Raw genomic sequence first — 144,179 nt, 5'->3', positions numbered from 1 at the left:
GAATACTGTCATCTGCTTTCCCTTCTTATTCTATCCCCAGCAACACAGACTTGTACATAGTATTCACATATGATTTTCTTATGTTTTTCCTGAATCTGTGGTTATGTCCTTTTTCTCATAACTAATTTTGTGTTGGGGTGTTTATTTTGCTATGTTGGGCTACCTAGAAATTTCTATTTTATTCTCTTGTGTGTGAAGAATAGCAGAAGGCATTTTTAATCATTTCCATTCAACTGCTGGGATGTTTCATAATATATTAATTACTGTTTTAGTTTTTATTAATGTATTAATTTTTTTATTATTTCCTAATGTTGAAAGTTACGATTAGTCCATTTATTTGCCTGCTGCCTTTTTTAGTAATGAATGCATTTGTTGCTAACATCTACCTCTGATCATGTCCCCCTCTTACTCTGTAATCACTGCTGAACACATCCTTATTATTATAAAGTCAAAGAAAACATGTTTCACCATCAATTTATTTTCAATCACATCAGAAATATAGTCCCAATGTCTATCGTATTACATTAATGTTTGAAAAATTATCTCATTTGGCATGACTAAATATTTAGACACAGTATTGTAATCAGTCCATTCTATTTCTTAGCATTAGGAATACAGATACAATGGACAGTCACAAATAAATTGTCTTATAAGCTCCAAATATTTCCAAAACTGTCATTTATGCTATGGCATCACTTTGGTATTTTAATATTTAATGTTTGGCTCTGTGTAACTAATTTTCAGAACGCTACAAAATCCATTGTACAAAACAAAGGTATATACTTTATGTGAGATCCAGATCACAAATACAATTTTTTATTTAATATACATTATTCAAAAATAAATAAAATCTCGGGGCACCTGGGGGGCTCAGTCGTTAAGTGTCTGCCTTCGGCTCAGGTCATGATCCCAGCGTCCTGGGATCAAGCCGCACATCGGGCTCCCTACTCTGCAGGAGGCCTGCTTCTCCCTCTCCCATTCCCCATGCTTGTACTCTCTCTCTAGCTATGTCTCTGTCGAATAAATAAATAAATAAATTTTTAAAAATAAAATAAAATTTAAAAATAAATAAAATCTCTAATCGGAGTAATAAAAAAAGAATAGCATACTAAATCCATTAGAAACATGGGAGTCACAATGACCTAGGTATATTTTGGAGTCTTTCTCACTAATCCTTAATTCACTACTATCAAATCCAACCGTAGTTCTATTGTGTACCCCTGGTGTTTTCTACATGCCTGACAGGCCAAGGATTCTCAACTCTGGCTGCACCTTAGAATCTTTTAAATTTTTTTAACAAGGAACTTTTAAATGTAAATTCCAGGCCCAAGCTTGGACCAACTGAATGAGCATTAATATTTAATTCTTTAGATGATTCTAATGTACCACCAGGGTTAAGTATCATTGTCACACCTTTTACGGTAGTAGGCTTTGAGCTGTTAACTATAATCTCTAATGCAAAATATATTAACCAGTATTCAAACAGAGAACTTCACATATACATACAGATGTATATGTCTATCTGTGTGCATGATGTGATATTATATGGTAATAGGAGAAGTTGAAAAGAGTATTATGTTCCCAATATTAAAGTAATGAAATGAAGTAATATTGGTGAAGTAAGAAGCCCTTAGTAGAGCAGAAAATCTCAATGAAGCTAGAATATTTCACTTAGAATATGTGATATTATGAAGTACATGGAAGTAGTACATGATAAAGTCATGTCCTCAAGAAGCTTATAACTTAGATTAAGATATAAACATAATATGGAGAAAATCATCACAAAGTCAAATTTTAAATGAAAGACACTGTATAAGGCTAAAAAATAATTCCAGATAAGTAGAAATTCAGAGTTAACTTTAGATATTGCTGAGGGACTTATGGAAGAAGCAGCAGCATTAATGAGCTTGAAGGATCACCAGGTTTTAAATACATACAGAGCAGGAGGAAGCACATTCAAAATAAGGGGAACAGTAAGATTTCTGTGTATACCAAGGAACTGGAGTCATCCCTGCTGTTATAGATTGTGTACGTTAGGGAGTCCTGAGACAAACAGGGAACTGTGATATAAACATAGAGGCAAAATGAAACTGAAAATCTAATTATGTCTAATATTTGTCATACTGATTTTTTTTTACCAGTTTATTCAACCATTCTGAGCCCCGAGTTACTCAAAAGATTTTACATAGGGGCAATAATACATATTGTATGAGACTGCGATCCATTTAATATACATAAAGTGAAGCAGTGTTTAATAATAATTATGTATTTAGTAGTTTTATATATAATATTTCACCTAAATATTATAAATATAATGCTTAATATGGTATCAAAATAATTGGGAAAATTATAACAAAACAGTGAAAGGTGGTTAGAATGAGGGATACTGTGAAGTTAATTATGGCTGATAAGAAATGTCTTGGAGAGGGGAACTATACTCCATTATTTCATAGGGATTAAGGTGTATGTTCAAGTTACAGGACAACGATAGCGGGCTTTTGGAAAAGCAATAGAGCGGCATCATAAAGAATAAATAGAAGAAAAGAATGCAGAGAGTCAGGAAGCTATTAAAAACTCTGGTGGGAAAGGATGAGAGTTTAGATTAGGACTTTGATGAGGTCTGGATATGAAACTCCATATCACTTATAAGGATTCCTGGACTTTCCCTTCAAGCAATTTAAAAAAGAACAAAATTGAAGGACTAATACTATCTGATATTAAGGCTTAGAATAAAATCTCAATAGTCAAGACAGCATGGTATTGGTGAATGGATGTACATGTAGATCAATGGAACAGAGAGGCCAGAAATAGACTTTCATATATATAATCAGTCATTTTTTTTGTCAAAAGTATAAAGACAATTCCATGGACTAATGATAATCTTTTCAAGAAAATATGCTACAACATTTGGATATCTATATGCAAAAAAATAGATCATAGATCTAAATATAAAACCTAAAAGTACAAAACTTCTACAAGAAAAATTAGAAGAGAAAAATGTTCGATCTTAGGTTGAGCAAAGAGTTCTTGTGTATAACACTGGAGACAAAATCCATAAAAGCAAAGAAATGCAAAATTAGAATTCATCAAAGAAACCTTATGCTATATATATAACATTGTTAATAAAATGAAAGAAGAGCCATAGACTGGGAGAAAATACTTGCTAATCACATACCGGAAAATATATAAAGAACTCTTCATTTCAGTAAGAAAACAACCACCTAATTTAAAAAAATGGGCAATATTTGGCCATTTAACCAAAGAAGATATATAGATGGCACAAAAGAACATGAAAAGATTCTCAATATCAGTGGCCATTAACTAAATGCAAATTAAAAGTACAAGAGATACCACTTCACACTTACTAGAATGCCTAAACAAACAAACAAAACACCTGATGATACCAAGGACTGCGGAGGACATGGAGAAGCTGGAACTGTCCTTCATTGCTGGTGGGAAGGCAAAATGCTAGAGCCACTTCGGCGGTTCCTAGGAGAATTAAATATACACTCACCATATGATCCATCAATCCCACTCCTTGGTATTACCCAAGAGAAATGAAAACTTATGTTTACAGTAGCTTCATTCATAATCACCAAATGTGACTCTCTAATATATCCAAACAATGAAACTCTAGTCGGCAAGAAACAGGAACTATTGATTAATGCAATAACATGTATGAATCAAAATCATAAAGCTATTGAATGAGTCCATTTATATGACAATTCAGAAAAAGGCACAATGCTAAGACAAAAAAAAATATCAGCCGCTGCCAGGGTTTGGTGGTATGAAAGTGGCAGCATGAGGAAAGTTTTTGGGTGATAGTACTATTTTGTATTTTGATTGTCATAGTATTTATACAACTTATTCATTCCTCTGATCTCACGGAACTATATATGAAAAGGAGTATATTTTACTAAATGAAAATAAAAATGTAGGGACAGCTGGGTGGCTCAGTTGGTTAAGCGTCTGCCTTCAGCTCAGGTCATGATCCCAGGGTCCTGGGATCGAGTCCTGCATTGGGCTCCTTGCTCAGCAGGGAGCCTGCTTCTCCCTCTGCCTGCTGCTCCCCCTGCTTGTGCTTTCTCTCTCTCTCTCTCGCTCTCTCTGACAAATAAATAAATAAAATCTAAAAAAAAATAAAAATGTGACCAAATTTCATAAAAGTTCCACTGAGTAAAATGCAAAAGGAGAGGGAAATGTCTTGTTTTTCTAAACTAGATCGTGTCTCAACATGGTATCAAGATAAGGAAAACAGAAAATTAAGTTCCCTAGCATTCATCTGGCTGGTAATACTTCACTGGCCTATCACTGAGATAAAATTGTACTAATGATAATCAAGTAAACATTGTCTTTCTTCCTGACAGGCTTGCAAGAAACAGTCAAACTTTCTGAAGATACATCTTAAGAATTTCAATCCTGCTATAGAAATAATTCTCAAATACCAGAGTACCTTCAAACAAACAAGTGATTGTATCTTTCTCATCTAAACAAATAGCACCATTAATGCCCCCCCTCCCCAGCCTGTTGTTCATGCCAAAGAGAGGAAATCACACGATTCTTTCCTTTTCACTTATCTCCCCCAATAAATGTATCAGTTGCTCAGGTAGGTTTTATCTCCAAAATATACATTGAATTTTTACCCTTTTTCCATCTTCACTAGTGTCTGGGCCAAGATACTATTATCAGTCTCCTGAAAAATTGCAAGCAGCTCTTTAGCTGGTCTTCTTGAATCCACTGCCATCTCCCCACAATCTAGGGACCAAAAAACATGAATCAAATCACATCACTTCTCTGGTCCAAACACTTCACTGGCTTCCCACTACATCTATACTAAAACTAAAAAATTCTTGACCTATAATGTCCCTCATGAGGTTGCCTTGTCTTCTCTCCAACTTCACAGCACAATATACCCTGATCCTGCTCTAATTAGACTGCCATCAAATTGCCTTCCTTTCTGTAACTCTGCAACTTAAACATTTCTTATTCCTAGAGCTTTCTCTTTTGCTGTTCCTGTTCTTTTTCTCCCCCTTACTACTTTTCCCCCTGTTAGCATCATGGCTAAATCCTTCTCAAAGAGGCCTCCACTGATCTCAATAGCAGCAAATGTATCACAACCAAAAGTCACTACCTCAAGTCCCTACTGGTTTCTTTACAGTGATCAGAAGGATGGGTGTGTATTTGTTTCCACTACTGTGTTTGTCCATTCTCTAAACTGGAATGTAAATACCAGGAATACAGGAACCAAGTCTGCCTTGTACAGCACTGAGTGCTCTGAGCCCAGCACAAATCTTAGCTTAAAGAGATAACCTATAAAACTTAGTTAAGTAGATAAATAAAATCCGCAATCACTTACCCATCTTGACTTTTCAGAGTGTACCAATACCATTTTATTTCAAGACCCCCATTTTTTGCCCTGAATTAATGATTTAAGAATCTATATCAGACATGATCCAAGTAAATTATCCACATTCCACATTATTCCATGACAGTAAAGGAATATGCAATCTTCTTCTCATGGCCTACTCCCCTGTTAAGCTGTTTCCCTACGTGTATGTGAAGCTTTGGAGAGTCCGAAGGACAGACTGTCAGGATAACTCCTGAGTGAAGCCTCTTTCAACATGCAACAAAGCTCTCAGATCAATGCTCTTGTGAAGACCTAATTTAAAGTTGAATATTATTGAATTAAAACCTTTAAACTATAATTGAAATGTAAAATCACAATTACTATTTTAACTGTGAATTCCCTCTGATTTCAATAAAAATATCCCCATTTGAGATAAAAGAGGGATGATGGTGGCAAAGGAGGGTGACACATACAAATGTCTACATATACAGGAATAGAGATTTTTAACGTGATTTCCTGCTTTACAACAATGTGGTTTTATTGCTTTAGATTTTATTTTAAATGATCCTTGAAGTCTGTAAGTGCCACATTAAGAACTTTATGCCTTCGATGATTGTTACAGCAGAAGTAGAAATAAATTTCTTAAGATATTCCAGAACCCCCTCCAGCTTTTACTCTATTATTGTTACTAATATACTACTTAGAATAGTTTTACCACTCAGCTGGGAGTATAAGGAAATTGAAAACAATATGCATGCCTTATTTGTTAAGTGAACTGCAATAAACCATGCTACAAATCCTGACCACCCTAGTAAATCAGATGTTAATGGGTTTTCCTATTTATTAACGTTATAAAATTGCTTTAAACGATCCTCTCAATTTGAGGAATTGAAGGTAACTTTTGCTCCCTTTTATGATCTCAGAAAAATGTAATTGAAAAAATATAATGTAATTGAAAATTTTTTTCAAATACAAAAATTGAACATTTCCAGAACAAGTAAATGGGCTTTTTAAAGATCATATTGCCCCAAACCCTTCATCAAATGTAGTTATATTAACTATTTTGAAATTACATATGTACACCTCAGAGGTAGTTTGTAAGGATGTATTATAGGACAGTTGTTCACACTGACAATGAAGTTCAAGACATTTGTTTGTTTAGTTCTGTTTTTTGCTAGTTGTTGCTGCTTTTCATGAAGGCCTATATAGGCTCATGCAGAAAGAAGCAGGGATCAATAGCATATATTTTATCCATTGCTCCAGCCAGCTATCTAATAGAATAATTCTGCTGATTAGAAGGGAATATACCGAAAAAAGATTTTTCAAATAATCATTTATGAAAGAATAACTCAAAACCAATATTCCTACCTAGTGGCCCACAACTACAATAGAGATGGCTCTAATTAGAATGTCTAATTATTGGCATTTTAAAATCTATAAACGTTTGAGGTGCCTGGGTGGCTCAGTTGGTTAAGCGGCTGCCTTTGGCTCAGGTCATGATTCCAGGGTCCTGGGATCAAGCCCCGCATCGGGCTCCCTGCTCAATGGGGAGCCAGCTTCTCCCTCTGCCTCTGCTGCTCCCCCTGCTTGTTCTCTCTGTCAAATAAAATCTTTAAAAAAATAAAATCTAAACGTTTAAGTTGTGAAATGTCTACGACTGTATATGCATATGCATGTTTTCATTAAATTGAGAAAATATTATTTTAAAAAATATAGCTATTATTGTGCTCCTAAGAAGATACAGTTTAAAAAAAATAAAACTTTGGACCATGTGGGTGGCTCAGTCGATTAAGCATCTGACTTAATTTCCAGTCAGGTCACAATCTCAGGGGCCTGGGATCAAGCCCCATGTCAGACTCCACCCTCAGCAGGTAGTCTGCTTCTCTCCTTCTCCCTCTCCCTTTGCCCCTCCCCCTGCACGCCTCTGTGCACACTCTAATAAACAAATGATTAAATAAAACTTTACTGATGTTAATGCTAGTAGAAAATTCTAAGGAAACATTTTTATGAGTTTTAGACATTATTTTTACACCTTACCTCCTTTGCATAATCATAGTTAATAATCTACAAAAATCTAAAATTCTAAATTCCACAAAAGGACTACAACTTCCCATCATTTCAATTCTTTACATCCCTTACTCTACTCCAATTGTTTCTTGCATCCTTCAATTCTTCCCATGCCTTGGTCTCTGACTTTTCCCTCCCAAGCCTTATTTGTCCCCTAACACTCTCTATACCAACACTACTCTCTTCCTTCTATCTCAACTGTTCTTTTCCCTCTATTTAAGGTTCTCCAATTCTCTTCCTTTCTGGCTACTCAGATCCTGACTCACTCCCACAATCATCTTTCCTCTTGGTGACAGAGCCCTGTTGGAGAAAAGGACATGACCCCCAGAATTAGTGAAACTAAAGATGCACAGTCTCAAAAATCAGCTGGACAGTCAAAATTGCAACCAAAGCTATGTTCATTCATTCACTTATTCATTAAACTCATCATTAACTTACCATCACTCTTTGGCCAATAAATCATTATTTAGCCATAACCACTGACTAGGCACTGGTGACCCTATGGTGAACAAATTCAAGTCCTTACTAATAGATAGCCAGATGGAGATAGAGATACCAGACAAATATATAATAATTACAGGAATTGGCAAGTTCCAAGAAGAAAAATTAAGTGGTGCAAGGAGACATTTGGGTTGAATATTAGGAAAAGGATCTCTGATAAGGTGACACTGTACCGAGAGATCTTAAGTGTGAGAGAGAGGCATATTTAGATATTGGGGAAGAGTTTCCTAGCAGAGAGAACAGTAAATTCCTCTGTAATTGCTTCCAAAAAAGTCACCAATAATCGTAATTATTAGGAGCATAGGCTCTTGAGTCCTACTTCCTGAGTCTGAACCCAACTGCATCATTTACAAGCTGTATGGCCTTAAAGAAGTTAATTAACTTCTACCTTTATTTGTGAAATTTCAGTAGTATTTGTCTTTATCTCTGGGGGAGGAAAGTAATTGTGAGGATTAAATAAGTTAATATATGTAAAGCACTTTGACAGGTCCCTGAAACATAGTAGGTACTCAATTTATTTTAGTTCTTAATCCCACTGGAGATCATTCATCCTTACCAAACTGGACTTTTCTGTAGGATTTATCCCCTTTGTTTACTTCCATAGAAACACTGTTTCTTGGATTTCTACTTATTTCTTTATATAACTACAACGATTTTTTTCCCTTCAATTTCCCAACAAATAATCCCTAGGACAAATACTCTTTTAGAGGGTATTACTTTGGTTAACATGTATATCCAAGAAATTTCCTGTCCTCAGCACTTTTCTCTATTTGCCCTCACAGGATAGGTAATTTCTTTCATTCTTGATCCCACAGTTATATGCATACTTTTCATATGCCCATGACCCTCAAATTTGCATCTGCATCTTAGACTATTTACCCTGAACCACAGACTCCCAAATCCAACTGCTAACTTGACATCACCATTTGGACCTATGTCTAAAAGACATTACAACATTAAGATGGCTAAAACTAGTACTGATTCCCCACACCTTCTTAAATCTGTTCTAGACTTGAAGTCTTCCTTATGCCAGTAGAGAACTACCACCACTTATTTTAGAACTAAATTCTTGGAATCACCCGTGATTCTTCTCTTTCTTCCCACCTCACAACCAAAACATCAACAGAGTTTTGTAGCTTTACCTCCAAAAATAGGCAAAATTTAACTCAAATCTCTATGCTGTAATCATAGACTGAGACTACTGCAATAGCCTTATATTGGCTACTCCGCCTCCGTTGTCAACTCCCTAACATAACACAACGTCTTCATAAAACAGAAAAATAATTTCTTAACCAAAAATGAGATCATTATACTTCTCTGCTTAAGAGAGCCTTCAAATTGCTCTCTATTGCCACTAAAATAAAATCCAAACTTCTTACTATGGCCTACAGTGCCTATAAGATTTAACCCTTACCTAAATGTCTAAGCTTATTGTACCCCCCCCCATTCACTATATCCAGCCACACTGGTTTTTATTGTGTCCCTTAGACACATCAAACCTCTTTTGGTCTCAAGGTCTTTTGACTTATTGTTTCATCTACTTGGAATGTTCCTTCCCTGGAGCTTATATGGCTGCATCCTTCTCATGATATAAGTATCAAAGCAAGTGAAGACAGTCATCTCCAAGCCAAGCATACACTTAGCAGAATTTTATATAGAGAGATATTTAAGGGCTTGGGCTTTGCCAACATTTCCTGGACTCAAATCTTAATTCTATTATTTACTTATGTAAAGGCACATAGAAATTAAAAATAAGAAGCTTAACTCTTCCTGTTGAATAAAAGGGGAAGCAACCTTTCCCTTTTCTTAGCGCATTTACTTTAGAAAATTTAAACTTGTAAGTTCTTTCTCTGTTTCTTAAAACCTATGTACATTTTTTTAAAAAAAGCTAAATAAGCCTTTGCCAGTTTTACAACCTAGGTATGTCTTTCTCAAGAATCTGGGGACCATCTTGTTGATAGGCAATCATTAAGGAAGACAGTGCTCTTATCTTCCAGTTTCTTTGGAAAGTTAGGAGCCTAATTTTGACAGGTGCCACACTCCAAGACGTAAAACTAACTCCTGTCATAAAGATATATTTATTTTTCCTTTGGATAAAGCTAATAAGCTAAAACAGATGGTCACCTCAATTACCAGGTGAATCTATAGTGAAGTATGCATGACAAATGGTGCCATCAAGTCTCTCACTCAAGGACTATTGTTTGTCTTGAAAACATGTCATGTAATGGGTCGTATTCTGCTTAGCTATATACAAGGTGAGATTTCTTTTTGTCTTTGCAATCTCTTAACAGATTGCCTGTGATGCATTTTGGTTTAAAACTTATTTAATAACAAAACTGTTTTCTTTCTCTTCTACTTTTGTGGAGAGGTTATCTGGGTTAGGAGATTTTGTTTTAAATTATTTTCTCAACACTTGCTAGCTATGAACTAGCAAGTTACCTAACATTTCTGCCCCACTATCCTCATATGAAATATAAGGAAAGGAGGAGCAATAAGGAGTAATAACACCCTCCTAAGTTCCTTTAGGAAGACAAATTAATTAAATCATGTAAAGAAGAGTATCTGGTACAATGAAAGTGTGGTTGATAATTATTAAGTATTGTTAATATTCTAACAGCATAATACAATCCTGAGCAATACGAGAAGTCTTATTTATTCCTTTTTAATGTTCACCAGTTTATTATACGTCTCCTTCCTCAACAAAGCTTTGACTATTTCTCCTTCTGTTTCCAGTGCCTTCTCATAAACACCAATTAATATTTATTTACTGATTGACTAAGTAAATTTTAAGAAACAAACTACAGGATGACAAACATTATTAAAAGGGAGCTGTTTCCTCTGCTTCCTTTTTCGCAGCCTGTTAGTAAGAGGCCATAAAGATGTTTTTTAATATTTTATAAATATTTATAAAAATATTTTATATTATATATAAATATACAAAAATATATATGAAACTTGAAAAGCATGCCTTTGTAGCCATTTATTTTTAGGGAAAAAACCTTCAAGTTTTAATAGCTTATGAAATTTATGTCTTTGGATCATCAATAATAGAATAACATTCAGTATACTTGGCTTTAAAAGAAGTTGTAACATACTTCAAGCAACAGTAATATTTTTAAAGTTTCAGTGCTAAAGAGAATGTCTCATTTATTTGGAAGATTCACTTCAATGGGAAAATATCTTATTTCAAATAAAAAAAATTAATTGGGTATTAGATGTTTTATTTGCATGTTTTTTCCCTTAATTACAGATATGCACATGTCTGTATGTATACATGTATAGATGTCTATTAGTAAATGCATTGAGTTTTAACACAAGAAATTTGGGTTTGTTATGTACAAAACAGAATCAAATTAAAATTCTGCTCACATTGCAGTGATATAGTCTTTACAGTTTAATGAAAATGCAAATGAGTTAACAGCTTAGATGAATAATACATGTTCCTGTATGCTGTATGTACTAAAAAAAAAAAAATGCCTCAGATAAATGAGTTATAAATTTCAGCTCATTTTCAGCATTTGGTGGCACAGTATACCCTTTATGGGATATAAAAATTGGTTATTGTCTCGTACCAGTTAAAAGGCCCCATTTATAAACAAAATATTAACATAAAATAATTATTGTTAGTAGCTGTTTCAGAATGCCTCACATATTCATTGTATTATTCACATAAGAGAATTTTGAAATAGTCATCACTTCTAGAGTATAAACCCAAGTACAACAAATTCCTATTTCTCTTCTAATAAGTCTTTTTTCCTCTGTCAAATGCATAGATCATTTTCAATTTTTGAACTTCTACTTTTACTAAGAAAGTAAATAAGGAAAGGAGGTAGTTAAGTGGACAAATAATTTTTTAAAAATGTAACACTGAAAAAAATCTTGACTTAAGTAAAACAGTTAGCCTTTGCTTTCACATGAGCTTTTGAGGTTTTATGCTGCTACAGTCAGCAGAGAGATACAGGAATTTTCATTTCTTATTTCGATTTCCTTTATAGTAGCTGCTTTAATTAAGAAAAGTCAATGTCCACCTTCTTTTGGAGATACACATTAAATCTCCTCAAACATTCCTTACTCAAAATGACTTTTCATGTCCCCTGCAAGCAGGTATGTACCTGCTTCAGACAGGAGTACTTAGGTATGCAGCAGCTGCGGCTGCTCATGATCTTACGCCCAGTCCATCGTGTGAATTAACATGTGTCTTGTTACTTGTATGGCCACACCTGATTCAAGGCAAAGCATGAAACCCGCATACCTTACTGAAGGTCGTATTTTTTATTACATAGACCTAAGTGCAATCCCTACCACAGCTAATTGGGCCAAAGTTTTATCCCTTCCAAAAAGCTTGGTTTGAAAAAATAAACTACACTTATGAGATTCTCTCTCACTAATTTGAACAGAAAACAAATTAGCAGATTAGCAATGGGTGTTGGAGATGAAAGACTGACTTGAAGGTAGATTAAGGGTTAGGGTAAATCAAAGTCAAGTATACAGAGAAGGCATGAGAAGACAGAAACTATAAGTAAACACAGGAAGAAAATAAATTAGGAAAAAAGCTCATGTGCCATATTAGTCATGTCCTGGTTCATGTCCATGGTAGGGGACCCAAGTTGAGACTGCTATGGCTGGGTCCTTAGCATAGCTCAAAGTTCAGCATTAACATCCAGGCTAAGCTTCATGAGAGTTGGCTTCATAAAGTCTCTTCTTTGTGGATTTCTATTATATTCTACTTATATCTTCATGATAAATAACACTTAGCTAAACCTAGCTTCTCTGGTCCTTTCTTCCCGGAAACAAAAATATCTAGAGAAGACACATGGTCAATGTGGCATTTCAGCTCAAAGTAAAATGCATCTTTTCAAGCAATTGTGGGACTTTCAAAAAGTCTTCATTTGAAACTTATCACTGTCCACGGTATATAACCTCAGGTAGTATTTCATTACGTCTTTGAAGCACAGAATTTTAGGTCTACAAGTGATGCTAGATATCATCTATTTTTATGTTATCATTTTAAAGGACAGAAACTTAGAATCCCAAGTACCTTTTGTCATTTGCCCAAAGTTATAATGCTCTAAATCAATTTAGCAGAGACTAGAATTCAAGTATTCTAACATCTACCAGAGAGGCAAGAGAGGTGGAAGGAAAGAAGGGAAAAAAGAGAGGAGAGACAGAAACAGAAAGAGAGAGAGAGAGTGAGAGATTGAGACCATAAATATGTGATATTAAAAAAAAAAAAACAATCACTTGGAAAATTTATCTTAGTGTCTACCTATTTAATTTGGGTATTTCTTTGTTACCAATAGTACCTATTTAAAGATAATACCCTTTTATTCTGATAGATGAAACAAGTAGGACTTTGACATAGGGTGTCAATATTATCATGGCAGAAGAAACAGCAGTCTTGTCAAAAAAATAGAATACAATAAAAAGAATATAGATTGTCTTGGATAATGCTGGAAGAGAGTGATTGCTAAAAACTAAACATTAGCAAGACTATAAAAGTCTTTGTGGACCTTATAAGAAGCACATGTGCATATCAAATATTTTTACACTGAATCATTCACATTATTGTGTATATATAATTAAAGTAGATGCCTGTGAAGATCAAATCAATTTAAAGCACTTAGCATTGTCCCTACCTCAGAGTAAGAGCTCAATACTCGTCAAGTGATTTTTTTTAAAGAATATATATATATAAAGAGAGAGACAGAGAAAGGGAGAGAGGGAGAGAATGTGATTATATCTTCACTCTTTATTGTGGTACAATGTTACAATGGGTCCCATTTCTCTAACTATGTACTTTGTTTTTTCTTTATAATTTGTCTATTCACCTTCCAAATTGAATAATTTTTTTCACTAAAGAGCTTGAGTTTTAAACAAATGGATATATTTCATTCCTGATCATACTGGTCTATTGTTTCACATAAATTGATTGTCAGTTTATAAGTTTACTCAAGGCAGTTTAAGGAAAAAAGCTAAATTTCTGGTGATGATAAAGAGGTATCACACAGAATCAAAGACAGCAAGTACAGCTGGATACTATCAAAACTAATCAAAATTCAGTATCAGAAACCCAGATTATTAATGATAATATTAATATGTACAATAATTATTCTGTGATTTTTGCTAGATATGAACAATTATTAACTCTCAGAGGAGCCAATATAGATATACAATTGGAAATTTTCATTTAAAAAGTTACTCTTAACATTATATATCTATTAAATATCATTTCCCATTCGCCACGTCCATTTCAGAAATGCAGTGTCAAAAATCTTATCAGCATGTATATGAAACTAAATACATAGTTCTTTATTTTTTCTCATTAGCGCTAAGGAGGGTTTTCCTAGAATATACTGTAAGGAGGGGAGATGCGGAATACACACCAGAGAAGATTTTTAGCAGAAGAAATTTAATAAATGGTGCCTTTCTATATATCACATTATTGTCAGAGAAGGATTTATATTTCAGGGGAAAGCCAAGGTACTTTAATGTAGAAGACTGGGGAACAATAGGAAAGGATGGGAAAGTTCAAACTGAAGATAGCATTTATAAATTAATGGTTGGGTTTTGATGATCCAATCCGTAAAGTTTTGATGATCCAACATGTAAATCTAGTTGTGAAGTCAATTTATTTAGCTTCGTGGTCCATTCCTATTTGTTATTTATGCTTTTAATTTTGGCTTAGACAGCAGCCATAAGTTTACCAAAAGAAATAAATATAAGAGACTCTCTGGGTTTGCCTTAGGGAATCAAACTGATTTCATACATCTTTTCCTTGAACTGGATTAGACCTTTTGAAGATAAATATAACTGTGGAATAGAAAAGAAACTGTTGAAGGCCTAATGTGATTAGTCTTATCTTCAAAACAGTTATCTTTCTTTCTGAGGTAAAAATGATTTACTTTTGAAGTTCACTGGAAAAAAGAAAATATCTTCTGTAAGTGGTACTCAAAGTTTAGTTGTAACAGTTTTTAGGGATTATATGGAAATCCTGGGGAAGAATAATCAGAAGAGAGTAAGCAGAACAATAGCTCCTTGAGTTTGGGCTTTAAAAATAAACTGTAGAGTTTATTTTCTCCGTTCTTGAAGATATACACATTTCCTAAGACCACCATCAGGAAAGTTTACTGATCAATCAGACTACAAAACCAAGTTTTGTTATTTTCAGGATCTAACTAGATTTCCAGTTAGAAATAATGAAATAATGGAAAATGGAAAAGTGATGTAAAAAGAGTATCAAGAGAAAAATGAAGTGAAACACAGGTAGAAAGAAATGTTTCATGAACTGTGTTAACTGCTACTGAGTCAGATAAATTATAATTTCATAGCACAAAGTTAGCCTTACTATTATATAAGACTTAAGATTCAAAAGTGACTTAATCTCAGGAAACAAACTGAGGGTTGCTGGAGTGGTGGGGGGTGGGAGGGATGGGGTGGCTGGGTGATAGACATTGGGGAGGGTATGTGCTATGGTGAGTGCTGTGAATTGTGTAAGGCTGATAAATCATAGACCTGTACCTCTGAAACAAATAATACATTATATGTTAAAAAAGTAAAAAAAAGAAGAAGATAGCAGGAAGGGAAGAATGAAGGGGGGGAAATCAGAGGGGGAGACGAACCATGAGAGACTATGGACTCTGAGAAACAAACTGAGGGTTCTAGAGGGGAGGGGGGTAGGGGGATGGGTTAGCCTGGTGATGGGTATTGAGGAGGGCACGTTCTGCATGGAGCACTGGGTGTTACACGCAAACAATGAATCATGGAACACTACATCAAAAGCTAATGATGTAATGTATGGTGATTCACATTAACATAATTTAAAAAAAAAACTAATGATGTAATGTATGGTGACTAACATAACATAATAAAATAAAATCTAAAAAAAAAAAAGTGACTTCAAAGACTACATATCCAGTTTTTAAATACTCTGTATGACTCATTTGCGAAGTAACAAAATTAATGTATTCAAATAGGGGGTTTCAACCCTAGATACACATTACAATGACTGGGATCTTTTTTTAAACAAAACAAAAGTAACAAACTACTAGCTCTCAGCCACAGAAGTTCTGATTTAATTTTCCTGGAATGAGACTGAGATTTGCTTTAACATAGAAAAGACGGACCAGTGCCTGGAGTCGGGCCACTGCCACAGGTAGTCTAAGGTCCCCTGGTGAATACACAGACCTACGAAGGCAATCTGTTTACTTGCTTGCTTTTTGTGTTTAACTATGGAGATTACAACATACTGGTGATATTTTTAACCTACTACCAACTATAACCTCTAGACATTTTTCACACCTTATAAAGCCATCTCCTCTGTTTTGCTCCTTTCTGTCTGGTTTTTGGTTCCAGTTATAGAACTTTCTACTGGATGGACCTCCCCTAAATTTCACCTTGTTGAAATTAAATCATCATCAAATGGAAATGAATATAATTGCATTCCTTGACTTGTAAGTAGCTTAATATACATCGCCTCATTTGAACTTCATGACAACATGACTCCCAAGTTAATTCCTTTTTTGCTATATATTTCATTTTTCCTCATTACTGTTTGATTTATCATTTTCCCTATTGCAGATTTAAATATTCTTTAATAATTCAGCAAATATGCATGATAGTCACTATATCTGATATTGTCAATGAAAAGATCAGCATCAAGAACAGGGCTCACTGTATGATCGCACGTAATACCGTGTGTGCATGTGTATGCATATAGGCCAATATAAGAAGAGCAAAACATAACCTGTAAGTACATGCATCACTCTGTCAACCACAGTCATCTGTAGAAATGAGAGATTTTTACTTCCTATTTTCATACCTCTATAATGTTTTTAAGTTTGTTTTTTAAATCAAACAAAAGTATAAAAGGTGTTTTTTAAAACTAGGAAAAAGGAAGAGTATGGTAGGACCAACTTCTTCATTGTGTACAGCAGGCTCAGTGCCTACAGCCTGTAATACTTCTTTTTTTTTTTTTAAGATTTTATTTATTTATTTGAGAGAGAGAGAGAATGAGAGACAGAGAGCATGAGAGGGAGGAGGGTCAGAGGGAGAAGCAGACCCCCCGCTGAGCAGGGAGCCCGATGCGGGACTCGATCCCGGGACTCCAGGATCATGACCTGAGCCGAAGGCAGTCGCTTAACCAACTGAGCCACCCAGGCGCCCAGCCTGTAATACTTCCAAAATCCATGAAAACATCTTCATTCATTTGTAAATCAGAAGAAAAAACAAAATTTTAGTTTAAAAAAAAAAAGGTTAGTATATAATATTAATATATTCATCTTTATACCACTACAGTCATAAAATATGAATTTTAATATATTTATGGAACAAAGGGCCCATAAAAATCATAATTCAGCCCTGGGTATGGGCTACTCTTAGAGTAGGAAAATGCTGTGATGTTGTTACCTGTCATGTATACTATCACGCATTCCATCCTAGAAGTCACAGTATAGAAAGACTCCAGATAAGCTAAGATGCTCTATCACATAGTTTATTGAATGAATTTCAAATATACAGGAAGCAATGTAGGTTAACACACTTATGGCAGTGTACCAGTGGGATAGATCATACTACTCAATCCCTTCCTCTGTCCCTCCTTCCTTTTCTACCATTTGCTCTCCTACGTCAGCTTTCCCCGCTATAATATGGCTATAAGGACCAGAGTTGAATGTAGTCAAAGTGGCTTAGCAGAAGGAAGATGTCTGGAAATAACACACAGACTTATTTTACGGAAAGGATGCAAGGGCCAGACTCCTGGCCAGGAGTTGTAGCTCATTTAACTTGCTATGCAGCTATGACTTGTTTCTACATGTCTCTGATAGAGGCTACATAGAGCCACATGGGTGACACAAATGGGTACTTGATTTAAAGGTGATATAACTGTCATAAAATTTGGTGCTTCTTGAATATGTAATACTTGTTCATTCTATCTCCTCCTCTCTGTGTCAGCACACAAATGATTTACTTTTTCTGTATCTAACATGTTTCGGAAGCTTCTTGCTTACCACCTATATTTTATTTTACTATCTTCTATTGTTCATTTCTCTTGTTCTCCTCATACAATAGACTATTCTTAAATAAAATCACAAACATACAATAACGTCACCTGATCTGATCACAATAAAATGAAACAAGAACTCTGCAATAAAAATTTAACTGAAATAAAAATAAATGGAACCTTTTTAACAAATCAAAAATATTTAAACCTTCAAGTTTTTAATAATAAAAACAACCATAACAAAAATCCTGTCACCTCTGAAGGGTGTAAGTGAACCAACGAGTATTTTGAAAAATGGTAAATAAAAGTAATTAATCTAGTACCTTTTCTCTTTTATATAAAAACTGTTCACCATGATAACTCAATTGTTCATGAGGAAGGTTCCTCTTTGCAGAAGTGTCACAGCTAAAAAGGATTATTAGACTATCATCTCTTTGTAACCCCTAGTGAAGTGAAAGATATTGGCAATACTCATCAATTGCTCTAACATCACAGAGATAGATTATTTACTTCTAGATATAAGTATGAAACACTATCTATGAAGTGGTTTTGCTGAAACTTTATACCTGATTTTGATCAAACGTCTAAGTCTACCTCCCAATTCATAAGGGAAAGAGTAGATAAAAGAAACATGTTAATAGACATATGGGAATGTAATCAGCAAAATTCAGATTAAAGCTTTCTAAGGATATGCCACCTGGTTTCTTCAACAAAAAATAAATGCAGGGGTGCCTGGGTGGCTCAGTCGTTAAGCATCTGCCTTCGGCTCAGGTCATGACCCCAGGGTCCTGGGATCGAGCCCCGCATCGGGCTCCCTGCTCGGCGGGAAGCCTGCTTCTCCCTCTCCCCTCCCCCTGCTTGTGTTCCCTCTCTCGCTGTGTCTCTCTCTGTCAAATAAATAAATAAAATCTTTAAAAAAAATAAATAAGTAAATGCAAAAGAAAAACAGGGACAGTGGAAGAACACCTTTTAAAGAAACTTAAGAAACGTATCAACCACTTTCAATTTATGAAGGAAATTGTATAGTTTCCAAAATTTGCCTCAAAGTAATTTTGGGGAAGTAGGAGCTGAGAGTATCAATAAAATAAGATTTACTGACCACAAGTGCGTAATATCTGAAGCTGAGGACATGAAGATATTACATTATTTTCTCTACTTATGTGTATCATAGGCCTTTTCCATAATAGTAAAGAAAAAAAAAAAAGGTTAAAACCATATTGCATTTTTCCTCTGTCCTGAGCAACCTTCAATTAGGAAAGAAACAAAATAGACACTTTGACTATTTAGAAAAATAATTTACAAATAATAGGACTTAAGTCAGGGTGAAGTCATAAATTTATACCCTAGTATGGTTTTCTTATATAACAGAGAGAAAAGACATGACTTATTTATTCATTTTCAGAAGTAAAAAGAGAAAAAAAAAGTATACAAACAGAAAAAAATAGTATTCAAAGGAGAACAGAAAAAAATTACCTAGTAAAGGTAAGAGCAAAAACACCTGAATTAGGTTACAAAAAGATAAAGTAATCAATACCAACATTCAAGGAAAAAAAACAAATAATTAGGTCCTTGAGAGAAGTCTACTAAAAATGAAAAAAATAGAAATAATGATAATTAGAATGAGAAGAAAATGTAGTGAAAAGACATACAGCAAGTAAAAGTTATAAGAAAAACATTTTTTAAAATTGCATACTAATACATTTGAAACTAAGAAGGGAATCTTATTAATATTTCTGAAACAAATGATCTATAATCACATCTAATGTATACCAAGAATGAAAGTCTACATCAATTTTAAGTAGTTTATTAATATTTTACATTTTACATTAACATATCAATAAAAACCATAAAGGAATGAGGGACTTCTTGTAAGACACTCTTTTAAAAAGTAGGAAAAGAGTAGAGGGCACCTGGATGGCTCAGTCGTTAAGTGTCTGCCTTCGGCTCAGGTCATGATCCCAGGGTCCTGGGATCGAGCCCCGCATCGGGCTCCCTGCTCAGCGGGAAGCCTGCTTCTCCCTCTCCCACGCCCCCTGCTTGTGTTCCTTCTCTCACTGTGTCTCTCTCTGTCAAATAAATAAATAAAATCTTTATAAAAAAAAAAAAGTAGGAAAAGAGAACTATTCCCTGAAGGTAATTCTGACCTTCTATTTCAAATTAACAACTAGATTCTGTCTCCTTTACATTGTTGGTTTTCTATTTTATTCTTTGTCTCCATTGTTATAGTGCTACTTATATTTATTTCTTCCCTGAAAAAATTTTTATATTAATAATTATTACTTTTCAGTTTCAGTCTCTCTGTATTTATTACTGAAATTATTCAACAAAGATACTGAAGTTTCTTTCAATTTCCTTCTAAATAAAATCTACAGCTTTTTGAATAACTAAATTCACTCTAAATTTATGTATCAAATATTTGAGTATCTATTATGTGTTTAGCCCTTCATTTATCTTTCTGGTTCTATTTCTCAATTCTGTATTTATAACAGCAAAAACAAAGCAAAGCAAAAGAAAAAAAAAAATAGAAACCCCAAGAACATAAATAGGTGGATTGTGTTCTCACCCCCTCCAACACTTATCCTATTTTTATTGTTTTCTTTATACCCCTTATAATCACTTGATGTATACTGCATCATTATTAGTTCATTGGCTATCTCGCTTTATAGATAATAAGCTCTACAAAGTGAGGGCCTACAAAGTTTATGGCCTTTACTGATGAATTCCTGGGACCCCAAAAATACCTGGCACATATAGGTGCTGAGTTAATACTTGAAGAATTTCAATAGATACGTAAGAAGTAAACCATGATATATCAAAAAATCGACGGGATATTATCATGATAATAAAAATGATAATTACAGAATATACAGAAATAGTTTTAATTATTCTTTCAGAAAATTTTTATGAAATATGAAATATTTAAGTATTACTATATAAAAAATTTACAATAGCAACACGAAAAATTGAATAGATACAACAGCTGAAAGGAAAAATGTCACAACATTCTTATACCAATATTAACACGTTAATAATATTCTTATATCAGTGATGAAACAATGTGACATTCCACCTGCTTTCTATTTTTTAAATTTCCTGTGAGATTTAGGAACTGTTTGTAATACGAAAAATCAGAGGATATATGATATATTTGAAATTATTATACTTCAGCTTTTGTTTTCAATTAATACACTGATTTTCTTTAGGTGGAATACTTTCTGGTTCTTTGTTGTCATGTAAGGTCTATAGATAAGGCAAGTTTTATAGAACATGTGCACAATAAAAGAAACCAAAGAACATGAATGTAGTAAATATTTACAATGAAGCCTAAACAACTCCATGTCTCAGGGTAAATAAACATTAAATAGTATCCAAAACTAGAGTTACTGTTTTAATCTCTTGTGCCATCCAGAAGTTTGCTCTATTAAGGATGATTAACAGCACTGCTTTAATTTCAATTTAAATCATAGATTTTATGATCCTCTTACAGGAAAAAATAATTCTCTAAAGAGAAGAATGCTTTAATATCAAGTTACAGTGATAGCACATCTATGTAAAAATACATCGTGCTGATGTTCATATAAATCCTAAATTTAAGATTGCTCAATATCCGAGTTAGCTGAAAATTATCCACATTTGGTCTATTGTATAGAATTTCAGAGAAAACATTATTGAACATAAACTCCTAGCCATTCTAAATATAGTCCTTTTAAAAGAAATCAAGAAGTTACAATTGTGACAAAAATATATGTAACTATATATATTCCTCACAACAGGTTATTTGGTTCTTTTTGTACTAACTTGTTATACTTTTATTGGCACACAAATATAAAATTATATTAGTGACTTTTTCACTTTTTCATGCATTCCTTTCTCAAACGTTTATTTAAACACTATCTCTTGCCTGGCCTGTGGCCATTTTAGGAAAGGTGGTCTCTCTGAGAGGGTTTCATTTGAACAGAGACCTGAATGAGATCCTAATAATGTGCTGTTATTTTTAAGTGAATTATTTAATTTGCTTTCAATTCATAATAATCATAAATTTTAGAACTGTAATTGACTATAAATATCTAGTACTATTCCTTCATCTGATACACTGAAATGAAACCCAAGATTTTATACAAGTAAGCAAGAAGGCCAAATGGTAATTAAGAAAATTGACAATTTTAAAAACGTTAAAAATTTTTAGAAATTTTTTCCAATAATTAAATTAACTATACGGAATGTTTCTTGAAAGGATACAGCAATTGTTATATTTCTTTGTATCTTACAACATGGCACTGGCCCATGGCACTATTATAATTAAAGTCAGATTTTAAAGTCAAAGAAGTGGGTTTAAATTCAACTTTTGCCCCTTATTAGACATATAGCATATAATAAATAAATTAGTTATTTAACTAATTCCAAAATTCAGTTTCTTTATCTGAAAGATAGGGATTAAAACTCATAGTAGTTTGTTTGTTGTGAGGTTTAATTGTAATAATGTTCCTATAAGTATTTACTACTGTTTAGTAAATAACTTCTTTATTAATTTAGTAAATATTCAATAAAAACTTAGTAAGAGGGGTGCCTGGGTGGCTCAGTCGTTAAGCGTCTGCCTTCGGCTCAGGTCATGGTCCCAGGGTCCTGGGATTGAGCCTCACATCGGGCTCCCTGCTCAGCGGGAAGCCTGCTTCTCCCTCTCCCACTCCCCCTGCTTGTGTTCCCCCTCTCTCTCTGTGTCTCTCTCTATCAAATAAATAAAAAATCTTTAAAAAAAAGAAAACTAACAAGAGATTATCACTAGAAGATCTAAATTATATAGCTTATGTAAATCATTTTAAAATAATATCTTATTTATATTTTATATTTATAATCTTACTTACAAAATTATTTATGTTATATATAATATTAATTATAAATATTATTCCAATAATATACTAGGTTTTGCATTATGAGAATGGCATTAACATTTATTAACGTTTATTAAATGTTAATAGAATTAACATTTATTTTAAAATAAGATCAGGATATAAATACATGGTATATATTTAAGATTTTGTTACAAGATTTCAACTTGAAATACAATACCTATGAATGTATTAGAGTTATAATCCATGGATTAAAAACAAGAATAAGGCAATTTTTGATGTGATATATAGACAATAAAGGACATAAAACAAGACACAAATCTTTAATGTGATTTTTCTACAAAATAGCCCCAGGGCACTTCTTACTACAGCCATCATCTACGCTGTTACTTCTTATCTTGGCATCTGAAAATCCTTCCACAGTGAAATTCAAAGATGAGCCTTAACTGCATAGATCCCAAATGGCAGGAGCTATTTATTCTTAGGAACAGCTCAGAATTATTATGATAAATTATATTTCGATCACATGGCATTTGAGGCCTAACTCTCTCTTTGGTAAAATGGGAAATCTTAAATATTTCTTTTCTTAATAAATACAGCAGGCATATGAATTAAAATTGAGAAAAAATATATAAATTTCTCTAACAGGAAATCGTAACAGGCCAAAAATATTCGTATGTTTTATAAATGACTAAGACACTGGAATTTAAAGATGGAGCAATAGCAGTTCCTTTGGTCAAAGACTAGTGCTTACTGAAGGGAATTTTCTTTCAGTGTGAGATGTTTCTCACTAAGTATCACATTCTGTGCTGCCCCCCCTTGAAATATTTTTCTCATCTTTTTTTTTCCTCTTAATTTATTTTATTTTACTTTTTTTATTATTATGTTATGTTAATCACCATACATTACATCATTCGCTTTTGATGTAGTGTTCCATGATTCACTGTTTGCGTATAACACCCAGTGCTCCATGCAGAACGTGCCCTCTTTAATACCCATCACCAGGCTAACCCATCCCCCCACCCCCTTCCCCTCTAGAACCCTCAGTTTGTTTTTCAGAGTCCATAGTCTCTCATGGTTCGTCTCCCCCTCTGATTTTCCCCCTTCATTTTTCCCTTCCTGCTATCTTCTTCTTCTTTTTTTTTTAAACATATTAATGTATTATTTGTTTCAGAGGTACAGGTCTGTGATTCAACAGTCTTACACAATTCACAGCGCTCACCATAGCACATACCCTCCCCAATGACTATCACCCAGCCACCCCATCCCTCCCACCCCCCATCACTCTTTTTTACCAGAAAGAAAACCTTATTTAAGAAAAGGACTACAGCAATTGCACTACTAGGTATTTACCCCAAAGATACAAATGTAGTGATCCAAAGGGGCACCTGCACCCCAATGTTTATAGCAGCAGTGTCCACAATAGCCAAACTGTGGAAAGAGCCGAGATGTCCATCGACAGATGAATGGATAAAGAAGATGTGTATGTAGATACAATGGAATATTACTCAGCCTTCAGAAAGGATGAATATTTACCATTTACATCAACGTGGATGGAACTGGAGGGTATTATGCTGAGCGAAATATGTCAATGAGAGAAAGATAATTATCATATAGTTTCACTCATATGTGGAATATAAGAAACAGAGCAGAAGATCATAGGGAAAAGGAGGGAAAACTGAATGGGAAGTCATCAGAGAGGGAGACAAACCATGAGAGACTTAACTATAGGAAACAAACTGAGGGTTGCTGGAGGGGAGGGGAGTAGGGGGATGTCACTGGGTGATGGGCATTAAGGAGGGCATGTGATGTGATGAGCACTGGGTGTTATACGCAACTGATAAATTATTGAATACTACATGTACTACAGTACTATGTACTATACGTTGGCTAACTGAATTTAAATTAAAAGAAAAAAAGGAAAGGACTACAGAAAAGCCTTGATATTGAAGTAGAAATAGAAAGCTCTAGAGGCATTTTTACTTTAAAAAATATATTTCCTTTTTTGAGTTATGGATACCTAACTAATCGTCAATTTCATAAGCAAATTCAGCATGCTTTTTTTATACTAACCATTTAACTTAAGATATTTGAAACTAACCTGGCTCATCTGAGCAACACCCTTCTCTTCCACTCATTATTACTGTAACATTTGTCTTCAGGATAACTGACACATTTAGCTACAGAATAAATATTGCAACTACATAAGATAGATAGATAGATAGATAGATAGATAGATAGATAGATAGATACTTAGAAAATAACCTCTACAAAACCTAAATATTTAAGTTAAATTATAAAAGCTTCAATGACTCTTTTGATGCTAAATATACTCTTAACTATGCTGTTTAAGCTAATTATTATCATTTCCAATTTCAACAACTTCTCTGCTTTGGAAGCTGTTTATTTTTACCATAGAATAAATACATTACCACTTCTTTCCTTTTTTGACTTAAAGCAAAAGCCGCCCTCCCATGACAAAAAATGAAACAAAACAAAAACAAAAAACCTTTAAATTTAAAAGAAATGCCCTAAATATAAACTGTTAAACAAGCTCCAGCCCCTATGCAAATGCAACCAAGTTAAGTATTCACATATTCTCAAAGTCAGCTCATTCTGCTCTGTTTTATACCTTATACCATTTTTCTGAGAATGCATTCTACCTATTTTATACGAATAGTTTTGTGATGGCCTTTGGCCAAAATTGTAACCTAACACATCTGACCTAAATTACTTAACTCTATTACTTATTGCTTTAAATTGAATATAGATCTGATAGTAAGATTTTTTAAAAGAAACAGCATTTTACACAACCATTTTAAAATATTTTATCCAAACAATTATTAAGTACTTTCTAGGCAAAAAAAAAAAAACACCCTTTTTCTCTTGAAGCCAACTTCAACAGGGAAAGTGATTAGAGATCTTTTTCACTACTGGAGGCTTCATGATGCCAATCACCTACTGATGAAGGTAAACTAATTTCTTGGAGACTACAGCAAAAGCCTTTCCCTCTATTTTCTATTTTAGTGATGCTACAGTCCGTATCTGCCAACAATGCCCCTCACAGATAGGTTCATGTGACTCATAAGGGTCATGCAGAACTTCTAATAAATTTTTGGAGAAAAAAATGAAAGTCACTCAAAGCCAGTTGTAGTCCCATCTGTCCTTGAAAGTGAGTTAAGTTTATATAGATGGCAAGTTCATGTTCAACTGAAATTATAAATCAAACCATAAGAAAACATTTGTGTGATATTATGGCCCTGTTTTGAATGAGATGATTTGTTCATTCTTTTTTGCCAAGGTCAAAACTGAAAATCAGTAATTTTGAAAGCATGTATCTTCTAACTTGGAATAGGATTTAAAGACATGCTTATAGCTGACAGTAATCATACGGATGCCTGACCAAAGTCAGCACTCAATTAAACATTTCTTTCTTTATAAATGTATTATAAAAATGCAAAAACTGAAAGACCAAAAAAAAAAAAGCATACAGTAGTCGAAATATGTAAGGAAATTAATATTTTATACATAATTTTAAAAATTCAAATATTACAGAATTTCTAAACTTCTCCAGCTATGGAGTCCCTTATTTCAATAGCCCATGAGTCAAGTAATCTCAAAATTTTAAAAACTTTCTAGTTAAAATTCACTTTTGATGTTTCAACATACACTTTTCCAATAATGGGAGTAAAACTATATCCACAGTAAGCTAAAGAAGGAAAATCTGGTTAAATATGAGACTATTTTGCCTTTCAAATCACCTCTTCTCACATCCCTACTCTGTCACACATGAATTCTAATTGTCTCTGCCATTCTCCTGTTTTCAGAGGTTCAAGGAATAGTGGTAAGAATATAACTGATTCTTTCCCGGATTTATTTGGAAACCAAGAAGTAGTTATATATAAAGAAGATACATATCTACATATACCCATATCTATATCTAGATCTACATTCTTCATTAACATTCCTAATTATGACAACTCCTTCAGGATAGATCTTTTCAAGACAGATCTTTTCCTCTCTTGTGTCCATCTAAGATTTAAATTCTGGTTTCCAAAATAATCTCTATCTTCAAGCAAAATCTCGCCTTCTCATGGAATGAGGCCACAGGACACTCACATTCGAATGCATCATAGAAAACTTTTTAAAGATACACACATATTGAAGATAAAAAGAAATGTTTTCTAATTGGCTTCTTTCACTGCCCCTGTGGAATGAAGTTATTTACAGTCCATTTTATAGAGGATGTATATGTGGTGGATACGTAAGAATGAATTCTAGGACTGCTAATTACTCAAATGTCCTTTCCTCTGTGGCTTCTTCACATCATGTGAAAACTGCCAACCTGTAGTTAAGGAAATCTAGAAACTGACATATTCCAGAGCTTGCTAGGCTCTCTACTCACTTATTTGTTTAGTGCTTCTCAACTCTGACTTCATATTAGAATCACTTTGGAGAATTTTTAAAATACTGATGCCTGGGCCCTACACTTAAGGGATTCAGCTCAATATTCTTGCACAAGGCCAAACTTTGGTGTTTTGAAAAACGTCTTAAATTACTCTAATGTATAGCCAGAGTTGACTGGTTTAAGTAATATAGTTAGAAGAAATCAATACAATATTAGAAATAATACAAATAACTTATATATGCATACACATTGATTATCTTATATTATATTATACTACACTACACTATACTATAAAATACATATGTTCATTCAACATATGGTCCACTGAGGGTATTCTTCAGTAACCTGAGACTAATGCTACAATACAGAATTTACTAGAGATAGATTCCTTTAGTCTATGATTCAATCTCAAAATAAAATATAGCTTCTTGTTATTTTTTGTGGTAGTAACCCAGATTTAGCATTGATTAAAACTGTACATACTGGACAGAAAATAAACTGAAATGTCTCATTTGTTCAAAGGATATTTCAAATTGTTTTATTATATATATATCTATTGTGTTTTTTTCCAAATCCTCAATCAGCTGCTCACCTCCACAAGTAACACTGTTTTGATAGTAAAGAGTGAATGAACAGCAGAACATCTGCATTGAAACAAACTCATTGTAGAATCATCAATATGAAACAATGGTATGTTTCCAATTCCATGAATTTGGGATAGTAAAACAATAAGTGCTTTCATCTTTTAAGTGAAATTCAGACAGGAAGACTATCATTATTCACTTTATTTCTAAAGTAGGTATTTATATACCATCACAACTGAAGCGTGTATTTTTATTTTGTAGTGTTTTTAAAATAAGGAGAGCTATACCTACACTTATGTCCTCTAAATAGGCAATATTGAAAGCTTAACACTAAAAGACGTAGTCAGTCATCTGGATACTCTTTTCAAATAAAGAACCTTTCAGAGCTGTATCTTTTCCAGTGACTTTCTCAGCCTGGGTGGTTGATAAATAATGGGAGCAGAGTGGAAGATGTCTCCGGATGACAAGAGTGTCAAAGGTGGAAACTATCACACAAATAGTTGTCAGAATCTGAAAAGGTCACGGTTGTGGCAAATACAAGAGGGAATACAATAGAACAAGAACCCGAAGCCAGTAAGTTAATAGCTAGGAAGAGAAAGAGGTCACAGTCACCTAGATGTCAACTTAAAGCAGAAGCAAGTTAAAATTTTTACGAAGCACATAAATGAGTTTAATTTACCTTTCTCTTTTTGATAGCAGAGTGTTACCAACTGTTAGAAACTTAAAGCATCTTTTTTTTTTTAAGATTTTATTTATTTGACAGAAGAAACTTAGAGCATCTTAATTTGAGGAAGAGATGGATTTAAATAGGAAAAGTTAGAATACTAGTCATTTTTAATTTTCAATCGGCAGTTTTGTCTAAAGGTTTCCAATTTTCTAAGCAGTATTTCACCCCATCTCCCTCCATAGGCTTTAAAGATTCTTCCTAAAAGAACACAATAAAATTAGTATTTTTGCAATACGATCATTGAGAGTCAAAGGCCGTGGGGAAGAAATTTATGGAGTGGCAGTGGTGCTACAATGACTCTCTCTTCAGGCAAAAATAAAACAAAAGCATAGAGGTAGAGAGGAAGTGGACAAGACATGTAGGTAAGAGCCAATAAGATATTTCTCACACACACACACACACACACACACGGAATGTCAGCTGTCTGCCATCATGAGAAGTCACAATGTGAGTAGCAAATGACAGTAAATGACAATGTAGCTCAGGGAGCCAAGGGATGCCCATACATGCACTGGTTCTGCTCTCTAGCTATGAAGACCACCCACATAGCCGAGACCCTAGTAACACAAATACTCATATATTCATCAGGAATTTGCTGAATTATTACTAAGAACAGAAATCTGGTGGGCACTGGTGATACAGCAGTTAAGGAAAAAAAATGGTATGATTCCTACCCTAATGAAGTTTAAAGACGCTCAAGGACCTTAAAAAACATTCCATCATTAAAAAAACAATGAAAACAAACAAACAAACCCCTTCCATCATAAGTGTAGGAGAACATCCATGTATTACAATTTTGGTGGCATAGGGAGTAGTTGCATAGAGTGATATTGGAGAGTGCCTGAGGTTTCAGAATAGATAAGCATGTAGAGACGAGGCATACTGAGATTTTAAATAATACTATAAATTTGACCTCTTCTTATCACAACAGGTAAAGCTTAGATTATACTGGTTATGTATAACAGTGGTATTAGGGAGAAAACAAAGGAATGTATGGCATCGATGAGGATCATAAAAGACACTTATGGGAAGAGGGTGGTAAACCTTTATGAAATCTACAAACATTCTGGTTGGTTCTTGGAAAGGACAAAAGGCAGGGGTTTTAAATGGATCAGTCAAAAATTTTTTTTTTAAAAATTAGAAAGGCAAGGGAGAAAATAGAGCAATAGAGGCAGAAAAAGATAAAGTCTTCGAGACAGAAGACTAAAGAACTCATTTGTGAGAAGTGCATGCCTGGAGTGCAGCCAAGTCAATCCAAGATGTCACAGATCAACTCAGAATTTGAGTTCTAAATCTAAGGGAAAAACAATGCAGGAAGTTTTGTAGGTACAATCCATACTTGCCAGCAATGCCCATAGTCACTGACTGCCTTATCCTACTAAAAGACTATTCTGGTTCAGTAAAAGCCAACAGAACCAAGTTTTTGTCCTGAAGCCAAGGAGGACTGGTTTAGAGAGATAAGGATTTACTTCCCCTATGGAACGATGAAAAAATAATTTATCATGTTTATGGGTGGAATCAGGAAAAAATTAATATATGTAAAAGTGTGCACTACTTAGAATTTGTGACATGCTAAAAATAGAGCCTAATAAGGAAATTAAATCTCAAAATTATTTAAAAATAAATCTGTGTCTATTTTATACTATATATTTTTCCTACTTTAAGAAAAACAGTTGTGGGGATGACTAAGTGGCTCAGTCAGTTAAGCATCTACCTTCCGCTCAGGTCATGATCCCAGGGTCCTGGGATTGAGTCCGCATCAGGCTCCTTGCTCAGCGGGGAGCCTGCTTCTCCCTCTGCCTGCACGTTCTCTCTCTCCCCCCCCCCAACTCTGGCAAAATGAATAAATAAAATCTTTTAAAAAATAAAAAATTTTAAAAATTTTAAAAAAAGAAAAACAATTGTGTACAGAAGCAGAGTCATGATGAAGACATTGGAAGTTCATTGTATAGGAGTGATTCACCTATATGTTCCTCATTCCTTTTATAGTCATTAAAATATTTTCAAAAATTATTTAACAAATGTGGATACTCATTTTCACATGTATGAATACTTATAGGTGTATAGTGAATGTAAAAACAAAAGAGAGGAACCAAGTATTTAAAATGATTTAGTCCATGACTGATCTGTATGTATGTATGTATGTATGTATATATACACAAACTAAATTTGTCTCAAAGTTCCTCATTCATTAATGTGTCCTTTTTCTGTAAGGAAAAGGCCCCTTTGAGGTAGGATGGTTTCAAACACAGTTGCATAGTCCACTTAGTTCACAAGGATTAAATCAAAACAAAATATATGCTATTAATAGTACCTTTGATTTGCTAATCCCTTGCCCTGGACTGAACCAAATATGGCTTTAAAAACTCTGGATACTTTCTCCTATAATTTTCATCAGCTAAAATATGGGATCTATGAAAATGATGAAAACTAAAATATGTGATCTTGTCATCATCCTCAATAAAGTAACATTTTCAAATTCACTTAGATATTGCATTTACAACGGAATACAAAATTTATATGTATTCACAATTATATGTATTCACAAAGAAAATAATAGAAAACAAGTACTCATCAGACATAACTGTTTTTATGTGTTGTCCCTCATAAAGAATGGTAAGTCAACATCCAGAAAGTGAGTATTAGCCAACATCAGCTTTTGAGGCATTTTGGTAACCAATTTTCTGGTCATTAACTCAGACCCATTGTACTAATCATAATCAGCCACAGACATAATAAAAAATGACTACAAGTAAAGAGGTCTCTATTTTTTTCAACCCAACTTTAATAATCTCCATTTCTTTTTAAGAAAAAAAAGCATTGCTTCTATCGGAGAGAATTTTACTTTAGCTCAATGGAATTTTTTTTTTCAGATTCTTGTGCTAATCCATAGCTTTATACTTACATTCAGTGAGAGACTTTTAAGACCATGATTCCAGATTTTTCAAAACATTATTTGAGAATAGCTTCAATTTTCAGACTTTACTTGCCAGAGGCAGAAACTCAAATGTCCCAAACACAATATCAAATGAAAATTGGCCAAGCAAATTCAGTGCCAAAGATGCTGAGCAAAATTGCAGCCCAGAAAAGAGGTGAGTTTTCTAGGGGGTGAACAAGAGGTGGGAAGAATGAGTTCTTATTTGCCTTAACGATTCATTCCTCTAGCAGGAGAAAGTGCCTACTGCCCACCAGAGTACTGGGAATTATTTACTAGCTCTATCAGGCTGGTTTTACAGAAACAGGCATCATTAAGGGAAAAAATGAAGTTTGGACTATAGCAAAATTTACTTTGGCAATTTAAATGAAATGATACCACAGTTCACTCTAAAGGTAATTTTGTTGTCTTTTATTTCTATTCAACATCAAAAGAATGTGAAAAGTAAAAACACATTAATATAAAACAATGCAGTTCACTAGTTAACTTATTTTACCACCTACAACAAAAACTAGTTTATCTATTTTGTTCTTGTTTGGTTTTTTTGTCCATTTCACTAAATTACTATTAAATGTAGGCTTGAATGCATCAGATGAAACAATCTCGTTCTCAGAATATAAAAGAGTATGTTATTTAATTGCCAAGTAATGCCCCTAACAAATTGAAATTATGTCTAAAGATAAATCTGTTTCCTTTATAATGCTGGTTTATTGTCTCCCTGAGAAACAGAAACAAACAAAAAATTAAGTAGATACAAAGTAAGCCCCAAACCACTCTTTATTTACATGGTTTTGAGATCATTCTTGGTAACTAATAAATTTTAATATTTACATTTTCTTAAACTATATGTTTACCTTCACCCACACACAGCCAAGTTGTTTTCTTATATTACCCTCATGTGTCACTGTGGGATATACTATGATAAATGAGGCTTCCTCTTAAATTTGTATCTTTTTTTAGGGAGTCATTAAAGCATCTAGTGCATAACTATTTTTTCCTTACTTTCATATTTACATTGCACTTTATTCCCTCATTTAACCATAAATTTTTAAAACAGAGACTGTTGTAATTGCTTAGGTCAAATAAGAAACAGGCACTTAAGTCTCAAAGGACATTTACAGTGAATATTCAAAGTTGATGTGAATCACCAAAACCTCCAATCTGAAGGATGCAGAAATACAACTTAAAGAAAATGTTCACCCTACCCTTGAAGGGAAATTTAAAAATTCAAGTCTGGTATCATTGGGGCCTCCAAAAAAAAAAAAAAAAAAAAATTCAAGTCTGTACTATAGCTAGAAAAAGACATAAATGTGCAATCATAAAATTTTGGAAGCTAAAGGTCATCCTTCAAATTTAAGGAAAATATATAAACCTATTATTTGTTTAATCAAATTCATTAATTAAATTATAAGAAGCTGCTTAACTGCTGAAACAAAATGTAGTGATAATACATTAATAAAAATCACAACATAATTTAAATCTTTATCTCTAAGTATAGCTTAAATATCATTCTGACTAATCATTCTTTATTTCTTTTGTATTAATACCCTGCCTTGGATTTCCATTATATTAAATAAAAGTGGTAAGAACGGACGGGATTCATTTCTTCCTGATTTTAGGGAAGAAAGCATTCAGATTTTCACCGTTAAGTATGATGTAAACCAAACGTTTTTTAGAGAGGTTTTCTATGACATTGAAGAAATTTCCTTTCATTCCATATTTGCTGAAAGTTATTATTAGGAATCAGTATGGGTTTTGTCAAATGATTCTTCTGCATTGCTAAAACCAGAAGCGTTTTCTCCTTTAGTCTGTTAACAAAGGTGCATTACATTGATGGATTTTTTTTTTAATATTGAAACAACAGTGTATTCCTGGAATGAACTCCATTTTGTCGTAGTACAGATGTTTTCATATGTTGCTGGATAAGATTTTCTATTATTTTTCTAAGGATTTTTACAACTATGTTCATGAGACAGCCATCTGCAGTTTTCTTCTACTGTCTGTGGTTTTGGCATCAAAGTACTGTTGGCCTCATAAAATTAGTTGGGAAGTACTATTATTCTTCTTTTTTTCTGAAGACAGATGTGTAAATTTTGTTTTCATTCTTATTTAAATAAGAAACCCACTGGGTGAAACCCAATGACACCATCTGGGCCTAGAAATTTCTTTTTCAGAACTTTTTTAAAAAATTATGGATCTATACAAGTTATCTACGTCATTTTGAGTTACTTTTGGTAGTTTCCCCCCCCCCCCAAAGAATTGGTCCCTTGCATCTAGGCTGTTAAATTTATATGTGTAGAGTTGTTTGTACTATTCCCTTAATATCCTTCCAATACCTCAGGGTTTGTGGTAATATTATCCTCTTTTATTCCTCATATTGGTAGTTTGTATCTTCTTTTTCCCTTTGTCAATTTTGTTAACTGTTCATAAATTTTATTTTTTTTAATGAACTAGCTTTTAATTTCATTGATTTTATTTGTTTTTTATTTTATATTTCATTCATCTCTGCTCTTATTTCCTTCCTTTAACTTGCTTTAGAGTTATTTTGTTTTTACTTTCTTGAGGTTAAAGCTGAGATTATTGTTTTTAGACACTCTCACTCTTTAAAATGAGCATTTGGTGCTATAAATTTCTCTGTAAGCACTGCTTTGGTGCATCCCACAAGTTTTTGTATGTTGTTTTTTTGTTTCTATATAATTTGCTGGTGGTTTATTTTCCATGAGATCTACTCTTTTTTCAGGAATTATATAATAGTACATCATTTAATTTCCATGTTTGAAGATTTACCGGATGTCTTTCTGTTATTAATTTCTACTTTGACTCCATTAGGGAAATGGCACATACTATGTATAATATTAATTATTTTAAATATGTTGATGTTTATTTTATAACCAAGGATATGGCCTATTTGTGAATATTCCACAAGCATATGACAAGAATACATATTCTATAAATATTTGATGGAGTGTATTGTAAACGTCAATTAGATCCTCTTATACCCTTGCTAATTTTCCAGCTAGTCATTTCTATCTTGAAAGAAGGGCCCTGAGGATCTCCACTATAATTGTAGATTTGTCCATTTTTCCTTTGCGTTCTACTGATTGTTGCTTAATATATTTGGAAGTTCTGTTGTTTGGTGCAGACACATTTAGAATTATTACGTCCTCTTGTACTTAGTGGATTGACCCTTGTGTCATGTAGCATTTCTACCTGTCTCTAATAATTTTCTTTGGTCTGAAATCTATATGATCCAATAGTAGTATACTCACTCCAGCCTTCTTTTGTGTGATTGGTGTTTGCATGATATATTTTTTCATCCCTTTCCTTTTAGCTTACCTTTGTCTTTACCTTTGAAATGAGTTTCTTGTAAAACATATAGCTAAGTCATATTTTTTTAATCCATTCTACCAGTGGGTATCTTTCTGTATTTAGACCATTTATATTTACATTTAATGCAATTACTGATATGTTAGGAATTAAATATGCCACTTGATTATTTGTTTTCTGTTCATACACTTTATTTGTTCTGTTTTTCTTTTCCTGCCTTCCTGTGAGTTACTTGATCCTCTTTAATGTCTCCTGTTGTTTTACTACAGTGTTTTAAGTATATAACTGTATAATTTTTTTAGTGATTGTTTTAAACACAAAACACTGTTAACTTATATTGATATTTTAGCATTTCAAGTGAAATGTAGGAAATTTAGCACCATTTAGATCTTTTTATCCTCTTTATGATTAGTTGTCATAAATGTATCATTTACATGCATTGATGATTCTGTCAGACAGACAATACAGTAATTCTGCGTTTAAGCAACTAATATAATTTTGAAAACTCAAATGTTAAAAAGTATCTTTATATTTACCTACATCTTTCCCTATATCATTGTTATTTCTCTAGTTCTGGTATTTCAAGTTTCTTTCTTTTGTCATTTCCTTTCTTGCTGAAGAAGTTTCTTTAACCATTCTTTAGGTAGTTTGTTTTATTATTTCCCAGGAATCGGTCCATTGTGTCTAAGCTGTCAAATTTATATGTGCAGAGCTATTTGCAGTATTCCCTTATTATCCTTCTAATGTCTTCAGGGTCTGTAGTAATATTTCCTCTTTTATAGCAGGACTGCTAGTGACTAATTCTCTTCATCTGAGAATGCCATTGTTTCTGAAGGATATTTTTGCTCTATAAAAAATTGTGGGGTAACTTTTCCTTGCAGTAATAGAAAATTTTTGTGCTGCTTCATCTGGTTTCATGGTTTCTGGAGAGAAATCTGCTGTCACTTGGATTATGTTTCCTTATAGGTAATGTTTTATTTCTCTCTGGTTGCTTATAAGATTATTTATTTCTCCTTAGTTTTGAGACATTTGATTATGATGTGTCTGGGTGTGTATTTCCTTAGTTTTATTTTGTTGGTATTTGCTGAGCTCCTTAAATCTGTATGTAGATTTATGTGTTTTGCTATATTTGAGAAATTTTCAGCCATTATGTCTTCCAATTTATTTATCTCCCCCTTTTTTTTCTGTTCTCCTTCTGGGACTCCAATAACATGAATGTTCAATCTTCTGCTATTGTCCACATGTCCCTGAAATTCTGTTCATTTTATCCTTCTTTTTCAGATAGTATAATTTCTATTAGTTGATAGTTTCTAAGGTTGATCTATCTTCAACTTTACTGAGTCTTTCTTCTCTCAACCTAATTCTGCTATTGAGTCCCTCCAGTGAGTTTTCATTTTATTATATTATTTTTCAGTTCTAAAATTTCCATTTAGGTCTTCTCTATATTGTCTGTTTCTATATTGTCTGATGTGTGCCTCCCATCGATTGAAAATAAAGTATATGATTTTGTTTTCATTTTGAAAACCATTATGATTACCAACGTTGTTTCATTGTTATTAACATGCATTTTGGGGGGCCTAATATATGATATGTAGTTATTGTGTGTCAAGTCCTATTCTAGATGTTTTATGAACATCTCTTTTAATATTCAAAATACTTCCTGGAGATTAGATATTATTAATTCCATTTTTAAAAGACTGAAGATTCAGAGAAGTAAAACAACCTGCCTGAAGTATTTCCTTTGTTGCCCTTGAAAGATGGAGTCTTGTTCTTGTTAGCCCAATTCCCTTCTCTTTACTCTTCTGTACTTTACTTATCTCCCAACCTCCCTATAATTTCCCAACCTCCCAATTCTCTCCTGATAATTCCTTACCTAGAACAGTTTGGCAGTCTCCACTTCCTTCCTGCCCCCCCTTCCTGTGTTCTCCCAAATTATACACTCAGGCTCCAATTTTCCAGATCTAAAGCCATACGTTTGAATAAAGTAATTTCCTGAAGTAAAGTCTGTCCTCTCATTAAGTGTTCCCTGATTTTATCTATACTCTAGAGTATCCATTTAGCTTACTGTCTATGAGATTGGTAAATATAATTCAGTATGTGGGAAAATATTTGTCCCAATTAATTTGCCTCAACTAATTTAAAGGTTCTCATTTGAAAGATTATGCCTATAGCAATGTGTATTTTTTGTTTTATTATTTGATTTATTTATTTAATTTTATATATTTTATATGTATAACTTTTAAAAATAATTTTTAATGATTACCAGTACTATGAAGATGATACGCTTAAGAAATGTAATGTAATTAGCTAATAAGATCAGTGAAGTGGTAAATTAGTCAGCAATAGATGAAGTATTTGACACCTATCCTCGAAAAAGGAAGTTATTTTCTAAAATGTCAACTTTAACACTGTCATGGTCTCATGGAATAGAATTTGAGAGCTCAAAAGTACCTTTGAGATGATGAAGCTGAGGCTTATTACTTAAGGACTGAAGATCACTTTCAGGGCAAGGCTTAAGTACATCAGGCACTATTTAATATGGTCTCAATACATAGAAAATGTTCATAAACTTTAACCCATGATTTTTCAAGTTTTCTGGGGAAAAGCCCAATATTTCTCAATAATTGCTACAAAAAAAATCAGCATTTCATTAAATACAAAGTAATGAAAATAAATTTAGTATGGTTTTTATAGTTTTATGAATGTAGAGTTTATTATTTGCCTGAAGCAATCTTAAAATCAGCAGAGAAAAGAAAAATGAAAGTCTAGGCATATTCTCTGTGCACATGAAATCTTAGTTTCTCCTTTTTTTATTCCTACCCTTCTTTTTCCCTCTTACTCCTTGCCCTTGCCTCTGGTGTTTTTCTCTGTTCTCTTTGTCTTCTCTGTCTGTCTCTCTGTCTCCGTGTGTCTCTCTCTCACTGCAAACAATTCCGTTGAAATTCAGTACTTCACTGAAGTTGTACCATTTAGAATTCATTTTTAAAAAGTTCCAAGTGAACTGTAATCATTAATTACCTTAATTAAATAAGCATGTATTAAAACCTCACTTTGTGCAAGTGTGGTGAGCACTGGAGGCTCATGGATATCTATGATGCAACTCAGCTCTAAACAAAGGAGATAACATACATTTATCATTGTCCAGATATTTTAATTCTCATGCACATTACTTACTATATGCTTATAATTCAGGGAAAGCTTGATTCTGTCTTTATATTTTATTTTCTCCTTATGCTATTTAATGCCATGTAAACGAACTGATTAAAAGCATTCAAAATACTGCATTTGTCAAGTTCTATAATATTTCCCAACCAGAAGAGAAAAAAGAAACTGTCACCAACTGAAGATATATTTAAGTCACAGAAATATGAAAGATTGATTTTTGGGAAGGGGAAGGGGAAGGGGAAGGGGAAGGGAAGGAAAGGAAAGGGAAAGGGAAAGGGAAGGGGAAGGGGAAGGGGAAAAGAAAGGAAAGGAAAGGAAAGGGAAAAAGGAAAAAGGAAAAAGGAAAAAAGGAAAAAAGGAAAAAAGGAAAAAGGAAAGGAAAGGAAAATTTTTTAGCACCCAAGGAAAGGAAAGGAAAGGACAATTTTTTAGCACCCAAACAGCAAGCAGAGGCTACTCCTGTTCATGTTGCCATTTTGAATAGAGTAACTGAATACACTGCAATGAGTCTATTATACCTCAGCTTTGACAGGTGAGGCTTATGATATACTTTGACTTCAACTTTGTTTCTAATTCACTCACCCGCAGGTCTCAAATAATCCTTTTACCTATATTTTTTCCCCTTCTGCCTATTTAATTGGTGCTCTCTTAACATCCCAAATGAGGTTTGTCTTCTTGGAACAGAACTGAATTCCAAGCAAATAATCCAAATGTTTGATCTAGTCTTCTAGTTCAGCTAACATAAAAATATTCCCAAGTTGAGCTACTACAGAAAAACTCCACAGAAAACAGACTTACTTTAAGCTAATTATAAGCTCATTTTAAGGCAAAACATTATAAATAGAAATCATTTTTCTTGTATGCACTTCAAAAGACACTGAGTTTTGGTTGGAGTTTTTCTGGTTAAAATATGATTATCCAAAGTAAATAATCTCTAGATCTGGCTTAATCAAATTTGCTTTTGATAACTTTGAAAATATTTTACATGCTGCCTGTTATATTCCTACTGATTAAAAAACTGAATATTAATACTGAATATTAATATCTTATTGAATTCCATGATTCATTTGATTTCCACAGAGAAATAATTTTAAAATACAATAAACTGATTTTGACATTTATACTTACTTTTCAATACTAAAAATCTGTTTAAATTTATCTTATGATAGGGCACCATGTGCCAACTGTAAGAAAAAAAAAGAGCTTTAGATTTTAAGAAATGTGCCAAATTGAAATAAATAAAAACCTCTATTACTTCCTCTTAATATTTTGAGGATTCTAAGAGACTCCAGGCTTTCCTATAGTATTTTTTTTTAAGCGGCACTACTTATTACTTATGCAAGGTAAAATTACATTATTCTAACCGTTATTAATTCTAGTGTGATTATTTTATATAGAAGACAGAGGAAACTGACTTCTACATAAAATAACAAAAGCATACATACCTTTTTGTAAAATCTAAAGAAAATAAAATGATAAAGAATTATTATAGCACCATGTTTGAAAGAAATTTCTTAAAAAATGTATATTGATGACAGGAAACATGAGTTTCAATGCATGTCAAAAATGAGAATAAATTCAAAATTGTAGAATATATTTCTTAAGTTTGGATGATGCCTGTTCTGGTGATTATTTATAAAACAAAAGAGAAGGAGGAGAATGAGAATGGTAGGATTTAAAAAGTTCTTATATTTTCTATTTGTTTTACATCTGGAGTTATGTGATGTTCTTAAATATTTATACTAACATTCCTATGAACTGCTTTTTGAAATGCAATAAACAATTATCTCTTGCTGTGAGGGATATATAACTGAACATAATAGATTATACACTAAAATTTAAATTATTAGTTTGTTGTATTACAAAAAATATGGTTCAATATTTAAACAATGCTCTTGATTCATAATTAAAGCCCTTGCTTCAACATTTGACTAAAATTAATTCTGAGTCCTGTAACACTATAATAACATTTAGTGTCAATCATTTAAAAATTGTTTTGTGTCATGAGGGAGAAAAGCTATTATCAGGCCTAAGAATTAGTAAAAGTGTCAGGCAAGTAGATAACCTGTCATACAGCTGTTAATATTGATTAATCTCTGAAGCACCATCTCCTTCATAAGTGAAGAAGAAATGTAGAGGCCAATGAGAGTACAAACACTCACAAAATATGCAAGGGCAGACCAGCCTGGTCCTAATCCAAATTTCACTGATGTTGCTCTGTGAACAAGTTTAACACAACGAAACAAAGTAACAAGAAAAAGAAAACAACTGTCCTACTGGCAGGGATATTGGTTTTTTCATTTCAAACAGAGAAAGATGAAATAGATACATAGAAAAAGAATTTTAAAGAAAATAATGTTTTTCAACTGGCAATTCAACAAGATTATCTTTTCCTACGGATTTCCTAAATTTAATTTGTAAAATCATGTTTCATTTATGAATGTTATTCTATCACAAAAATATACCTTAAATTCTTCAACTATTAAGAGCTACGTTTAAGAACTATAGTTAGTTCACTGTGGTTTTCTACAACTGTAAAATCTTTCCCTGCAGCTTTTGTGATATATCTAACTGATGGTTCCTGAAATGAGTAAGAAGCATCAACCAACCTGGTTCAGTGACACAGCTCTCTAAGGAGCACAGAGTGAACAAGGAAAGGTGAGTAAAATAGTAACCACTGACAAGCTGTCTATGCAGAATTGGAAAAGCCCAAATAGCATTTTTAAAGTAAGTTTTTCAAAATTGGTCCTTGGCTTCAGAATTTAAATTTAAAACCCAGGCATGTCATTACAATATAATTAACAAAAATAAAACCGTATCTGAATTTTTGTGTTATAAGCCTTCCAGCCAAATGTAAAATATAGAAGAACATAAGTAAATAGACAAAAACTAATATTTGTTTCCAATACTCAATATGGGGACTACTTGGGGCGCCTGGGTGGCTCAGTTGCTTAAGCATCTGACTCTCGATCTCAGCTCAGGTCTTGATCTCAGGGTGCTAAGTTCATGCTGGGGTCCACACTGGGCATGGAGCCTACTTTAAAAAAAAAGATGGTGACTACCTAAGGACTTCCAGAGACTGCTGCATTTACTCTCAGAGCTGAACTTGGTCTTGCCACATATTCCATGGCCCACTGTTAAATAAAGTGGTAGAATTCTCAGCAGCATGCTCTAGAGGAAAGGGCTTAGGTTCTAAGGTCAACTATGCAATTAATATCACAAAAATATTCTCCTCTTAAGAATATTACAAAGCATTCACTCCACAGTGATTCTATATAATCTTGTAATATTCCTGTGAGGTATGAATTATGTTATGTTCAAAGAGAGAATTTTAAATATATTTTTAAAATAAACTATAAATTGAGAAAAAATAAATTGCCTAGGGTATCATCTGTTTTACTCAACATCATGCTATCATAAATAAAACAGGTGAGCAGTGAGAGAAATGAGGGTGGGCAGTGGGAGGGTAGTTCTACATGGATGCTTTTCTAAGAGAAAAACTGTCCATGGGTTTTATAATGACAAAATCTCAAGCCAATTTGTAAACAGTCCTGAAGACCACTGTTTCATGAACCTTCTACCAAAAGGTGCCCTTTGAATTCCCTACATGTGTGTGAGTGAGTGGAACTCAGAGCCGGAGGGCCAAATCTAACCACAGCAGTTCTACTTTAGCCTAGTTTTCATGTTCACTTTCTTTTTTTTTTTTTTAATTTTTATTGTTATGTTAATCCCCATACATTACATCATTAGTTTTAGATATAGTGTTCCATGATTCATTGTTTGTGCATAACACCCAGTGCTCCATGCAGAACGTGCCCTCCTCAATACCCATCACCAGGCTAACCCATCCTCCCACCCCCCTCCCCTCTAGAACCCTCAGTTTGTTTTTCAGAGTCCATCGTCTCTCATGGGTCTTCTCCCCCTCCGATTTCCCCCCCTTCATTCTTCCCCTCCTGCTACGTTCTTCTTCTTTTTTTCTTTCTTAACATATATTGCATTATTTGTTTCAGAGGTACAGATCTGAGATTCAACAGTCTTGCACAATTCACAGTGCTTACCAGAACACATACCCTCCCCAGTGTCCATCACCCAGTCACCCCATCCCTCCCACCCCACCCCCCACTCCAGCAACCCTCAGTTTGTTTCCTGAGATTAAGAATTCCTCATATCAGTGAGGTCATATGATACATGTCTTTCTCTGTTTGACTTATTTCGCTCAGCATAATACCCTCCAGTTCCATCCACGTCGTTGCAAATGGCAAGATCTTATTCCTTTTGATGGCTGCATAATATTCCATTGTATATATATACCACCTCTTCTTTATCCATTCATCTGTCGATGGACATCTTGGCTCTTTCCACAGTTTGGCTATTGTGGACATTGCTGCTATAAACATCGGGGTGCACGTAGCCTTTCGGGTCCCTACTTTTGTATCTTTGGGGTAAATACCCAGTAGTGCAATTGCTGGATCATATGGTAGCTCTATTTTCAACTTTTTGAGGAACCTCCATACTGTTTTCCAGAGTGGCTGCACCAGCTTGCATTCCCACCAACAGTGGAGGAGGGTTCCCCTTTCTCCGCATCCCCGCCAACATCTGTCATTTCCTGACTTGTTAATTTTAGCCATTCTGACTGGTGTGAGGTGGTATCTCATTGAGGTTTTGATTTGGATTTCCCTGATGCCGAGCGATATTGAACACTTTTTCATGTGTCTGTTGGCCATTTGGATGTCTTCTTTGGAAAAATGTCTGTTCATGTCTTCTGCCCATTTCTTGATTGGATTCTTTGTTCTTTCGGTGTTGAGTTTGATGAGTTCTTTATAGATTTTGGATACTAGCCCTTTATCTGATATGTCATTTGCAAATATCTTCTCCCATTCTGTCGGTTGTCTTTTGGTTTTGTGGACTGTTTCCTTTGCTTTGCAAAAGCTTTTTATCTTGATGAAGTCCCAATAGTTCATTTTTGCCCTTGCTTCCCTTGCCTTTGGCGATGTTTCTAGGAAGAAGTTGCTGCGGCTGAGGTCGAAGAGGTTGCTGCCTGTGTTCTCCTTTAGGATTTTGATGGACTCCTGTCTCACATTGAGGTCTTTCAACCATTTGGAGTCTATTTTTGTGTGTGGTGTAAGGAAATGGTCCAGTTTCATTCTTCTGCATGTGGCTGTCCAATTTTCCCAACACCATTTGTTGAAGAGACTGTCTTTTTTCCATTGCACATTCTTTCCTGCTTTGTCAAAGATTAGTTGACCATATAGTTGAGGGTCCATTTCTGGGCTCTCTTATTCTGTTCCATTGATCTATGTGTCTGTTTTTGTGCCAGTACCATACTGTCTTGATGATGACAGCTTTGTAGTAGAGCTGGAAGTCTGGAATTGTGATGCCGCCAGCTTTGCTTTTCTTTTTCAACATTCTTCTGGCTATGCGGGGTCTTTTCTGGTTCCATACAAATTTTAGGATTATTTGTTCCATTTCTTTGAAAAAAGTGGATGGTATTTTGATGGGGATTGCATTGAATGTGTAGATTGCTCTAGGTAGGATTGACATCTTCACAATATTTGTTCTTCCAATCCATGAGCATGGAACGTTTTTCCATTTCTTTGTGTCTTCCTCAATTTCTTTCATGAGTATTTTATAGTTTTCTGAGTACAGATCCTTTGCCTCTTTGGTTAGATTTATTCCTAGGTATCTTATGGTTTGGGGTGCAATTGTAAATGGGATCGACTCCTTAATTTCTCTTTCTTCTGACTTGTTGTTGGTGTATAGGAATGCCACTGACTTCTGTGCATTGATTTTATATCCTGCCACTTGACTGAATTCCTGTATGAGTTCTAGCAGTTTTGGGGTGGAGTCTTTGGGATTTTCCACATAAAGTATCATATCATCTGCAAAGAGTGAGAGTTTGACTTCTTCTTTGCCAATTTGGATGCCTTTGATTTCTTTTTGTTGTCTGATTGCTGTGGCTAGGACTTCCAATACTATGTTGAATAGCAGTGGTGATAGTGGACATCCCTGCCGCGTTCCTGACCTTAGGGGGAAAGCTCTCAGTTTTTCCCCATTGAGAATGATATTCGCTGTAGGTTTTTCATAGATGGCTTTTATGATATTGAGGTATGTACCCTCTATCCCTACACTCTGAAGAGTTTTGATCAAGAAAGGATGCTGTACTTTGTCAAATGCTTTTTCTGCATCTATTGAGAGGATCATATGATTCTTGTTCTTTCTTTTGTTAATGTATTGTATCATGTTGATTGATTTGCGGATGTTGAACCAACCTTGCAGCCCAGGGATAAATCCGACTTGGTCGTGGTGAATAATCCTTTTAATGTACTGTTGGATCCTATTGCCTAGTATTTTGGTGAGAATTTTTGCATCCATGTTCATCAGGGATATTGGTCTGTAATTCTCCTTTTTGATGGGGTCTTTGTCTGGTTTTGGGATCAAGGTAATGCTGGCCTCATAAAATGAGTTTGGAAGTTTTCCTTCCATTTCTATTTTTTGGAACAGTTTCAGAAGGATAGGTATTAATTCTTCTTGAAATGTTTGGTAGAATTCCCCTGGGAAGCCATCTGGCCCTGGGCTTTTGTGTTTTGGGAGATTTTTGATGACTGCTTCTATTTCCTTAGTGGTTATAGGTCTGTTCAGGTTTTCTATTTCTTCCTGGTTCAGTTTTGGTAGTTGATACATCTCTAGGAATGCATCCATTACTTCCAGGTTATCTAATTTGCTGGCATAGAGTTGCTCATAATATGTTCTTATAATTGTTTGTATTTCTTTGGTGTTGGTTGTGATTTCTCCTCTTTCATTCATGATTTTGTTGATTTGGGTCATTTCTCTTTTCTTTTTGATAAGTCTGGCCAGGGGCTTATCAATCTTGTTAATTCTTTCAAAGAACCAGCTCCTAGTTTCGTTGATCTGTTCTACTGTTCTTTTGGTTTCTATTTCATTGATTTCTGCTCTGATCTTTATTATTTCTCTTCTCCTGCTGGGTTTAGGCTTTATTTGCTGTTCTTTCTCCAGCTCCTTTAGGTGTAGGGTTAGGTTGTGTACTTGAGACCTTTCTTGTTTCTTGAGAAAGGCTTGTAATGCTATATACTTTCCTCTTAGGACTGCCTTTGCTGTATCCCAAAGATTTTGAATAGTTGTGTTTTCATTTTCATTGTTTTCCATGAATTTTTTTAATTCTTCTTTAATTTCCTGGTTGACCCATTCATTCTTCAGTAGGATGCTCTTTAGCCTCCATGTATTTGAGTTCTTTCCGACTTTCCTCTTGTGATTGAGTTCTAGTTTCAAAGCATTGTGGTCTGAAAATAGGCAGGGGATGATCCCAATCTTCTGGTACTGGTTGAGACCTGATTTATGACCTAGGATGTGATCTATTCTGGAGAATGTTCCATGGGCACTAGAGAAGAATGTGTATTCCGTTGCTTTGGGATGGAATGTTCTGAATATGTCTGTGAAGTCCATTTGGTCCAGTGTGTCATTTAAAGTCTTTATTTCCTTGTTGATCTTTTGCTTAGACGATCTGTCCATTTCAGTGAGGGGGGTGTTAAAGTCCCCCACTATTATTGTATTGTTGTCGATGTGTTTCTTTGCTTTTGTTATTAATTGCCTTATATAATTGGCTGCTCCCATGTTAGGGGCATAGATATTTACAATTGTTAGATCTTCTTGTTGGATAGACCCTTTAAGTAGGATATAGTGTCCTTCCTCATCTCTTATTACAGTCTTTGGTTTAAAATCTAATTTGTCTGATATAAGGATTGCCACCCCAGCTTTCTTTTGGTGTCCATTAGCATGGTAAATGGTTTTCCACCCCCTCACTTTCAATCTCGGGGTGTCTTTGGGTCTAAAATGAGTCTCTTGCAGACAGCATATCGATGGGTCTTGTTTTTTAATCTGATCTGATAGCCTGTGTCTTTTGATTGGGGCATTTAGCCCATTTACATTCAGGGTAACTATTGAAAGATAGGAATTCAGTGCCATTGTATTGCCTGTAAAGTGACTGTTACTGTATATTGTTTGTGTTCCTTTCTGGTCTATGTTGCTTTTAGGCTCTCTCTTTGCTTAGAGGACCCCTTTCAATATTTGTTGTAGGGCTGGTTTCGTGTTTGCAAATTCCTTTAGTTTTTGTTTGTCCTGGAAGCTTTTTATCTCTCCTTCAATTTTCAATGACAGCCTAGCTGGATATAGTGTTCTTGGCTGCATATTTTTCTCATTTAGTGCTCTGAATATGTCCTGCCAGTCCTTTCTGGCCTGCCAGGTCTCTGTGGATAAGTCTGTTGCCAATCTAATGTTTCTACCATTGTAGGTTACATATCTCTTCTCCCGAGCTGCTTTCAGGATTTTCTCTTTGTCTCTGAGACTCGTAAGTTTTACTATTAGATGTCGGGGTGTTGACCTATTTTTATTGATTTTGAGAGGGGTTCTCTGTGCCTCCTGGATTTTGATGCCTGTTTCCTTCCCCAAATTAGGGAAGTTCTCTGCTATCATTTGCTCCATTATACCTTCTGCCCCTCTCTCTCTTTCTTCTTCTTCTGGGATCCCAATTATTCTAATGTTGTTTCGTCTTATGGTATCGTTTATCTCTCGAATTCTGCCCTCGTGATCCAGTAGTTGTTTATCTCTCTTTTTCTCAGCTTCTTTATTTTCCATCATTTGGTCTTCTATCTCACTGATTCTTTCTTCTGCCTCATTTATCCTAGCAGTTAGTGCCCCCATATTTGATTGCACCTCATTGATAGCCTTTTTGATTTCTACTTGGTCAGATTTTAGTTCTTTTACTTCTCCAGAAAGGGTTTCTCTAATAACTTCCATGTTTTTTTCAAGCCCAGCTAGTATCTTTAAAGTGATGATTCTGAACTCTAGATCTGACATCGTACTAATGTCCGTATTGAGTAGGTCCCTGGCAGTCGGTACTACCTCTTGTTCTTTTTGTTGAGGTGATTTTTTCCGTCTTGTCATTTTGTGCAGAGGAGAACAGATTAATGAGAGAACAAAATGCTAGCAGGGTAACAACGTCCCCAGAAAATATACTCTAAACAAATCAGAAAAGACCTGAAGCAGTGGGAAAAGAAAGGGAAAGAGAGAAAAAAGAAAAGGAAAGAAAAAAAGAAAAAAGAAAAAGATAAAGATAAAAACAAACAAAAGCAGAACAAAACAAAACAAAACAAAAACAGAATGTGATCAAATATGATCAGGCTGGATTATAGATCAGTGCCACACACTAGATTTTGGGTGTATTTTCGTCTGTTAAAAGAAAGTCCCTCCCAAAATTTTAAAGAAAGAAAAACTTATATATGTACAAAAATAAGGGTTGATATGATGAAGGGATGGAATATGGCTGTAAAGATGGAAATTATAAAAAATTTTAAAAAAGGATTTGATAAGTTGTTTGAAAAAAGAAAGAAGAGGATTAAAAAAAAAAAAAGAAAAAAAAAGGGAGAGAATGTGATCAGGCAGGGGAGTAGAAAAAAACCATACACTAGAGATTTAGAGTATATTTTGATCTGTTAGAAGAAACTATCTCAAGATTTTAAAGAGAGAACAACTTATATATATATGCCAAAAATACGGGTAACTACTATGAAGGGATAGAATATGACTTTAAAAATGAAAAATGAAAAATTTTTTTTTTTAAAAAGGGATTGATAAGATGTTGGTTGAAAAAGGGAAAAAGAAAAATTCAAAAAAAAAGAAAAAAGGAAAAAAAAAAGACAGTTAAAAAAAATAATTAACTTTGAAAGACTAAAGAATCATGGTAAAAAAGCCATGAATTCTATGTGCAGTATTCCCCTAGCGCTGGAGTTCTGCCGTTCTCATTGATCAGTAAACTTGGTCTTGGCTGGCTGTTCTCCCTGATCTTCTGGGGGAGGGGCCTGTTGCCGTGGTTCCCAAATGTCTTTGCCGGAGGCAGAATTGTCCCGCCCTTGCCGGTCCAGGCTAAGTAATCTGCTCGGGTTTGCTCTCCGGAGCTTTTGTTCCCTGCAAGCTTTCCGTACAGCTTTGGAGGCGGAGAGTGAAAATGGCGGCCTCCAGTCTCCGCCCCGGCGGAGCCGAGAACTCGGGGTCCCGCTCCTCAGCGAGCCCCCAGAGAAAAGCAGTCAGTCACTCCCGTCTCTTCCTGAGACCACACTGTCCCGCGAGGGTTCTACCCCCCACGTCGCCACCAGAGTGACGTCCCTCAGCGGAGCAGACTTCTAAAAGTTCCGATTTTGTGCTCCGCGGCTCTATCACTTGCCAGAAGCGGCTGACGGAGGCCCCTCCCCCGCCGTCTATCCTCCCGAATAACGCCTCGGATTCACTTCTCCGCACGTCCTACCTTCCAGAAAGTGGTCGCTTTTCTGTTCAGAGAGTTGTTGCTCTTCTTTTCTTCGATCTCCTGTTGAGTTTGTAGGTGTTCAGAATGGTTTGATCCCTATCCAGCTGAATTCCTGAGAGGAGACGAAATCCAGGTCTCCTACTGCTCTGCCATCTTGCTCCGCCCCCTCTTAAAATTCATGTTCACTTTCTTAATACAATTTTGTTTAAACGGATTCCTTAGACTTAAAGGCTTTTAAAACTGCCATTTCTGATATGGTATATTATAACTTTACTCCATGATGGTGGTTTGGAGAAAATTGACGAGGTTGATCTAAAGGTATTTAGGTTTCATGATGCTGTGTTTAAGGAGAGTTCTTAAGTGTGCAGATGTAGCAGTGTAGAGACCAATCCATTCCATTCTTCAGTAGCAGACCAAGTAGGAATCTCATGTGAAAGGGAAGGGATGTTCAGAAATACTCTATAAATGGTGAATGTGTCAATTATTGGAAACCTCCATTAAGATAATATGAAAATGTGATGCTTAAGAGTTTTAAAGACATTTTCTTTTTCTTTTTCTTTTTTTTAGTTATTTATATGACAGAGGGAGACAGTACAAGCAGGGGGAGCTGCAGGCAGAGGGAGAGGGAGAAGCAGGCTCCCTGCTGAGGAGGAAGCCCAAGGGTGGGAGGGCTCGATCCCAGGACCCTGGGATCATGACCTGAGCCAATGGCACACACTTCACCGACTGAGCCATCCAGGTGCCCCTTAAAGACATCTTCTATTGATTTCCTATTTTCAATCTAATATTTCCAAGTCAGTAACTATTCTGTTTCTCACCAGAGAATTCCGCATCAAGAGGTTAACTTTATGCTTTGAGAACTGCAGCATCTAGAAATGATTCAATATTGGAAATGTATTTCTTAATTTCCCTTTCCCAAATTGCTCTAGCACCTTGAAAGCATGAACCAAGTTTCTCAACTCCAACCTTGATGGATGATTATCTCATATTTCTAAATGCTTGATTCTCTGACATCTTGAATGAGGCGATTAGATAAGCCACAATTTTCAAAGGTATAGAGGAAAGAAAAATCGTATTAGTATACTGTCACCGCTCTGTGAATTTAATTAAAAGTTTCACAATTACTTTATTATATGATGTTAATAAAAAATTTGCTAGAGGCTTTCCAGTACACTTAAGCTTTAAGTAAATAATTACTTGAATCAACATTTTTATTAAATTAAGTCATTTATAATTATGAATTTGACTCCTCAGCAATTTTTCATTAGAATATTAACATACTCATAAATTTTATAAGGATAAAAAGCCCCTCTGTGAAATTCCAAAATGTATATAGCTCTAACTTCATTATTACTTATAACTATGAAGTTCCTTTACACAAGGCAAAAAACAATCACAGGTAAAAGCAACCAAAATGTTTCCATATTCCCTAGAAACTGAAGGACTAGTACTAACTTCAAACTTATCAAATACTTACAAGCCAATTAGGTATTATATACAATATGATTTTTACAAAACATAAAAATAAAACTAGAACAGTGATCCAGCCCGGCCAACTAGTATAAACCAGTCTGTTCATATTCCTTCCAAGTCAATCTTATCCATTAGCTTCCTGAGTGATTCTGCTGCCTGCAGTCCCAAGTTCTTGGATGGCAGTATGCCCCTATTCTAGAAGAAATAAGATTATTTGAACATATTGCACATAGGTCAAAGGATAATCTCTAAATTGAAGTGATTTAGTTAACAGCCAAATAATGAATAAGTATGTAGGTAAGAAAATGCATACTGTCAAGTTATCTATACTTGAGTTATTGTTTTGAATATTGGATGGTATATAAATGGCAGGAGGGAAGAAAGAGAAGGAAAAAATTAAGCTACAAAAGAAAGAAGATCATACATAGTGCAATTATATGTATATAGGAGGCCATCAGCATCTACATAGGAAAGATTATAGACAGATATGCCTGTTAGCAAGGGAAATTCAAATATCCATGAAAGTGAAGGAACAGATGGTGGGAATTAAATAAACAAGTCATGAGACAATTTAAATACATAAACACTTGCCTTACTCAGCTCTTATTAGGAAGTAACCTATGTGTGAAAAAAACAGCTATTTGCTCTACTTCCCTCTCATCTTTTCATGCATGGGCAGGAGAGAGGGGAGAGCAAGAGAGATGATGGAGAAGGTGAATGGTGATGGAAGGGAGAAGAAGGGACATGGAGGAAAAGGAAACACTAGACAGAAATGGTAGATGCTAAACAAACCTGGGAATAAAAGAATGAAACATGTCAAAGTTGACAGTGTTGCCATCACAGAAATAAATCCTGACACCCTGACTCTAACAATTAATAACTATGACACATATTTTTATGTGTCTTAATTCTATGACATACAGAAAAGCATCCATGAAGAACTACCCCCCCCCAATGCCCACCCATCACATGAGATGCCCACTCAGGGTCCTAACCCAATTGAGGCAAGTCTTTTTTCAGAATCCTCTGCTTCCTTTCCTTTCCTTATTCTCAAAGGCCTTCCATTATCTCAGGTCAACAGGTTCGACCTTCTTGCAAAGTGCACCTCATTCCAAAATTTTCAAATCTCCTTTCTAACAAAATAAAAAGAAAGGTAAAAGAAAAAAGAGACAAACAAAAAACTTCCATTCTCTGAAGCCAATCTCCTACAAATGGATTTCAGTAATCCCCAAATGAAATTCGTTAACCCCAAAGATGGCACAGTGTCTAAGATCTAATGAATCTTTCCTTTTCCACTCAAAGCTGGTCCCTTCTACAGAAAACCTCATCAACTACCACAGACCTATTTCTTTACCCAGATAATATGGAAATAGAAGAAGCTAATCTGCAAATTACCTTCCATAATTTTATGACTATTGAAAGAATTTGTATATAAGTGTGTATATAAATAGTTGTCTCTAAGAAATGACATTAAAATACAATGATAGTGCAGAAGATACTATGTGTTGTCTCATTAATGTGTTCTTAGGATATTAATGGTCAAATCAGAGGCATGCAGGAATTATAAATCTGCAGTGAACAAAGAAAACAGAAAATAAGTAGTGAGAAAATCAGAAGAATTACCTAATTCAATGGAGTATTATTTATAAAGATTGCTGAATAATTTCTTTTTCCCATTAGCTATTAATTTATCAGATGTTGTACCCATATTTTACCACCTTCACTTCTAAGTAGAAAATCAGAATCTTCCCAAAATATGAAAATGAACATATGAGAATATTCCTTATATATCCACTGACAGTAGAATTTCAAGTTTCTCAACCCATTCATCTATCTTCCTATCTATTCAGTTACCTCCTATCTATCTATCAAATCTATCTACCCTATTTATCTCTACCTATCTAGTTTTACCATGTTTGAACTGAGCATGACTTCATTCGGATTCCTCACTGGAAGTTTTTTAAAATAATTACTCCTGCAAAGGATTGTCCTGATATCCAGAGAAAACTTGACAACAATTTCAGGATTTCATCAAAGCCTACCCAAAGGTCTGGTAGATATACAATGTAAAGGTTGGCACTCAACTGGCTTTGACAAATGGACGTTAATGCCAAGTGCCAAATGACCATTTCCAATGATGATGACCATGGCTCCAAACAAACGGAAAAGACTAGAAATAGGATTGGTCTGCAATATGGGGAAGTCTTCAAAATGAAACAAAAACATGCTTTGATAGTTTCGTAAAAATAACCATCCCAGATAGGTTAACAGTTCTAATTTTACTCCTTAAGAGAGAATATGCACCTTTGTCACACACCACCAAAAACAAGTAGCTCTGTTCTTACTAAAGCTCCCAATCAGCTTCACACTTGCTGTCCTCATAGGGATTAAGTGGGCCAGCTTAAAAATAAAAAAGTCACCAATTTTAACATAGAGAAAAAAGTGTTTGTAAGAAAAGTATTTGTAAAATATGTACCTGAGTTAGTCAGAAAGACAGCATTTGACAAAATCTCCTTCCTCCTTTGAAAACTAATCTTTGGTTTGAAGAAAATTTTAAGTTGATGTACCAATATCTTGATTATACCATTTGTGAGATGAATGAAACCATGTATACTCTTCATAACCAAATATATGTCAATGAATTACTGAATTATTTAATGTCTTAGTTTTTTTAAAACAAAATATGTACACTTGGCACACACATTGTTCTCATTTTTGGTGTCCTATGTTTGATCTCTTGTCTTTGGAGCTCCTTCATTTTTCTTGTTTCTACCATTCCTGGATTGTTGATATTCCCATGTCTGTCTCTTAGGTAAGGAATGCCAGTAATTACAACTAAAATTAGAGTCCTCCTTAAAAAATATAGATGATCTGATACACCAAGAAATAATTTCAAGTTCTGGCACTTCTTAATTAAGAGATTTTTTCTGGGATATACAGAAAGAGTTAGTGACTGTACAATTAATGTTAAAATGCATTTTTCAAGGCCATATGTTCTCACAAGCTTTCACTTTCATTAACAGTGATTTTTAAAAGCATGCAGAAGTATATTTATATGCATTCTTATTTTGCATTACAACCATAATTTCACAATAAACTTCAGCAGAGTTAGATCCCTAATACCTTAAAAACAGATTGCTTTAAAAATCACAAATTATACATTGCACATTTAATAATAAATAAAATGTCCAAAATTATACCATAACTACAATTTTTCTCCTTTTAGTATTTTAGTATTTTCAGCTTTGGGTCAAGCTTTGGATAAAAATTATGTCAAAGAAATACGAATATTGGTAATTTATACATGTAAGGAATGTAGAAGCCATCATAGCCTTATGATTTAGACCTATGTTCTGCAGAAATTCTGTGTATAAAGAGGAAAAAAAAAAACCACAGGTTTTTCTCTGGATCATCCAAAGCTTTGCTGTACTTTCTCACTGAATTGAAGCTATTTAGGGAAGCAGGTGTTTAGTCCATGCAAAAGAATCTGGGAAAAGTTTTTATTTTTTTAATTTATTTTTAAAGATGTTATTTTTATTTATCTGAGAGAAAGTGAGAGCGAGAGAGCATGGATGGGGTGGGGGAAAAGAGGGAGAAGCAGACTCCCTGCTGAGTAGGAGCCCTATGCAGGCTCCATCCCTAATCCCAGGACCCTGGGATCATTACCTAAGCTGAAGGTAGACACTTAGCTGCTTAATAGAATGAGCCACCAGGCGCCCTATATTTTTTAAAATGCTGTCTTTCTAGGAGTGTCTGGCTCCTAGTTGGTAGAACATGCGACTCTTGATTTCGGGGTTGTGAGCTGGAGTCCCACGTTGGGCTTGGAGCCTACTTAAAAATAAAATAATATAGGGGTGCCTGGGTGGCTCAGTCAGTTAAGCGTCCGACACTTGATTTTGGCTCAGGTCATGGTCTAAGGGTTGTAAGATTTTCTCTCTCGTTCTGCCTCCCACCCCCTGTATTAATTAATTAATTAAAATTAAAATACTGTCTTTCTATTTAATGATTTAGTGTGTTTCCCCTAGTTGAATAAACTAATTTCCAAAAGCTATAAAGGGATTTTCTTAAATACCAATAGTTAATCGAAAAAGTTAACTGTGTTGCCTGTTCACATTAAGAATGAACAAGAGATTTTAAATTATCTATTGTAAATGCTTTGAAGGAAAATGACCAATGTACATGGCCTAGGCAGGTTTATGCTCTCCTAGCCTGGTAAATGTTTCAACTAAATATCACAACAAAATTGTATTCTACTCAATTCTCACTTAACTGAATTTTTACTCCTTTGTAGAGCTCAGAATGACCACAAGCTCGTTGACTATCTCCTGTTTCCTCAGGATGCTTTGCTTCCAAATATTTTTTTTTTTGTATCCTTGAATTTATCCATATTCAATGTAATTCTAAAATCAGGTAAAGGATAATATTTTATGTATCTGTAGGACTTCTTATAGAGCACCCCCACCTCTTTTGCTCCTAAGATGAACTGGATTGAAGACTCCCTGAGTTCTGCCACTCTGGGCCCTGATAAATTAGACTCTCTAGCAGCGAGTATAGAGTTAGTAACTATGAGCATAGTTCCAAATTGCTGCATGTATTAATCATCTGATTGTATTTTAGAAATTACCTCTTAGGAATGAAAAAAATAAAGCACTCCTAGAACATAAAACAAATAAAAAAAACATATAAAAATGGAACATAACTGGGACGCCTGGGTGGCTCAGCTGGTTAAGCATCTGCCTTCGGCTCAGGTCATGATCCCAGGGTCCTGGGATCAAGCCCCGCATCGGGCTCCCTGCTCAGTGGGGAGCCTGCTTCTCCCTCTGTCTGCTGCTCCGCCTGCTTGTGTTCTCTTTCTCTCTGACAAATAAATAAATAAAATCTTAAAAATAAATAAATAAATGGAACATAAAAACCCCAACTTTTAAATAGCCTTCTTAGAATAGATATAATTTGTTTACTGGAAAACAAGTTTTAGATCAGGAAACTCACCTTTCAACATTTTCTCATATTCATGTACTTTGCCACTACATTATTCTTCAAGGCCTCATTTATCAAAATATCAAAACCACCAATTAGAACAATGATCAAAAGTTGAAAAGGTATATAAATTTTGTTTTTTAAAATTTCAAAGAGTTTGTCTAAAGACGTTTATTCTTGGGGCACCTGGTTTACTCAGTTGGTAGACCAAGTGACCTTGATCTCAGGGTCATGAGTACAAACCCCATGTTGGGCATGGAGCCTACATAAAGACATTAACTCTTCATTCCTCTTGAGATTACAAATCCTGTAACACTGTTAGTTTATCAGAAAATAATACATGTGAAGCTGCTACATTTCCTTGATATGGCAGATGCTGTTCTTGTCGAACCAATATCCCCTCCCTCAGCCATTTACCATTTCCTTGCTCCCAGGACTACATCCAAATGACAGCATCACATCTCTATGCCCAAGCCATTTATTTTGTTTTTGTTTTTGGTTTTTTTCACTGATTGTCTAGACCTGCTCTCTCTTCTCTGCACAATCAGGACAGAAGTGCTAGGGAAGAAAGGCTACCCAAAAGTGTAGCTCAACTGATAACTCACATATCTTGGAGAATGTTCTACATCATTTCCCAGAACCTTTCAGTGATACTAAGCTCTATTTGCTCACAGAGGTAACTTGCTTGATGAAATACTCTTTATTGGCCTCCTTTCCTTTGTTGTCATACTTCCTCATTTCTCTACTGGCATTTCCAGGGATTTCCTTCCAAATAGATTACTTGTACTCAAAGGTTTTTCTCAGGGTCGGTGCCTGGAGAAACCCAAACTAAGATACTTGTCTTTAAAATGCTAAAATTCCCCGTATCTTAACATCTTTGAAATTGGGATATAACATTTATTTAGTACCTATATGTAGGTTGCTTCTTGGCTCACAACAAATCTTTCAATGGTCATATCTGTGCTCCATGATTCTTCTCTCCCCACCATAGCTGACTGGCCCGGTAACAGAAGCATCTGACCCAAGGTGGGTCAATACTATCTCTACCAGGGAATTAAAACCTGAATAAAGGGCCAGAGAGACTGGAGTAGCTCAGGCATATTAGAGGACATGTACTATAGAGAAAAACCACAACTTCTTTGTTGGGGTCCCAAGCTCTTCTTGTTCTCTTCTTTTCCAAAGGTTGGTACTGTCCTTCAATACTATGATGTTATCTCAAAACACTCCGATAAATTCCCCTACCAGAATTGTTTTCTGTTACATAAAATGCCTCTCTCAACCTTTCCCTCACCACAAAAAAAAAATACTCAATGCTCAAAAGCCGCAAAATTCCTGATCCATTTATTTCTCTCCTATCACCAAGAGACTCATTAACACTCTTAATTTTATTTTGCTTTTAATTAATACGCAAGTTAACAATATCAGCCACACTGAATCTTTACTGGAAGTATGATATACATTTTGGATAACATGTAATCATCAAAGAGAGAAAATACTGTTTCAAGTCTGACAAACGCTATTTAATTATCAGCTAATAAACAGAAGGTTCATTTAAAAGATTTTCACTGAGTACCTGTTTTATGATGGTCACTGTGCTGAGTAAATGTCACAGAAATTAAGAGTTTATCTGCCTTATCCTACTCTTGCTCTGTAGAATTATTTTTTGGTTTCTGAATATTTACTTACAGTGTATAGGTTAAATCTTCACCTTCAAAGTTAACAGACAGACTAAACTATAAAAGTTTAGTTCCAATTCTAAATTCCTGGATGAAGAACTCTGACAGATCCAGCTTTTTCAAATGTTTACCCCTCAAGCACCCAATTAAGGCTGGGACACAAGAGTAATATTTTACAAAAATGGTTGCTGAAGGCTCATCATTGCTATGAGGAGGAAGCAGGAAGTTCCTAGCATGTGGGACTGCCAATAACTTCCAAGAGTTATCTGCCCATTTTAGGTAGCATGTTTATGCATTTTTGTTTTCCTGAGGCATTCCAGTTTATGCCTATGTTTTAGGTATAATTACTAACACTATCTGTCCCCTTTTGTTTCAAGAGTTCTCCCTTGGATGACACATATCATCTTAATTACAGAGATCACTGAGGGCAATGCTGTTCCTTTACTTGAGAGTACAACTGAGACCTAGAAAGATTAAGAGACTTTTTCAAGGACATCCAATTAGTACTAGCTCTAATAGTAAAATTCAATGTGCACTATAGTATTCTAGTTATTAGTTTATATTATTGAATCCCTTCTCTTTCATCATTCCACCTTGTGACTGACAGCATAGTATTATGAAATGATTGGTTAAAATTCAGCTGAATTTAGTAGTCAAGGAACAGAGCAACATCAACTCAATTCAGTAACACCAGGATCAAAATTAGCATCCTAAATAAGGAGCCATGCAAAGATAACATTATTTTGCAGAACTCTTATTGGCATGCAAAATGCTATTAAAAAATAGAGTATAATTCCATGTTGTTTTTTGTTTCCTTCACATTGGCTGAATGGGACCTGGTCTTGACTCTACCATTAAGGGCATTTATGCTCTTTTTAAGATAACATTCAGCCTGAAAGTTTAAGCACTAGCAAAAGAGAGCTTCCCTTCCAGCTGGCTAAAAAAAAATCAGAGGATAACATCTTGAAATGACTCTTCTCTCAAGACAGACATCTTTACCATGCCAAAAAATATCAGAAATGTAGCCCTTCAGGGAAAATATCCCACTCCTGGGGAAAAGGCTTACTTCTGAGCTTAGTGTGAAAGCAATTTGTGAAGTAGGCAAATTTGGTAACATTTTAATATTCTTAAACTGTTTCTTCTCTACATCCTTGGTGATACCATTTCCCCCTTCCTCCCCTCTAATCTCTGAGTCTTTTTATTTTCTCATCATTTTTTACTTTGAAAATTTGTTCTCTGGAAAGGAATTTTCACATTTCTATGAAGAACAGATGACCTTTAGATATTCAGTATATTTCTCCCAAGATTCCTGTACCATAAAGTCTTATGTATAAAACTCAAATGTTTGGAAATCTAGGAATTTAATTTTTTAAAAAATAATTTATTTATTTATTTGAGAGAGACAGAGATAGCAAAGAGAGCACGGGGGGATGGCAGGGAGAGGAAGAGCAGGCTCCCCTCTGAACAGGGACCCCACAGCCCGCCATGCCAGGGTGCAGGATCCCAGGACCCGAGCTCATGACCTGAGAGGAAGGCCGACGCTTAACCCACTGAGCCAGGCGCCCCTAGGAATTAAATTTGGGGCATTAGCAAACCGCAATATTTTGGGGGTAGGTGGGACTTCCAACTCCTCAAACCATGCCAAGTGAGTGGCCCCCTACTCCACCCACTTCACCTAATAAAAGTCTGGTTCTGCTTTCTAGTTTAAGTTTTATAGCAAAGCCTGAATGAAGTCCCCTTTCAAAATATTCCAAATTGGAAAATTAAGTTCAGAGATTTCTAGTTGCAAAAGCACCCTAAAAATATGTCAGTATGATCAATAACTACTATATATTTCAATGCCAGGAGCTGAGAAAAAAATCACAGGCAAAAGATGGAATTTAGATGAGTTCCCTAAGGGAAAGCTTTAGATTTTTGCATCTTGAGTAGGTGATTTTCAGAGGAAGCTGAATTATGACTTTTCCCAATCAACTCAAACTTAAAAACGTCAGCAGCAGCACAATACATTAAACATGCTCACTTAAATATATGCCAGCTGAAATTATGAAATGGATGAGCTGGTGAGCAGGAACTTAAGCTGGGAAGAAAAGTTCTCATACGTTTTACACGATATTAAAAATAAGAAAAGTAAAAGAAACGTTAGGACCCTGGCTTCATTTCTTGATATGAATTACTAAAGCACAAATTCAAAGATGTTTCGATTTCCTATAGCTATCTGTTGTGTTTTGTTGCATTCTGAATAGCAGAATGCTGTAAAAATCCTCAATAAAATATTAGTAAGTCAAATCCAACAATATATGAAAAGAATTATATACAATCACCAAGTAGGATTTATTCTAAGTATACAAAGCTGGTTCAAAATTCAAAAATTAATCAATGTAAGCCACCCCATCATCAGACTAACATAGGAAAATCATATGATCCCATCAATTGTCAAAGGAAAAGCATCTGACAAAATCTAATACCCATTCATGATAAAAATTCTCTGCAATTAGGAATAGAGATAAACTTCCTTAATTTGATAAAGAATATCTTCAATCTACTGCTAACATCCTACATAATGGTGAGACTGGATGCTTTCTAACTAAGATTGGAAACAAAGCAACCCCTTCCCACTCCTTCCCACTCAACGTCATATGGGAAATCCTTGCCAGTGTAGCAAGACAAGAAAAGGAGATCAAAGTTACACACTTTGGAAAGGAAAAAATAAAATTATTGCAGAATAAAAGATTAATATACAAAAGTCAATTTCTTTCCTACACACCAGTAATGAAAAATTTGAATTTGAAGTTTATAACAATAAGTTTTAATATAGCACTCAAAAATGAAATATGCATAAATCTAACAAAATATTTACAGAACGCAAAAAGAAAAGTAAAAAACACTACTGAAAAAAATCAGAGACCTCACTAAATGAAGAGATATTCTATGTTCATGGATTAAAGACTCAATTTTGTTAAGATATCAATTCTTCCCAGTTTGATTTATAGAAGCAATGCAACCCCAATCAAATTCCCAGAAAGCAATTTGTAGATACTGACAAAGTGATTATAAATTTTACATGAAAAAGAAAAAATTCTAGAAGAGCCAACGTAACGCTTATGAGAAGAAGCTGGAGAACTCCCTCTATATGATTTCAAGTCTTACAAGGCTACAGTAATCAAGACACTGTAATACTGACAAAGGAATAGTCACAGCCGTCAATGCAACAGAATAGAGAACCCAGATACAGACCCACAGGAATATAACCAACTGATCTTTAACATAAGAAAAAAGGAAATTCTATTCATGTCTTTCCAACAAATGGTGCTGGAACAACTGGATTGTAATATAAAGAAAAAAAAAAAAAGAACCTCGACAAAGACATTACACCTTAAATAAAAATTAATTCAAAATGGATCTCACACCTAAGATGCAAAACTATAAAATTTCATGAAGACATAGAAGAAAATCTGTATTACACTGTATTTGGTGATGAGTTTTTAAATGAAACATCAATAGCTTGAACCATGAAAAAAGCTAGGTTGTATTTCATTAAAATTAAAAACTCTGTCCTGCCAATCACTACTAAGGGAATGAAAAGACAAGCCACAGACTGTTAAAATACATTTGTGAAACACATAACTGACAAGTGACTTGTATACAAAATATACTAAGAACTCTAAAAACATAACAAAAAGAAAATAAAACAAAATTTTTAAATAGACAAAAAATCTAAACAGATACTTCTCCAAAGAAAATACAATGAAATATCAGCTTACACCTGTCAGAATGGCTAAAATAAAATTTAAAACAACAACAACAACAAAAAGAAATAACAAGTGTTGGCAAGAATGTGGAGAAAAAGGAACGCCCACTTGCACTGTTGATGGGAATGTAAATTGGTACAGGCAATGTGGGAAACAGTATGGAAGTTCCTCAAAAATTTAAAAATAGAAATGCAATACGATCCAATAATTTCATTCTGGATATTCACCCAAAGAAAACAAAAACAGTAATTCAAAATGATATATGCACCTCTATGTTTATTGCAGCATTATTTACAATAGTCAAGATATAAAAGCAACTGAGTGTCCACAGATAGACAAATGGATAAGGAAGATGTGGTGTGTACACACACACACACACACACACACACACACACACACACACAGGAGTATTACATGGCCACAAAAAAGGATGAGATGTTGCCATCTGTAACAACATGGATGGACCTAAAGGGTAATATGCTAAGTGAAAGAAGGCTGACTGAGAAAGATAAATACCATATGATTTCACTCATATTTGGAATATAAAAAACAAAAGAATTGGGGTACCTGGGTGGCTCAGTTGGTTAAGCATCTGCCTTCGGTTCAGGTCATGATCTCAATGTCCTAGGATCAAGCCCCGCATCAGGCTCTCTGCTCGGTGGGGAGTCTGTTTCTCCCTCTGTACTCTCTCTCTCTCTCCATAAACAAATAAAATCTTAAAAATAAATAAATAAATAGTACTGGATTTATAACCCAAAGGATAAATTAAACAGCTCATACTGAAATAAGTAGTTGAATAAATAAATGGGGAGACTAGACAAATTTCCTATGCATAAGAATTCCAAATAATTAAGGCAGATACTTTATCCTTAAACAGGTGGAGCATAGCTCCCTTCCCCTTAAGTGTGGGCTGCACATTGTGGCCTCCTTCCTGAAAGCTCAGTACAGAAAGGAGAAAAAACAGCAACTTTATGGTGGGGAAATCTGACAAATTCGACCTCAAAGCAGGTGACCAAGCTTAACATCAACAGTGATAAGTGGTTTGTTTAGATAGTATGTGACCTTGATATGATGTGATGAAACTGGCACTTTACCTCTGTGGTCCCTCCCAAAAACACATAATCCTGATAAAATCATGAGAAAAACAGCAGGAAAATCCCCACTGAGGTACCTTCTACAAATTACCTAACAATTCCGAACAGTTGTAAGGTTCTCAAAAACAAAAAAAGTCTAAGAAATTTACAATCAAGATAAGCCTAAGGAGACATGATGGGGAAAAAAAAAATGTAATGTGGTATTCTGGATAGGGTTTGGGAGAGAAACTAAAGAAATCTGAATAAATTATGTACTTTAGTTTAATTACCAAACTAATTTATTAGCAATAGGGGAAACTTGATGTGGTATATATAGGCACTCTTTGTACTATCTTTGCAATAATTCTTTAAATCTAAAACTCTCCTAAAAAAAATTTAGATGTTTGTCCATGAATACACACACATGAAAAATATTTTGCTTCCAGTCAATGAAAAACTGACCTAGTCTTTCTAGTTGTCTCAAGAACCCTTATGTCCTTGATATACTGATTCATCTAGAAAAGCAAAGCCCAGAGATTTGTTATTCTTTATTTTCTCTTTGTAAAGGATATTATGGGAACCACAATGACAATCTCACTAAATATCATCAAAGTGCAGAACACATATTACCCTATGATAAACATAAATACCTCATCTGATCCTCCTAATAAGCCCACTATACAGATTGAATAGGTGTCATTCCTATTTCACTGATAAGAAAACTAAAGTTCAAAAAATCTAAGCATCCATGGAGTTTCCTCAGTGACCTGGGATAAGAAGGCTTTTCAGGGGATGCCTGGGTGGCTCAGTTGGTTAAGCGTCTGCCTTCAGCTCAGGTCATGATCCTAGGGTCCCGGGATCAAGCACTGCATCCTGTTCCTTGCTCAGCAGGGAGCCTGCTTCTCCCTCTGCCTGCCACTCTCCCTGCTTGTGCTCTCTCTCTCTCTGACAAATAAATAAAATCTTTAAAAAAAAAAAAAAAAAGGCTTTCAGAAGAGCTAAATTGCCCCCTGCCTTACAGATAGGTTTTCTATATAACATTTAGTAAGAAGGTATCCTTATAATTCAAAAATAGTTTATTTGCTCTATATTATAAGATCTACTGGGACTAAAATTATTGAATATATTAATGGAGGAAGTGAGACACACAATACTGTGGGCAAACCAAAAACAAACAAACACAGAACAAAACAACAAATTTATAAACCAAGATCTTCCATAGGCCTAAGGAATAAGAAAGTTAAGTGTGAGCATTAGGCAATTTTGCACATCCGTAGAACACAGAATAAAACACATGACTTTGCCTCTAGGAAATATTTAAAATGGACTTACTTGGTAATATGTCAATAGGTTGTACTAAATTTTGGCTTAAATTCTGCTCACAAAGTATGATGTAATCCACTTGGTTCGGTTTGGTTAATGTGAAGTGAACCTGCAAATCTTGTGGATCCAGACCAATAAAATGAAAATTACTAATCTATAAACTATCCCAATTACTGTACAATATTAGAGGGAAGAATTAAATTTTTCTCCCTTGCCAGTATCTACAAAGTACAGCTCTCTTTTGTAGAAGTTATCTGTTCAATCAGTTTATATCTATATTTCAAATCACACACACATCAAATGTGTATACATACTATTTTGGGTGACATCATTAGGCAACAACTCATTTGATTTCACTGTTGAGGGAGTGATTTCTAATTAGATCACCCTGGCCAACTTTGTATTTATAATACTCTGTATTTATTCTGGACATATTTATGAAAGCTGTTTTAAAATCTTAACATTCTTATCCCACCAACTTTCATTTCTTAATCTTTTTCTACTGATTAATTTTTTTCCTGACTGTGAATGTTTTCCTGCTTTACTGCTTACCTGGTAATTTTTATTTGTTGCAAGACATTACTAAATGTTATGTTTTTGAGTGTGTCTATTTTGTTCTCTCTTAAAGAAGAGTGTTGAGCTTGGAGGAGATAATTCGTTTACTGGCAGATCCCATACCATTCACTACAATAATATCAAGATTTCTAAAGGTGAGTCTACTCATTTAGAGGCATGTGCTCTTCAACTCACCAGGATGCTCACAGGGTCCCAGAGGCATTTAAGCCTAGGACTCTTGATCTATACAATGTCCATTTAGCTTGTTTTTCAAGCTTCCATCTCACTCACCTCCCACTTTTCCCTCCTTGTAGTCCCCACCCTTACTCTATCTGTAAGAATAAGGTCGCTGGCATCCTGCATTTCTGTATGCTTGAAAAATGTGTAATTGTTAATGTTGAGTGGCCTGGAGAGCATTATTGTAATCCTAGAGTATGTATAATACAAATAAGTTAAAAAAAAAATCTCAAAGAAAAAACATCTCAAAATCTTTCATTCTAAGCACTCAGCAACTCATTTCTTTCTTTTTATTTAGAAATTACTTCAAATGCCAGGAAAAACATATCAGCAGCTACAGGGCTGCTTTTCTTCTCATACAAACAACAGTGAGAGGAAATTCCCAATTGGGCTGGATTATTCAAATTAGCCATAACTCAAAATCCTTCAAAATGAGCTCAGGAATTTATTTTATGTTTTATTTTGCAACTGGCGTATCATATTTCTAATTAAAATTTTTTTAGACTAATGCTAAAATGAGTTCGCCCTTCCTGAGAACTCCCACGTGTCAGCCAGTTCAACCAAGTACAGGAGTGCAAAAAAAAAGTGACGTAAAACTTATAAAACTAAAGATATCTTCTTGGTAAACAAGAACTTTTATCAAGAATAGGTCATTTTTGCCATTTCCAAAAGGCCACAGCGAATATCATTCTCAATTGGGAAAAACTGAGAGCTTTTCCGTATTAAGGTCAGGAACATGACAGGGATGCCCACTCTCACCACTTCTGTTCAACATAGTACTAAAAGTCCTAGCCTCAGCAATCAGACAACAAAAAGAAATAAAACCAAATTGGCAAAGAAGAAGTCAAACTCTCTCTCTTCACAGATGACATGATACTTTATGTGGAAAACCCAAAAGACTCCACCCCCAAATTACTAGAACTCATACAGCAATTCAGCATTGTGACAGGATACAAAATCAATGCACAGAAATCAGCTGCAATTCTATACACTAACAATGTGACTGAAGAAAGAGAAATTAAGGAATAGATTCCATTTACAATAGCACCAAAAACCGTAAGATACCTAGGAATAAATCTAACCAAAGAGGTAAAGGCATCTATACTCTAGAAACTACAGAACACTTATGAAAGAAATTGAGGAAGACACAACGAGATGGAAAAACATTCCATGCTCATGGATCGGAAGAATAAACATTGTGAAAAAGTCTATGCTGCAAAGAGCAATCTACACTTTCAATGCAATCCCTATCAAAATACCATTGACATTTTTCACAGAGCTGGAACAAATAATCCTAAAATTTGTATGGAACCAGATAAGGCCCCGAATTGCCAGGGGATTGTTGAAAAAGAAAACCAAAGCTGGGGGCATCACAAAGCCTCCCTTCAAGCTATATTACAAAGCTGTGATCATCAAGACAGCATGAAATTGGCACAAAAACAGACACATAGATCAATGGAACAGAATAGAGAACCCAGAAATGGACCCTCAACTCTATGGTCAACTAATCTTTGACAAAGCAGGAAAAAATATGCAATGGAAAAAAGTCTCTTCTATAAATGGTGCTGGGAAAATTGGACAGCCACATGCAGAAGAATGAAACTGAACCATTCTCTTACACCATACACAAAGATAAACTCAAAATGGATGAAAGACCTCAATTGAGACAGGAAGCCATCAAAATCCTAGAGGAAAATATAGGCAGTAACCTCTTTGACACTGGGCACAGTGACTCTTTCAAGTCATGTCTTTAAAGGCAAGGGAAGCAAAAGCAAAAATGAACTTTTGGGATTTCATCAAGATAAAAAGCTTTTGCACAGCAAAGGAAACAGTCAACAAAACTAAGAGGCAACCCACAGAATAGGAGAAGATATTTGCAAATTACATATAAAGGGCTAACATCCAAGATCTATAAAGAACTTCTCAAACTCAACACCCAAAACACAAATAATCCAGTAAAGAAATGGGCAGAAGACATGAACAGACACTTCTCCAAAGAAGACATACAAATGGCTAATAGACACATGAAAAAATGTTCAATATCACTAGCCATCAGGGAAATACAAATCAAAACCACAATGAGATACCATCTTATACCAGTTGGAATGGCAAAAATTAACAAGACAGGAAACAAGAAGTGTTGACGAGGATGTGGAGAAATAGGAACGCTCTTACACTGTTGGTGGGAATGCAAGCTGGTACAGCCACTCTGGAAAACAGTATGGGGGTTCCTCAAAAAGTTAAGAATAGAGCTACCCTATGACCCAGCAATTGCACTTCCAGGTATTTATCCAAAGGATACAAACATAGTGATTTCAAGGGGCACATGCACCCCAATGTTCATAGCAGCAATGTCCATGATAGCCAAACTATGGAAGGAGCTGAGATGCCCTTCAACGAATGAACAGATAAAGCAGATGTGGTTCATATATACAATGGAATATTATTCAGCCATCAGAAAAGATGAACACCCACCATTTGCATCGACATGGATGGAACTGGAGGGGATTATGCTAAGTGAAATAAGTCAAGCAGAGAAAGACAATTATCATATGGTTTACTCATATGTGGAACATAAAGAATAGCATGGAGGACCACAGGGGAAGGGAGGGAAAACTGAATGGGAGACAAACCAGGAGAGACTCTGGACTCCAGGAACCAAACTGAGGGTTACAGAAGGGAGAGCGGTGGGGGGATGGGATAACCGGATGATGGGTATTAAGGAGGGCACATGTGGTGATGAGCACTGGGTGTTATATGCAACTAATGAATCACTGAACACCACATCAAAAACTAATGATGTACTATATGCTGAGGCTACCAGACTTCCAGGAAACTTGTAGCCTCAGCTCCTCTCTGTCAAACAGAGAGACTTCCCGAAAGTCCTTGATTCAGTTTATTTGCTTACAGACTAGATGAGCTAATTAAAAGGAACTTGTTTTCCTTTCACCTCAGAGTTTAAGCCTTTATAATTGCTAAATGCCAAAAATACCCAGCCTGGATAATTGCTTCTATGACTCTAACACCACTGCCTATTAATCCAGTTGAGCTCAGAAATAGCCCCCGACCCACTCTTCTTCCCACCCACTACTATACACAAAAGACAATTTAACTGAGTGCCTAGAAAAATCCCCTGCAAAAGCTGGAGCATCAAGACTTACTTGGACTCTGAGCATTTGAACTCAATTCTCAAGCAACTCAAAAAAACTGAAGTCATTCTTTGCACAATTCATTTTCAACAATATGACCCAAAAACTGCCCCAATCCTATAGCAGTACTTTGAGTACTATCAATTCATTGGGCTGCATGTGAGAAAGACCACCTTAGATCACATGATTGAGACAGGCTATTACATAGATCATGAATTACAATCCACATCTAATACACTATGCCAGTTGGTACACCTAACCTATAAGGCCCAAACCTTCTCTGCAAATCTGGTCCCTAGCCAGGTGAGCATTTAAAAAGAAGCCTGTAGGCAAAACGTACAAGAGGACTTAACGTAGTATAGGGAGGCCAACTACAATTTTTCCAGGGACTGATACTGGGAGAACAAGTAGGAATTCTGGCAGGTTGGGGCAGAGAGAAACTGCCCAGAAATTCTTTTCTAACCTGAACTCTAGCAACTACCCTACATGAACTCAATGATCCAATCAAGCTAGTTTATTTGGTATCACTTAAAAATGCTTTGAGCCTCTACTGATGATATGGACCAAACTTTAACTACAGCTATCAAATTAACGAGCACCTTTTAATACTGGCAGCACCAGTGCCACCTTCTCCAAGAAGCATTAACCGATTTTTCCAGTTGAATATGACCTCTCCTTTTCTAGTAACTTTTGGCTATTTTGACTTTTCATAAGAACTTACAACGTGGGGTGTCTGGGTGGCTCAGTTGTTTGGGCGTCTGCCTTCAGCTCGGGTCACGATCCTACAGTCCTGGGATCAAGTCCCGCGTCAAGCTCCCTGCTCAGCAGGGAGTTGGCCTCTCCCTCTGCCTCTCTCCCCAGCTTGTGCTCTCCCTTTCTCAAATAAATAAATAAAATCTTTAAAAAAAAGAACTTACAACTTATTAAGTCAAGCTTTAAAGAAAGAAGCAATGAGCCTGGAGTGGTATTTTTCTACAGTATTTTACTAAATAAACAGTTAATAGTTCTCTACATGTAATAGGTTCTCAACTAATATTTATTGAGTGAAAAAAACAAAATTGACCTGAGAAAGCTTGCTATCTAAAAGAATGTCAAGATGCTGAGGGTTTAGATGATTCTTTCCTGCTAGGACAGCAGCAACAACAACAACAACAACAACAACAACAAAACCACTGCAGCTCTCCTTTTAGCCAATTAATTTATTTCAAATTAGCTGAAGTGGCTAAGTTACCCAGTATTGGTTGTCACAGCATGCATCATATATTGATGAATCTAGAATGCATAAGACAGAATCTCCTGCCTTCAAGGACGTGATAAATACAACCTTGCCTCTTAGCTATACTGATATTTTTTTTCCTGATATGCCTTAAGCCTTGTAAGATGATCCAGTTTTTTTTTAATTATGTTATGTTAATCACCATACATTACATCATTAGTTTTTGATGTAGTGTTCCATGATTCATTGTTTGTGTATAACACTCAGTGCTCCATTCAGTACGTGCCCTCTTTAATACCCATCACCAGGCTAACTCATCCCCGAACACCCTCCCCTCTAGAGCCCTCAGTTTGTTTCTCAGAGTCCATAGTCTCTCATGGTTTGTCTCCCCTTCCAATTTCCCCCCCTTCATTGTTCCCTTCCTGCTATCTTCTTTTTTTTTTTTTTTAACGTATAATGTGTTACTTGTTTCAGAGGTACAGGTCTGTGATTCAACAGTCATACACAATTCACAGCGCTCACCATAGCACATACCCTCCCCAATGTTTATCACCCAGCCACCCCATCCCTCCCACTCCCCACCCGTCCAGCAAACCTCAGTTTGTTTCCTGAGATTAAGAATTCCTCATATCAGTGAGGTCATATGATACATGTCTTTCTCTGATTGACTCATTTCGCTCAGCATAATACCCTCCAGTTCCATCCACGTTGTTGCAAATGGCAAGATTTCATTCCTTTTGATGGCTGCATAATATTCCATTGTATATATATACCACATCTTCTTTATCCATTCATCTGTCAATGGACATCTTGGCTCTTTCCATAGTTTGGCTATTGTGGACATTGCTGCTATAAACAACGGGGTGCGTATACCGCATCGGGTCACTACATTTGTATCTTTGGGGTAAATACCCAGGAGTGCAATTGCTGGGTCATATGGTAGCTCTATTTTAAACTTCTTGAGGAACCTCTATACTGTTTTCCAGAGTGGCTGCACCAGCTTGCATTCCTACCAACAGTGTAGAACGGTTCTACTTTCTCCGCATCCCTGCCAACATCTGTCGTTTCCTGACTTCTTAATTTTAGCCATTCTGACTGGTGTGAGGTGGTATCTCATTGAGGTTTTGATTTGGATTTCCCTGATGCTGAGAGATGTTGAGCACTTGTTGGTGTGTCTGTTGGCCAACTGGATCTCTTCTTTGGAAAAATATCTGTTCATGTCGTCTGCCCATTTCTTGATTGGATCATTTGTTCTTTGGCTGTTGAGTTTGATAAGTTCTTTAGAGATTCTGGATACTAGCCCTTTATCTGATATGTCATTTGCAAATATCTTCTCCCATTCTGTCGGTTGTCTTTTGGTTTTGTTGGCTGTTTCTTTTGCTGTGCAAAAGCTTTTTATCTTGATGAAGTCCCAAGAGTTCATTTTTGCCCTTGCTTCCATTGCCTTTGGTGATATGTCTAGGAAGAAGTTGCTGTGGCTCAGGTCGAAGAGATTGCTGCCTGTGTTCTCCTTTAGGATTTTGATGGACTCCTGTCTCACATTGAGGTCTTTCAACCATTTGGAGTCTATTTTTGTGTGTGGTGTAAGGAAATGGTCCAGTTTCATTCTTCTGCATGTGGCTGTCCAATTTTCCCAACACCATTTGTTGAAGAGACTGTCTTTTTTCCATTGCACATTCTTTCCTGCTTTGTCAAAGATTAGTTGACCATAGAGTTGAGGGTCCATTTCTGGGCTCTCTATTCTGTTCCATTGATCTATGTGTCTGTTTCTGTGCCAATACCATACTGTCTTCATGATTACAGCTTTGTAATAGAGCTTGAAGTCCGGAATTGTGATGCCCCCAGCTTTGCTTATCTTTTTCAATATTCCTCGGGCTACTAGGGGTCTTTTCTGGTTCCATACAAATTTTAGGATTATTTGTTCCATTTCTTTGAAAAAAGTGGATGGTCTTTTGATAGGGATTGCATTAAATGTGTAGATTCCTCTAGGAAGCATTGACATTTTCACAATATTTATTCTTCCAATCCATGAGCATGGAACGTTTTTCCATTTCTTTGTGTCTTCCTCAATTTCTTTCAAGAGTATTTTATACTTTTCTAAGTACAGATTCTTTGCCTCTTTGGTTAGATTTATTCCTAGGTATCTTATGGCTTGGGTGCAATTGTAAATGGGATCAACTCCTTAATTTCTCTTTCTTCTGTCTTATTGTTGGTGTAGAGGAATGCCACTGATTTCTGTGCATTGATTTTATATCCTGCCACTTTACTGAATTCCTGTATGAGTTCTAGCAGTTTTGGGGTGGAGTCTTTTGAGTTTTCCACATAAAGTATCATATCATCTGCAAAGAGTGAGAGTTTGACTTCTTTGCTGATTCAGATGCCTTTTATTTATTTTTGGTGTCTGATTGCTGTGGCTAGGACTTCTAAAACTATGTTGAATAGCAGTGGTGATAGTGGACATCCCTGCCGTGTTCCTGGCCTTAGGGGGAAATCTCTCAGCTTTTCCCCATTGAGAACGGTATTCGCTGTGGGTTTTTCATAGATGGCTTTTATGATATTGAGGTATGTACCCTCTATCCCTACCCTCTGAAGAGTTTTGATCAAGAAAGGATGCTATACTTTGTCAAATGTTTTTTCTGCATCTATTGAGACGATCATATGGTTCTTGTTCTTTCTTTTATTAATGTATGGTATCACATTGATTGATTTGCGGATGTTGAACCAACCTTGCAGCCCAGGGATAAATCCCACTTGGTCGAGGTGAATAATCCTTTTAATGTACTGTTGGATCTCCATGTTCATCAAGGATATTAGTCTGTAATTCTCCTTTTTGATGGGGTCTTTGTCTGGTTTGGGGATCAAGGTAATGGTGGCCTCATAAAACGAGTTTGGAAGTTTTCCCTCCATTTCTATTTTTTGGAACAGTTTCAGAGAATAGGTATTAATTCTTCTTTAAATGTTTGGTAGAATTCCCCTGGGAAGCCATCTGGCCCTGGGCTTTTGTTTGTTGGGAGATTATTGATGACTGCTTCAATTTCCTTAGTGGTTATAGGTCTGTTCAGGTTTTCTATTTCTTCCTCGTTCAGTTTTGGTAGTTGATACATCTCTAGGAATGCATCCATTTCTCCTAGATTATCTAATTTGCTGGCATATAGTTGCTCATAATATGTTCTTATAATTGTATTTCTTTGGTGTTGGTTGTGATCTCTCCTCTTTCATTCATGATATTATTTATTTGGGTCCTACTCTTTTCTTTTTGATAAGTCTGGCCAAGGGTTTATCAATCTTGTTAAAAGAACCAGCTCCTAGTTTCATTGATCTGTTCTACTGTTCTTTGGGTTTCTATTTCATTGATTTCTGCTCTGATCTTTATTATTTCTCTCCTCTTGCTGGGTTTAGGCTTTATTTGCTGTTCTTTCTCCAGCTCCTTTAGGTGTAGGGTTAGGTTGTGTATTTGAGACCTTTCTTGTTTCTTGAGAAAGACTTGTATTGCTATATACTTTCCTCTTAGGACTGCCTTTGCTGTATCCCAAAGATTTTGAACAGTTGTGTTTTCATTTTCATTGTTTTCCATGAATTTTTTTAATTCTTCTTTAATTTCCTGGTTGACCCATTCATTCTTTAGTAGGATGCTCTTTAGCCTCCATGTATTTGAGTTCTTTCCGACTTGCCTCTTGTGATTGAGTTCTAGTTTCAAAGCATTGTGGTCTGAAAATAGGCAGGGAATGATCCTAGTCTTTTGGTGCTGGTTGAGACCTGATTTGTGACCTAGGATGTGATCTATTCTGGAGAATGTTCCCTGGGCACTACAGAAGAATGTATATTCTGTTGCTTTGAGATGGAATGTTCTGAATATGTCTGTGAAGTCCATTTGGTCCAGTGTGTCATTTAAAGTCTTTATTTCCTTGTTGATATTTTGCTTAGATGATCTGTCCATTTCAGTGAGGGGGGTGTTAAAGTCCCCCACTATTATTGTATTGTTGTCGATGTGTTTCTTTGCTTTTGTTATTAATTGCCTTATATAATTGGCTGCTCCCATGTTGGGGGCATAGATTGATACAATTGTTAGATCTTCTTGTTGGACAGACGCTTTATGTATGATATAGTGTCCTTCCTCATCTCTTATTATAGTCTTTGGGTTAAAATCTAATTTATCTGATATAAGGATTGCCACCCCAGCTTTCTTTTGGTGTCCATTAGCATGGTAAATGGTTTTCCACCCCCTCACTTTCAATCTGGGGGTGTCTTTGGGTCTAAAATGAGTCTCTTGCAGACAGCATATCGATGGGTCTTGTTTTTTTATCCAATCTCATACCCTGTGTCTTTTAATTGGGGCACTTAGGACACTTACATTCAGGGTAACTATTGAAAGATCTGAATTTAGTGCCATTGTATTGCCTGTAAGGTGACTGTTACTGTATATTGTCTGTGTTCCTTTCTGGTCTATGTTACTTTTAGGCTCTCTCATTGCTTAGGGCACCCCTTTCAATATTTCTTGTAGGGCTGGTTTCATGTTTGCAAATTCCTTTAGTTTTTGTTTGTCCTGGAAGCTTTTTATCTCTCCTTCTATTTTCAATGACAGCCTAGCTGGATATAGTGTTCTTGGATGCATATTTTTCTCATTTAGTGCTCTGAATATATCCTGCCAGTCCTTTCTGGCCTGCCAGGGCCCTGTGGGTAAGTCTGTTGCCAATCTAATGTTTCTACCATTGTAGGTTACAGATCTCTTCTCCCGAGCTGCTTTCAGGATTTTCTCTTCGTCTCTGAGACTCATAAGTTTTACTATTAGATGTCGGGGTGTTGACCTATTTTTATTGATTTTGAGGGGGGTTCTCTGTGCCTCCTGGATTTTGATGCCTGTTTCCTTCCCCAAATTAGGGAAGTTCTCTGCTGTAATTTGCTCTAATATACCTTCTGCCCCTCTCTCTCTTCTTCTTCTGGGATCCCAATTATTCTAACGTTGTTTCATCTTATGGTATCACTCATCTCTCGAATTCTGCCCTCGTGATCCAGTAGTTGTTTCTCTCTCTTTTTCTCAGCTTCTTTATTTTCCATCATTTGGTCTTCTATATCACTGATTCTCTCTTCTGCCTCATTTATCCTAGCAGTTAGAGCCTCCATTTTTTATTGCACCTCATTAATAGCCTTTCTGATTTCGACTTGGTTAGATTTTAGTTCTTTTATTTCTCCAGAAAGGGCTTCTCTAGTATCTTCCATGCTTTTCTCAAGCCCAGCTAGTATTTTTAAAATCGTCATTCTGAACTCTAGTTCCAACATCTTACTAATGTCTGTATTGATTAGATCCCTGGCAGTCGGTACTGCCTCTTGTCCCTTTTGTTGAGGTGATTTTTTCCGTCTTGTCATTTTGTCCAGAGGAGAATAGATGAATGAGAGAACAAAATGCTAACAGGGTAACAACGACCCCAGAAAGATATACACTAAACATGATCAGGCTGGTGCACAGATCAGTGCCACACACTAGATTTTGGGCATATTTTGGTCTGTTAGAAGAAAGTGTCTCCCAATATTTTAAAGAAAGACAAACTTATATATGTACAAAAATGTGGGTAAATATGATGAATGGATTGAATATGACTGTAAAGATGAAAATTATAGAAGATTTTATAAAAGGAATTGAGATAATAAGTTGGTTGAAAAAACAAAGAAGAGGATTTTTAAAAAAAAAGGGAGAGAATGTGATCAGGCAGGAGACTAGAACAAAGCCATACACTAGAGATTTAGGGTATATTTTGGTCTGTTGGAAGAAACTGTATCCCAAAATTTTAAAGAGAGAACAACTTATATATATATATACATCAAAAATAAGGTTAACTACTATGAAGGGATAGAATATGACTCTAAAAATGAAAAATAAAAAAGATTTTTTTAAAAAGGGATTGATAAGATGTTGGTTGGAAAAGCAAAAAAGAAAAATTAAAAAAGAAAAAAAGAAAATTTAAAAAATTAACTTTGAAAGACTAAAGAGTCATGGGAAAAAAGCCATGAATTCTATGTGCAGTATTCCCCTAGCACTGGAGTTCTGCCATTCTCATTGATCGGTAAACTTGGTCTTGGCTGGCTGGTCTTGCTGATCTTCTGGGCAAGGGCCCTGTTGCATTGGTTCTCAAATGTCTTTGCCAGAGGCGGAATTGCCCCGCCCTTGCCAGGTCCGGACTAAGTAATCTGCTCGGGTTTGCTCTCGGGAGCTTTTGTTCCCTGCAAGCTTTCCGTACAGCTTTGGAGAGGAGAGTGAAAATGGAGGCCTCCCAATCTCTGCCCCGGAGGAGGAGAACTCGGGGCCCCACTCCTCAGTGAGCCCCCAGAGAAAAGCAGCCAATCACTCCCATCTCCCTGGACTCCGGCCGCACTCTATGCTCACCCAGCCTGTGACCGAGCATTTCTATCTCTGGCACACGACCCCATGTGGAGTCTCCAAACCCAGCAGATTCCTGCGGTGCACTCCCGCGCCGCTCCTCCCGGGGGGAGGAAGGGGAGTCTCCCCCGATTTGCCACTTGTTGAGTCCCTGCTGGAAGATCAGTGGCCTGTGTCGTGGATCATGGTTTATGGCAACTCCGAGCTGAGAGCCCACGCCTCGGCTCTGTTTCTGCAGCCGGCTTCCCCGCTCCGATACCTGGGAGCTCTGTCTCACTCAGGCACCCCCGGTCTTTCTGTGACCCCGAGGGTCCCAAGACCACACTGTCCCAATGAGAGTTCCACCCCCTACTTAGCCACTGGAGCGACGTCCCTCAGCAGAGCCGACTTCTAAAAGTTCCGATTTTGTGCTCCGCTGCTCTATCACTTGCCGGTAGCAGCTGATGGAGGCCCCCTCCCCCGCCATCTATCTCCCCGAATATCACCTAGGATTCGCTTCTCCGCACGTCCTACCTTCCAGAAAGTGGTCACTTTTCTGTTCAGAGAGTTGCTGCTATTCTTTTCTTTGATCTCCTGTTGAGTTTGTAGGTGTTCAGAATGGTTTGATCCCTATCTAGCTGAATTCCTGGGACCAAAGGAAATTTAGGTCTCCTTCTCCTCTACCATCTTGCTCCTCCCCCAAAAGATGGTCCAGTTTTAGGAGCAATCACAGCCCTATGACTGTTGGTATACAGGGCTATTTGACATCAGAAATGTTATCCCTAATACTAGTTCACTATTCTCCTACTTTTAGAATCTGCAAGCCTAAGAGACCTCAAGAATTCATTTAATCCACAGGCTGACTTATCAATCAAGATCTGACCGATAAGCCTATCCTAATTTTTAAGGCAGCTAGAAAAGCAAATTTCACAGTGTCCCATGATAACTTATTTTAAGTCTTCACTACCTAGAAAAGGTACCTTCCTTATATTGAATCAAGACAAAACACAGAGGAAATGAAGAGCTAAAGAAACTGTAATAATTACATTCAACATTCAAGGCAGAGTACTAATGGCTTTACATGTGTATATTAAGTAATCCTTGAAAAAGCCAATGTATTTAAAATTGGCACTATTATGCCAATTTCATAAATGAGAAAATTAAGAATTGAAGAATGTATGCGTCATGCTGAAAATTATGCACCCAAGAAAGGATAACTTAAATTCTGTAAAGAAAATTATAATGTTCAAAGAAAGGGGTACAGCAGAGTCCTCAATTCAATTACATTTTTCAGAAACTATTTGAGACTTCTCTCTTGTTCATCAACAGTAAGTTCAGTCACATGTTTCTCAGCATTCTTCCCAAATGTTCTCCCATTTCTCCTTAGGAAACCCACAGCCTGAAAGAGCCAACTCCACTTATTCATCAACTTACCTATGTACTCAAGAAAATGTATTCAGTGCTAATTACATATCTTAACTGCAAGAGGCTCTCATCGATACAATGATCAATAAAATCTTCAGTCTTCTCTTCACGAAGTTAAAGACAAGCAGGGAGACAGACATAACAGAAGTAATTCACACTAAGATATAATTGCTAACTGTGTCAGGCAACAGACTCTCAAGTAATATAACAAAACAATGTTCTTAAGACCGGGAGGTTAGAAAGGGCCTCCTAGAGAAGATAACATTTAAAGTGGAGAATAAGTAAGAGTTAACCTGGTGAAGAATGCAGGGAAAGGGCTAAGGAGGGGAAAATAAACAGTTCAAGTATAGGAAACAAAGTATAAAAAACTCTGAAGTAGGAAAAATCAAACATAATAGAGAAATAGAATAGAGGTCAGTATCTAAAGCATGCTGATCAAGACAGAGTGGTACAAAATATGACAAAGAAGCAGACAGCTGGGGCCACACAAGTAGAATTGTGTGTTCCATTCCAATGGAAGAGGAAGCCATTGATAGGTTTTGAGCAGAGATGTGACATGGTATGATTTATGTTTTTAAAATGACTGCTCTAAAAATATGGCTGGTATTTATCCCTAACCTCTACAAAAACAACAATAAAATATGTTTTTAAAATCCATAAACATGTAAGTACAAAGAACAGGAGAAAAGGTGATAGCGGCAAAATTTAGAATCTGGAAATCAGGGTAAGTGATGTCTGGTTTTGAACAATGGAAAACTAATTCCAACTCAGAAGGCATGCAAAGTGAGAAGCAATTTGGTTTGCACTTTAGAATTCCCCCAATATACTCTGATAGCTCTGAAAGAAGTATGAGAATGAGGCCGAAAACAGGAAAACATGTTGAAAAACAACTGTCCCACTCCCAGCTCCCCCTAGGACCCTGCTTCAGTCCTCTCCCTTACTGGAAAAAAGCAGGCCACTAGGACACCTCCTACCTCACACTCAGCCAGAACAGAAAACGTATTCTCTGAAGAAGGAATTTCTCTCTGAACTAGGAGATAACAGCCAGAGTGCCATATGGATAATAGGAGAACTAATGAAAGTTTATATATGGTTTTATATGGAGTATCAAGACTATACCTTTCTTCCTTTTTTCTATTCCTTGAGTTCTGGGCAGGTAATTTGTTTGCCACAGTTATAAGAGTAAGGTTTATACTCCTCTCCAAGTGACTGAAAGATTCCTCTCTGTGGCATCAGAGAAAAGATTTACAAATTATGATAATGGAAGTTTTCCAATGAAAGAGTCCTCCTGAATCACCCTAAAATGAAACCCTCAGATGACAATTCCATCATATGCAATCCTTCCATGTATGACCAGAAAGCCAAGAAGCACTAGACATCCTAAGAAATCTTCTACTATGAAAGACACAGACAGACATCACAAACAGAAATAAGTTTGGAGCAAAGACAAACTTCTGGAGAAGGCTTAAACACACACACGCACACATGCATATACATACACACATAAAGAGAATAATACCCACAAAACAGTAACTGAATGCTATACAAATTGAAAATCAGAGGGAAAAAAAAGAGATCATGGCAATGAATAATATGATAGCAGAAACGAGAAACTCAATAAAAGTGTTAGAAAATGAAATTGATTAAATCAAGTAGGAAAAAGAACATTAAGAAGAGGAAATAGAAAATTGGAGAAAATATAAGAAAATTGGTTCATTAATCAAGTATGTCCAACATATGAATAATGGGAGTTCTATAAAGACATTACAGGGAAAATAGCAGGGGAAAAAATTAAAAAGTGATTCATGAAAATCTTCCTGGGCCAAAAAAATTTCCTCATTATAAAAAAAAAGTTTACCACGTATCCAGAAAAAAGGATGGAAATAGATTCTTGTTAAAATACATGATTAAGAAATTTCAAAACAGTGGGTCAAAAAGAAAATCCTAAAAATCTCCCTGTGGAAGATAACATAATTTAGATTAGAATGGTTTCAGATTTCTCAAATACCCTTGAATATAAAAAACTGGTGTATTTGTTTTCTATTGCTGCATAACAAATTACCAAAACAAAGCAGCTTAAAACAACACTCATTTATATATTACCTCACAGTTCTTTAGGTCAGAAGTCCAATAAGGCATGTCTGGACTCTCTGCTTAGGCTGAAATCAAGGTGTCAGCTGAGCTGAGTTCTCATTTGAAGGCAAAGGGGAATGATCCACTTCCAGGCTCACTGTGGTTGGCAGAATTCAGTTTCCTGTGGTAGTATTGATTCATTTGATTGGGTCAGGACCACCAAATAATCTCCCAGTCTTAAAGTCAACTGATTTGGACCTTAAGTACTTCTGCACAATTCCTTTGTAGCAGTACTTAGATTAGTGTTTGATTAAATAACTGGGAGATAGTGTTGTGAAAGAAAATGTTTATTCACGACACTTGTTAAAGCAGTAAGGCATACTTTATTCAGGACTGTCCTGATGGGTATAGGGACCACTGCAAAGAGGTTTAGCAGTACAGGAGAAAGCTGGGCTCAACTCTGATACAAGGAAAAGTGAGAATGTATGGCCAAGGAACCAGTTGGGGGTGAGTGGATGGAAAATTACTAAGAGGAAATATCAGGGGTAAAGGGGGATTCTGGCTAAACTGACATGACAAGATTCTTGCTGAAGGAAGGCCAGGGTGATCAGACATCACCTCAGAGATGGTGGGGGATGAGGAAAGTGATCAGATATTGAGGGTGGGGGATTTTGGCTCAAGATCTTAGGGGATCACCTTAGAATTCTGCCTGCCACAACTGGAAAAAATGATACTTTGACATTTCTAAGAAAAAAATATTTCTGAAACCAGAATATATACCCAAACTATCAGCTAACTGTATGTAGGTATATACGAAAGCCATTTTTAAGACATGTGATGTCTTAAAAAATTAACCTTCCATACATTTCTCAGGTAGACACTGAAAGATACGACTACAAAGCAATCTCAATAATTATACTATGAATGAAACATCCAGCCAGCATCTATTTTTTGGAATGCTTTGCAATTTTCTTTTCAATTTATCATTTAGCTAAGCAAATAAATTACTGCTAACAGCTTGAGTTGAGGATAGCATGTATTCATGTGACAATTCTAATTAAAACTGTGGGTTGACTCTCAGTTATTTTAAATGTCAAATGACAGGTAAAATACTGTTTTCTGGATAAATGTAACACATATCTAGAAGATCTTTTAAAGCACAGGTGTCAGCAATGGTAAAGTCTTTGTTGGTAACCAAAAAAGAGAACAAGATTATCTATACATTATTTTAGGAAATACTGACAGAACAAGGTTATTAAAATGAACAGGCAAACAAAAAGAATTCTCCTTATTCTCTCTTATTTTCATCCACTTAAAATGAGTTATCTCCATTCCTATGTGAAAAACTATGTTAAAGTGCCTATAAGAATTGATTATACAATAATACAGACATCACAAATCAAATATGGGATATTTGGTAAACAGATTTAGAACAACCAGCTTGCAATTTTAAGAAAACCAACTTATACTTTATTTTATAGGTCAAATTCAATTTAAGATTAATTACTCATTTGATATTTGAAAGATTATTCTGCTATGATTGTGGAAAATGGACTGCATAAAGCTAGAGAAAGCCACTAGTTGGGAAACTAATAAACAGACAATGAGAAATGACAAATGAGAAATAAGGGGTAAAAAAGATGAGACAGATTCCAGAAAGGAAAAAAAAAACTTGATGGTAAAGATAACTCTGGAATATGCAGTTTCAGACTTTAGAAATGTAAGTGGATAATGGTCTTCTACACTGAAATCAGACTACGTGAAGAAATGCTTATGGAGCGAAGTCTTTAAGTTCAGCATGTGACGTATATGATCCCAGCCAGGACTGGAGTTGATAATAACAGTCTAGGATGGAAATACAGAATTAGTAGACTTCTCCTTCTACAGTGTTTGAAGCCATAGGAATGGATGAAATGACTCAGGGAGACGATGTAAGTAATAAGAAAGGCAAGCACAGAATCTCAGAGTGGTGACAAGATTATAAGCAAAGTACTGTACCTCAGAAAGCACAGAAGAATTGCAATAAGGAGTATGATGTCAAAGATATGAAATGCAGCTGAGAAAACTTAGAAGATATCAAATGCACTGAAATCTCTAAATTGGGCAATTAAGAGGCTATTGGAAATCTTAGAAAAAAGAACTTCAAAGGAGAATAGAGGAAGAGGCCATATGGAAGATAGTTTGGGTATGAGTGAGACGGGAGGAAAAACCAGTTTCCGAACTTGAAACAAAAAACAAATTTTAAGATTTTCCCATGTGATACTCTTTGAACTTTCACTTATCATAGGTCACTATATATTTAAATGGCATCAAGTCTGGTCCTTTAACTCATGAAATAATCAAATTTTACTCCATAATTCAAGGGTCCTTAACTTTGTTTTATTTCCCAGAAAATATCAATGAATAGTCTGATCCTATGTTTGCTTGGTAGCTGAAAATATTGCTATGTCTATATATGGATTCTGGTGACATGAGGGTATTTCATTGTTTTATACTTTGCTGATTTTGCCCTTAGGAACAAAAAATGGGGGACACTTTAAAACATCTTTTTTTCTCCTTAAGGTAAGATAAACTATCTTTGAAGTGTCTCCATTCAAATGTAGTAAGCATACATAAATCACACAAGAAATAGGAGTTAAAAAATAAGCTAGCAAAAATAATGAACTGATTGTTTCTTTAATATGATATTGGTGAGCCAAAGACCGTCACATTCTAGAATTCTTGTTAGAAAAGAGAATCCTGATTGATCAGGTGGGACAATGGAACAGTCACAAAATATCGTCTGATGAGATGTCACTGGAAAATACCCAACTGAGATATGAAGAACTGCAATGCCATGAAATTCTATACCTTTGAAGATTTGCAAGCATGTTGAGATCATTCTGGTTTAGAAAATGATTTAGTTAAGAAGCAAACTTAGTAAAGACAGTCCCCTAGCAAAATCAAAATTCCGGAATTCTAAATACATACTACAAATCATATCTGTTGTTAGAAATTCACAAATGTAATTTAAAATAATTTGCTGCTGTTTGATGATTTTCCCATGAAAATTACCTAAGCTAGAAAAAAAGTGGGGGGTGGGGGTGGCGCCTGGGTGGCTGAGTCGGTTAAGTGTCCATGCTTGATTTCGGCTCAGGTCATGGTCTCATGGGTCATAGGACTGAGCCCCATGTTGAGCTCCACGCTCAGCAGGGAGTCTGCTTCTCTCCTTCTCCCTCTCCCTCTGTCCCTCTGCACGTGCTTTCTCTCTCTCTGTCTCTCTCTCAAATAAATAAATCTTTTAAAAAATCCTTAGAAAAAAGGGGGACAGTAAAAATAATGTGATAAAAATGGTCTCATTTCTCTAGCATAAAATGAATAGTTTACTTCAGTAAACAAGGGGATTGGCTTCTTGGGTGAGGACCAACAGTTCCTATAGTGAATAGCTTTCCAAAAAGTCAAGTGTCTCAGATTCGGAAAGATATAGGAAGATCTTAGAAATTATATATATATATTATATCTAAGAGAAACTAATTTAAGCGATGGAGAATTCATAAGAGAGTTAAGGAGAGTTGATGGAAAAAATGACCTATGTGAACACACACACACACACACACACACACACACACACACACACACAGTATTTTTTCTTTATAAAGTACACAGGAGTTAAAATGCACATACATGATTTCACTATAAAATTTTAAACATTCTTTTAGTGGCTGCACACCATACACAAAATCAACACCATATGGAAGATCATTTTACATGTTAAATGTTTATAGGTCTGTTAGACCAGTGACCAATTCATAAGAAAGATAATGGATTACATTTTGCTTCAGGTTTCCTACAAAACCTTCATGACAGCAAATTATGAAAAAAAGCTGCTTTGGGTAGTCACTATACTGAGCGCAACAACTGTTGAGGTATTGATCACACCCTCTACTTAACTGGCAAGTGGAGATGCCATTCACAAGTATATACAGTTGACTCAGCCTGGTAGGTCCTCTTACTTGTTTATCTTGGGCTCATCTCTCCATTGAAGTGGTGACTTCCTTCTGGCAGAACTTATGCTTCCTATATTTTGTCTTACTATAACCCAAATAATTTTGCTTATCTTGATAAAAGGGAATATTATACTAAAAGTGAATTGGAAATACAATGGCATTATGGGGAACTTATGACATGTCAAGAATAATACATTTAAAAGGAACTCTAGAAAAGAAGTAAAACAAAATAACAATCTATGGTCAACTTTCTTTTATGAACATACTAAGGGCCTAAAAACAAAACACTGTTGAGAGTGACAGACACTCTCAACAACTCTTGAGCAAAAACCAAAGGGCAAAAATAAATCTCATTCCAAACTGAATTTTTCCCTCCTGTACATCTTTTTTTCCTCTACCCTTCTGATCTTTACCCACAAATTATACCACTTCCATTCTTTCTGCTCTCTCCCTTGACCCCCTAAATAAGTTACCCTTTCCTTAGAGTATTTCTCAAATAAAAAACCCAATGAGATATCACCTCACACCTGCTAGAGTAATTATTATCAAAAAGACAAAAGATCACAAGCATTGGTGAGGATGTGTAGAAAAGGTAATCCCTGTACACTGTTGATGAGAATGTAAATCAGTATAGCCATTATGGAAAACAGTATGGAGGTTCCTAAAAAAATTTGAAAAGAGAACTACCATATGATCCAGCAATATATTCAAAGGAACTGAAATCAGTATCTCAAGGAGATATCAAAACTTCCATGTTCACTGCAGCATTATTCACAATAGCCAGGACAAGGAAACAATGGAAGTGGCCATCAACAGACAGTGGATAAAGAAAACACAGTGTTCAGCCATAAAAAAGAAGGAAATCCTGCCATTTGCAGCAAAATGGATGGAGCTAGAGAGTCTAAAGCTAAATGAAATAAGTCAGTCAGGAAAAGACAAATATATGATTTCACTCAATGTAGAATTTAAGAAACAAAACAAATGAACAAAGAAAAACAGAGACAAATGAAAAACTAGACTCTTAAATATAGAGAACTGGTGGTTACCAGAGAGGAGGTGGGTGGGAGGATGGGTGAATAGGTGATGGGGATTAAAAGTACACTTATCATGATAAGCACTGAACATTGTACAGAATTATTAAATCACTATATTGTACACCTGAAGCCAATATAACACTGTACGTTAATTATACTAGAATTAAAAAGTTAATTTTTTAAGGTTTTATTTATTTATTTGACAGAGAGCGAGAGAGCAGAAGGAGGGGAGTGGGAGAGGGAGAAGCAGGCTCCCCGCCGAGCAAGGGAGCCCAATACGGGACTCGATCCCAAGACCCTGGGATCATGACCTGAGCTGAAGGCAGATGCTTAACCAACTGAGCCACCCAGGTGCCCCTAAAAAGTTAATTTTTTTTTAAAACATAGCTGTTTCCAGAAACTTATGAGGCAAAAGAAAAATCTACATAGGCAAAATAATTACAGTAAACTTCCATGTTTCCAGATTTATTCTACAAACTTTTACCTAAAGCTTTTCAACACCCTCTTAAGCTGAAGCGGAAGAATATTTTGAACCAGTCATACCCTGATTAATGGATGATAGACTATCTTTTTATCCACCCCTAGAAATGCACCAATTTCACCTAATAAAAAGCCCAGTGGCCAAGCATCTACATTTCTTTCAAATTCAGTTAGTAATTCACAAAACACTAATTCCTTATTTCCCATTAGTACCTAACCCATATTCTCCTCAGTGCCATCTGAGGCTAAATTCTTTACATTAATATATCTAAGCTCAGCTTTGATTAGAGCCCAAATTGATTAAAAAAATAGTCAATATTTATTTGCTTTCTCCTGGGAAAATCAATAATCCATCTGAACAATTATATACCTAGGGATTTAATGAAAATCTATCCTACTTCTCCCAAGTCTTGATAGAAGATCTTAAGAATATACAGATCATTTGTGGACTAATTCTAGTCCAATAAGTAGGTATCTTCCATTAAGTAGATGTCCCCTTAATCTGGAAACTCAAAAACTGACTCTATACATCTACTCATCTAAGAAGGGACACCAAGCTTCTAAGAAAATATTCTAACTCTACAAAACAACAGTTCATTCTAGCCCATGATCTAACAACTGAATGAAGGGAATTATTCAAGGGAAGATTACTATACAGATTGTCCTACACTTCTCAAGATGAACAACTAAAAGACAATTAAGGAAATTTCTCATATTAAACAGATATTGTACATAACAGATACCAAATTTTCTGAAATAGGAATGCTTTTTTTTTTTAAGATTTATTTATTTATTTATTTATTTATCTATTTTATTTATTTGACAGAGAGAGAAAGAGCACAAGCAGGGAGGGAGCAGCAGGCAGAGGGAGAGGGAGAAGCAGGATCCCCGCTGAGCAGGGAGCCCAATGCGGGACTCGATCCCAGGACCCTGGGATCATGACCTGAGCTGAAGGCAGACGCTTAACTGACTGCACCACCCAGGTGCCTCAGGAATGCTCTTTTGTAATGGGAGTAATCAAACATCTCAGAACCACTCCATGGGTCACAGAAACTGAAAAAGTCTTAAGTGAGCTCAAAGTATCTCTTCAACAACCACTTATATGGTCCTATCAAATCATTATTAATTTTGTCTGCACGAGAAAGGTTAGGCCATGCTCTAGGGCATTAACTCAACAATGCGGCACAAGTCAAAGGCCACTGCTTACAGCCTAAGAAAATAGGCTATAATAAAGGCATATCCTCCTTATCACAAAGACTGTGCAACCTCTGATAAGTCAGAAAAACTACTCAGCTTTAAAACTTCTATCTATATGAAGACCTGTACATGGATGTTTATAGCAGGTTTATTCACAACTGCCAAAACTTGGAAGTAACCAAGATGTCCTTCAGTAGGTGAATGGATAAACTGTGATACAACCAGACAATGGAATAGTAATCAGTGCTAGAAAGAAATGAGCTATCAAGCCATGAAAAAAATATGGAGGAACCTCAAATGAATATTACTAAATGAGAGAAGCCAATCTAAAAAAAGACTACATATTGTATGATTCCAGCTATATTACATTCTGAAAAAGGCAAAACTATGGAGACAGTAAAAAGATCAGTGGTTGCCAGGGGCTAGTGGGGAGGGAAGGATGAATAGGCAAAGAACAGAGGATTTTTTAGGGCAGTGAAAATACACTGCATGATACCATAATGATGGATACATGTTATTATACATTTAATGACAAAACCATAAAATGTACAGCACCAAGAATAAACCCTAATGTAAACTATGAACTTTGGGTGATAATGATGTCTCAATGCAGGTTCATCAATTATAACAAATGTACCATTCTGGCAGGAGATAATGATAATGGGGAAGGCTGTGCCTGTGTGGGGGCAGGGGATATATGAAAAATCTATGCACTTACCTCTCAATTTTGCTGTGAACCAAAAACTGCTCTTAAAAAACAAATCCTTAAAAAAAAAATCTATTCAGTTTTCAAGATAGAATCACCCTCAGATTTGAGGGCATCACATGCATACAATCTCTATGGCTAACTGAAATCATCTAAAAAAGTTCTGTTTAAATGATATCTAAAATATAAATATAAAATATTCATATTTCTCTTTCTCATAGTAAACATACATCTAATCTCTCAATTAAGCAAGTTTAATATCCTTATTTGCTGGAAAATCTAGTGATTACGTTTCTATAGTTCAAAAATTATCCACTTTCAGAACATATTTAGAAATTCTCTTATAAAATCCTTACTTGATATGTCTTATCTCACAAATGAAAGAGGAAAATATAAGGTTGGTTATTGAATAACTACTGCAGATTCTCTTACAGAATCCAGCTCCTTACTGGAAGAAATCAACTCAAGTGACTAAACTTATAGCCCTCTGTAGGGCATGCCAATTTGATTAATATAAAAGGCTAAATATAATCACAGATAGCTGGTAGGTTTTCATAATTCATGACTTTGAAATGAACTATGAAAACAAAGATGATTCTTACCCTCTTCAGGTACTCCTATATAAACTGGACAACAAATATATGAACTGCTTGATGTCTGATGCTGCCTGATGAAATTATGGTTATAAAAGTACAGACCCACCATAAAAGACATAAAAAATGCATCTAGAAGAAATGCTTATTCAGGTCATTATGGGTAAGCCAGTTATGCTGACTAGGGTCCCGCACAAAGACCTCTTGGAAAGCAAATGAAAAATCTATGGAGAAGTTTAAAAATTCCATTTACGGACGCACAGAATTTGGCCACTAGTTCTGAAATAGAATACTGAGAATGACTGGGATGTAAGATAAGTAATAGCGAAGTTAGGCTGGCTGAACAGTGGTATAAGGTAACCTCAAAGGGACACTGCTAAAATCCTTCAGGAGATAACCCATGATAAAAAGAACAAACTGTCCACAATATTAATCAAACACTGGTGGACAAATTCTTCTTAGTATCAGAGGATATACCCAATTCATGTCTTATCTACAGCCAACATAATCCTGAAAAAATGGAAAGGCTGGACATAGGCAAGAATTGTCCTCTAATGGACCTCACTGAACATCTCCATATATATTTTTATACAATTGCCTTTCCCTATGAATTATGAGTATGTTCTAGTGATAATATATATTTTTTTCTGAATGTACAGCCTTCAAGCCCCAAATGCTACCACTACTACCTCATTTCCTATAACCTTTAATTGTCTTACACTTCTCTAAGAGCAAGGTTAGATGGCATACATCATACCCACTTCAGTGGGAGACACAGCAGCTCTAAGGCCCAGGTGTGACTCAATTAGTTCCATAAATCCCATACTTTCCTGATACCCCAGAGAATGTATGTAATACACTACAAAAGAGTGAGTGAAACACTAGGGCCCAAAGGGGCAAACTTTAACCAGTGAAAGAAAGCGCAGGCAGATAAACGGTCTTCTCTTCCTTCCTCTGATGGAGTACTCTAAGACTTCCTTCCTCAAATGGATTATTCTAAAATGCAGTGATTACATATGACCTCTCCAGATATATCATGTATGACCTAGCCACCAGCTCTGTACTCTTCTGAAGCTGCGGTCAGCTCTATAATACATCATATTTATTTGATTTTCCTCTATTACTGGGTTGCTTTCTTTCTCCTCACTTTTGACCCGCTGGATGGAAGATTTATTTTAGCTTCTGTTTTCTAGGAAATCTAGGCTAAGGCAATTGATGCCAGAAGGGACCCAGTAGACCATCAGACTTGTAATTTGACATTGCATTGTCAGAAAGCAACAGGAACCCTATTGCTCGTGATAACTGAGGTAGTATCAGTCCCTGAAATGTAGTGAAACCACAATTACTAAAGCCCTTATCTATGATTAATTAGCATAATGTGTAGGTAGAATGCAAGGAATCAGAAGATCAAGAGATACTATTCTGATCAGTATGTTGTAAGGATAATTACAAGGAATCTGGTGTTTGATGGCTTCTTTGAATAGCATGGGAAGTCTTGCAAAAAAAAAAAAAAAAAGATGGGTTCCAAGTAGCTATTCGCCAACAGATGTCATACTATGAAACCAGAGTTTCAATGGTAGCTTTAAAGAAGACTGCTCTCGTATAGCCATAGGGGAACACTGCTAAAAATTTATCTGATTATAAGGATGCAGTACTGTAAAGGAAAATGATGTACAATGACTGAGGTCTTCAATTGTCAAATAAATGTCCTAATTGTGAAAGAACAGGCCCTGAGATCTGGGGGTTAGGAAAACTGAGTAATTTAACTTCTGTATCTCCTTTAACCTTCCTGGCCAAAAACAGTCACTGCTTTCCTCATGTTGTGGTAGTTATTCTGCTAATACTGCCTGAAACTGTGCAATAGCTTCAAATAAAACCATTGTCTCAGGAGATGACAACTGTTCTCTTCAATATCTGCTACCTCATTTCCACAAGGATGATAATCATAGTCAGGTCTCAGCATAACCTGAGAGGGGTAACCTCTGCTCAGGGAAGAAATCACATACTTGCCAAAGGAATTGTAGAGACTAATAGATACACCACTGAAAGCAAGGACAATATGTGTGGAAGTGGATCTTGATAGTGTGGCAACCCAGAGAAGTGTGATATACAGCTAGAAAGAGGAGGGTTTATTTATTTTGAGGGAGATGAAAACAAAAGAGAGAAAGAGATTACAAATGGCACTGATATCATTTTCCATGATAAAGAGAAAAAAATATTGAAGACATTTAAAGGAATTGATGTCCCCCCTAAAAATTTGTCATCATAGGTATCAATTCATAGTGGAAACTCACAAAGAACCGCCACCTCCCACCACAGGACAGGATAGTGCATTGGAAGCCATATCCTCAGAGAAATAGGGAAGATCAACTCCACCATCAAAGACTTGAGTGTCACAGGAGTGGTAAATTCTATCCTATCTCCATTCAATTCATCTGTGTTGTCTCTGCAAAACCAGATGAATCATGGGTGATAAAAGCCAGCTGGAGTAAAACTAATCCGATCATACTCCAAATTGAAGATGCCATGCCATGTGCTGTATCTTTACCAAAGCTTATCAACATAGATTGTCAATTGTATATGGTTATATTCTGGAAGACTTTTTTTTTTTTTCCTCAATCATAAAGAGTAGAGAGAATAAAAATCCCTATCTTGCTTCAGGACTATAGTAAGCCTTACAATCTTTGTCCAAATATAGTCCTCAAGAACTTTGATCATCTTGACATTTCCAGTGAAAAATCACACCAGTTTATATTATTATGACATTAAGCTAAAGCCTGACAAGTATTCTAGATGCTCTGGTAAAATACATGCATGACAGATGTGATATAAGCCTCCCAAAATTCAGGGAACTGCTACGATGTTTAAGTTTTTGCAATAAATTCCACCTAGCAGCAGGCATCTATTTGTTCTGTCTAGAATTATTTCATACTGCAAATATCTCTTTGTTCCCCATGCTTGCAGTGACTTTGATACCATTAGTATACAAGAACTTATAGATTTAATTAATTTACATAGTATTGTACATAATACTTCCTTGAACTAGGAGACACATTTTATGGCAAAAGAGATGCAACACATAATGCAGGACTCACCATTCTGACACTGTACTCCATCACCAGGCATGGGCAGCCTGCCAATACATTAAAATGGCCTGTTGAAAGTCCATCTAGGGTATAATACTTTCAGGATTTGAGTGCTGTCTTCTGGGGTGCAGTATATATACTGAACCAATGGCCAGTATAGAGGACTCTCTCCCAATAACTACAATCTACAGGGCCAAGAAGTAAAAGGTGGAAATCAGAATTGGCTCCGCCCACAATCACTGCCAGTGATCCACTTGATGAGCATTTCCTTTGTATTCATAAAACCTTAAACCCTCTCAACCTAGATGCCCTAGTTGCTAGGGGTAAACACCTCTGTTGGGGAACACAGCAAAGTTTCCATTAAACTGAAAGCTGCAGCAGACACGTGACCACCTGTACTTTTCATACTACTGTACCAGTGGGCAAAGAAAAAAGTTGCTGTAATGATGAAGTAATCATGAGGCTCTAGGTTTGTTACTAAACTATGGGGAGAAAAGAGAAAAATATTTCTTGAACCCAGGTGATTTATTGGGTGTCTCCAATGCTTCCATGCCACGTGATAATGGTAAATGGACAATTAAAGCAAACATGGCTTCAAAAAGACAAGGAAACTAAAAGCTCAGGTATGTTGAGGAAGAAAGTTCGGCTCGGGTCATGATCCTGGGGTCCTGGGACTGAGCCCCCCATCAGGCTCCTGGCTCAGCAGGGAGCCTGCTTCTCCCTCTACCTCTGACTCTCCCCCTGCTCGTGCTCTCTCTCCGTATCTCTATCCCTCAAATAAATAAATAAAATCTTTAAAAAAAAAAAAAATGTTGCAGCACCTTAGTGGCTCAGTCGGTTAAGTGTCTGCCTTTGGCTCAGGTCATGATCTCGGGGTCCTGGGATCGAGCTCCACATTTGGCTCCCCACTGAGCAGGAAGTCTGCTTGTCCCTCTCCCTCTGCCCCTTCCCACCACTCGTGCGCGTGCACGCGCTTCCTCTCTCTCTAATAAAATCTTTTAAAAAATAAACAAACAATGCTTCATCATTTCGTGGGTCAGGAATTTGGGAAGGGCTTGCCAGAGCAGCTCATCTCTGCTCCTCAAAGCATAAACTAAAGAAGCTCTATAGGGGCTGGGGGAGCTATGGACAGGATGGCTCACTCACAGTGCTTGCAAGTTATTGCTGGTTGTTGGCTGGGAGGAAGTAAGAGCTAGGTGTCAGCTGGGAACTAAATAGGGCCTTTTACCCATGTGCTTCAGTTCCTCTCCATGGGGCTTCCTGGGCTTCTTCACCATATGCAGCTGTGTTTTAAAATCAACTATTCCAAGAGATAAAGATGAAAGCTGCGAATCTTTTTCTGACATAGGCTCAGAAGTCCCAGAAAGTTGATTCTTCTAAATTATGTCAAAGATATTACTGACACCTGCCCAGATTCAACAAGAGGGCAACTGAACTCCACCTGTCAATGAATGGAGAAGCAAAGATTCTGTGGCTGCCTTTAATCTCAGGTCCCTAGATCAGTCATCACAAAAGAAACTGCAGGTTGATTTGATAATCCTTTTAAAGCCGTCTTTAAGACAATTTATGCTTCTTCCCAAGTATTTTTTTTTAATTCATTTATTTGAGAGAGCAAGCAAGGGGGAGGGGTAGAGGGAGAAGAAAAAATCTCAAGCAGACTCCCCGCTGAGCGCATAGCAAGACCCAAGGCTCAATCCCACAACCCTGACATCGTGACCTGAGCTGAAATCCCACAACCCTGAGATCATGACCTGAGCCGAAATCAAGAGTCGGACGCTCAACAGACTAAGTCACCCAGGCACCGCTGCTTCTTCCCAAGTATTTTAGTCTTATCTATTCTTCTGGGTCTTGCCCAATTTCGTGTTTCCTGTCTTGAGTAGCCCCTGTGGAAGATCCAGTCATTTCTTTGGACACAAAGCCTAGATACTGTAAGAGTCACATTTACTTCATCTGCTCACACTTCCAGTTGTCTCAGCTGTCTTTAAAGGCAGGAAATGGGTCTGGGCTTACTTGGGTTGTCACCTTTCATGGCAGAATCCACACACTCTAGCTCCTGAATCCAACCTGACTGCACTCAAAAAGGCTCTAGCTTCTCATGGATTGACTTTTCTTTAAATAACAACTTCACTGAGCTGTAATTCACAGGCCATAAAAGTCACCTGTTTAATGTGTATAATTCAGTGGTTTTTAGTGTACTCACAGAATTGCACAGCCAACACCATTATCTAGTTTTAGGACATTCTCACCACCCATAGTTTGAATTTTGATCTATGAGAGATAGGATGAGAGGCAGCCAGGAGATAAACTGCTCACCTTCCACCCTGTGACAGACTGTTTTGAAATGCAGTAGTTCCATATGGCCTCTCTAGAGATGTGCTGCTTGACCAAACCACCAGCTGTGATTTGTTGTAAAACAGGTGACAACTCAGTAGTGCAACATCTTAGATTTGATTTCCATCCTGTCTGCCTCACTTGCCCTATCCCATGCTCTTAATTTCCTGGGACTGAAGTACCCAATAAAGTGTTAGCATTCAAGCTTTGCCCCAGGCTCTGTTTTCTAGGATGTGGGCTTTAAGAATCTCCACATTCTGACTTCCATCATCTCTCCCACCACAGATACAACCACCTGTTATTCATTATCCCCCAACTTCTTCAGACTATTCTTTTTCTAAGCAGTCCATTCTTTTTCCTATGCTATTTCTTCAGTCTAGAATATATAATGTACTTTCCTAATTATTCACTCATAAAAATCTTGTTTTTTTTTTCTTTTAAGGCCCAGAGAAAAACACCTAGTGGATGTTTTATCACTCTTTCCTTTGGTTTCTGTCTTCCACTTTTACTTCTAATGAAGCATTCACTGCAGCATGCCTCACATCATAGTCAAATTTTAGCACCTGCTACATGTTAAGACTGAATTGGGAGGAAGCTCTTTTGTTTATTCTCCTTTGACTTTGTATCCCCTTCTTGGCACAGCATCTTGCACACAATAGGGGATCAACCAATGGTGAACTGAGTAAGTTCCATAACAACAACGAAAAAAAAACTAGTATTTCAGATTGACACACTGGTATTAATTTCAAATGAGGTTAGAACAGCTATTAACCATCTTACATGCCCTGAAGGTTTCATGCTACAAAGCTTTTTAAATCTTCTAAGAATATTTTCCAGAAGATGTGAATTATTTCATTGTATTTTCCTTAGCATGAAGAAAAATCATATGAAATTGAAAAATAAAAATCCATCTACATATTCAGATCTGCCCTAGGTAGAATTGCTTAAAAAAATTTTTTTTTTTCAGAAAACAGTTTTGACTGTATATCCAAGAAAAGTAAAGAACATGGTAATTTAATAAACCGCATAGAAACTCATGCTGCCTAAGAAATATCACTTTAACCAGAATATCCTACTTTTCTCAGAAAATTCAGAATCCTTTCCCATAAAAACATATTGTTATGAGGTATTAGCTAACACTGAATTCTAATCAGCCCCTAACCAAAAATTTTGAAGCGTTTATTGCCTTGTATGTTTCTTGTTTTCTAATATTAGACAGTCACTCTTTCAGAGAAGAGCTGCAAATCAGGCTTTGCCATAAATAGCAGTGGGCTAATACATTATTAAATAGTGTTGTGCTAATTGCATTTCATCTGGAAAGAAAACCGTAATGTGTTGTGGAATTTACTAATGTGCTTCACTGTAGTTTCTAGGACAGCAAAGCAAGCTCAAGTTATTCCATTATACTAATAATTAAATGGTGGCTCATTTTTTTTAAGTTTTTATTTAAGTTCCAGGTAGTTAATATACACTGTAGTATTAGTTTCAGGTGCACATATTTAGTGATTCAATACTTCCATACAACACCTGGTGCTCATCACAAGCGCACTCATTTAAGTGATAGTAAAGAACTCATGATGGCACTGTGTCATCAGTCTTTGTATCATCCACACGGCAACATTCTAATAATCTGCTACTTAGACAGCTCATGGTGAAATGTTAAATAAATTGTTTTGGCTCTTAGCACTGAGAATCAAGCCACCCAAGGAGGTGGTGTGGGAGCTCAAATAATTGAAAGACTGGAGAATCAGAGATCAACTCCCCATCTCTCAGATATTTCAGACACTGCTCAGGAGTCTGCCTGAAGAATGCTGTACCCCTCACTCCTAATTCAAAACAACTAGGTGATATCCAAGAAGGAACCAAAAATATTCCAATAGAGAGCAAATCAGAAAATCAGTTAAACTTACAACTGCCCCAGAGACATCAATTGATCTCAGGATCCAGGTGGCAATGTGATGTTTAAGAACGTATGTGTCAGTGTAACAAATGGTCAGTTCTTTGGGGAAGCTTTGCAAATTTTAGATGAATTCTCTGAAGGTGGGCCGTTTTCTCAAGATTCAGCTTTCAAAATTTCAGACTGGATTCAACTTGTATAAATGTAATTTATGGCAAAACACTGTGATGTTGATGCAAAGGTCACAGTCCTCACTAATAAAAATTGCTAATTACATAACATTGATGTTCATTACCCATTCTTGGCACACTTCTTTTCCTTTTCGTAACCTATATAATTTATCTTCATTCTCCTGTGATTCCCAGGCCACCTCTAGCTGTGGAAATTTTATTCTAAGAATGATATGAATGTGACTTCTATGGTGGCAGGGATCTTTGCCTATTTTATTCAATGATAAATATCAAGTACATAACATAGTTCCTAGAATGTAATTGCTGCTCAGTAAATATTTGTTGAGAGAACAGAAGGATGAAAGTTAAGAAATGCATAATGGAAAAAAGGACAAAAGTTTTATCAACCCATTAATTATTTTTATTCATGTACCCATAGTGTCTTTTTAGCAGCAATATATCAGAAAGATAAGTTAAAATTAAGTTATTTTACATTTAGATATTTAAAGATAATTTTGACAACATGATAGCCAAACAGAGTTTGAGGCATATTTAATATTCCTTACAGTTATTTTAGGGTCTTTCTGTCTGCCATCTATAAAGATTTACATAGGAATTAAAACTACATCCAACCAGTCTCAGTAGAGTATGAAGACATTCTCACTGGGGTCTTCCTTTTGGAAAGGTACACAAAGTCAGGTTGGTACCCAGGTTAAATAAAAAATCAACAGCAGATGAGGCTTTTACCATATACCATCATGTGGTGAAGAATATCTAAGTAGGCTCATTAGGTATGAGGATATTACTGCATCTGCTGCATTAATCCAACAGGTGACTCTGAAATACCACTTGACAAGAAACAAAACCAGACTTAAGCTATATGCCAAATTCATTTCTCATCAGTTCTGTTTAGCAGAACATTTTTCAAAATGATGCCACACCTACTGTGTGAAAATGTTATTCCCCCGGTAAAAAAATAATAATAATTTATTAACATCATGTTTACAAGAATTACAAGGCATATCTTTGGGTAGGGGGTGGCGCACAAGTGAATGTTTATCTAGGCCCAATCAAAGAAGGAGAGAAAAGTAAAGAAATGGTGAGTTTTGAAGTTTTAAAATAAGATTGACATGAAATTCATCTATATGTATATTTAAATAAAGTATAAAAATGTTATCAAAAAGATTACAGTGAAAAAAATACTGGAATGAATAGATCTAAACCACTGGTTTTAAGTTTGCTGTTTTCATAGTTCAAGGGTCAAAGCAGCTTATAATATAAAAGCAGTATAAGGTCAGAATATATAACCTACAATGAGTACAGGCATGGTACCTCCATTCAGAGTGTCTGGCTTTGAATCAATTCCCCCATTTTCTGGTTGTGTGACCTTGAAAAACCTTTCCACCCCAATTTCAATATGCTGCACAAAAGAGAGAGGAATACACTTATCCCTTAGATTTGAGAGGACTGAATACATGTAAAGCAATTGGAACAGTGCCAGGCATAGTAGTTCATAACCACCAAGGTATGGCTCACAGATTGGGAGGGAAGTCAAACTGGAAGTAACAAAACTTTGTGGAAGGCCACTGCAGAATGCTGGCAATGAACAACTACAATGACAATGTGAAAAAAAAGAGAGGGCTGGTCAAGAACTACTGAGGAGTTTGACTCTGCAGGACTTGACAGCTGTTGGAAATGAGTAATGAGATAAAATGACGAAGGATGATTCTTAGATTCCTAACTTGGACAACTGAGCTGATGATTAGTACCAGCTGTGCGTACCAGAATACTCTAAGAGGGACTGGTTCAAGGAGAAAGATAGAGAGTAAATTTTGAGGTATGCTGAATATGGAATGCACCTAAGATGTACAAGTAATGATATCTGGGAACAGTTGTTTTATGCACATAGAAGTCAAAAGATAGTCCTGGGCTAGAGATAGAAATTTGGAATCATGAACATGTAAGTAATAGTAAACCCATAGATATCTGTGCGAATCCTGAGACTAAAAATAACAGAGAATGGAAGATTTATTGGGTTATGACAGGAATTTAGTCAGGAATAAAAAATGCTAAGGAACAATTTTATCTAAGGTTCTGAAAGAGGGTTTTATTAGCAATGCCAAAAGTGTCAGGATGGTCAAGTAAAATAAGACCTTAAATGCATCCTCGTCCTCTTTCCTGGGCATAACTCTTTCCAATTCCAAGCTATAATGTTCTGCCTAGATGTCCACAAGAATTACAAACCCAGCATCTCCCTAAAGGAACTCCAGAAGCAGTCTTCATACCACTGTAGTAGCCTTTATCACACTTTGTATTACACATTTATAGTGCCCTCGCTAGAATATAAAACCTTTAAGGCAGGATCTCTTTTTTTCCACTTACTTTCTTTTCACCATTTCTTTTTTTATCTCTATACACTAAACCTTGTACAGTGACAAGCACAAAGTATACTTGCAAAGAATGTGAATACAAGAGATGAATCCTAATCTTTATTTCCCAATCCATGTCTTCCCATGTCCAACAATGGCTTTCACATCTCAGACCTTCAAAATTATTTTCAGCCCTTTACTTATTCATTATTTCTCATATCTAAATCATTTGCTAAGTCACACTGACTTCATCTTTGCAATACCCTTTATGCCTCCTCTTCATTTGTAATTGCACTATCACAATTTTATTTGAAGCCAACATTTCCTCAAGCTTCCTAACTTTAATTTCTTCCTCCTCCTTTCCTGCCTATGCTATTACTGCCATTAGTGACCTAAAGTGGAGTTTTGATCATGTCACTTCCTTAACTTTCAAAATTTACACAGTACATTTTTTAAAAACCTCTAAAATCTTACAAATTCAAAACCTAACCCAATGTAGGCCAATCTACCTTTCAAGACTTTCCTCCCACTGATCCCTAAACAAATTTTGTCATCTTTCTTAATACTTACCATTACCCAAATATGCCTTCGTAATTTCTAGTTCTTCCCCCTTTCTTCATAAAACTCACAGGATCCACAATATTTTCGTTTTTTCTTAGTACTTCAACCAATTAGAACCTATACTATTTTCAAGAGCAATTTAAAATTTCATTTCCTTGTTGAAGTATTTTTGGACCACTTTACCAAACTTGCAAATAATCTCTCTCTAACATATTATCCTTCACGTGACTGCCTCCTGACTCTAACGAGTTGACTTCTTGGCACCTCAGCACATCATTTTCAGTACCTAAATCATTATATCATCTTCTGTGCCCTCCTCCACCCCTTCCTCTATTCTCTGTCTTCATTATCAGCAAGGCAAAAATCTAGATTTTTCCCCTTGCTCTCCACATCCAATTTGATCTAAAAGCTCTATGTATTATACCCTCTAAATAACTCAAATCCATGCCCTCATCCCTGTCCCCCAACCCCTTCCTTAGTGCACGTCTCAGTCTTCTCCAATCTGGATTAGCTAATTAAACTCTTCCAATGAGTGCTCACTGATCACAGAATGAAGCCAAACATCTTAAAAACAGGACTTTTTCACCATCTGTCACCAGCCCATCCTATCAGTCTCACCTCTAAATGCTTCCCATCTTCACATCCTCTATTCATACAAGCTGAACTACATTTCATCCCCAAAGATACCAAGCGTCTTCATGCCTCCACATTATTTCCTATATTCTTCCCTCTTCTACAGCCCCTGCTTTCTTCATCCCTACTCATATTTCTTAATACCCAGTTAAGATGTCATGTACTTAGAAAAAAGCCTTTCCCCTTCCCAGACAGAAACATTTTACTATTTTTTCTACCACAGCCTTGTAATCACATCCTTAGCATTACTTTCTACATTATAGTTGAAGTATATATTTACATGTCTACGTTCTACACTAAAATGAAGACTCTTTGAGGGAAGATGTCCTCAAAATTCCCTCACTGGTATGTCCCCATTTATCAATACAACACATGGCATACAGTAAGCACTCAATGAGCACTTGTTGATTCAAAGACTATAAATAACCTTGAGTTAATCTAGTAGCTTTCTGGACAATCCCCCAAAGATTATCAGTTCACTCTTTAAAAACTGCAGATAATCATATTATAAAGGGAGTGGAATTGGTATTTTCAATCTAGAAGAATAAGGATTAAAGAAAAGTTTTTATGAAGGATAGAATTATTAGAGTTGTTGACTTTACATTGTGTTGCTTCTTTCTCCTACATTTTTTTAGCTCACTCCAATTTCTGAAGTCAATACCTAGTTTAAAACCAATATTAGATCATTGCTAAGTGTACTGTGTACCAATTTTTACTTAGAGTTAATGAACACCAGATAAAATTAAAATAGCACATTGTAGAAAATAAAAAATAATTTAGGCTAAATTTTTATTATACTCCTTAAAAGAATAAATTACAATTCATCATAACTGTGATTCTAATGAGTATAATTACAAATTTTATTAAAACATGCAATTTAAAATAATTCTTTTCATAGGTTCATTCATGAGGAACTACACAAATTTCCTATTAAATCCAGGATGGGATTTAGGTACTTTGGTCCAAGTGATTACAATATATTCTGTAATTAAACAGAATGATCTGTATAAAGTATCTTTTGGTGATTACATCCAAAGGATATAAAATCTTAAAAGATAACCCAAGAAGATACTAGAAGCTGAATTTCACAAGCTTACAACTTATATCAAAGTCACCACTAATACCGCTAGCAATTCACTTCAAGATTTCTTCATTAATTCATGTATGTATTCATCAGACATTCGTTAAGCAACTACTTTATGACAGTTTCTGTACTTAAAATTGGTGATATAAATACAAATAAGATGCATAAAGATAGGTACATGACAGAATAATGATGAAGCTTATATGATATGCCAAGAAACTGCAGAAAAGGGAGCACTTATCTTGGTCCTGGGTGGTGAGAAAGACTGAGCACAGAAAGAACATCCCAATCAATTTTAAAGAATGACTAAGAATTTGCCATATAAAATGAACTCTGAGAGCTTATTTAGCTCTAAAATGTGATGACAGAAATGCTTTTGGAGTGAAAATATCCCTCATAGCACTGCATCTTGTCCTCTAAACAAAGCAAAGGAAAAGCAACATGCAAAACTGATATTAGATTTCTTCTAAGTTTTAGCTAGTGTTCCTTCTACTGTTATGTCCCTGGTGTTGTTTAAAGCAATGTCCAACTGAACCCTTCTATTTCATTAAGGCAATTTATAATTTCTGAAAAACAATACCATTCCCCAAATGTATGGTTACTCCAATCTACTATAAATTATTTCAAATTTATCATGTTAAGCATTAAAATAGAGCAGGTGTGTTTTATGATATCCATTAATAAGCTCAGTTAATATAATTTACATTTTATAAGAGAAAAAGCCTGTGACCACAAAAAACAATTACACATAAACTTCAATGCTTTATCACCATTAATAGAGCTTTATTTTCCATTTTTTAATTACATTTAAAGAAAATGACTGAACTCATCACTGGGTACTGTGTCCACAAAAGGGCATCTGCATCTAAGGGAAGGTGGCAGTTTTACTGTTGGTATTTTTCAATAAGCCCGCAATACAGGCATGGAGTTTCAATGTTAATTCTATCTTAATCAAAATGATTAAAGAGTCATGCAATGGAAAAAGAACTGATCAAATGCAAATAAGAAAATCAAGATTTTTTTCACTGTTGTAGGTTTCATTGATACTATAAAGAACATTTTATTCTGTGTATAACACCAACTTTAAAGTTCAAATGAGCTATACAAATCAGACTGACAAATTTACCATCGATGATGCAGTTGAGATATCAATTTCCATATAATATAATAAACTTAAATTTTGAAATATAGGAAGCTGTAGAAATATAACTTACATAACTCCTATGATTAGCATATAAACTCCTTCCCACAGCTAATAAGTACAACAGAAGTGAGGGAACGGCAAATGAATATGGGATGGAGTCAAATAAGCAAGTGTCAAAAGTGTTGATACAATGACAAACAAACTTGACTTCTCTTAATCTATCATTTTATGCTTTAAAGGTTTGGCTCTTAAAAAACTGGCATTATTTATGGTTGACCCACGATAGAAAAAAAGGGAATGGGGCAGGACAGAGTATGCTGAATGAAGCTTTGTGATATGATTAAGTTCAAATTTTAACAAAATGACTGGCAAGGCTGGTCTAAAAGGAGGACCAACTCTATATCTAAAAAACAAAGCTAAACTTTCAAACTTCTAAAAGCCAGCAAATTATATAATTTACATGCACCCCCTCAATAATTCTGTCAATATTCTTTACATGTCTCCCTTAAATATGAAAACAATGTTAATTGGCTATGAACACATGATCCTGTTTTTTCTTATTTATTGACTAATGATTTGGGAAAACAGGAAAAATGCATGACAATATTCTCATTTCTGCTTGTCTTCTTTCTCTACTGCTGATCCTGTGACATGAAATCAGTCTTAAAGAAACAACTCTTTCAATTTGTATAGAACAATGGTTTAGTCATGCATACAAATACTGACCACATCTAATCATGGAAAATAACACTATGGTTGTTTTTGTATATAAACAACTCAGAAAACTGTAACCCACATTTGGGATAATGACAATAATAATGGTTAGAAAAAACAGTCTTTGCTAATTTAACACACTAGTAATTAAAGAATTAAGTATCCTATTTTCTAAGAGGCCTTTTCTTCTGACATAAGCAAATAAAATACTTACTTTCCTTTTAGAAAGCACGTTAGGAACAAGATTGGATACAGTTAACCCTGTTAAATACCATGAAGTCTTAAGAGAATTATTTCAAGGGGCGCCTGGGTGGCTCAGTCGTTAAGCGTCTGCCTTCGGCTCAGGTCATGATCCCAGGGTCCTGGGATCGAACCCCGCATCAGGCTCCCTCCTTGGCGGGAAGCCTGCTTCTCCCTCTCCTGCTCCCCCTGCTTGTGTTCCCTCTCTCACTGTCTCTCTCTCTGTGTCAAATAAATAAATAAAATCTTAAAAAAAAAAAAAAAAGAATTATTTCAAGAACAATTGACGTGCTTAAAGTTTTCTAGTACCATATATGCATTTTCATAATCAGTGTATATTTAAAATATTTCAAAGTAATTGCTTTTATCATACCAAACTATAAAATTACACTGAAGTGTAATATTCCATGCCTACCTGACTCTTAGACAAAGAGTAATCATTTTGCATACTCAATTAATTTTAGTTTATATTCTCTACCTTCTGAGTTTATTTATATCCTTGTTTTGGAAAGATATCCAATCCACTAAACAAAATTAAGTTAAACATTTTTCTGTAATGTGTAAAATGACAATGATATTTACTTCGGGCTGAAAAAACAGTACAGCAAGTTGCTGCACCTGATTATGAGATTCTAATCTACACCACAACCCTTCATTTCAGTGCTTGTTTGAAATCACAGCATCTTCATTAACATATAATAAGAAACAATATATTACTTAAAGCAAATGAATTACAACTTTAAAGCTTTAAAACTGTATTATGTCTACTTTAAAACTATCTCATGATGCTGATTTGATGAAAGCTAAGTTCTATTTGCTGTGGAAGTAATTTTTACCTTAAAGTGACTGAGGTCTAAATTTCAATCATTTTAACCTCTGAGAAGTGATTTACACTGACTGGGTTAAATTGCATCATACTTACAATCAATTCAAGTACATTTTGTCATATTGAAATCAGATGGATGATTCTAAAACTGACTTAGGTCCATTCAGACTTATAGCTAAGATAGCATTAATTGTTCACATCATTTATAATGTAAACTGTGTCAAGAACATCATAACGAATTTGCAAAAGGAAAAAAATTTGAGACGAGAATCTTTTCATCTAAAAAAATACAATTATAATACAGAATTATTTTCAATGATTTGCCTTTTGTTTCACCAATCATATAGAAAACTCATAAATTACACTTCTAGAATTTAACAAAAACCAAAGAGAATGTACACTGTCTACTCAGATAGGATTTTAATAGCTCAAAATAAATTCTGTAAATAATTTTTAAAATCACAAACATCAGAATCTGGGTTGAATCTCATTACATGTTCCTTAAATTTAGTCTGCAAATTAAAAGTTTACTCAAACTAAGGCAAAACAGACACAAAATCACATGTAACTAATCACCACTTACAAAGGTTAATTTGCCTACATTCCTTTGGGAAATACGGGATGCTCTGGGCTATTGCTAGAACTCAATTTACATCTGTGCTTTTGAGCTCTCTGGGAGAATATGTGAGGAGAAATTTGGGGTTGTTGCTAAGTCCCAGAAGATACTGAAGCAAGGATGTTTCCAAGAGGAAAGACAGAGCTGAAGCTATAACCCAGTGTGGGAGACCAGGGTAGGATAAAGGGAGAAGAAAGGAGTCATGGAGTAGGGGCTGGGGAGGGGCAGTTTTGAAAAAACTGTTAACCAGGAGCTAATAATGACTTATATTGGTTGCATATTAGAAAGAGCAAAATGTTAAGCAGGTTCAATGAGTATAACACAGTGATACGCCATATCTTAAAAGAGCTTTGAATGAAAGGATTTCTGAAGGGTTGTCTTTGAAAGAGCCATTGTAGCTCTAGCATGAACATGTGTTCTAATCTGTCCCCGGACCACTGATGTTTATATAACCCTTTCCAGCATAACTAATAATAGCATCCCCATTCATAATCAAATCTGTTTCCTGGTTTGGATAATTAAACTATATAGTTATGGTTAGTCTGGAGTGAAAAGCAGACCCTGAGAGAATGTTTTGTATGCCAAGTGATTTATTAAAGAAAAGCTCCCTGAGGAAACTGGTAAGGGAATAAGAAAAGCAAAATAGGGAAAGAGAAGAAGCCATGGAGGGTATGAGTTCATGTAAAGTCCTAGTGAAGGTGGCTTTACCTTGTTCCCTCAAGGTACGTCTGAGTGTCAGTCACACCTCAGAATTCATCCCAGCCTGACACTGGTAAGCAGGTGTTCATTGCTCCCGGGGGCTTCTGGCTCTCTGTAAGAGTGGGTGAAGTGGCGCTAGTGCCTGAGGACAGCTCTCCAAGAACAAGCAGGCAAGAGCGGCAGTACTGGATATGAAAGGGCACAGAGAAATAAAGGAGAGACAGGGGATCTGGACAAAGCACCAGCAGTGTTCACTACAGTGCCCATGTGGGTCTCACTCTGACCCACCCTGCAGGACACTGTTTATCAAACTGGGTTTCATGGATGAGTCAGGCGAGTCAATCATACCTCTGAAAATTATATGATTGATTTTTTGTATCTGCCTATCTGTGCATTTTCCCAGAGAGAATAATGGCTTTTTTCATATTATCAAAAAAGTCCAGGATCCCAATGAGATTCTGTAACTGTTGCAGGAGAAACTGCAAGAAAACCAGTGTCTTGTGTGTAACTCTTTACGCAAAGAGAGGACTGGTTCAATTCCCCAGTAACTTCATGCAGGAAGAAGAGATTTTTTAAATTTTCGTACATGCCCCTCAGAAAGCAGAAATACATCAGACAGGAAATCTAACGGTGTTGGAATCTCAGAATCACTAAGCAGCCTTAAGTCAGCTACGGTGATGCTGAATTTTAATCTAGACCCTCCTATTTCTACTGTAGGATTTATCTGGGCAAATGAACATTACGAAGAAATTGTTCTTTTTACGTTGCCACCCTATCAGTGGACTCCACATTTAATCAATAATTATCAAAAAATTATCAGAAGAACCTTTGTGAAGTTGTGGGAAATAAGAAATTAAGCTACTTTCACAAGTGAGCCACCAAACATTTACATTTTCATTACTATACGCACAACCACACTTTGGGTAGCTCCCTGGGACACAGTCATGCAAAATAACTCCTAACTAGGCCAAAAATGAATAATTTATTACTTTTCTGTTCACACTGCTCACCACTCTCAGCACTAGTACTGCTGATACCTCCCAATTTTTGTGTCACCACACCTTAAAAGTGTGACATTAGCATTCGCTCATTTATTTCTGAGACACTTAGCAACTTCTGGGTACATAAAAGAGCTACAAAAATGCACTTGCTTTTTCAAAGTGGAGTCTTTAATTTTCCTCTCAGATGGTTTTCTTTCCACTTTGAACTGTGAAATATGATATTCTTAATTAAAAATTTTCAATATCTAGTTTTAAAGGTATTTTCTATCTAGTCATTCTTCTGAGTTTTCATTACATTACTATCTTTCTACATCGTGTAAGGAGAAACACAAGGCATATTCAAATGAGAAAATTGACAATTAAGTTGAAAAGAAATACAAAAATTAAGATATGTCTGCCAAAATAAATTTTGAAAATTGATTTGTGGGTTGAGATAATGATCAAAACAAAAAGCTACATTTTTTCCCTGACATTTGCCTAAGATGTTCTTCATGTTACTTTATTTTTATAATCATGTTTCTCTCTCATCACATTCAAACTTTTCATGATTCTCAATACCCTCTATAATTCAAACTCTATGTCTGCCATCATTTCCTAACATGCCCCATCTGTAAAAGTTTCTATACACAGATTGGTTTAATATCCTGTTTCATTATCTTCCATATGCCTCTTAAGGTCCTAGACCCTAATTCTTTCATCCATCTTTTCTCTTTGGAGCAATTTCTAGGAAACACTACTTATACTTCAAAGGTCATGGTCTAAAAATCAGAAGTAACCATAATGCCTAGTTAGATCAAAAAAAGTCAGTAAATGAGGGTGTGTTCTACTTTTCAACTTTTAGATCAAGAGCTGCACATTCTAAACATTCTCCCGCATTCACCAGCCCCACCCCTCCTCCAGTTTGAATCTAGATACCATTATTAAAATTAGTCTCTGTCTGACAACCAAAGAAGCATGGAAACAGCTGGGGAAACTGAGGATGGGAACCTGAAAGGTATCCCACGCTCTCATAGTGTTGTGCTTATTAAGAGGTGATAAGCACTCCTTAATGCTGGGTCTTAATGTTGCTCTACTCTCTTCCTCCAACCTTATTTAGTAAGATGAAATAGTTAGGAGGTAAACAAAAATCATTACGAAATGATCAATCTTCGGGACCCAATTCAGAAAAGCACTCAGAATTTTTCTAACTCTCCCTGGACTCGCGCAGCAAGTTGCAAAGTATTTCTAATGCCTGCTTGCCATCATGTTTGGCAACAGACAGAAAGATGTCGGATATACTTAAATCCCAGTAATATTAAGGGGTTGCTATATTCATTTCACATGTTGCTTGCTTTTTAATGTAATCTTGAGAGTGGGTTCTATGTAAGTAGTAATTATTTTCCCTGATACCTATGATCCTAAGACCAAGAATGAAATTAAGGAATACTCTTATAATATGCAGATCCGATATTTTGGATAGAGAATTTGGTGAGAAGTCAAAGCACCAATACTCTAATCATAGAATCCTGACTTAGTCAAAACTTGTTCATCTGCAGCCCCCAAAACTAAATTAATATACAGCCAAGGTGAATAATTAAGAAATAATTTTTCTTTTTACTTTAACACTAAGAATTCTGTCCCATTTGCTACTTTATCACCAGAATTTTTGTTCATTTTTCTACTTCTGTATTGGCTAGCTTATTTGTGTACTTGGCCAAGTATGTTTGGGTGTCTCTCTCAAATATATTTATATCACAAAACCCTTGCTGTTTAGTAGACATAGGAGACATATAATAAGCAAGGTATCAGCCCCAAATGCTAGCATCTTAGACTGTGGATATCTTCAATTGAAGGAAGAAGAGGCTCATGAAATGCTAGTCTATTCAAAGGTATTATTCCAGTACCTAGAACCAGTCTTTTGCAATCATCTACGATTGTGTTATCTAAACACGATACAAACGAAAAAAGGGAAATGGATTTTCTGACTTTTTAGCTTTTTCAAGAAATAAGACTAAAAGACATTACATGACAATACCAAATGCTGGTGAGGATGTGGAGCAAAAGGAACTCTCATTCATTCCTGGTAGGAATACAAATGGTACAGCCACTATGGAAGCAGTATGTTAGCTTCTTATAAAACTAAACATACCCCTACTATATGATCAAACAATTGCTCTCCTTGGTATTTACCTAAAGGAGTTGAAAACTTATGCCCACATAAAAACCTGCACATGAATGTTCATAGGAGCTTTATTTATAACTGCCAAAACCTGGAAGCAACCAGGATGTCCTTCCATAGGTGAATAAATAAACTGTGGTATATGCAGACAATGGAATATTATTCAGTGCTAAAAAGAAATGATCTATCAAGCCATGAAAAGACATGGAGGAACTTAAATGCATTTTACTTAATGAAAACAGCCAATCTGAAAAGGCTACATAGTATGTAATTCCAACTATATGACATTCTGAAAAGAGCAAAACTATGGAGACAGTAAAAAAAAGCACAAAAGATTTTGGGGAAGAGAAACTACTCTGTATATTATAATGATGGATATCTGTCATCATACATTTGTCAAAACCCATGGAATGTAAACACTAAGAGTGAACCCTAATGCAAACTATGGACTTTGTGTGATAATGATGTGTCAGTGTGGGTTTATCAGTTGTAACAAATATATCACTCTGATGAGAGATGTTGCTAGTAGAGGAGTCTGTGTATTGGGGGGAGGGGAGGGAAAAGTATGGAAACTGTACTTCATTTTTTGTTACTGCTCTAAAAAACAAATTCTATTTTAAAAAAGACATTTCATTTATTTTTAAAAGTGTTTACTAAATAAACTTTAGTAAGTCTTAAGATGGTATGCCCAGTGGGTAGCAGAGAGCCTAGTATTCACATTTATAAATAATAGTGAATGGAGACATGAAAATCGAGAAAGAAGAAATGTGTTATTCAAGCTGGTAACAGTGAATTTAAACACTGTTTTTCAAGTAAGTTTGGGAAACAATTGATTTCTTTATATCAAGCATTTATCATGGCTTTCACAATGTTAATACATCTTATAACTATCAAATGAGGTTTACATCATGCAATATTCTACAAACTTATTTGATAATAAACTTGTTTTTTTATAAGCAGTTCTTGAAACCAGAACTGGCTGAATATGCTTTTGGAAATGTTCTCATTCACTGTGCTGTTTCCATTTGGTCATGAGAACTGTCATATTTGATAGATAAAATCTGCTCTGCCAATATTGTTGACCATATAAAGACAAATGAGGCAGAATTCCTACCCTTAAGAACTTTATCCTCTGCATGTAGATGGGGGACAGGGCAAACATATACCATAAAGCTTAGCAAAAATCATGTGCTATAAATAGACACGGAGTACATATTTATGAAATACATACGAAGTTATCAATATTCTAAACCTCAGGTCATCTAACTACAGACCATGGGCGAGATCGATCTTGCATTGCCTGTTTTTATAAATAAAATTTTGTTGGAACATAGCCATGCACATTCGTTTATGTATTGTCTATGGCTGCTTTTGCAGAGCTGAGTAGTTTTGACAGGCCATCTGGCCCACAAAGCCTAAAATATTTATTATCTAGCAATTTACACAAAAAGTTCACCAACTAGATAGATGTAAAAACACACTTTTAGCCACCAGTGTTCTAACTGGCAGAAATAAACGGAGCCTTATGGAAAGTTTGCTAATTAATAGAGAATATTATGGTTTCATCAGAAATTCTGTATGTTCCATAAAACACAGCCAATTATTGATGCATTCTACTATGGTAGGATGAGCCCCTGGTCAGATGTTAGGAAACTCACCTTCTTGTTTTCATCACGTAAAATCGGCTATTGGATTATACAATCTAAATTTTCTGCTAGCTCTAAAATGTTGTATTTATGTTCATTTCAGACCGACCCTGGCTAAAGCTTCTATGCATCTATTATAGCCACTTGAATACTGAATTTTTATTTTATTGAGGGCAAATTATTAACAGTTTTACTCTGCATGGAGAATTCCAAACATAAAAGAATAAATACTAGGGGCGCCTGGGTGGCTCAGTTGGTTAAGCGACTGCCTTCGGCTCGGGTCATGATCCCGGAGTCCCGGGATCGAGTCCCGCATCAGGCTCCCTGCTCAGCAGGGAGTCTGCTTCTCCCTCTGACCCTCCTCCCTCTCATGCTCTCTGTCTCTCATTCTCTCTCTCTCAAATAAATGAATAAAATCTTTAAAAAAAAAAAAAAAAAAAAAAAGAATAAATACTAGACTAAAACTGAGAAAGATTTTAGACCCTGCAACTTTTTTTTTCTTTTATCTTGTAGGAAGAAACATGTTTAGAAAATAATTCTTAGGTAAAGGGCCAAAGAGACTTTTGGAAACTTTTGTACAAGGGATTAGAAGAATCTTTAACTAAATCCATTAATTCTTTTTTTTCTTTCAAATAGCAATGAGGGATTTCTCCCCCTCCCTGAAACGGTCAGACTCACACAGTTTTCAATAATCACAAATACCAGTTGAGTGACACAACTGGTTTTATTTACTGAACTTACTGGCAATTGCACTGAACTGTCCATTTGTTTAAAGAAATTACTTTGGCATCACAATACTAAATCTGTGTTTTCTCCCTTGGTTGTTATGCTGTCAGTATTCATTTACTTCCTCTAGATTCAAAGGATCATTGTAAAAGCATGAATAATGCAACTTCATCTATGAAGACACTCGGATTCTTTAATTAAATTTATTTGCCTGAAGCATACGATATGTTTTAAAATATCAGTAGTAACAGCATTCCACTTTAGGATAATCTAGTGTTTTAATTTTTCTTCTTTCATTAAACACCTCATGAAGGAGGAAGAGATTTTCTTCATATAATAAGCTCAAACTAATTTTAAGTCACTATCCAAATAAAGAATTTTTAAACCTGCCTATCATGTCTTTTTGAAAGATTTATTTCAATAAACACTTTGCTTTAAAAAGCTAAAACTTAAGGTTTAAATACAGCATGTTATTCCTATTTTCACCTTGATTCCAATTATTGTAAAATTAGAGAATATCTGTCATCCTAACTATAGCAAAATATTAATATAGACTGATAATATAATTCCTATTTCATTCTAGTGTCTTCTTTATAAAATCCTACTCAAGGCCTAAACTATGCTCCTTGGAAAATAGCAGTAATATAGTGATATATAGTAACACAGAGTGATATAGTTAGAACATCCAAGACTGCAAATCCAGTCCATCTTCTATCTATGCTTTCCTATCATGCCTTGGTAGATCACCATAGTCTCTCGGGGTCATTTATGTCATCTGTTAATTAAATAAATTTGATAATATCATATATTTTAAAATCCATAAGCCTCTCAGTGTTGGGGAACTTTTTTCACAGTTCACTTGAGGTTCTGTATTGACATGATTATACATGCAAAATTCTGTGATTACATATCTTTCATATCCATTTTCTTACAAATGTATTCTGAATAATTCAAGTTATTGCTTAATATTTTATAGCAATAATCCCTATATGTTCATCTATAAGATGTATTTTCTCATGATAAATGTGAAATGCTTAAGCATAGTTTCAACTGGCTCTTATCCCTTTCTCCTATCTCAAGGTTCACCTCAAATAAAGTATTGTAAGGTTATAGATATACTTTCTCATGATTTTTTCCTCTTAAATAGGCTGTAACTATCAATCATTTTTCTCATTTTGCATGAACCACTTTCTATGCTTGATAAAAAGATACAAATTCATAAATCCAAGAAGTTCAACATACCCCAAACAGGATAAAACAAAAATCATGCCAGGTACATTAAGGTAAAACTACCAAACACCAAAGATGTAAGACACAAGAAAATTCTAACAGCAGATGGAGGAAAAAGGACACCAAAATCCAAGAGAATAAACATGAGAATAAATGCTAACTTTTCATCAGTAGCAACACAAACCAGAAGGCAATGGGACATATCTTTAAAGGAGAAGAACTGTCAATTTAACATAATCTATCCAGCAAAAATATTCTCCAAAAATTAACATAAAACAAAGATAAACAAAGGCTGACAGAATTTGGCAACTGGTTCTTCAGTTTAAAGAGAAATGAAACCAGTTAATAAACATGTATGTACAACAAGAATTGAAGATCATTTAAAATGATAAATATTTGGTTAAATATAAAGGAATTTCATTATTTTCACTAGTTTCCTTGAAAGACCTTTGAATTTTAAAGCAAAATCACACTGTATTATAGGATATATAGCATATGCATTTATAAAATAAATGAAAACCATACCACCTAGGATGGGAAGGGGTCAAATGAAAGTAAACCATTGGTAAGTTATAGCATAATTCATCAAATGCATCAAATAATATATTATAAAATATTGAGTTAAAGATACATGTAATCCCTAGAGATTCATCTGAACACACAACACTGAAAGACACAGACAAACTCACCAAGATGATTAGATACAGAGCCAAGAGAAAAGTTAGTATTATTTGATCAAAACAAGAGAAGTAAGGAGTACCAAGGGAAAAACAAGAGAAGAAACAAACAAGATAAACCCTATCAATAGCCCAACCATGCCAATAATTACAGTAAATATAAATGATTAAGAAATCTAATTAAAAGTCAGATATTATCACAACGAATTAAAAAGAAACAAGATCCAGCTACAGATAGCTGAAAGAGTATACACTTATATAAAGATACAGATTGTTTGAAAGTAGAAGAATAGAAAAAAATGAATGCAGAGTAAATACTTATCATGAGAAGGCTGGTGTGTGTGTACATATTTAAAAATATAGAGGATATCAACTTCAACTCTGGGAGTATTATCAGAATAATGATTGATATTTTATAATGACAAAAGGGCTAATTCACAAAAAGTTCTAACAATTTTAAATGTGTGTACTCAAGACAAAACTTCAGAGAATGTGAAGCAAAACTTGATACTACTAATGGAAGAAATGGGCAAACCCATGGTCATGGTGAAAGAAATTAACACATCTTTTTTATGAGTTGTTAGACTGACCCAAAATTGTTAATGATATAAGAAAATAATATTATCAAACAACATTGCCTAAAAGACATTTATAAGACACTACATCTAATACCGATACACATTCTTTTTGATTGTACATAGAGCACTGTCGAAGATAACCATATTCTAGCCCATAAAACAAGTCTTGACATACTTAAAAAGGCTAAATAATATATAATACATCCTCTGACCAAAACATAATAAATATATAATTAAAAACAGTAAGATCTCTAAGAAAATCTCAAAGGATTAAAAATAAATAAGTTCTAAATAATTCATAGATCAAAGAAAAAAATCACAAAAGAAAATTTTAAATATTTTTAACTAAATGGTAACACAATATACCATATCAAAATTGAGAAAATGCTGCCTCACAGGTGCTCAAAAGAAAATTTACGGCACCAGATGCTTACACAGCAAATTTAGGTAGATAGATAGACAGACAGAAAGATGATTACCTATGCTTTTCAATGCCTTTTTGGGAATATAATAATAAACAAAACTCCTTGCCCTCCTAGAGTTTACTGCAGAATACAGACTAAAAGAATAAAACTAAAAATGTATATGATTAGAAAGCAATAAATGCTATGATCTAAAATAATGGATAAAGAGGATGTGGTGTACATATATACAATGGGATATTATTCAGCCATGAGAAGGAAGGAAATCCTGCCATTTGTGACAACATGGATGGACTTCGAGGGCATTATGCTAAGTGAAATAAGTCAGACAAAGAAAGACAAATACTGTATGATATCACTTATATCTGGAATTTTAAAAAGTCAAATTCATAGAAACAGAGAGTAGAATGGTGGTTACCAGGGGCTGGGAGATAGGGGAAATGGGGAGATATTGGTCAAAGGGTACAAACATCCAGTTATAAATTCTGGGGATCTAAGGTATAGCATGGCAATTATAGTTCATAATGTATTTTATATACTTGAAAGTTGCTAACAGACTAGATCTTAAATGTTCTCACCACAAGGAAGAAATGGTAATAATGTGATGAGATAGAAATGTTGGCTATAGTGGTAATCACTTTGCGATACATAAATGTATCAAATTGACATTACACCTTAAATGTACCCAATGTTATATATTAATTATATGTCCATAAAGCTGGAAAAATCATAAATCCAAAACACATAATAAACAAACACACAGAGGAGGGGAAAGATAAGGGTCTGGAGAGCACTGCTGTCTTTTAAGCTTTTAATAAGGTATCAAGCAAGGTCTCAGTGAAAAGACCTAAAGGAATGAGGAAGGGGGTATGTGGAAATATGGGGAAGATCTTTCCAGGAGGGTAAACAGCAAAGGCCCTAAGCCAGAAATGGCTTCAGCTGTTCAAGACCAGAAAAGGGACAGCTGTCAAGACAGGTAAAACAAGAGGGAAATAAGTTAAAGTACAGTCAAGTGGGTCAAGAAGCCTAGAACCTGCAGGGTCTGTGGGCCATTCTGAACTTTTAACTCCGAGTAAAAGGCAGAACCACTGGAGGCTTTTAGGTGAAACTACATGATAGAAACTAGTATCATTTGTGTTAAGAATAAACTGTTATCGGGTCGATTGTGGTAACAGGAAGAAGGTCATTCAGTAACCAAAGTTAGAGATGATACGGCATTAGACTAGGGTGATGGTACATGGAAGTGGGGAGAAGCGGTTGGACGCTGGAAAAATTGTGAAGGCAGAGAAAACAATTAACAGAGGGAATCAAGGGATAGTGTGAGAAAAGGACACTGATTTGCGGAAAGTGATAATCCATGATTACCTTGAAGAGTGTTTCCTGTAAAATGGGACAGCTAGAGAAGCAGTAGCTGAGAGGGAAGGTTTTTGTTTTTGTTTCTCTTCTTCTCTAAAATGGGGGGAAATAAACGTTTGTATGCCAATGAGGAACATCCAGTATGTAGTAAAGAGTGAAATACTGATAAGGCAGGAAAGAGAAAGAGGGGCTAGGAATTCTTTGAGGAGGTGAGAACATTGGGATATAGAACACACACAGAGCAGGTGTCCTCAGAGAAGCATGGAAAATTCCTTCATAGTAACAAGAGGGGGTTAGCTCATATGGTCACAGAAGGAGGCTGATGTGGAGCTGGGGATGTTCTGTTCTGATGGCTTTCTTTTTTTTTTTTTTTTTCTTTTTTGGCAAATAAGAATCAAAGGTCATTATCCCTAAACAAGAATGGAGGAAAGGGTGTCGAAAATTTTAGAGTGAGGCTAAAGCATGAAAACACCATCTGGGAAGGCAAAAAGACTAAGCATATATTGGACGATGATTGGGCAGCATTAATGTTCCACATGAAAGCAATGATCAGGAATTCAAAGTAAGCTTACTTGTTATTTTTTTAAATTTTCTCCATGGGTACAGAAAACTGAATAGAAAGTGGAATTAACCAGAGGAATCTCTAAGTAATCTCAAAAACTTTCTACAAAAGAAAATGGCAATTTTGAGTACCTCTTAAGCCTGGAAAACACTATGGCCATATCATGCAAGGCCATGCCCATTCTTACTAATTCTCTTAGCCTGACACTGGAGGGGTCAGAAACAGCAGCCAGCAAAAAAAGTAAGAGAAGTAAGAGAGATCAAAACATGAGAAGGACTCAGTTGTCACTGCTGGTGTGAAGATGGAGGAACCACACAAGATGGCATGATGGTGACTTCTAGGAGCTAAGGCAGTCCCGAGCAAACAAGAGACCCAGAAATGGGGACCTCCGATCTAAAGCCACAGGAAAACAGGTATGGTTTTAAACTACTAAAGTATTTACTACTAAAGTTTAGCTACTAAGTTTGAAAAGTTGGCTAAGTGTGGTAAGTTTGTTAAGACAGCAAGAGAAAATAAATGCAAAGATACTTTCCTTTTTCTCACGGAAAGGAGTTGATTTGAAGGCTAGGAATATTTTTTCTTTTATTATAGTGGAAAGAGCAGCAGAATTTGGTTTGAATCTCTGTCACACCATTAACTAGCTCAACCTTACCTTGAGGCTCTTTGTCTTGGTTTCTATTTGATAAAACATGGATACTTATATCTATCTTGCAGCATCATGGTAATGACAGATAAAAAGTAAACACTTCACACAGAGCCCTAAACACAAAATGCAAACAGTAACATTCATAACTATTAATAATATTAATGATATTATCATGTCCTAGAATAATACATTTTCTATCTCCCCTAAATATCTCTTCAAATCCAGTGTTTCAACTCAAGCAGAAGCTCTGGTGTTCCACATTTGTTTCAAGGATTCCACACCCAGTCTAATAACACTGAAATATGCCTTTTGTCAGCTGGTCTTTTAATACCTTTACTGCATCAATCATTCTATCTTTCCACTTCAGTTATTTAATATCTTCTGAGCTCTTTGTTAATCTTCGTTAGTGTGTCACTGACATTCATAACCAATTTAATTTAGATTTTAAATATGCCAAGGCTTCCAGTGAGGACACTGATATCTTTTTATCTGTCCTTAGTTTCTTTATAGCCAAAATCTCATCAGGAACTCTGCTTTGAAATTTTTTTTTAATGTTTTTCAGTTAGAAATTTACATGGTTAACTGAATGAAACTGTCAATTGTGATGTACCTTATTTTCTTAATGACTAAATTGTATTTATTGTAGGACAAAACTAGTCAAAACTTCTGTGATGAGACATTCTCAAAGATTCAGCAAATTAATCATATATTTTGATGGCTTATTTAATAAAACTGTATATAATATTCATTTTTTTCTTTCCCCTCATTATTCCTTATTGGATCCTTTCACAATTCAGTCAACACAGTCACATGATCTGTGGACTGAAGATGCAATTATTGTTCAGCGTTGACTTTACCACAGGGTATGTGGAAATGAGTATCAAAATGCAATTTTGATTGGAATAGCAGTATTTGCTGATCCACTGCAAGAAGAGTTAACATTTTAAGCCATGGTTTTGAATCTTAGGTACCCTGAATGTAATTTCACAGTCAAATTTACTGGCATGGTAACTTCTCAGATCAGATCAACAGCACCAGGGAGAAAAATGAATTACAAGTGAAAACATCATTTTCTTAGCAAGTTCACAATATAAATTTGCCTATCCAGACAGTTAAAGAGGAGGTATTTGTTGATTTGTTGTTCTCTTTCATGTGCTTGCTATTAACTATCAATTCTCACTCTCCCCCCATCTATCTCCCCATCTATCTCCCAACTCTTTTTCCCTCCTCCAACCCTTTGTCTTTCTATTGCTCTATCTCCCTACTTCCTCCTCCCCCACTTCTCTCACTCTGTCTACCCCCACCACTTCTGTCTGCCTCTCTCTCTCCATCCCTACCCTTTTCTTTCTCTCTTCCTTCTCTTCACTGTCAGATTCATTTTCACCCTGTGTAGAAGAGCTTTGCCAAGCCTGTCTATCTCATGTTTTATCCGTGTGTGTCACCAACTACAACCTGAATATATGACTTTAAATCATTTAATGGATTCATCTGTTTAGCTTCTTGACTAAGATAGTAGTAAGGAATCCTGGAAATATATCACCATGTATTGTTTTGCCCCCCAACCCCAAGGCTCTGAGGTACTGGTTGAAGTAGTTTTATAGTGGGGTCTATATTCCCAACCAGAACTATACTAAGTTACTGTGGGATCACCTCCTTCCTGGGGTGAGCCATTACTCATAGTTTCAAAAGAACCCATTCTTGCCCTAATTAAATAATTGTTGCTTAAAGAGAGGCCTCCATACTCCAGCTGAAGGCAGTTTTTTTCTAATAGTGTATTTTCAGAACTGTGAAGGACCTAAGATTTTATCCTCCTTGCAAGCTAGCAAGTTAGCCTGCTACAGGATCATGAATGCTGGCAGAAAACAGACTCCCAGGCCAGCTATAAAGGCCACTTCACTATTCACAGCAAGAACAGTAGCCAGGGGGCACCTGGGTGGCTCAGTCATTAAGCGTCTGCCTTCGGCTCAGGTCATGATCCCAGGGTCCTGGGATCGAACCCCACATCAGACTCCCTACTCAGCGGGAAGCCTGCTTCTCCCTCCCCTCCCCACCTGTGCTCTCTCTTGCTTTCTCTCTCTCTCAAATAAATAAAATCTTAAAAAAAAAAAAAAAAGAATAGTAGCCAGACTATCAGCATTTCTCTGAGTTTCTGAGCCCCAATTCCCACATAGCAATGTAACACACACACATAATGGATTACATTCCAAGAGGGGAACTCTGAGGTTAAGGATCCTGAGTCTTTTATCATGGGCAGTAACTATGCCTTTTCTTCGGAAGAAGGTACTATCTCTTATCTATCTCTATATTATTCAATATACAAATATCCTTAAAATACACTCCAGACCAGTGATAATGTCTCTGCTCACAAGATATACAGAAACATGAGAGACTTATAGAGAATTGGCACCCAAAGTGTACTGAGGTCAAAGCCAGGGAAAAGAAATAAAAGTCCATAATTTTACTCTGTTTTTGCATATCAAGCAATTCTTCTGAAGAGGTGATCTGTTTGGGGAAAATAATTAGATGCACATTCAATATTTACATCATTCTAATCAAATTTCATATTTTTTTTATATATATTTTTTTTAAGATTTTATTTATTTATTTGCGAGAGAGAGAATGAGAGACAGAGAGCACGAGAGGGAGGAGGGTCAGAGGGAGAAGCAGACTCCCTGCTGAGCAGGGAGCCCGATGCGGGACTAGATCCCAGGACTCCAGGATCATGACCTGAGCCGAAGGCAGTCGCTTAACCGACTGAGCCACCCAGGCGCCCAAATTTCATATTTTTTTGAACCACATCTCAAGTCACTACAATTTAGCATGGTTTTTGAGAAATTTCCAATTATTAAACTCTGGATGCCAAACAATGGTTAAAAATATTAGTTCGATATCTCAGATATTTGGCCTTTATAACATAGACTATAAAGGTTTTTAGAAAAATAAAAAATACAATTCACTGACTTAATTCTTCAGCATTTGTTTGCCATTATGATGAGTTAGTCCTGACTCACAGAAAATGATAACAAAGTGATCCATATTGCCTACACCATGGTCATAGTCTACTAGAGAAGGTTGGTGTCTAGAAAGATAACTTATGATTCCCTTGTAGATAAGTAGTCGATATGGTATAAAGACATCAAGAAAGAGATGGGTCAGAAAATGCATTTTTGAGGAAATGGTAACTGATCTACATCTGAGAAATAAGTATTATATTAACCAGATAAATTTAGAGTAACTCTTTGGTCATGACAGTCTACTTATAAACCCATCAAAGCACTCTTCATTTCTTTTAGTTTTCTTTTTAAATATTATCTCTAGCATTTCATTTTGATTCCTTTTAGACTGAAGAGGACCCTCACCAAAACCTAGATGGTACTGACACCCTGATCTTGGACTGATCTTGGACTTCCAGCCTCCAGAACTGTGAGAAATAACTTTCTGTTGTTTATAAACCACCCAGTCTATGGTACTTTGTTATGGCAGCCTGAACAGACTAAGACAACAGCTTTGTCTGTGATAGCCAAGGGCGGGAAGCAACTCAAATCTCCCTCAGGAGGTGAATGGATAAACAAACTGTGGTATATCCATACCATGGAAAACTACTCACAGCAAAAAGGAATGAAATATTAACAAACAACTTGAGTTCTACTTTTTCCAGTATAGCCCTAAATATATTAATCATAGTTATTTTAAATTCCCTGTCTGGTAATTCTAACACCTTTGCCGTATCTGAGTCTGGTTCTGATGACTGTTTTGCCTCTTCAGACTGAGGCGTTTTATTGCCTTTTGTTATGCCCTATAATTTTGCTGAAAGCCAGACATGATATATTGGGATATATTGGGTAATAGGAACTGAGGTCTTTAGCATGAGGTGTTATGTTAATCTAGCTGAGAGTTGGGTGGTCTTTAATGTTTGCTGCAGCTATAGGTTCCAGGGGCTTCAAATTCCTCTAACATCCTTGTTTATCTCTCATCTGCTGACTTGGGACACTTGCTAAAAATGGCAAGGAAGCTTTTATTCAAGATTATTGCATTAGGGGAGAGAGCTCGAACTCAAATGTCCTGGAAAAAAAGGCAGAAGGATTTTTAAAAGCTGGGGTAAGAGAATGGAAAAGTACTAGAGACCCTGAGGAGGGGGCGAGGTTTGTTCAATGTCATTAAGCTGTCTGTGTTTCCTACTTGTCACTTGCAGAAGCTGAGCTCCTATCCTCACACAGAGACTAGAAGACGGAAGCTCTATCTTTCTTAAGGATTATATTACAAAAGGATGGACACAAGTTCCTGGGTTGTAGAAGATTTACATCTCAATAGGGCAGAGAAAGACTTACAATTGCAAGTTCTATAAAGTAAAGTCCCTAAGAAAAAGGAGGTCAAGGGCTTTAAGTCAGGAAGAAACCAGTCTAAAGTTTAGTCACACAGAAGGGAACAGTAAGGCCAACTTCATCAAAACTTACTCAAGAAATAGAGGCTAAAAGCAAAATAAGAATGAGACCTTCTGAAAATAAATAATGTAATTTGCGTTTTTGTGTTTAGATCTGCATTAGTAAAATACCATAAAGGAAATGAAAACACATTATTTTTTTATAACAGTGAGAAAGACAAATGCCAATAGGAAAAGAAAATGATCATCTGATTTTCAATTTACAAATTCTGCAGCTACTAATTCACCTTGAAAGACTTTAAGCTTAAGCAAACTTCAGAAATATGCAAAGCCTGGCACTGTGTTCAAACAGGGAGACAACTGTTCCCTGTGTCCATGAGGCAGAAATAGTTATTTGACATAATCTTTTCTAATTATTGGAGTGGATTTTCCCAGTCTAATCATATACCTTCTGTCTCCACTCTAAGCGAGCATAGATGATTTGTACAGTGAGACTGTGACAGAGAACAAAGGAACCAACTAGACAAAGGTAGTTAGCCTTACGTGAGAGGAAACCTCTGCTAGTATCAAAATTAATGTAAAGTGCAACATCAAGCTAATAGCTAACTTAAGGGTTTTTGCATTTTGTAATGGCAAACAATAGTAATTTGTCAATGTTTTATTTTAATATCCTAAGACAAGTTGCTATGGCTTAAATTGTGTCCCCCTCAAAAAAAGATATGTTGCAGTCCTAACCCCCCGTACCGCAGAATGTGACCTTATTTGGATCTTTGTAGAGGTGATCAAGTTAAAATGAGGCCACTGGGGTGGGCCCTAAGTCAAAAGGACTGATGTCCTTACACAAAGGGGTAAATGTGGACAGATACAAATGGGCATGGAGGGAAGACAATGTGAAGAGACACAGGGAGAAGACAGCCATCTACAAGCCAAGCAAAAAGGCCTGGAACAGATCTTTTCCTTGTAACAAACCACCCTCAAAAAGAATCAACCCTGCTAGTAACATTTCCTTCCAGACTTCTAGCCTTTAGAACTGTTAGACATTAAATTTCTGTTGTTTAAGCCACCCATTTGTGGTTCTTTTTTACAGCAGCCCTAACAAACTAATACAAGAGTGTCAGGACTGAAAAAATTGTATTTTTTTTTTAATTTTGGAGTTGCTATTTTCTTACTGAAAGTTTTGCTTCTCACTTCTATTGACCTTTGTGTCATTTCTTATGTCTACTTACTTTAATTCAATTAGTCGTTTATGCAAAACAGTTTTAATTCAGTTTCTAAAAATGAAACTGTCATGATTTTGGGGATTTTGTGTAAATAAATATTTACTGGCAGGCTGAGTCAGAATTCTAAATCCTTTTTAATTGGTTCAATAAGAACTTGAGTAATATACACACACATACACCCCTCTAAATTGTTAGTAAACAATAAATATGCCCAGGTCCACACAAAATAATTAACTTTTCTACCATATGATACAAAAAGCCTAACACAATTCCTCTTCTAAATGTGAAAACTCTCATCCTAAAGATATAGGTATGCACATTTAAATGTTTATCATCATTGAGAACCAAAGTAAGCCTAGGTATGAAGTATACTCAGTAACTTTATAAAGAATACGGTGATCTGAGTTTGAATTTCTGAAATTGTAAAAAAAAAAAGAAAGAAAGAAGAAGAATAAATACATGTGCTTAATTCATATAATGTACATGAATTTATGAACACCTTTATATTTAAAACTCAAAAAAGAAAAATTATGCTTAATACATAAAGGTATTGAAAAATATAGGTTTACCTTTAAAATAGCTGTCAAACCAGCTACTGCATTTTTCATGATGCAATCTAATTTTTATTCCCTATTCTGAATTTGAAAGATTCACAAATTATTCTAGCTTGTTACCAAAAGAGAAAAAAAAAAAAAAATCCACTAGTACTAAATTATGGTACTAATCAGTCCTAAGAAAAAAGTCTAGAGGAATGTATTTTTAATAAACAAAATGCCAGGTATACAAATTGCTTAATATTCAAAGTCCCAATGTTGTATTTCTTTCATAAATGATACTGCCTTCAGGTTTATCTTACTTCCTAGTGTTCTTGTTGGATCCTAAGGATACTGCAGAAACCTAAATTTTGAAATCTTTAAATAGATGAAAACCAATCATAAATAATGCATTTTTGCATTTAGATAAGAGATTCTGCTTGGCCAATTTATAGTTAAAAAACAGGACCTATTCTGCTTAGGTGTTTTTGCAACAAATCAAATACTAATCATCATTTTGCTTATATTTTACTATTTGTCATCAGGACTGCCCTACCATAGAATGATATACAATAACCTCTCCAGTGACAGATTAATTGGTTTTCTCTGTGTCCCATTTTAGAATGTTTAAAGTGCCACACTGGGCTAGAAATCCTAGTATCTGTTCTCGGACAGTGCTTCCCAAACGTATCTTAGAGAAGAGTTCTGAGAAGCTGACGCAGCTTCTGTATACACCTGTGACCCCTTTTCCCAGTTCCCTCTAGGGAATAAGAGAACCACCAACCCAGAGATGACGTCACAGCCTGCATCTCTAGGAAGGCAGAGGCTGCACTTCCTTGACCTTGGTGCCAGGGAGGTCCTGTGCCTTCCTTTGTAGCCTTAGCTTCTGCTGTTGCCACCCGTGGAATGTTCCTCCCTAGAAGGTCACTTGGCTTAATTTCTCAATTCCTTCAATTTCTTTCTCACATATCTCCTCTTCAAGAAGAACTCTAACTGCCCTATTTAATACACCAAACTGTCTCTCTCTTCCTACCATTTGAGGTTTCCCTTATCCTCTTTAATTTTTCTTCTTCTGATATCATTTTTATACTTATGTTTTATCACCCTTAAGCCCTGATAAAAATACCTCATGCATTAGGAAATCTTTTTCTGTTTGTTTCCTGTATATTCTATGTGCTAGGAATACTGTCTGATATATAGCAGACATTTACTAAGTATCTATGAATGACTGAATAAATGAGCAGCTACAGAGGAGAGTACCTGCTATTCCTTGCTGCCTAGATGAACAAACCAACAACCCTGACCCCGCCCCGTGAAATCTTTGAGAAGGTAGGAGTCTGCATTTGCCTGCCTGCTATGAATGTGGAGAGAAGCTGCTCCAGTGAGCTGAATAGCTCCCAGATCCTGCAGTGGAGCCAACTGCTTCTTGCCCCTCAGGGAGACCACAGAGGGACTGGACTTCCAGTTCACTGGCTTCAGTCCAAAAGAGGAGAAACTGCTTTGCTTTCCACTATATACTGGTTTCCTGCTACGGGAGAGATGCCAAAAAGCCGAACTTCATGGATTCCAAAAAATCCCCAAATTGTAAGCCAACAAATTAAAAATGCAACTCATTTAAGGATGTTCAGTTACCTAAGGGAGGAAGACCAAACTGAAAATCAAGGATGGGGCAGTTCCTACTGAACTGAAACTGGAAAAGAGGCAGAAAAGAATATTACAAAGCAAGACAAACAAAATAAAGAGGTCACAAAAAATGTCAAAAAGCAAAACCATACAACTAGACTCTACCCATACTCTTTCAGAAAATAACAAAGATTTCCGTCTCATTTTATAAGTCTGCATTACCTTTATATGAAAGCCAGCAAAAGACATGACATACATTAAAAGAACAGACAGATATCCCTCATGAACATAGACAAAAAATTTCATAAGCAAATGTTGCAAATTAAATTTAATCATATGTTAATAATATGCACCATGACCAAATCAGATTTATCTCAGGAATACAGGTTAATACAACATTCAAAGAGCAGTGAATGTAATTCACTGTGTTTTCAGACTGGAAAATTAAAAAAAAAAAAAGAAAAAAGAAAAACATGACCATCTCAATAATTGTAGAAAAAGTATTAACCAAAATCCAACATCCATTCCTGGTTTTTAAAATTTCTCATCACTCTAATAATAGAAGGGGACTTCCTCTACCCAATCAAGATCATCTTTGAAAAAAACAATGCTAACATTATATTTAATGTTGAAACATTGAATGCTTACCCGTAACTTCAGGAACAAGGTGAGAATATCTGCTCTTACTACTTCTATTCATCTTAATAATAGAGGTCCTAGCCACTGCAATAAGGGAAAAAAAAATGGAAGAGAATATCATAAATATTGGAAAGGAAGAAATAAAACTGTCTTCATTCACAGATAACATGACCACACCCAAAGTAAATTATAAGGAATGTGCAAAAAAAGCTATTAGAAGTAATGAGTAAGTTTAGGGAGGTCAAATATTCAAGGTTGGTATGCAAAAATTAACTTATTTCTATATACTAACCATAAAATTGGGAATTGAAAGGAAAAAATACCATACTACTTAGAGATAATCTTAAAATATGTGAAAGGGCTATACACTTAAAACTATAAAATATTTTAAGAAAATTGCTAAAAGACCAAAAAAGAGTATCACTTGAATGGAAAAATACATTAAAATGGCAATTCTCCCCAATTTAATATACAGATTTATTGCAATCCTTTTCAAAATCATATCAGGGGTTTTACATAAATCAGCCAACTGACTCTAAAATGCATATTAGAAAGACAAATAAACTGGAATAGCCAAAATAATATTGAAACAAAAATCTAGGTCTTATACTTCCCAATTTCAGAATTAGTATAAAGCTATTATAATCAAAAAGTGTGGTTTTTAACAAAAGAAGAAACACACAGGATCAATAGAAGAGAACTGAGAATCCAGAAAAAAAGCTCTTCAATTCATGGTCAATTGATTTTTAACAAAGACACTAGGGTAATTCAATGAATAAAGAATTGTCTATTCAACGAATGGTGCTGAGACAATTGCATAATCACAGACAAAAAGATAAATCTAGCCTCTTAACCCTCAACATATGCTAACATTAACCCAAAATGGATCAGAGACTTGTACATGTAAAATCTAAAACTATTTTAAACTTGGCAAATATGTGAATGGATGCTTTACCAAGGAATATTTACAAATGGCAAATAAGCACATGAAAATATGTCCCACATCATCAGTCATCAGTGAAATGAAAATTTTAAAAAATGAGTTACCACTAAAGTAATTTAGAATGGTTAAAATTAAAAAGAACTAAAATACCAAGTTTTGGCAAGAATGTGCAGCAACTGCAACTCTCATACTTTGCTGGCAGGAATGCACTAGAGCCATGTTGGAAAGCAGTCTGGCAGTGTCTTACAAAGTTAAACAGGCCTTAACATACAACCTAGCTATTTCACTCTTTGGAAAAATAAAATACCTGTCTACACAAAAAAATTATACTTGAATGATCACAGCAGCTTTATTCATAATAGGATAAAACTGAAAACTGTCCCAAGGCCTATGAACTGGTGAGTGTGTAAACAATGGTGAAATATCCATTCAACAGAATCAATCAAAAAGGAATCAAAGCAATGAAAGTAACTACTGAAACTAACCACTGTTATACACACAATACATGAGTATTTATAAGGATAAATCTTAAAAGCATTATGCTAAGTGAGAAAAAGACTCACCAAAAAGCATATATAATATGATTCTAATTATATTAAATTCTAGACAAGGCAAAATTGTAATGACAGAATAAGCAGATTAGGCGTTAACTGGTTCTATGGGTGGGGGGAAAATGAATTGTAAGTGGTACATTTAACTTGAAGGAGTGATGCATATGTTCTTAAACTTTCACAAATTTTTGAATTATATTGTGTCCAAATTATAACCCATAAAACTGATTTTGAAAAATTTGGAAAATGCAATGGAAATATCCCTCCTGGTCCAAACTCATTATATGAATGTAGGGACCTGCATTCCACAAAGAGCTACTTTCTGAAAGACCAGGAGCAGAAGAGCACCAGCAACCTGGAGAACAGCATCTCTGAGCCAAAAGGCCTTGGGGCCCAGTCGGACTGCCAAATTCTCCGGTTTGCCCTGGGATATTATAGCAAATTATTTGTATGTTTAATGAAAATAAAACACACCTCGTGGCAAAAAAAATAAAAAAAAACTTTTATGGAGATAGGATCTTTTTTTCCCCACTATTCCCATTTACTGTTTGAAGGGGTAGGTAATCACAAAATATTAATCAGTGATAATTCAAATCATTCATATATTCAGATAATACATTTATAGTTTATATATTGAAAAGCAATTAAAAATTTCTTAAAATGTTCTGTATAGAGGCGCCTGGGTGGCTCAGTCAGTTAAACGTCTGCCTTCAGCTCAGGTCATGATCCCGGGGTCCTGGGATCAAGCCCAGAGGAGGCTCCCTGCTCAGCAGGAGTCTGCTTCTCCCTCTCCCTCTGCCCCTCCCTCTGCTTGTGCTCTCTCTTTCTCAAATAAATAAAATCTTTAAAAAAATGTTCTACATAATCAAATTGGGATTTTAAAATAAAATAATACAGTTCTGACTGCAAGTATTAGTCATGGTTGAAAATTAATCATGAATGTTGGCATGCCTGGGTGGCTCAGTCAGTTAAGCATCTGCCTTCAGTCAGGCCATGATCCCAGGTCCCGGGACCAAGTCCCGGGAGCCTGCTTCTCCCTCTGCCTGCCGCTCTCCCTGCTCGTGCTTGCTCTCTCTTTCTCTCTCTTTCTCTGATGAATAAATACATAAAATCTTTAAAAAAAAATTAATCATGAATGCCACCCAAAAATAAATAATCAATAGATGGCTCTTTGTAGTTCATACAAAGCTCGTTCTAATATATATTTTTGCTGTCTTCAAGCATCTCCAAGCTTCTAATAACCTGTAGATACATTTAGGTTTGCATTAAGTAAGAAGGGATAGTTGATGTTAAGGAAAAATAAACTTCTTAGAAAATATAAAGCAATTTTAGTCCACTCTCAATGAAAGGAAAAACTTGGTTCAAGTACAAATGCCAACTGTGAACTAACAACATTCAAGCTTGTTCATGTTAGTTCTCTACCACTTCAGAGAATAAAGTGAGTTGTGTACAGTCTTGCATTTATAATAGTGACCCAGAGAATATGTTTAATCTCACCAATCAGAATTTCAGTTCAAATTTGACATCTCTCATTTCTTTGTATCTATCATGGCACCATTTCTGTGTAGACTGTTCAGTTTCTTTCAAGAAGAAATTCTGCATTTGATCCTTGTTTATGAAAGCAGCAAAACTGTAGTTAATATAAACCTTGAGTTAGATTCTTTTTCTATCTAAAACACTGGCCTGGAATTTCATGGAAAATCATAGACAACAACAAGGACTGCACGAAAATATCAAGTAAACCACTGATAATTATCAGTTCATCTCATATAGATCATTATAGGGTTGGTATACTGAGTTTGTGTCCTCTATTTCACAGATAAATACATGGATAAAAGGGACATTTTATAGTAAAAGTTCCCAGAAAAAAAGAGAATGAGCAGAAATCATGCACTCAAAAGCATTTCTGTTGAATAATTTGGTATTATGACTAGCATCTTCAGCCTATTTAATTAATAATGTTCAAACAATATTAAATATATTCTTTAAAAAAATACTGTTTTTTAACCTGCCTATTAATACTCATTTTGAAATTGACCCTTCATAATTTTCCTGATCTCAAGGGAACCTCAGCTCCTCTTATCTATACTCACTAGTGCGGAGCAATTAACATATATCCCAGCAGCTTAGATTCTGTTTGACTGTGATTATTTTAAAAGTGTCAGGGGACTGAAACCATACTCTTAGAAAACAGGCCATGACATGATGAAACAGTGTTTCTAAAACCATGGGCATTCTCACAGTTCAACTGGTTTAAACTGTGAGGCAGTTCTCCAAATATCTTTACCCTAGTTTATGCCTAGCATGGATTTAGTTATCTATTCTGTACTGTATTACTTTGACCTGGAGATTTAGCAAAGCACATAAAAAAGAGACTTCGAAAGTGAAGGGGATAAACTGGAATAAATCCTCAGCCTTAGGAATTAGAGGGTTTTAACAGAGAGATAATGTGGTTCAAACACCACTTTTTGCAGATAAACAGAATTCTAATTTAGTTGTTATCTACTCTATCATCTATCTAATCTACCTATGTATCTACCTAACTAGTTATCTATAACTATGTAAAAAACTACTCCAAAATTTAGTAGTTTTCACAATCATTTTATATCACACTGTTCTATGGGTCAGGAAATAAGGCAGGGCTTGGTTGTGCATTACTTCTACTATGCAAGGCACTGACTGGATCACTCAATGGTATTAAGCTGGCGGCTGAGCTGGTCTGAGGAATATAAGATGGGTACAAGCATATGCCTGGTAACTGGACAAGGGGGCTGGAAGGCTGGAGACAGCAGTACTTTTCTTCTCTATGTAGTATCAGGGACTCTTTTTGGGTTCTCCCCAGTAGGGTAGTAAGACATTTTATATGCAGGCTGAGGACTTCCAGAGACTAAGGAAAGAGTTGCCAGTTCTTTTTAAGACTAGGCTTAGAATCAATATAACATGATTGATTAGTTTATGAGTCAAAGCATTCATATAGAGGCCTAGATTTAAATGGTGGGGAAATATACCTCACTGTTCATTGGAATGACTGACACAGAATTTTTGCCATTTTTAATATGCCTTAGTTCCCTCTTTGGCACAAATTATTTTCATTTCTCCCATATGTAAAATACACTCAGCTCTTCCCAAGATCCCTGAAAGTCTTATCCCTTTTCAACACTGACTTGATGTTCAATATCACATCACCTAAATTAGATCCAGATGTAGACAGGATTCCCCATATAAGATTCCTTTTAATCCAAAGATCTGTGAATTAAAAAAATAAAGTTATGTGCCTCCTTCCATATACGTACATAACGCAGAATGATATAGAAGGCATGGGGAAATATTAATAAACATTCCTTTTCAGAAAGGAGGAACAGAAGACATAAGTCAGTAGTCTATAGAAATTCTCAAATCCGGGCGCCTGGGTGGCTCAGTTGGTTAAGCGACTGCCTTCGGCTCAGGTCATGATCCTGGAGTCCCTGGATCGAGTCCCACATCGGGCTCCCTGCTCGGCGGGGAGTCTGCTTCTCCCTCTGACCCTCCCCCCTCTCATATGCTCTCTCTCATTCTCTCTCTCTCAAATAAATAAATAAAATCTTTAAAAAAAAAAAAAAAAAAAGAAATTCTCAAATCCATATGGCCAATGTCCCTAGTCCACTGGTTAGAGCCCAGTCCTTCCTGGGACTGATTCTCTGCATGTCTTACCTGATACTTCTATATCATCTTATCTTTTCCAACTCAGACTTGATTTGCTTCTGATGTTGCTGCAGAAAACCCTAAGAGTCTTAAAGACATGGTGTGCAGAAAAGAGGGTCTGAATTCTTACAAAAGGTTGTTAGAGCCTTACACCTATTCCTAATATCATGCTTCACTGCTCTGGATTTATCTTTGACCTGAAACAACTACTTAATTTGAGAACCTTTTGCTGTTTAGAAAAACTGTTCTGAATACTCTTTATTTCATCAAAATTCAACTGGAAAACTCAACAGTTTCTTCCTTAATACATCTGTAAGAAGCCACTAGAACTCAGGTGGCCCTATATAAATTATGCCTGGAAATCTGCTTATTTTTTTTACTCTTCTTTTTAAGTAATCTCTACATCCAACATGGGGCTTGAACTCACAACCCTGAGACCAAAAGTCACACACTCCACCAACTGAGCCAGCCAGCCACCCCGAAATCGGCTTAGTTTAGATCATTAAGCCATTAGGTATAGTTCCAATCTTCCATTTACTGTTGGTGACAGTGTTGCTAAACTTTCTACCACTAAATAACAAAGACCACTTTTAATCCAGCCACCAATACACTTCCCTTACTGTCCTTCATCTACTTTTAAACTTTCACTATTGGTCTCCTTGAATTCCTCCAAATATCTATCCACTTCTGTCCAAAGCCAATGTCCTAAGTTTTAGGTTTTTGTTAGGGCAGCACCCCACTTCCAGGTAACAAATTCAATGCCAGTTATCTATTGCTGCATCATAAACTATTGGATACTTAGTGGCTTCAAACAAAAACTTTATTTTTTACTTCTCATGATTTTGTGAGTCAGCAAAAGCCAGTCTGAGCAGGAGTAGCTCTCTAAGGACACTTCTGTTAAACAAATTGCTAGTGTGACTAGCAATCCTATCCTATTTAAACAAAAATGATTAAACAATGTAAAATGTATTCTCTTAGAAAAGAGCTATTTGTACAAAACAATCCAAGTTGCCCAGTTGGCTAGGCAATTCTGCTTCATACGCCATCCACTGGGCTACCTAGTGGTATTTAGCTGAGCGGAGATGGAGGGTTCAACAGGGCTTCAATCACATGCCTGCACCATTACAGAGATAGTTAGCTGGGCTCATACGGGCCCTTCTCCCTCTTCATGTATTCTCAGGGATACTCCATGTATGACAGCGTTAATTCTGCCATATTCCATTGGTTATATCCGCCACAGGCCAGCCTAGAAGCAAAGGTGGAGGAAAGGACTCACTGCTGAGTAGGAGGAATGTCCCAAAATTTTAACAATTTTTGGGGGGGGATTTGTTTTGTTTTTATTCCTCATTTTATTCTCTCTCTCCAAACTTGCATGGGGTATGAATCAAGTCCTCGTTGTATACAAATAAAACACATGGAGTTTGTTAAATACAATACCATATAAAATTAGATTGAAATATTAAAAATCAACTGTTCACTTTACATACCAGATACTCAAATTTTTAATTAATATTTTACCACTTATCTGAATGTAAGTGCTTTGTAGTGTTGGGGTTATATCTGTGTTACACAAACCACCATGAAATGATTCTATCCTATTAGAAGCCAGAATTTGTGGTAATTTTTAACCCACTACAAGCAACTGACCCAAGACCAATTTATGGATTGGTAGAGTAGCTCCGATTTGGAATCAGGTCTCCTGGACCTGAATGTTATTTTGTAAATGTTTACATTGCCTTCGGATATAGACTGCTCTTTCTTCTACCACCTCTTTTCTTCCTTAAGATCAATTTCTGCCGCCTCCCTTTTTTGATAGTACTTCAAATTACTATTAATCTTTCACAGCCGGAGATGAACAAACTAACATTTCATGCCAAGGTCTGGAGATACAAAGGTGATCAAAATATAGTCTCTGGATTAAAGAGTCACTCAGTATTTATTTTTCATCGAACTATAGTTAACACACAGTGTTATATTAGTTTCAGGGATGTAATGTAATCATTCAACAATTCTATACATTACTCAGTGCTCATCATGATAACCCTACTCTTAGTGCCCTTTATCTACTTCACCCATGCCTCACCCCCACCCACCTCGCCTCTGGTAACCATCAGTTTCTTCTCTGTATTTAAATGTCTGGGTTTTTTTGTCTTTTTTCTGTCTGTTCATCTGTTTTGTTTCTTAAATTCCACATGAATGAAATCAAATGGTATTTGTCTTTTTCTGACTTACTTCACTTAGCATTAAACCCTCTAGATCCATCCATGTTGTTGCAAATGGTACGATTTCACTTTTTTTTTTTTTTTAAGATTTTATTTATTTATTTTGACAGAGAGAGACACAGTGAGAGAGGGAACACAAGCAGAGGGAGTGGGAGAGGGAGAAGCAGGCTTCCTGCCAAGCAGGGAACCCGATGCGGGGCTCGATCCCAGGACCCTGGGATCATGACCTGAGCCGAAGGCAGACGCTTAACGACTGAGCCACCCAGGTGCCCCACGATTTCACTCTTTTTATGGCTAAGTAATATTCCATTGTGCATGTAAATACACACACACACACACATCTTCTTTATCCATTCACCTATGGTTGGACATGTGGACTGTTCCCACATCTTGGCTATTATAAATAATGCTGCAATAAACATAGGAGGGCATACATATTTTTGAATTAGTGTTTTTATTTTCTTTGGGTAAATACCCAATGGTGGAATTACTGTGGTGGATCATATGGTAATTCTGTTTTTAATTTTCTGAAGAATCTCTATACATGGAAAAAAATGAAACTGGACCACTTTCTTACACCATACACAAAAATAAACTCAAAATGGATCTAAGACCTAAATGTGAGACCTGAAACCATAAAACCCCTAGAAGAAAACAGAGGCAGTAATTGCTTTGACATGAGCCAAAAAAACATTTTTGTAGATATGTCTCCTCAGGAAAGGGAAACGAGCAAAATTAAAATACTGGGACTACATCAAAATAAAAAACTTTTGCACAGTGAAGGAAACCATCAACAAAACAAAGACAACCTACTGATTGGGAGAAGATATTTGCAAAAGATACATCCAATGAGGGGTTAATATTCTCTTGGCATTTTTAACATGCAATACCCCTTTTGTCTACATTAAAAAATGTTTATATTAATATATTTCAGGTAAATGAAATATACATATAAATAATAAATACCATGTGCCCAGCAGTCACTTAGAGATAAAATACTACCTATATATCTAGTAGTCTGTGCTCCTCCTTTTGATCTCATTCTCCTTCTCCTGAGCAAATGCTACAGTACATTGACTATACCTATATGCATGTATACATGTATATATCCATATACACATCTATGTATCTATATGCAATACTTTTTTCTTCTGTGCACTGCTGTTCTGTTATCTTTCACCCATTTTTATATGCAAATCTTGGTTGAAGGGTTTTTTTTTTTAATTTATGTATTCTAATTATTATTGTTAGGTATCTGTGCATCTTGCAATTAACTTTTCCTGGGCCAGGGACCACTGGATTACCATTTCATTTATTTTACTGTTGTCTTTTAGAAAACAAATGTTTCCAGTTTTAACAAAAATTTTGTTTTTCCTGATTAGATTTTTGATCCCTGTAGAACTGGTTTCTGGGCATGGTAGGGAGTAAGCATATATTTTATTTGTTTCATATGGATAACCTGTTCCACCATCATTATATATGTAGGAGTTAATTCTTTCCCTCACTGATCTGTAGTGCTTCATATATTGTAAAGCAAGGTTTAAAATGTGTTTTCTCTATTCTGTTCCATTAGTCCATTTCTCTATCTCCCTACACAAATACCACTACTTTATTATTGAGATCTGGAGGGCAAATACCCTCAGCTTACTCTTTCTCTTAAATCTTCTCTTAGTGATTCTTGGCCATTTCAATAACCTTGTAAGTAATATAACCACTTTCAATTCCGTAAAAACTATGGAAGGATCTTGATTGCCACTACATTAAATTAATGTACCAGTTAGGATTGAATTATCCTATACATACCGTTAAGACTTTTCAGCCATGGAGGGGCACCTAGGTGGCTCAGCTGTTAAGCGTCTGCCTTCAGTTCAGGTCATGATCCCAGGGTTCTGGGATCGAGCCCCACATCGGGCTCCCTGCTCAGCGGGAAGCCTGCTTCTCCCTCTCCCACTCCCTCCTGCTTGTGTTCGCTCTCTCGCTGTGTCTCTCTCTGTCAAATAAATAAATAAAATCTTTAAAAAAAAAAAAAAAGACTTTTCAGTCATGGATATGAATACCTCTACATTTAATTATTTAATGCTTTTCAATAAAATTTTGTAATTTTCCCCTAAACATTTTACACATTCTTTATATTTCTTAGTGTTTACAGTTTTTATGGTTTTTATGTTACCTTATTTGTTGTTGCTGTGTATAGTAACACAATGGATTTATGATTTTATATATTACTCTTGCTGAACCCACTTACTAATTCCAAATATTTCTCTCTTAAGTTTTCTAGGTATACAAACACATGAGTAAGTATATTGATGATTGTTTCTTTTGAAATCTTACAACTTTTATTATTTTCATTGTGTTCCAGCACTGCTTAGGGCCTCAACCACAATGCTGAATAAAAATGGCCAGAGCAGGCATGCTTGTCATTTTCCTGATTTAAAAGAAAACACTTCTACCTGTCACCACTAAGTGTGATATTTGCTGAAATTTTAAGAGACATTTCTCTAGTTAACTCCAAATTTACTAAGAGTTTTTATTTTTTTCCTTAATCATGAATGAATATTGAGTTATATAAAGATATTTCCGTATGATATGATGCATATATTGTTACATAATTTATGTATAATGGAATGTACATAAAATATAATTTACGTATTACTTTATTTTCAAATATTAAATACTTCTTGAAATACCAGAATATGCCTTACTCGGTCATGTTTTCTTTTAATACACTACTAGATTTGGTTACCTAATATAATTTAAAGTTATTTGTACATTTACTCTTGAGTGAAATTAGTATAGTACCTACTTCAGTTGGTTGGTAAAAGATTAAATGAGTTAACATTTATAAAGTCCTTAAATCAATGCCAACCAACTAGTACATAAGTACTACATGAGATTAACAAAAAATAGCATGGTGTATTCTTATTTGTTTTCATTACTGAATATATATCAACCTCCTAAAATGAAATCAGTAAGACTAATGTTCTACTTTTTGAAAGAATTTTAATAGGATGTCAATTATCTATTAATTGAATATTTTAACAATGGACCTGGTTTGGGGTTTGTTTCTTGGTCTGTTTGCTTTTTTGGAAGTGGGTATATGAATTACTATTTCAAGTTCTTATTTCTTGAAGTTCTATTCAAGTTTTCTATTTCTTCTTGTATTGTTTTTGATAAAACAAGAAAATACAGGCAAAGTACTCCTACCTGTGGAGCTTCCATTTTGTGACAAGGAGGCAAAGAATACAAATGCCAAGAATAAATAATACAAGGATAGGGTAAAGAGTAACAAAATCATAGTGTTATTTTACATCAAGTTCAGAGTGAAGTCCTCTTTGTTTCAATGTGGTAAGAGTTTCCTAGGGTATTGTAACAAAGTACCACCAACTGAATAGTTTAAAAAACAAATATGTTCCCATATTTCTAGAGGCTAGAAATCGGAAATCAAGGTGTCAGCAAGTTAGTTCCTTCTGAGGGCTGTGAGGGAAGAATCTGTTCAGGCCTCTCTCTTTGGTTTATAGATGCCATCTCCGCGGTGCCTGAGTGGCTCAGTCAGTTAAGCGTCTGCCTTCGGCTCAGGTCATACTCCCAGGGTCCTGGGATCAAGCGCCGCGTCAGGCTCCCCAGGGAGCCTGCTTCTCCCTCTCTCTCTGGCTCCTGTCTCTCGCTCTCACTCTCTGTCTCAAAATAAAAAAAATTTTTAAAAAAATCTTTATAGATGCCATCTCCATGTTCAGAGGTGCTCTCTCTATATGCATGTCTGGGTCCAAACTGCCCCTTTTTATAGGAATACCAATCATACTGAATTAGGGCCCATCCTAATGACCTCATCTTAACACAATTAATTACATATGCAATGACCCAATTTCCAAATAAGATCACATTCTAAGGTACCAGATGTTGGGACTTCAACATATCAATCTTTTTCTTTTTCTTTTTTTTTTTTTCAGTTGGGGGTGGGGGGGGGCAATTCAACCCATAACAGATGATAATTCAGTAGAGATCTGAATAAGGAGAGAAAGACAATATAAGAATTTCTGGGGAAAAGAGTGTTCCAGGCAGAGGGAGTAGCCAAAGGCCATGAGACAGAAGCTTCCCCAGCATTTCCCAAGAAAAGTGTATGTCCAGAGTGTGGTACAAAGTGAAGGAGGGGATGGGGAAAGGATGTGCATCAGAAATAAAGTGGGGGACCAGATCCGGAGAAACCTGGCACAAGGTGCCTGGTAAACTATGGTAAAGACACGGAATTTATTCTATGTGATATAGGAAAACACTGAGTTTTGACCAATGAGTGTCATGATCTGACTTTGTAGAAAATAAACAGAGAAGTCAAGTATAGAAACTAAAAACTTGTTATGTAGTTATCACAATAATGCAGAGAAGAGATTATGGTAGTGGCTAAGAGTATGACAGTACTAGGAGAAACCATGAGAAATGATTCAATACGAGATATATTTTGAAGACAGATTTCACATATTTTACCAAGCTTGGAATACTACTTAGGAATACTTAGGTTAATATCCCCAGACCACATGGGTAATAGAAATTTGAACTTTAAATTCGAAGTGATGCAAGATGGCAGAATAGGAGGTCCCTAGTTCACATCCTTTCACATAAACTTGAAGTGGGACAGGCCTGTAATTAGACATTCTTTTCTTTAAACTCCCAGAGCTCAGACTGAATTAAATCATTTCCAGTTTCCTTCCCTTTGATAGGTTGATAGATTTGTTCTAATCCTATTTTACTTAAGGTGTAAAGTTTTCAGCATATAATTCTCCATGTTATAAAAGCCCAAGGAGTCTTAACTGTCCCCACTCCCAACCTATTCCACTTTTACCCTTCCTAGAGGCTGTTAAGGTCTCAGTCTCTAGGTCAGGTAGATATCCAACATACTGCAGGAGTCTAGGTTGAGAATTAGCTTATTATTACAGCTCACTCTTCACATTTGGTGCCAAGAGATTTTTCATTACCTTATTTAAACTCAGCCTGCACTTAAAGTGTTAAAGTGTATCTAGCATTCCTGGTAGTTTGAAGCTAGTAGTGTTTATCTGGATATATGTTCCAATAAAGGGACAGAAACATATACACAATGTTCATGATAGAGTAAGATGGCATGATCTACTTGAACTCACAATGCAACTCAATCAGCTGAAAATTAATGATGCTAAATGACAGACCTGATTGATTTCCTAATAAAAATGCATATTCATCTTGGTAACATGTACATATTATTGTTTCTCGTCTTCTATGCTTATGATTTTTTTATTCAAGAGACCATGTTTCTTTTTATTTTAAAACTTTCTCTTGTTTTGACATATTAGGCTTTCATATTATTTGAGTTATCAGTGTTCGAAGTAAATAATAATATCGAGATTAAGTGAAAAATTGGTGCAATACCTTCATTTTAACACTCAAGATGCCTGTAGTGTTTTGCTTTTGTTTGGTATCAGTAAAAGAATTTGAAAAAAGTTGCTAATTACTAAATTAAAAAAAAAAAACCCTTTTGATAATTCCACTCTTCACATAGAATCATAAGCATTAACCACAATGGTAATACTGACATTAGATTACTGAAAGTATACAATTCATAAATGTAAAGTTCTATAAATTCTCAAAGTAAGCCTGCCATTTTAACCCAAACTCATCAAGAAACAAAATTTCACTAGGACCCCCAGCAACTTCCCTTTGCACACCTAGATACTGCTTCTTCCATGGGACACCATAGGTAACCACTCTTTGGGTTTAAAACAACATAGATATAGATAAGCTATGAGTATTTTTGAGCTTCATATAAATACAGTCATACAATATGTAGCTTAAATTATGTTTTTGAAAAATAATATTTTGTGTGTAGTTTTAGTTTATTTTCAATGCAGTTTAGTATTATCTATCATGCTACTGATGAGCATTTGGGTTATTTCCACTTTGGAACTATTACAAATACTTCTTATATAAACTTTATTGTGCACCTCTTTTGAGGGTCATTATCTGTATGCAGGTATTTCTTTGGGGCATATACTTAGGAATGGAATTACTATCATTGGTTTGCCAACTACAATACCTTGTCACTATTTTTCACATGTTACTTTTTCTCTATTCTTTATTTTGCATCTTTTTATCCTTTCCAGACTAGGGTGGAGAGTCTTTATTAGCCTGCCTTCTAGTTCCCTAATCCTGTATTATACTAAATTCTTAATATTAGATAATTCCTTCTTCATGTGTACAATTTTTATTTGATACTTTAATAAATTTACATTCTCTGATGAAATTCTTTATATGTTAATCTATTTTCTTGAACATGTAAGTTATAGTTCTTCTTAAGCCCTAGTTAGCTAATTCCAAAATCTGAGTCCATTATGGGTCTGTTTCTATATTCTATTATTTCTCGTAATTTCATTAATATAGTCAAGTCCCTTGTATAATCAGGTTTGGGGGGGGTTGGCTTTTGTTTTCATTTTTACTAAATACTGCAAATAGCATAAAAAATATGAAGAGTCTCCAGGTAATTTTAATTCCTTCCAAATAGGATTCATCCATATCTCTCTAGCAGGTGTACTGGATTATTATGTCATTTGATATACTAAATGACACTCTGTGGTAGGTAATATTATCATTCCCGTTTTATAGATAAAAGCATCAAGGTTTTGACTAACAGCAGTTGACCCACCACTGCCCCTGCTTATACACATATTCTCCCTGGTTAAGTTTAGTCCTTCTTTTTCAAGTGACAATCCATCCATGTTCCTCTTGCCCCCACGATGTGTAGGGAGGCTTGTAAGTGTCCAAAAATGCTAAAAAGCCATGTTGAACATGAGTTATGATAAGGAACATTCATGCTTGAAGCCATTTCATCATCTGGGTTCCTTCTGACTTTCCAACCTGGTCTTCTGCAATAAAGCAACAACAATACCAATACTACTACTACTACCAATTAATAAGAAGTCTCTATTCTCCCTCTAAAATATATTCCCTCTCCAATTTAAATTGTGTTGATACTCAGCATGATCTCTCCTCTTACCTCAGGCCACTCCTTTGTAGTATCCAAAAATCAGCTCTGTAAGAAAGCATCTAAGGAGGGAATCACATTCTCATATTTAATTTGGCAATTTCCTTTAATCTTTGCTTCTATTTCAGCATGGGTTGTGGTGGGCAGGAGTGAAGAAGGAAAATGATATGAGAAAGTAAAGGTGGAGAGAAATGTTCAAATTAATTCTATCAAACTACCTTGCCACAATAAATTAAACAAATTGCCTAGAACAGTATTGTATGGAAGAAACTGAATTTCCCTCATCCAGGTGGACCATTTCTTAAGCCTGTGCCTACCAGGAGGCAGGCTCTCCTTGACCACCAATGCTTTCCCTTCAGGATGATTAAGTGTCCCCTCTCCATATTCTCAGACACTCAAGCTACATTTGTCCTAGAATTACTACACTGTGTTTACAATATCTAAATATGTTTCTGTCTCCCTCTTGTATACCATAAGTCACTCTAGAGGCCAACAGTAACAACTTATTTATCTACTTACTATGATGGCTCTATTCTTCCTTTCATACACACACACAAAAAATCACTGAAAGAAAAGCTGACATTTGTTCTGTACTTTCTCTTGGCCCCTTCACTCCTTAGCCCAATACAATCTACCCACGCTGTCTCAATACACCAAAAGTCCTCTTATTAACAGTACTAGTTATTATCTTATGTTGTGTCAAAATAGTTCTTATTATCAAGTCCCATAGGCAGACTGTAGGCTATCTTATTTAAGATCTCTGGAACAAATAACTGCTAATTACTCTCTTGAATTTCTCTCTTACTTCTGTTTCCAAGACACTTTTCTCCTTTGATTAACCTCCCATGCCTCTGGCTATTCCCTTTCAATTTCTGCTGTGTGCTGTAATTTCTCTATTGTGTCTCTGTGTGCCTGTAGTCATTTACATTCCTCATTTCATTCTGTACACTTCACCAAAGATAGCATCTGTTGGGACCATCTGCCCCTAAAGAGAATTATACCAGTCTACCACATGGCCAATTGATCCACTGATTTCACTGATGACACCTTCCTTTATCTCTTTTCTTCACAACAGGTGTGCTTACTTATCTTTTTCAGGAAAAACAACAACAATAAAAACAAAACTATGGCTGTTGAGGAAAATTGACTTTCTGGCAAAGTGCTATCAGGAAATCCATTCATCTGGGAAACGAAACAACTCTATCAGCATGGTAAAGATATCTGCCAGAACCACAGGGAGAAAGTTGAAGGAATGTCAATCTGTGGGATTTCACAATTCCACAGAAGAATATTTCCTCTTGCTCTTTTATTGTCACCAATGCCTAGATTATATATTATCAAATTGGTTCCATGACATCTAAATCCTACTGTAGACAAACAAAGAGAATCCATTCTTGCAAATCTTCAGACACCAATTACAGCATTTGGTAGAATTCCAAACCCTCTCCCTCTCCCTGCCCCCCCCCCCCCAGTTCTCTCTCAAATAAATAAAATCTTAAAAAAATACATTCTTGGAAATAATATAAATGTTATTTATTTGTATAAATACAAATTTGTATAAATACAAATTCTTTGTGAATATTCTGACCCATTTAGGATGTTAGTTCATGGGTTATTTTCTCTATTCTTTAAAAGATAAAAATATTTTAAGAACACAGAAGAGAGACTGTGTTTAATGTGAAATCCTCAGAACAATGAAAAAAAAGGAATGTGAACTTTCAGGAAGGTTTTAGAGGTAAAGCAATTTTATCAGTTCCATCATATAAATAGAAAGAAAATGAAGGGTGCAATACAGAAGTAGTGGGCAGTTGTGAGGGGGCCTTGAGAGCAATGATAGGAGGAATGAGTCAGAATTAATCCTCCCCAATCAATTCTCACTGAAACTATATCCCTTTGAAGTCTGCACTGCCAGTCTGATCGAAAGGACAGATTACAACTTTATAGTCTTCACACTTAGTTAGCAAAGACTACATTTTGGTGACTACAAAACTGTAAGTTGAAATGGAATCAGCTGATTTGATTTTCCCTTAAAAAAAAAACAATGGGAATAAAATGCTTATAGACCAAAAGCCCAGTGCCCAACTTTTATAGAAAAGTACTATATATAGTACTTCTAAACTTGAAATTCTGAACCTCTAGAAAACAAACTTATTACCTCCACGTAAATTACTACCAACTGGATGGCTGAAAACTAGAGAAATTTATTCTCTCACAGTTCTGGAGGCTGTAATTCTGACATCAAGGTGTCGACAGAGCCACACTCCCTCTGAAGGCTCTAAGGAAGATTCCTTTCTGTCTCTTCCTAGCTTCTGGTGGCTGATGGCAATCCTTGGCATCCCTTGTCTTTACATCACTCCAGTCTGCCTCGGTGTTCACATGCTCTTCTCCCAGTGTTTATTTATGTCTTCTCCTCTTCATATAAGGACACCAGTCACTGGATTTAGGGTCCATCCTAATCCAGTAAGACCTCATATTAACTAATTAACGTTAACATCTGCAAAGACTGTTTCCAAATAAGGTCATATTCTGAGATTTCAGGTGGGTATGAATTTGGGGGAAATTTTACGCATGTACAAACAGGTTTTTCTTTTTCAAAGACATATTTAGCTACATTTGTGGGTTTTTTCCTGCATTTTAATACATGAGGAGCAGAGGGTCTTTTCATAATGTTAGCTGAAAGAGACAAAAGTCTTCAATATAACCACCTGTGATAGTAACATACTTCTTTATTGTCTTCTCATCCAGTTTCAGCTATCTATCATCAATATCATCAATCACATCAATAGAAGAGATAGCTTCACTGACATCCATTATGCCAATCCAATTACTTTGTGGGATGGACTGCCATAAATACATTGTACGTGGCCACCAACTTTCCAAACTGCAGCCACCTTCACAGATTGTCATATATGCCTAGAGCCAACAATCAACCTGGGATATCCTTTCCACCATCATTCTAGAGGTTCCTTGTCTTTTTCTTGTGTTGAATCTCCTGTTTCCTGCCCTTGTCCCATCATTATCGGTTAAATTCTCCATTTTTATGGAACACATTTTTCTAGTACCTTCCAAAGAAAGGGAAATGGGAAATTAAATTTTCCCTTTCTATGTATTAAATAAAACTTGATAGCTGGGCCTCGTATAGAACCGTCAGTTATAAAACATTTTTCTTCAGCTATTTGAAGACATTATATTGTTTCTTGCTTCCAGTATTGTTTTTGAAAAATCCCAGACTTTTATTGATCTTCTAGTTTATTACGCTTTTTCTTTTCTGTTTTCTTTTTTTTTTTTTTTTTAGTCTTTCTGTTTTAATCTCTGGGAAGTTTCCTCAACTTTATAACATTTACATAAGTACTTTTTCCCCTGTGATCATTTTTTAAATTTTATTATATTCTTTGAATGTTTCTCTTTATATCATCTTATTTTTGTCTTATAAATAGTCTCTATGATCACTGTTAGGATATTAATGTTACCTTTTTTCTTTCAGCACAGTATTTGTTCCCTCTAAGTTGCTTTTTCTTTTTTCTATTTCTATCTTCCCTTTTAAACTTTCCCTCAAGATACCTCATAATTTATTTGCTTACTCATGATTAAGAGTGGCAGGAAGGGGGTGCTCAAAAGCAAACTGAAAGTTCTGAGGATCTGGTATGGACTGGCAAACTTGAACTTCACGGGAGGGAGATCTGGACAATTATTACAAAATCTTGGATGTCAATCTTTATTACAAAATCCTGGATGTCAATCTTTTGGTTTTCTATTTTATGAGAAGGCAAATTTCCCAAAGATAGATATTCTAGTCTCCTATCGGAAATAGAAGTCTGGTTGTCCACATCCCCGGAGCCAAGTGAAGAGACAAAAACCTTGGCATTTATATGTATGTGATTTATTCACTCTTCTCTTTATAATACTATACATTTACTCTCAACAGTCCAGTCCAAGAATAGTTTAACCTTTGCTAGCAAACAAACCTCCAGAGCACTATCAAAGTAAACAGAAAAGCAATCTAATGGAATGGAAGAGGTTATCTAGGAATTTGGTTGGTTTTTTAAATTTTGTTTTGTTTTGTTTTTAATTAATATATAATGTATTATTTGTTTCATGGGTACAGGTCTGTGATTCATCAACCTTATATAATACCCAGTGCTCATTACAACACATACCCTCCCCAATGTCCATCACCCAGTTACCCCACCGCCCACCCCCTTCCCCTCCATCAACCATCAGTTTGTTTCCTATAGTTAAGAGTCTCTTATGGTTTGTCTCCCTCTCTGGTTTCATCTTGTTTCATTTTTTCCTCTCTTCCCGTGTGATCCTCTGCCTTGTTTCTTAAATTCCACATATCAGTGAGATCATATGATAATTGTCTTTCTCTGATTGACTTGTTTCACTTAGCATAATACCCTCTAGTTCCATCCACGTCAGTGCAAATAGCAAGATTTCATTTTTTTGACGGATGCATTAATATTCCATCGTGTGTGTGTGTGTGTGTGTGTGTGTGTGTGTGTGTACCACATCTTATCTATTCATCTGTCAATGGATGAACATCCGGGCTCTTTCCATAGTTTGGCTATTGTGGACATTGCTGCTATAAACATTGGAGTGCACGTACCCCTTTGGATAACTGCATTTGTATCTTTGGGCTAAATACCCAGTAGTGCAATTGCTGGGTCATACGGTAGCTCTATTTTCAACTTTTTGAGGAACCTCCATACTGTTTTAAAGAGTGGCTGCACCAGCTTGCATTCCCACCAACAGTGTAGGAGGGTTCCCCTTTCTCCGCATCCTTGCCAACATCTGTCGTTTCCTGACTTGTTAATTTTAGCCATTCTGACTGGTGTGAGGTGGTATCTCATTGTGGTTTTGATTTGTATTTCCCTGATGCCAAGTGATGTTGAGCACTTTTTCATGTGTCTGTTGGCCATCTGGATGTCTTCTTTGCAGAAATGTCTGTTCATGTCTTCTGCCCATTTCTTGATTGGATTATTTATTTTTTGGGTGTTGAGTTTGGTAAGTTCTTTATAGATTTTGGATATTAGCCTTTTATCTGATATGTCACTTGCAAATATCTTCTCTATTTGCAAATGACATACAGGAATTTGGTTTTTAATCATCAGATCTTCCTTAACAGCATACTGCTTCACTCTTAGTTCCTGAGTTTTTTGAAATTTTAGTTTTTGGCTCCTTTTTCTATTTCCAGGTTAGCGTCAGCTAAGTGGACCTTGTCTATCCACCTTCTAACTTCCAAAATGCTGTTGCAATTATTTTCTCTGTCTTTGTGGGTCTATGTCTTTGAAAAAATAATCCCTTTAATTAGTGAAGTTTGAAAGGATCAATATTAGATACATGTATTTAATATGTCTTCAAAGCATAAAACTTCCAGGAGAAATTATATTGTATAAAAAACAGAAAGTAAGAAAGTAATTTTCAACCCAGAAAGGTAGGCTATGATCTTGAATCAAATACTACAAAATGTGGACTTGACTCAGATTTACAACAATGGTGGATCATTGGTTGAATTTTGTCCCAGAAGACAGGGGTCTAGAGTACTAGAGGCTAAGGTAAAAATCTAATAAGCAGCACCACTTGCAATAAACATGTCATGCTTATACAGGTATTAATGACATGGAAAGGAAAAAAATTATGAAAGCTATAGAGTAAATAAATACACCATTAAAACTAAGCAATGATCATCAGTGGCTACTAACATCATAAAAAGAGACCATCACATTTTATGTACCTCCTGATATAAGTGCACAATAAAGCTATATAGTTTTGGCAAAATATTGGACATAAATCCATCAATACTCTTAGATATAATTATCAATTTACAGGAAATACAGGTGCCAGAATATGTCAAATGACATATAAGGGTGTAATAAAAAAAAAAAAAAACTTTACTGAGGGAAACTCTGTAGAAGAACATTCCAATAGAACTTTTGACAACAATGGAATTGTTCTATATCTGGATTATTTAATACAATAGCTACATGAGGTTATTGAGTACTTGGAATGTATTTAGTGTGACATTTTAAATTTTATTTAATTCTATGTTAAATTTTTATTTAATTTTAATTATTAAAATTTAAATAACTGCATGTGGCTAGGAGCTACCATATCAAAGCATAAAGCTCTTTAAGCCATTTCTACAATGGCAAAGAAAACAAGAGAGAAAGGGGGATCTTAGAGAAAAGACTAAAAAACGTGTCTTCCAATCACAATGTATGAATGTTTTTGGAATCTAATTAAAAGACGTGGTACAAAATTATATTACTAAATATTTGGAGAAATGTGTGCACTTATATTTGATGATATTAAAAAATTAGTGTTACTTTGTATATGACAAGGATGTTATGATTGTGTTTAAAAATAGTTTCCATCCAAAATATTTATGTAAAATATTTACAAATGAAATTATCTGATAACTCAGATTTGGCTCAGCATAATCCAAGGTTGAGTGGAAGTGCAGATAAAACAAGGTTGACCATAAGTTCATTGCTGAGGCCAGTGATGGGCATCTGGGAGCACATCACCCTATTCTTTTTACTCTTGAATATGCCAGAAAATTTCCACACACTTACTTTTTATTTTAACACCCACATTCCAATTCCAGACATTCTGACTCTAATGAGCAACTGTGGTTGAGATCCCTAGGAAGAGGAGAAAATGTAGTCAACTTCTCAGGAAGATCTCTAAGTGAAAACAGAAATATTTAAAAGATATTGTATAAAGTGGGAGAAATCTCATCCTTACCCTTCAGGAAATTTTACTGCACAATTACTTCAAATTTATTTGGACTTTTATTATAATTCTAAGTGAAGAATCAATTTTCAACCAGAATTTTGGTACATGTTCAAGATCAGAACATAAAAGTTGGAGAAGCAATTGATACAAATAGACACAACTTTTCAAAACATTCTTATCATGCTTCATATGAGGCTAATGAGGACTTAATTCAGGAGAGATGAAAATCTCTGCATGTGTTCCCTGTAAGTGTCTTCAGAAATAAAACTTCAAATGTGAGCACAGAGTATAAATACAGACATTTATCTATCATTAAGATCATTTTAGGAACCCATAAACCTGTCAGTATGTTTTAGTAACTAGGATCAAATATGACAGAACTAATAAAGTAACAGAAAACTCCAAGACTACAGCAGGTATAGCCTTTCTCTTACCATTGATTGAGGTTTTGTTGTGTTTTTTTTTTTCCTCTGACCATAAAACATTTTTTGTACATATAAGTTTAATAAGTAGCCTCTGGGGGGAAAAATCCTTAAATGAATTCCCTGGGGCCATAAAGATATGTATCTATATAATAGCAGGATTTACAATGACTGCAAAAAATCCAACTTTCTGATAAGTCTCTTAAAAATTGTGATCTGAATTAAAACCATTCTAGATGTTCAAAATTTGCAAGCATTAATTCATGATTACAGGGCTACTCCTCCTATTGCTTATTCATAATGTTCCTACTGGGATAAAGGAAGGAGGAAAATTAGCATGCACCATGCCTGCCAATTTATATATTTTTCTATTTTAATTCTCTTGTCAACTTTATTATCTCCATCTTACAGTTAAAGAAAGTAGATTCGGAGAGGTTAATTCAGTTGCTCAATGTCACTGTTAGTTAGTGGAGGAGTAGATTTTAAACCTAGTTTGAATCAAATCCCAATATGATTTCCATTATGGTATTCTATCTTCTAAGTCCACTTTGCTTTTGTGTAGCTTTGACATGTACATAAGAAAATGAGACAGAGAGAGAGAGAGAGAATTCCAGACACATTTTGTTAGAAAAGATGACTACCTAAAATAGGATGCAAATTATACCTGCAAATTTCAGAAAATGTGAATGCATTTGTTTCTTAGGGCTGCCATAACAAATTACTACAAACTTGGTAGCTTAAAACAGTAGAAACGTGTTTTCCCACAGAGTCTCTGGCAATTATCAGTGTCTCTGTCTTCCTCTGTACCCACCTCTCTGGCCTCTGCCTCTGCCACTCTGCCCTTGGAGTCAGTCTTCCTTTTCTTGAAAGGTACCATGTATTTGCTGCCACTGATCTCTATCTGTCCATTGCCTACCTGTACAACCTCAGAAGTCCAACAGCCATCCTTTATTTCATCCTCTACCTGTCCTCTTCTGTCCAAGCCAGCAATATTTCTGCTGGCATAGCAGTCTCAAAAACCTTGCCTATCTCTCATGTATGTCAAAGAGATCTACACCATTAGACAAGAGGGTTCTCCATAGATCCTTCCTGGATAATCCTTTATCTATTCCTGACTTCAGCTGAGAGGGCTAACTGGATCCATGATCATACATACACCCAATTAATCAACAAAATTGAACCTTGAATCTCTCTCCTGAACATGTTTTCCTACTAATAAAAATAGCCTACTATTAGCATCCTTTGCAATCTGGATAGGCTAGGAGCTCCCCAAAAACTCAAGTTCTGATTCCATACTGTTTAATAGTTCTTCCCTTAATTTATCTCTTTTCTCTTACATTTTGCCATATACAACAAG

The sequence above is a fragment of the Halichoerus grypus genome, chromosome 12, assembly GCF_964656455.1.
Source record: "Halichoerus grypus chromosome 12, mHalGry1.hap1.1, whole genome shotgun sequence".
NCBI lineage: Eukaryota > Metazoa > Chordata > Mammalia > Carnivora > Phocidae > Halichoerus > Halichoerus grypus.
This window is presented reverse-complemented; position numbering follows the sequence as displayed.